The 130756-nt window shown below is 48.5% G+C and overlaps 1 protein-coding gene, 1 long non-coding RNA gene and 1 other non-coding gene across 10 annotated transcripts; 2 read left to right on the top strand and 1 right to left on the bottom strand.

Moving 5' to 3' along the window:
- Positions 1-9688: 9688 nt before the first annotated feature.
- On the bottom strand, positions 9689-78351 carry LRRN2 (leucine rich repeat neuronal 2). 3 transcript variants are annotated; one of them, XM_016936946.4, is made up of 3 exons: positions 77812-78351; positions 57552-57649; positions 9689-12737 (listed from the first exon to the last, which is right to left on the bottom strand). In XM_016936946.4, the coding sequence occupies exon 3, from the start codon at positions 12509-12511 to the stop codon at positions 10370-10372; it is 2142 nt and encodes a 713-aa protein (XP_016792435.1). In that variant the 5' UTR covers positions 12512-12737; positions 57552-57649; positions 77812-78351; the 3' UTR covers positions 9689-10369. The 3 variants fall into 3 exon arrangements, with proteins under 3 accessions (XP_016792435.1, XP_054529872.1, XP_016792449.1); XM_054673897.2 differs by lacking the exons at positions 57552-57649; positions 77812-78351 and adding exons at positions 25735-25837; positions 51936-52021; XM_016936960.4 differs by lacking the exon at positions 57552-57649.
- Positions 51826-67455, top strand: LOC107969829 (uncharacterized). 6 transcript variants are annotated; one of them, XR_010150934.1, is made up of 5 exons: positions 51944-52029; positions 54596-54653; positions 54922-56507; positions 65927-66948; positions 67200-67455. It is a non-coding gene; the product is annotated as an uncharacterized LOC107969829 (long non-coding RNA). The 6 variants fall into 6 exon arrangements; XR_010150932.1 differs by having other exon boundaries at positions 65927-67455; XR_008541099.1 differs by lacking the exons at positions 65927-66948; positions 67200-67455 and having other exon boundaries at positions 51826-52145; positions 54617-54653; positions 54922-56671.
- Positions 78352-120051: 41700 nt separating the features above from the next.
- Positions 120052-120168, top strand: LOC112207387 (small Cajal body-specific RNA 20). Its single transcript, XR_002941816.1, has one exon. It is a non-coding gene; the product is annotated as a small Cajal body-specific RNA 20 (non-coding RNA).
- The last annotated feature ends 10588 nt before the right edge of the window (positions 120169-130756 follow it).

Below are 130756 nucleotides of genomic sequence, written 5' to 3'. Positions count from 1 at the left end.
TTAGTAGAGATAGGGTTTCACCATGTTGACCAGGCTAGTCTTGAACTTCTGACCTCAGGTGATCCACCCACCTTGGTGTCCCAAAGTGCTGGGATTACAGGCGTGAGCCACCATGCATGGCAGTCAATTTTCATAGAGAGGACCTCTGTACTTTGATGGGATTAATGCACCCTTGATTTTTCAGCTGTATTTTCTCCTTACCATGGAAGGAATTTGGATAGCTGCAGTCTAGTCGTGTGGGAGGCCAAGCCTGGGATGAGGAGCTTCCAGAGTTTAGAGCTAACAAGTGGGGGTTACAGGGCAGTGGGTTTCAGTTGTCTAAGGAAGAACTTTCTAACAAGTAGCATTGTTAAGCTGGACGGGCTGCCTTGTGAAGTGATGTGCTTTCTGTCACTTAAAGTATTGATGCTGGGAAGAGATGATGGGGAGGTTGTAAAGACAACTTCTGTGGTGGGTGGGAGGTGGGGCTGGAGGACCCTTTGGAATCTGAGAGTCTATTATTCTACATCTTTTGTTCTTTGTTACCAACTCCTGAGGACAGCACTGGATTTGACTCATCCCTGCATCCCCCGAGCACCTCGTGGGTGCCGTAATGGCAGCTGGGTTGATGATGACTGAGTGAAGGAGCACCTGAGTGGATGAGCCACTGAGTGAATGGAGTTCATCTTCCACGTGGTCCTCAGCATCCACTCTAGAAGCCAAAGCCAAGGTTAGGCTTCACTCAGGTCTTCCCATGGGAGCCAGAGTGAGAGATGGGACCCTGGGGAAGGAGGAGGAGAGGGAGGCTGTTAGGATGGGGGTGGCTGGGTAGCTTATAAAGGGCGTTGTAAATTTATTGAGCACTTAATTCAGTGACTCTCAACCTTGGCTGCATATGTAAGTCACCTGGGAGCTTTTTAAAAGGTGGTAATGTATGTATCTCACCCCTAGAGACCTGGATTTAATTGGTCTGCAGTGCTGAGCATCTGGATTTTTTAAAGCTCCCCAGGTGATTCTAATGCACATCCAAGGTTGAGACCCACTACCTTACTATGTGCCAGGTGCTTTGCATGTTTTCTCATTTAATCTTCACAACAAGCTCATGAGTTAGGTCACTAGCTCTTGGTGTAGTCCCTGAACCAGCAATCACTTGGGAACTTGTGTTAGAAATGCAAATTTCCAAGCCCCACTCCAGACTTAGGGAATTGGAAACTCTGAGATGAGGCCCAGCAACCTGTGATTTTGCCACCCTCCAGGTGATTCTGATGTGTGCTCAGGTTTGAGAACCATTGAGTAAGGTAGTAGCCACCTATGGGTGAGGTGGGGAGGTTTGGTTACTAGCCCAAGGATGTTATAGTAAGGGACAGTAAGTACAAAGCTGAGACACACCATACTGCTTGTGGAGAGGTCACTAGGGTCTCTTGATAGCCCTTGGTTGACTCTTTCTCCTCCTCTTCACTTGGTAGCAAAATTTAGCTCCATCTGGAGCTCAGTTGCTCTTGCCCTGGGGAAGCAAAGGGCAGAACACCCCAGGATTCACTCTAAAACAGTTTTATTAGGTGCTGAAAATAGCTTCTGGCAGATGGTGTGTGTAGAATGGAGGACTGGAGCAGAGCTGCACCTGACATTTACAAAGTTGTGTGTGTTTGTGCGAGCACATGTACATGCATGTGTGAACACAGCCCATGTATTTGCATGTGTGCATGGTAGGGTCAGAGAGGTTGAGGAATTGTGGCAGAGGCATAAAAGAGCAATGGAACAGGATGGGTGATTCTAATCTACCCAAGATTAAAGAAGAGAAGAGCTTTAGATTAGGTTTCTCATGGCACTTGGCTGAATCCACTGCCTTCGCTGGGCACGTGGTGGTGGGACAGGTGTTGTTGACTGGTTGAGTGAGCTCTAATGTGGCTCTCAGGAGCCAGAGACCCATAGATGATACGGGGGATTGCAGTGAAATTCCAGAAAGCTTGGAGGTTTTGATGGGCTGAAAGCTTGAAGGTTAAGAGCTGACATAGGAGCCTTTGCTTTGCAAATGAAAACACTGGGAATTCACTTCATTTTCCCTATTTTAAAGGAAATGTCTATGTACATAAATCTGGGTTCCATTTAGGTGTAGAGATGGTGAATGTTCTTTGATCTAAACCTCGCTGGCAGACCCTCAAATTGTTGTGGGTGGCTCTGTTTCCCTTGGCAACTCCCAGCTGTAGTCTCGAATCCTGCAGCTGTATGATTCCCGCACCCTTTAATGCAGTAGTTCTTGACCTTTCTGGGTTTTGGACCTATTTCAGTATCTTATTAAATCTAAAGTGCCCTCTCTCCAGAAATGTTACATCTACATGTACACAGAAAAATTTGTCAGCAATTCATGGAAGTCCATCTTTGACCCACTGACTCTAGTGGAGAGCCCTGAGAAAAATGGCCACCTGTCTTCCAGTGATCCTTAATTCAGCCCTTCCCTGAGTCAGGAGACCTGGATTCTAGTTCCTCCTCCATCACTCACTGTAAAATGAATAGAGATAATGGTATTTGAGCCATTAGAAGGTAGGGGCCTAAATCAGATGTCTCCTTGAGGCTGGCTTCAGCTGAGAGAGCTTGGATTTTACCGATCAATGGTCTTAGAGCTTTGGAATGGTGAAGCACCCACTCAGCTGTGGCTCCTCTGCCTAGCTCAGTGCCACCCCCATGCATCCTGGGACCACCCTGTGGGCTCTTGCTCCTGCCTGCCACACACACAGCTCCTATAATCCCCACTGGCATAAGCGATGCCATCTCTTCTTTATCCTCTGTAGTTAGCCCCTGATTGTTTCTGTTGAGTGTTACACACCCCTGAGAGGAGTACACACCATCCACATGCTTGTTCTTTATGTAGAAGGTAGTGCGGTAACTGAACAGGGCATGGGAATTCGGAGTGAGAGGACCTGAGTTCTAACTCCAGCTCTAACCTTATTAGTCGTGTGACCTTGGTAAGTTATTTAAATATTTCAAGCCTCAGTCTCTTTACCTGTAAAAATGGGGATGATAATATCTGTTGGGCCTAACTTACTGAGCTATTACTAAGAGCAAGTGAGAAGGTTGATATCAATGAGCTTAGCCATCCTCCAAAATAGACCACACATGATCCTTTTCACATGGGTTGAGTCTGGGTCTTTCTTCCTTCCTTGCAGGCTGGCAGCCTGGCACTTTTGATTCATAAGGGTGGCAACTAAAAGTTGAGGAATAGCTCCTTAGCATTCTTCCAACCTACTAGTGTTCTGTCATGAAGGAAGTTGCCATTTTCAAACAATGGCTCTTTCAGAGCTCTGAGACATCCAGAAGCAACACAAACCAGGTCTCTTTAAGTGTGCAGTGGCACTGAAGGTGGGAGTAGGAAACTATGGTGACTGGAAATTTCTACAACCAGGCGGAGGGTTCTTTGGCTGGGGGCTGTAGATAAAGGAACCGAGGGAAACACAAAGGTATTGGAGTATGTGGTGGAGGTGGAGGGTGGGGGTACTGATTCATGTCTGTATCAGGGCCATGGAAGGTCAATAAGAGGCAGAAGCAGCATTTGGATGAGGATAAAGGAGAATGGTTTGGGAGGACATTGTGTATGAGAATGACACGGCCCACTTGGCTAGAAGGAGACCATGGAGACCATGTTTTCTCATCGATGCTGTAAAATAGGCATGCAGATTAGGAAGCAGTGAGGGGTGACTCCTGCCATCTAGGCACTTGCTTGGTGCAGGGCTGAGCTCAGCGTTAAGCCTCTGATGAGTTCCTGACTTGCCCAGCTGACATCTAAGCTCAAAAGCAAAGAAAGCCCATGGACAAAAGCTGTTCTGGACTTAATTCTGACCAACAAAAGAGAACTGATTGTTGAGGGGAGTGATCAGAGCCTCCAGAGGAAGCCACTACAGAATTTTAGAGTTGATAGGATCCAGGGAATGAAAAGGTGAGAATACAAAGTCAGACTTCTACAAAGCATGCTTCAAAACTTCAGAGAAAGGAATCATCAGCTGTGGTTCTCAAGAGAATATAGTTCAAGAGGTTTTAAAACTGAAGTCCTGACAATAAAGTCACAAATTATCCTGAGTTTAAAAAAAAAAAAAAAAAAAGAGGGCAGCCTCTAAAAATAAAAGTGGCTGCACAGGGAGCTCTCCAGTGCACACAGATCTTAGAAGTCCTTCTGCTCTCCAAAAACTTTTGACATACTTTGAAAGTATATATATATATATATATATATTTTTTTTTTTTTTATTTTAAATTTTGAGACAGAGTCTTGCTCTATCACCCAGGCTGGAGTGCAGTGGCTCAATCTCAGCTCACTGCAACCTCCACCTCCACAAGTTCAAGTGATTCTCCTACCTCAGTCTCCCATGTAGCTGGGATTACAGGCACCTGCCACCAAGCCCAGCTAATTTTTGTATTTTAGTAGAGATGAGGTTTTGTCTTGTTGGCCAGGCTGGTCTCGAACTCCTGACCTCAGGTGATCTGCCTGCCTCAGCCTCCAAAAGTGCTGGGATTATAGGCGTGAGCCACTGCGCCGTGCCAAAAGCATATAAATTTGAATACAGTAGGGTAGAGGGGTGAAAACAGGGCCTTTGGAATAAGACAGCATTTGAATTCTGGGTCTGCCTCCTACTAGCTGTGCAACCTTGGATGGATGAATCATTTAACTTTTCTGAGCTCTAATATCTAAATCTGTAAAATGGGGATGATTGTACCCACTTGATAAGGTAACTGTGAATGAAATGAAATGGCACCTGTGAAATTCCTACTACAGTGCCTTGCATGTAGTAAGTGCTTCATCAATATTAGCATTATTGCCATTCTACAAAATATAGGAGATGTTCTTAAACAAAGGGTAACTGCAAAAGAATAGTGCAAATGGGTAAGAATATACTGGATGGGTTAAAGGACAGGTTTCTCTGACACTTGTGAAACCTGTGAAGAACACACAAGAGTTCTTTGGGTAAAATCATCAAGAAGGAAGGCAGACGTCATGCCTGGACCTGTCAAAGTGTTGTTGATGCTGATGGAAGAGCAGGATAGTGACTTGCCTGTGTCACTGTTGTCTCCCTTGGAATGATGTGCTTCAACAACAAACACAATTAAGATGGAGTTGAAGGCCAGTCAAGATCATTCCTCACCACCTTAAGTGAGTGTCATTCTCACTGCAGGGCACTGATAGAGCTTACAAATGTGATGGCAGAGGCTTGATCTACATGAACTACTTTGCATAAGTACTTTGAAGAATCATGGGGAAATGGAGAGGAGTCAGAAGACTGCAAAAGAGCAAATGTGGCTTCAATTTTTAAAAACAGGGTAAAGGATAGATTTAGACAGTACAAAGGTGCATTTAGTGTCCATCCTGGCAAAATTCTAGAGGAAATTATTTAACCGAGGTGACAATCCTGGTAGCCTCTTATCTGGCCTCTTCACTTCTGCACTTGCGCACCCCAGACTCCCATGCTCTGTTCTCAGTCTAGCGACCAGAGGGTTCCCTTTAAGTCAAATCATGCCATATCTGCTCAGAACTCTCCAGGGGCTCCCCCTCTTACTGAAAGGAAAAGCCAGTCCTTCCAGTGGTCTACAGGGCCCAACACCGCCACCTGCTGCTTCTCTGACAGCAGGTCTCACGGGTATTTTTCCTCCACCCCCTCTTGCTCGGGGCACGCTAGCCTCCTTGCTCTTGGCCTTCACCCTTGCCATTCTCTCTGCCTGGATCACTCTTCCTCCAGACAACTGCTTAGTTCACTCCCCCATGTCTTTGCTGAAATGTTATCTTCTCAGTGAGGCCTTTTATGGCCACCCTATCAAGGCCCCACTTATCTTTCTTGACATTTTTTTCTCCTTAGTACTCATCCCCATTCAACATGTTACATATTTTGACTTACTTCTCCTGTTCATTAGCTTTCTCCCCTTACTAAAATGCAAGGTCTCCAGCCTCTGGGACTTTTGTTTGTATCCTTAGTTCATAGAACAGCACCTATCGCATGGTCCTCTTTACTAAATATTTGTTGATTGCAAGGGAGGGAGGAAGATGGCTTGGGTAGACTTAGAGTTCACTAGACAAGGTGACCAACCATCCCAGTTTCCCCAGGACAGAGAGAGTTCCTGAAACATGGGACTTTCAATGCTAAGATCAGGAGAGTCCCAACTGGTCCCCTACACTAGACCAGCCATTCTTCTCTACTTCTGTGATATGGTGATTAGACTGATGGTTCCCAGGAATGCCACACACTCATTACATCCTCATCTCAGCTCAGCCTCTCACAAAGTCTGTCTTGATAACCCTACAGATGAGATGCAGAAATACAGGCTGCAAGATAGTGTATTTGGGTGGTTCGTAGCTAGCTGAGTGGCCACACCAGACATGTTGATTAATGGACCCCTGTCAGGCTGGCGGGAAGGCTGCAGTGGTGAGCCACAGAACTGTCTCTGGGCCCAGTTCTGCTCTGTGACCTATCTGAGCCATGCATGAGGACACAGAAGCCAGGATTGAATTTGCTAGTGCACTAGGGAGGGAAAACTAATACACTCAACAAATTGGGTTAGGTTTTGAAATCATTTCAATAGAAAAAAATGATAAGCCATCAGCTTAAAATTTAAACAGAAGTAAGTATCATTTTCTTTCTTTCTTCTTTCTTTTTTGAGATGCAGTCTTGCTGTGTTGCCCAGGCTGGAGTGCAGTGGCACAATCTCGGCTCACTGTAACCTCCGCCTCCCAGGTTCCAGCGATTCTCCTGGCTCAGCCTCCCGAGTAGCTGGGATTACAGGTGCCTGCCACCACGCCCGGCTAATTTTTTTGTATTTTTAGTAGAGATGGGGTTTCGCCATATTGCCAGGCTGGTCTCGAACTCCTGACCTCAGGTGATCCACCCCCCTCGGCCTCCCAAAGTGCTGGGATTACAGGCATGAGCCACCACTCCTGGCTGTAAGTATTATTTCCTATTTAGGATTAAAAGAAAAAAAAGCAATCTGAAAGGTACAGAAGACACCAGGCTTAATAGCTGTTTTGTTTTAAACCCAGTACATTTAGTTGCCCACATGCCTGGTCTAGTGTTGAAGCTAAGACTTCAGATGTTACCTGTTAGGCTGTGTTAATGGACACATAGAGCCAGAGGAGGGCAGGGGATAGTCCCACTGTCCTTCCTCCTGCTCGAAACACACCAGAGCCACATGTCCAGCTCTGTACCAGGGGAGGGGCTGCTCACGTTCAGCTGCTCCATTTCTGGCTATTCCAGGACACAGCAACCCACAGAGTGCCTTGTCCTCACTCTCTCCAACTGGGGAGTGCCCCTGCGGTGTCATCTCTCTTTACAGAAGAGATGCCATGAGCTACTTTCCTTTCCCCACCTCACCTAACTTTTCTGCTGTAGCCTAACAGTCCAGGACCTGGGGATTCAGGTGAGACACAGATTAAGTCCCCATAACTGACATTTTCTTCTGAGAAGAAAGCATTCACATTCAAGGACTTGAGCAGCTCTGAGCCCCACGGCAGCTGAGACGCCACAGTGCGTCAAGTACAGGCACATGGCATCTGGGAGGCAGAGCTACATCCTCTGGGTTGGATGATTTCTGCCTTTCCCCAGGGGCTCACAGCTTGCAATCATTCTGTAACTGAGGAATCTGGTGGAAATGGGGGTAGCAAAGAGATCAGAGCAGGCAAATGGTCCTCTGGGGCTGGGAACACTCCCTCTTTCTACCTTCCAACTGCAGGCACATGTACGTGTCTTTTCAGCCTGAGGGATCTAAAGCCTTGGGACTTCTGGATCTGCAAGTGGTCCCTGTTTTGGTAGCTATTGACTGACCAGGGGCTCTTCGGTAAGTTCTGGGGTGGCAGTGGAGGTGATGATGGGAGGGTGTTACAGGGCTCCACAGGCTCTTACAGGACTCGGGAGCTTATTTAAGGGAACACCTTGATTCTCCATGTGTCGTGGGCCAGAGAAGAAAGGTAGCACTGTGGATCTTCTGGGAGGAAAGGAGAGGCGTCGATTTCTGACTCCAGTTTTCTATGATCAGCACAGACTCTGTCCCACCTCCTCCCTACAGAGCTTCTGGATCCTGGAGGATGGAGAATAGGCTAAATTGCACAGGCCAGCTCCAGTCCATTGGCAGGGCTGCCTAGAACATGGCTGTGATGATCCCAAAGCTCAATAGCAGAGAACCCTGTGGGGTGCTAGGAGTGTCTGCCAGGGTGCCGCAGGGGAAGGGGAGCATGTGTGTAGATGTAGAAAGCATCTCTGCCATCCCCTCCCCTAAAGAATGTATAACATGGCCGTGCAGAAAAACACTTGTGAAAGGAGCCGCTGCCCTCAGGACAGCGTGTCATTGAAATGGGGGCTGAGCAACCCGTCAGAAGAGTGGGGAGGAGGGACCATCCTCCAGCCCCTTCCCAACTCTCTTCTGGAGCCATAAGCCACAACACTGTCTATGAAAAAGCTGAGGCCTAGAGCAGAAGGAGTGCAAAATCCCAGCTACTGCAGGCCTACGCCCAGTGGTTCTCAAAGTGTTGTCCTCAGTCTAGCAGCATCAGTGTCACCTGAAAACTGGTTAGACATCCAGGTTCTCAGTTGTTATCCAGCTCTAGTAGATGGGAAACTCTGGGGGCGGGACCAGCCATCTGTGTTTAACAAGCCCCACAGGTGACTGATGTAGCCTTGAGTGAGGACCTCGGCCAAAAAGAAGAAGGCTCCTACCGTGGCTCTTTGCTGATGGTCTTCGCAGAGCCTGCTCTCTTTGAGCTTCCTGAGAGAGGGACACTACCCTCGCTTAGGTGAGTGCTCCAGGTCCATGGGGCCTGATGCTCTGTCCCTGGTCTGGCTTCCGCCCGTGTATACATTTGCAGTCTTGATGGTGGCTTAGGATCTGCTTCCAACAAGTCTGCCAAATGTGCTCTGTAACACAGGGGGACCCTCCAAATGTGCATTGCTTTCTGTCAGTCTCAGGAAACCCATTCCCTTCCCAGCCTATCTCAGAAATGGGGAGTGGTGGCTCAGTGGCCTCTGGCTCTGGCACAGCCCCTTGATGGGTCCACAGTGGCCCCTCTGCCCTTGGCTCTGTTGGCTTCCCAACAGATGTTCCTCTTCACATGTAGTCCTAAGAACTCAATCAGTTTAAAAACAAAAAAACTAAAAAAGCAAACCATGCTCATTGCAAATTATACCGAAATGAAATGGACAGATAGAATGCAGTAATTTCCTTATCCCATAGCCCTCCCCTCCCTAAATCCTCTATCACCCCATGCCCTGCTCCTGCCCTAGTGAGCCAAAGTTCTTGCTGTTTTGATGATTTGCAATTCTCTGCATGACTCTGCCTCTTGGGTTTGTTTAATTAGAAATAGGCTGGGAAGTGCTTCCTATGCTCTGGCATGTTAATTGCTTATCAGAGAAGGAGAAGGGGTGACGGCATTTGGTGATGGAAATTTCCGCTCTCCCCATCTCAGGTTCGTCTCCATGGTTCTCTCCCACCCCTCTCCTTGCCTCCTGCGCTCTGCCTCCCTCCCTTCCTCACTCTGGTCGTTGTCACAGCCACAGAGACTCTTGGGGGTCAGAAGCAGGCCCAGGGGCCAGAATTCAAACCGAAAAGGAAAAACTGTCCCCTCTTTCACTCTATCCCTTTTCTTGTCCCTCTTCTCATATCCCAGCTGGCCCCCATGCCCATCACCCTCCAGGCTCTGAGGAGAGTCCAGAGCAGAGCTCCTTAACCACACTCAATACTCAGAGGATTATTTTCCTTTCGTTCCTTTCCCCCGTATTATTGTTATTATTTATTTTTATTTTTTACAAAACAGGAGAAAAGAGTGAATCGGGTTGGGAGAGGTGACACATTTCTCCACAAAGGTACAAAATTGCCTATAGAAAGTCAGCTTCGGAATGCCGAGCCCAGGCTGCTGAGATGAGGCGTTCCTGGGCATCCCTCTCCCAAATGTCCTTCAGATCTGGCTGGGGTCACTCCCACATTGAGGGCAGCCCCCCGAGGTGAGATGGAGTGGCCTCCTTCAGCCCTTGCCCAGGAGGCACAAGAGCAAGCGACTGAGACTGTACAGAGAAAGAGAAGAGGAAGGGGTGCAGCCCGGGGACACAGGTAGGGGACAGCCAAGCCAGGCCCAGGAGCCTCTGGGCAGAGAGAAGATGGGGAGGCGGGAGGCTCTAGCCAGAGTCCCTCCTGTTCCTTGGAGATGTTCCTCAGAATGGCAGCAGAGGTGACCCTAGGAGGTAAGGGCAACTTTTTCGAGGCTGCAGAAGCACCCCCAGGGCCACAAAGCCCCATCTGTCTTGGCCCAGCTGCCAGGCCTCAAGCACGTGGGTCCATGTCCCTTTCCTGGCAGGGCATCTGGCCCAGACTGCTTCTCTTTTGGTAAAAAGTAGTCCTAGTGATTTCTCTACTGCTGAGAACAGGCTGAGCTTCAAGAATTTTGAGACAATGGTGGCAACAGTGTCTCCCCTTCTGAGGATCTGGGCAGCTTCCTCCCTGGATTCCAGGGCAGGACGAGGGGAGCAGACACAACCCGGACAGAAGGGGCACTCCAGCCCCAGAAAGCCCAGGCTGGAGGGAGAGGCCGCCTCCCACCCACACCCTTCCTGGGTTGGCCTGTGCCAAGGTGGGCCGCTAGCCCAGCTGCCAGGAGAAGGACAGCGAGAGCCAGGATGGCAATGAGCCCAGGACGGTCCCCTAAGGCTCTGTGGCAAGAAGTGGCCTCTTTGGTCCTGGCCCATACACAAGCCAACTGGGTGTGGGCATCAGCAAAGGCCACTTGCAGGCAGGCCCAGTACTCCGTGGCCTGAAGGAGGCGGGTAATGTTGTAGCTGTGGGTTCCCCGAGGCAGACGGGCCAGAGCTGTGGCCCCCTGGCCCCGGAGGGAGGAGGCACTGGACCAGGTGAGGTTGGTGGACACTGTGTTGGGTGGGGTGACCCAAGATAGCAGGATGTGATAGGGGTGGGTCTCCTGCACCCGGAGCTCCAGCCCCTGTCCTTCGTCCCTGCCTGGCTGGAGGAGAGCACGGCCCACAACCACACTAACCGTCTTAGTGTCAGCCCCCACCAGGTTCTGGGCCACACAGGTGTATAGCCCTGCCTCTTCTGCTGTCACCCTCCGCAGCTCCAGGGTCCCCTCGGGGTACACCCGGTACCTCCTGCCTGCATGGGCAGGTGTCAGTCGAAGCCCGGCTGGAGTGACCCAGTAGATCTCGGGTTCGGGTTCGGCCAGTGCCCGGCAATGCAGCACCATGCTCTCTCCACTGGCTACCTGGAGGCTTGGGGGGAAGCTTCGTGGGGAGATGAGGGGCAAACAGTGGTCCGTCATCTCCCGGAAGGGCACCTCACGGACCGGGAGGCGCTGGAGGTCCGGAGGCTCCGCACACAGGGTGGATTGTGGCTCGATGAAGCGGACACGGGTGCCCGTGGCATTGGCCCAGCGGATGACACAGTCACAGCGGATGGGGTTGCCGTGGAGACCTACCTCCTGCAGGTTGGGCAGGGACTCCACCGTCTGCTGGTGCAAGGCACTGAGAGCGTTGTTGTTGAGCATGAGGGTCTCCATCTGGGGCAGGTGGTGGAAGGCGCGGGGGTGGATGAAGGACAGCCGTGGGTTATTGGTGATGTCCAGCTTGGTCAGCTCGGGGAGGTTCACCAGGGCAAACTTGTCGATGGAGACCAGCTCCTCCATGTTGTTCAGCCCCAGCTCCTTAAGGTGCAGCATGTTGGCAAAGTCCCCCGGCCCTACCCGCTGGAGCGGGTTCTTGTTGAGGTCTAGGAACTTGAGCCCGGGCACCTGTTCCAGTGCCCGCCTGGGCACCCGGGCCAGCTGGTTGTCATAGAAGGAGAGGCTCTCCAGGCTTTGCAGCCCCTCCAGGGCATAGTCAGAGATCTCCCGCAGGTTCATGCCTGCTAGCACCAGGCTACGCAGGTTGGCCAGGGGCCGGAAGTTCATGTCCAGGATGGCATCTACCTTGTTGCCGCCAATCATGAGTATCTCCAAGTTGGGCAGCATTTCGAACCAGCGGCTGTCAATGGCCCTCAGGAGGTTGGAGTTGAGGTGCAGCCGCAGCAAGTTGCTGAGGCCAGAAAAGGCCCTGGGGGTGATGCGGTAGAGCTGGTTGTGGTTGAGATAGAGTTCCTGTAGGCTGGCCAGCCCTGCAAAGCTGTGGTCCTCCAGCCGGGTCAGCTGGTTCTCCTCTAGGTGCAGGCTCAGCAGCTGGGGCAGGGCATGGAAATCACAGTCTCGGGCATCCGAAAAGCTGTTCTGGGACAGGTCCAGCTCTGTGAGATTGGCCAGGTAGCCCAGTTCACTCTGGTCCACACGGACAATGCTGTTGCTCTGCAGGAGCAGGGTCTGTGTGCCTGCGGGGAGTGCCGGGGGGACTGCCGTCAGGAATAGGTCATTGCAGTCCACAGTGGTAGCCTCGCGGTAGGACGAGCGGGGCGTATACCAGGGCCGGATCTGGCAGGCACACTGAGGGGGGCAGGGAACATGCCAGGGTACCACGGGCACAGCGGCAGTGGCACCAGCCACCCAAGCTAGCAAGAGTGGGGTCACAAGAAGCCTCATGGTGGAGCTGCAGGGCAGGGGACCATTCACAAGAAGAGTCTGGAGTCCTGCTCTTTGTGTTTTGCAGGGTAAGGGTCAGCAACCCTGCCAGGGCCCAAGGAACCACCCTCCCAGGGCAGTCATTCTACACCGGGCGTCACTTCTTGCCCTCCTCAATATGGCTTCTCTTCCTTGTCCTCTGGGGCTGGGCCTGCTCAGTCATTGCCAGGCCCCATCAGGGGCAGCCCTGGAAGAAGAGGATGCAGAGTTAAGGAGGTTGCAGAGAAGCAGTATCTACCCCTCCTCCCGTGTTTGTTTGTTTGAGACAGAGTCTCATTCTGTCACCCAGGCTGGAGTGCAGCGGTGCACTCAGCTGACTGCATCCTCCGCCTCCTGGATTCAAGCGATTCTCCTGGCTCAGCCACCTGAGTAGCTGGGACTACAGGCACCTGCCACCACTCCTGGCTAATTTTTATATTTTTAGTAGAGATGGGGGTTTCTCCATGTTGGCCAAGCTGGTCTCGAACTCCTGACCTCAAGTGATCTGCTCACCTCGGTCTCCCAAAATGCTGGGATTACAGGTGTGAGTCACCGTGCCTGGCCCCTCCCATGTTTTTTGACTCAACAAGCCAAAGGAGCTGCAGAGGTAATGGCCAGGCCTGTCCTTAAGGCTTTAGTGTCCTTTTCTATGACCTGCTCACAGAGTGAGTGACTGTGAGTCTTCAGTGAAGGAGAGGAAGGTGTATGTGTGTGTATGTGTGTGTGTACATGCACATGTGTGTTTGGGAGGGAAGGAGAGTGGATGGGCTGAAATTATTGTTATCTTCAGAGTCCTTCTGAGCCCAGAGAGATGTGAGGTAGGTTCTCTAACCTTTCTTACCTCTTTCCTCCCAGCCTCCTTGGCTCACTGGGTAAATGGAAGATAAAATGGTAAGTTTCCAGAAATTCCTCTGGCAGTGTAGGTGGGAGGTGGGTGAGGGTTGGTGGAAATAAGTACAGCTTCTAAAATCTGGGATGGGCTCCCCAGGACCCTAGAGGTGAAAGGCAGCAGAACTGACACATCCAGGCAGGCTGGGGTGTTCTGCTGCCCAGGATCTTCTGGGTGGGGATATTGCTTTGGTGTTTGCCAACTTCCCCACCCTGGAGGCAGGAGTTTTTCTCCTTTCCCAACAGCCTGGCAGAGTTGCCCAGGAGGAGGCAGTGGAGTTAAGAAGCCTGGGTCTGAGCTCCTCAGCTGTGCAGGTAAGACCTTCTGTGACCTGGCCCGGCCCCTTCACCTGGCTTCTCTTGTCACCACCCCACTTACCCGCTGCACACAAACCTTTTGGGTTGAGGTTACCGTGACATGCCACCCCTTCTGATGTCTCCTCCTCATTGTCTTCCAGACAACTCCTACTTGTTCTTCAACGCTCAACTTTAAGTTCAGTCACCACCTGCAGAAATCTTCTCCAAAACCTCCCCACCTGGCTGACTAAGGGGCTGGCTTTATGCTCTTGCAGTACTCATGCTTCCTACTGTCACAGTTCTGACCACACCATGGGAAAACATCTCTAACTAGAGACCTGTCTTGCCTCTTGTGCCTGTAGTACGGGATGGGTGCCCAGTGTGTGTTGATTGTATGAATCAATCTCTGTGACTCCAGAGTTCCTTTCTTCAGGAGATTAGACATCACCCCTGCAATCAACAATGCAAGCCACTGCTGTTTCCTCCATCCTGAGCATGAGGAACCTATCCAGTTTCTCTCTCAGATGCCAGGGCCATGAGGCAAGTCCAGCCTTGGCCTAGAACCAAAGATGGAAACAAAAAGGGGCCAGACTGTGTTGCCTTCTTGAGCCTGGTCTGACTCCTGAGTGGAAGTCTGATTCCAGGTAAGTTTTTAGCTACAAGTGTCAAGGAAATGCACAAACACTTACTGAGCACCTACCATTGCTCAGGACTCTTTGAAGACTCTGAATGTCTTTTTTCATATGACTCTCATAACAGGTACATGAGATAAGCACTAATACCTCCAGTTTGCAGATTAAGAGACTGAGGTCCTGAAGAGGTTAAAGAACTTGGCTCAAGTCACATAGCTGGTGAGTAGCAAGATACAAGAATCAACCCAAGTCCAGGGGGCTGTGTGCCGTTTACACTTCACATCTGTGCTGCCAGGTCTGTCTGATCTGACCCTGCCCTGGGCCTCTGGAGGGTCTGGGATGCACTGAATGCTGCAGCTGCAGGCCGTGTGCCTGTTCTCGTCCCCTGGGGTGATGACTCCTTACCAGGCAGCTGCAGAAAGCTTGGAGCTATGTCTCCTGCCACCATCCAGGCAGGTGCCTCTCAGCGGGCCAGAGGGGCTCTTCACCTACCTCATCCTGCTTCCAGGATGCTAGGGCTTGGGAGGGGAGCAGCTGGAGGCAGGGTCCCCTTCCCTGAGCAGGAACACAGCAAGCCTATTTACATTTGACTACTTCCCACTTTCCTCTGCAGCTGTTTCTGAAGGTGGGAAAAACAACCGTGACTTAAAAGGCACAGAGGTTTTGCATAGGGGTGTGTGTGCACTGACACGTAAAACTCAGTGTAAACAAACACATGTGTACACATGCATGCATGCCTGCATACCTGTGCAAGGGGAACCCAGCTACCCAAGCCAGTGTATGGGGGTCAGGAAGCAGGGAGGGAATTTTGTGGTGGTCTATGTGGGTGGAAAGGATGGAGGGAACAAGCTGAGTCTCCGAGAGGTCCCTGTTGTGGAACTGGATCTATGGCCAGTAATCCTGCCACACTTACATACCAGAGACCCCTGACTGCCACCTAGACCTGCTGTGAGAGAGCAGACCTACCGGCAAATAGATCAGGACCCAAATCGCGGCCCTACCACTCACTACCCAAGTACCTGAAGCAAAGCTACTTGACTGCTCTGAGCAACCATTTCCTTCTGTATTACATGAGATTGTCATTGGAATTAAATGAGTGTGTTGCACACAGAAAGAACTGGACAAATGTTAGCTCTCTTCCAGCTCCAGTCATCCCTCAGGGTCAGGAGGTTCTCCAGCTATAGGACTTCTTAGGGGACAATAGAAGTTGGCTCCTAGGGCTCCTAGGGCTCGATAAGTTAGCAAGTGCCATGCTAGTTGGGGAGGCAGGTTCAAAAACACGAAACAACTAGGAGAGCCCAAGGCATTTCCCAAGTGGAGAGAAGGGTGAGGGTTGGAGGAGGTGGAGAGGGGTCTTCAGCTGGGCCCCAGCATCTCCCTGACCTTTAGACCCTACCCGAGTCCAGTTTCCCTTCTTCATCAACACTTGGTTCTAAGCGCTGAGTCCGTGCTCAACTGCACTGAGGGGATCAAGGAACCATTTAAAACTTCATTGAAACCCTCCAGGCACTTGCCTTTCCCCTTCACTCCAGACTGCTGCCCCTTCCTTCCCTCCCCTGGTTGGGCTGGGTGGATGAAGCAGAGGTCGTGGCTCCTGGGCCGGGAGCCTGGGGCTGGGCCTCGGGATCCAGAGGCAGTGACTTGATGACTCACGTTCACACTGCACCTCTGACCCCAAGGCTTGGCAAAGGCCCAGACAAGTCCACCCCCTCACTGCTGAGCATGCAGCCCTTTCCAGGATGCAGCTCAGAGCTGCCCACTCACCTGCCATCACCACCTAAGGCTGCCTTGCACATGGCCCGCTCATGCAGGCTGATTAGCAGTTTCTACCGGGGAGCTGCAGAGAAAGCTAATTGTCTTTCATCTGTAATCTCCAGGGGTGATCAGGAGTTCAGACTGTCACGTGTATACTTTCCCCAATTGGATTCCGAGCTGCTTGAGGCAGGGGCCATATCTTACATGCTTTTTGTGTCCCCAGAGCACCAAGTGTAGGATTGAGCATGTAGCAGGTGCTTGAGAGTGGCTATAGTGAAATGTGTAGAGAACACGCATTGCATTTAATCCCCCCAACAACCCTGTGTGTAGGCAAGAAGGGATTATTTAGCCCCATTTTGCCAGGGAGGCAACTGAGAGTCAGAAACGTTAGGTGATTCATCAGAGGTTGCACAGCTTCTATGTAGTGGGGTCAGGATTCAAACCCAGGGTCTTTGACTCTACATCCTGCCTCACCAGCCCAGCCAATGTGGATCAGCACCTGTTTTACAGGAGCAGAGGGCAAGGCTGCCTCAGTTGCAAATCCCTTCAGAGAAAACCTGAGTCCTCAGCTCCTCCACGCACCTGCCCCCTGCTGGGCCCCTCAGCTCCTGTTCCTTGACTCCTGCCTAGAACAACCCCCTTGGGGGACAGTGTGGGGAAGGACACTGTTCCTGTGTGTGTGTGTGGCTGGGCCTGGAACCACAGGGACAAACAGAGCCAGCTGCTGCACACAGACCTCAGCCTGCCTTCTGAATGGGGGCTGGGGGCTGCTTTTTGCGCAGCCAGTGACTGCTGGCCAGCTGTGGGCTTCAGGGACAGGAGACAAAAGCCCTAGAGCCGTATTCCAAGAAGCAGGGTTGGTTGCCCACTCCAAGGGCAAGTTTCTCTCTTGGAAGGGCTGGTGCTGCAAACCCTGTCAGGTCTATGTTCTCGGGGCTGTTTCTGTGGATTTAGCGGAAACTGTGGAATTAATCCACAATGCCCCTGATTAAACTAAGACCTTTGGCAAAGGTCTGAAGGAAGAGTTTTGGAGACGCTGTCGCTACTTTCTCCCTTCCCTGCTTCTCAGGCCCCCGGCCCCAGCACAGCCCTAGTGCTCCTGCCTGGTATTGGTGGATGCAGAGTCTCCTCTCTCCTCTCCTCCTCCCTCCTCTCCCTGGCGGTTCCACCCCCAGCCCCCCCGGGAGCTGAGGGTCCAGAGGGAGGGTGGCAGGCAGTGATCGATTGCCTGGCCTTGGCTGCTTCAGTGCCAGGACACCCTTCTCCCCACAAAGCTGCGGAGACAGATGGGCGGCATAATTGAGTGTAGCGTTGATAAACTCCGGCCTCCTCACCAGCAGATAAGCGCTGGGTGGGAGGGATGCTGAGGGAGAGGAAGGCCAGTCCTCCATCTGCATACCTGGCCTCCAGCTCCTCCTGGGAGGTGAGCCTGGCCCCTCACTTCCACCTCCCATTTAATCACACACAACCAGAACCTCAGAGCTGGAGGAGACCTCAGCCTCAGCGTTTATCTGCTCTTCCAGAGTCTGAATTCCATAAATAACTTATGTGAAGGAGGAGTGGTGGGGCGTGAGCCTGGCTCTGCTGTTCGCTGTGTGACCTTGGGCAAAGTACTTAACCTTTCGAGCCCCAAATCCCCGAGCTGGGAATGGGGATAATGCCTGCACCCCTTCTGGAATTGCTGTGAGGAGTACGGGATGGAAGGTACATGAAGTGCCTGTTAGTTCCCTCTGTTGCTTCCCAGCATTGCAGCCTCTCCTTTCATCTTACCATACATTGGATTGGAGCAAAAGTAATTGCGGTTTTGGCCATGAATTTTAATACTAATACTAATACCTAATACTTCTCATCTCTCAACTTTTGTAATAAACTTAAAAAATATTGTTGAGGTATAACATATGTACGGGAGAATACATAAATGTGCCTGATCCCAACATGCATAGGTACAAGTACAACCACCACCCAAATCAAGACATAAACATTTCCAGCACTCCAGAAGGTTCCTACGTATGTGCCCCTTCCCAGTAAATATCCAGCCCCCACCTGGAGCTAACCACTGTCCCGACTTCTATCGCCGCCAAGCAGTTTCATCTTGAAAACCCAGCATTCCCCTTCCTTTTCCATGACAAGTTGGGACCAGGGTCTTTGGAATTAGGTTACTCTGGCATTAGGGAACTTTAAATCCACTTCATTCCTCCCCCTACTTCAAAGTGGGCTATAGCGTCTCAGAGTCTCATGTTTAACCAGTGATCTCCAGGAAGAGAGGCTGATTCTTCTCTCTCTTTCTAGAGTTCCCGTATCTAAAAATTGCTCTCAGCCTTGGGGCCCAGCTCTGGCCAGCATCCTCATGGCCTGGGCCTGGGAGTGCCATGCTGCCTTGAGGGAGGATGATGTGGGTGACCTCCTGGCCCCCGTGCCCTCTAGGCCTTCTCATCACAGAGTTCTGGGGCACTAGGCAAGAGGATGGATTGGGGGTGGCCAGGAAGGAGGGGCCCAGACCTGCACTCCTAACCATCCATCCCCTGGGTCACTCTACTCGGCAGTCTCAGAGGCTCCTCCCATTCTGCTTGTCCTAAATGCAACATCTCCTCCCACCGCCTGGCTGTGCTGCATTGGTCCCATTGCCATCAGCACCACCGTCCACCAAAGGCTGGAAATGCCCGCCCTCTTCATCTGCCCTCTCCCACCTCACACCCCCCACCAAAATGCTCACACCTACCTTCTCTTTTCACTTCTGGCCTTGTCCTGTACGGTGGCCTCTTTTGGGCTTTGCTGCTCACCTGAGAGAGCCACACTTCCCCTCACTGCCTCTCATTCCCAGACACACCACACCCTGGCTATTTTTCCTTCCACACCTTGGGCCTCTCACTGTGCCTGCCATGCCCTTCCCCAGCTTCAACTATTCAACTCCTCTTCAGCCATGAAAACCCATCCCAAATGCCACCTCCCCTGTGACGCTTTCCCTTAGAGAAGAGTGGTTCCTCCCACAGCTGCCCCGGAGACTCTCTGAACAAACCACAGTGGCAACTTCCTCACTGTTAGGCCATGAGTCTGTCTTCCCAACCAGACTGAGAGCTCCTCGAGGAAAGGATGGTTTGTTACGGATTTTTGTGTCCCTAGAGCCTAGTACCGTGCACTTTCCCTTGCAGGACTGAGGGGTGCTCTGCCGTGAACTGTGAATCACAACCCATTAGTAGGTCATGAAAACAATTTAACGTGGGTTACGATCTACATTAAAAAAATGAATAGAAAATATCAGACTGCATTGTATGCAGCCAGACTAAGCATTGTTTTGAGATGCTGCCCTCTATTTTATACACACGCATTTGTGCACTGGGACATGATACAAGGCTTTTTCTTTTTTCTTTCTTTTTTTTTTTTTTTTTTTGGCCTAGGGCTGTAGCTGTAAAAGCTTGAAAACCATTACTCTGAGAATCTCTCTGTTGGGAAAATGAGTCCCTTCAACTCTAGTTGTTGCCACTGGGATGCTAACAGAAAGCAAAGTCTCAGAGGAAAGATGTGGCATTCCTGAGTGTCTTCCATGTACCAGGACTTCTATTTGCTAGCCACTTTATGTTCCTCATCCCATCCTTCTGTGAGGGACATACTTTTCAGATGAGAAACGTAAGCTCCGCGAAGCTAAGGGGCCGGACTGAGGTCCCACAGCAAGAGTGTGGAGGAGCCAGGACCCGAACCCCATCGCCAGCCCTTGCCAGTTCCATGATTCCGGTGCCAGCGCTCGCCTGACCTCCAGGGCTGTCATGGTGGGAAGGGACTGGAGGGCATCTGCTGGGCAAAGGTGAGGCTTCTTTGTTCATACTTGCCCTCCCCTCGTCTCTGGAATGAGAGGGGTCAGGGTTCCAGGAAACCCCCCTTGTTGGGCCTGGGAGGGGAGGGACTGTCCCCAGGCAGGAATCTCTGTCTTCCCAGGTCTCCTGGCTGGCCCAAGCAGAGAGTGTTAGAGCTCTGCTGCCTGGAAGGCAGCCTACCTCATTATTTCTTAATTAGGAGTGGAAGGTGCCAGTAGGTAGCACAGAGTCATTGCTGTCTGCGTGCACTGCACCAAAAAAGGCTGCAGGGGCACGGAGGCAGCTCCAGGCTGCATCTCACTGCCGCTTGCTGCCAGTCGTTTGCTGATCCTCAGGGAAAATTTTCTGACCCCCTGCACCCATCTCCTGGGCTCCCATGATGCCCTAGTGTGCCTCCATCCTAAACTGGCTGGCTTGCTGTCTCCCCGACCAGACTGTGAGCTCCTCTGAGGCAGGAACTGTACTTCAAGTTGCCAGTTCTTCCAACAGTCTGGACACAGTGGTAGCTCAGAGAATATCAGAAGGAAAGAAAGAGGGAGGGAGGGAAGAAAAGAAAGGCAAGGCAGGCAAGGCAAGTGGGGAGGGAGGGGGCTGGCTGTCTCAGAGCTCAGGTGGCTCCATTGCCTATGGGGTGGGCAGTGTCTGGGCTCAGACCCCCTGCCTCCTTCCTTCCTGACAGGAAAGAGACAAACATCATCCCAGAGCCTGTCTTCCCTGGGCAATACCCGGGCCACTCCAGACATGGCGTCTTTAGCCCTTCCTTGGTCACTGGCCCCCAGGTGAAGAGAGCATTTTTCTCTGACTCAAGTTCTTTCCTCTGGATTTGCCAAGCTCCTATGACAGTCTTCGCCCTTCTGAAGCTCTCTCAGGCTCCCCTTCCAGAAATCCCACAGGTTCCACTGACCTCTCTGAGAGCACAGGCGAGTGGTTGAATGGTGGGCTTTAGAGACAGCGCGGCACCAGAGTCCTGTACTGGCTGTGTGATCCTGAACCTCCTCACTGAGATTCTCATCTGCAAGATGGAGACAGACCTGCCTCATAGCGAGGGGGAATCTGAAAAAGATGTCTAGAGAGTGCCCGGTGCTCATTAGAGTTTCTGCCCTTTTTATCCACTTCGATTTGTTGGAGGCACATTTCCCTGGGGGGGCTTCGAGACCATCTTTGTACTAGGCCAGCATCAGGCTGGCCTATCAGGGTACTTGGTCTCTAAGGCAGGCAGCCTCTTCCTTGGAACCTTCCCAGTGCAGGTGACACTCCTTCCTAACGGAGCTGCCCTGTCCGATGTCAACTATAAGCACTCCCTGCAGTCTCCAGCCGGGGTCCTAGTTCTAGTCTTCCAGACAGCTCTAGGACTCAGTTCATTTAAAGATCATTGGTGTTGGACACAACTCTCACCCAATAAACAACTCAGCACCAGCTCCTCCTGGCTTAGGGGAGCAGCTCCTCTGCTTCCCCACATGCTCTCCAGAAGGGTCGAGAGCGCCCCTCCCAGAAGAGTTCTAAATGTCCCAGCTGATGGCCTCCCATAGACATTCCATGCTGGCCACAGTTGCAGGCCTCAGATGGGCAGCCAAGCCCAGTGCTGACCCATGAGCTTCTCCACCTCTCTGCGTCAGGAGTCAGGTGGGGGTGATGAACAGACCCTGTAGCATGGCTCCTCTAGCAGTCTGGGCCCCAGGACATCCCTTTAGCCCCAGTGGATCCCTGTGACAGAGGCAAGGGCAGGGGGGAAGGGGAGGGAAGACCCAAGAGCAATACAAGCGATAGTCTCTCCTGTCCCACGCCTTCGCACATGCAGGGACCTTGCCACAAGTCCCCTTCCTCACCTGCATATCTGGGGAATTCCTTTCCATCTCTGAAGTCATAGTTTATGCTGTACCCCTATGTGGTCTTCCCTGACGACCAGGCTCTACCACCAACTCAAAATAATCAGTCCCTTGCTCCTTCCTCCACCCTCAAGGATCCACATCCGCAAAGAAAATGTGCTACATATACACTGATATGGTTTGGCTGTGTCCCCACCCAAATCGCCTCTTGAATTGTACTCCCATAATTCCCGCGTGTTGTGGGAGGGAGATAATTTGAATCATGGGGGCAGTTTCCCCCATACTATTGTTGTGGTAGTGAATAAGTCTCACAAGATCTGATGGTTTTATCAGGGATTTCTGCTTTTGCATCTTCCTCATTTTCTCTTGCCGCCACCATGTAAGAAGTGCCTTTCACCTCCTGCCATGATTCTGAGGCCTCCCCAGCCATGTGGAACTATAAGTCCAATTAAACCTCTTTTTCTTCCCAGTCTCAGATATGTCTTTATCAGCAGTGTGAAAACAGACTAATACATGCACCATGGAATACTACACAGGCATCAAAAGAACATGGCCTTTGCAGCAGTGTAGGTGGAGCTGGAGGCCATCGTCCTAAGCAAATTCACGCAGGAACAGAAAACCAAATACCACATCTTCTCATTTATAAGTGGGAGTTAAGTATTGAGCACACATGGACATAAATATAGGACCAGCAGACACTGTGGACTACTAGAGGGTGTGTGGGGGGGTTAAAAACCTATATATCAGGTATATGCTCACTACCAGGGTGACAGGAGCCGTACTCCAAACCCCAGCATCATGCAATTTTCCTCAGTAACAAATCTGCACATGGACCCCCTATACATAAAATAAAATTGAAATAAAAATCCACATCAAATACAATGCTCATCTTCTGTCTCTCAGACTGCAAGCTGCTCGAGCACAGGGACAGTGGCTTTATGGCCCTGGATGAATAGAGGGAAGCACCACTGCTTTCGAGGTGAATGAGGCCTTAGTTAAGGAGGTTTGGGTTTCCTGCCTCCAAGTGTCAGTGGTACTGAGGAAAGGACCCTCAGGGAAGGGCCGGGTGGGGGTGGGTGAGGCCTGGTCAGAGGGGCTGGGCTCTGGCGGCTGAGGAGACAGGGAGGCAGAGAATGGGGAGCAGCCCAGTTAAACATGGAGAAAGGCCAAGCCCCTTCTAACGGAAAAGGAAAATAAAATCAGAATGAAAATTGATGAGGCGGAGAGAAAAAGAGACTCATTTCATCAGCAGGTTTGCCAGATGAAGCTCTAGATAAGTCACGCCGCGGAAGGAGTCCTGGTCTCGGGGGCGCTGCCTGCTCCCTGTCAGCTGTCCAGGCAGCCCGGAGATAAATGGCTGCAGCTGAGGCCGGGGTTTGTCTTTCCTCCCCACTAACCGCAAGACAATGGCCTGTCCGTCCTGGCCACCTCCTCCAATGCCCTGGCCATTCCCTTCCCCAGGACCTCTCCTGTGCCCCTCCCCAGTCCCACAGGCCTCTCCCTGGGCAGTCCCTCTGCACTCCCCCTTGCCAGGGCAGGCCGGTGGACAGTGTTTCTCAGAGGCTGCTTCCTGCCTTCCACTCCTTACCCATCTCCAAAGCCAGATGGGGGAAGCAGGGCTGGTAGATGCAGCATGGGACAGGACTGGCTCTACTCCTGGCCTGGGGACAGACTTTGGATGGTGTCTTCTTCCTTCTCTAGGTCTTGGGTTTCTCATCTGCAAAATGAGGGAGTTGGGCTAGAGCAGCGGTTCTCATACTGTAGTCCCCGGACCAGTAGTATACGCATCACCTGGAAACTTGCTAGAAGTGCGAGTTCCTTGGCCCACCCAAGACCTCCAGAATCAGAAACTCTGAGGGTGGGCCCTAGTCTAGTCACCTGTGTTTGAACAAGCCCTGCAGGTGGTTCTGATGCATGCTGAAGTTTGAGGATTGCTGGCTAGCTCATCTCTAACCTCCTCTCCAGCTCAGATTAGAAGTCTACAAACCAAGAAGAGTGATACCTAGAGTGTTCAATCTAATATATATATATATGTGTGTGTGTGTGTATATATGTGTGTGTATATATATATGTGTGTATATATGTGTGTGTGTGTGTGTGTGTATATATATATATATATATATATATATATATATAGAGAGAGAGAGAGAGAGAGAGAGAGAGAGAGCTGCTTATACCCTGACAGATTAGGTTGGGTATTCAAGACTCCCTTCACCTCCTCTGTCCTGGCCACAAGGGAACTCTTATCCATTGAGCATGAAATAGATCCCTGACCTTATCCCAGGCACTGTAAGTATGTGAGGGCTGCAAATACAAAGTTATGAGGAGGGCAGGTGGGGATTCACAGGTTAAAAAGAAAACTAAACCAGTGTACTAGAGGATGATAAAAGTTGTCACAGAGCAAGGGCAGCAGGGCACAAGCTAGGGGAGACAGCATGATTCTACCTCGTGTAGGAAGTTAGACAAACATTCAGAGGAATTTACTAAAAAATCACTGTACGCTAAAAATGGCTGAATTTGATGGTATGCAAATTATACTTCAATAAAGCCATTGAAAAATTCACAGGGGTAGTGTTGCTGGGAATCCATAGGCCAGTAATGCACAGATAGGAGACACTAGGAGCAAAGGTCCCAAGATTCAAACATATGAAGTGAGTTCCAAGCAGTGAGTGGCTCCCCGTGGGTCTTGAGAGTGTGGGTGATGTGATGAAGATGTTGGAGCAGCAAGTCAGAGGCAGAATGGTCTGGACACAATACCCAGGCAGAGGCCAGCCAAAGGAGGCATATAAGGCAGTAACCAGCTGGGAGCAGTGGCTCATGCCTGTAATCTCAGTGCTTTGGGAGGCCAAGGGAGGCTCATTTGAGTCCAGGAGTTTGAGACCAGCCTGGCCAACACAGTGAAACCCTGTCTCTACCAAAAAACAAACAAACAAACAAAACACCTATGTGGGTGTGGTGGCTCATACCTGTAGTTCTAGCTACTTGGGAGGCTGGGGTGAGAGAATTGCTTGAGCCCAGGAGTTCAAGCCTGCAGTGAGCTATGACTGCACAACTGAACTACAGCCTTGGCAACAGAGCAAGACCCTGTCTCTAACAATAAAAGCAAACTTAAACCCAAACAAAAGGCAATAGCTACAACAGCCATCAATAATAATAGGCTGTTCAGATCAAATGCACCTTGCAATTAAAATTCTTCCATATTGGCCGGGTGTGGTGGCTCACACCTGTAATCCCAGCACTTTGGGAGGCCAAGGTGGGCAGATCACTTGAGATTAGGAGTTTGAGACCAGCCTGGCAACAAGGTGAAACCCCGACTCAATTAAAAATACAAAAATTAGTGGGCCTGGTGGCATGCACCTGTAATCCCAGCTTCTCAGGAGGCTGAGGCAAGAGAATCACTTGAACCCAGGGGGTGGAGGTTGCAGTGAGCCGAGATCGTGCCGCTGCACCCCAGCCTGGGTGACAGAGTGAGACTCTGTCTCAAAAAAAAAAAAAAAAAAAATTCGCCACGCGCGGTGGCCCACGCCTGTAATCCCAGCACTTTGGGAGGCCGAGGCGGGCAGATCACAAGGTCAGGAGATGGAGGCCATCCTGACTAACACGATAAAACCCCGTCTCTACTAAAAATACAAAAAAAGTTAGCCAGGCATGGTGGCGGGTGCCTGAAGTCCCAGCTACATGGGAGGCTGAGGCAGGAGAATGGTGTGAACCCGGGAGGTGGAGCTTGCAGTGAGTCAAGACCACATCACTGCACTCCAGCCTGGGCGACAGAGCGAGACTCTGTCTCAAAAAAAAAAAAAAAAAAAATTCTTCTGTATTCACAATCCTATGTTGCTATGGTCTGAATATATCCCACAAAATCCATGTATTGGAAACTTATTCCCCAGTGCAACAGTGTTGGGAGGTGGGGCCTTTTGGGACGTGTTTAGGTCATGAAGAAATAAATTACTGTTTTAAAAGGGCTTGACGGAGAGAATTTTTTTTTTTGGTCTGTCTACCTTCTGCCATGTGAGGAAACAGCATTCGAGGCACCATCTTGAAAGCAGACAGCAGCCTTCACCAGATGCTGGCACCTTGTCTTGGACTTCCCAGCCTCCAGAACTGTAAGAAATAAATTTCTATTCTTTATGAATTACCCATTCTGTGGTATTCTGTTATAGCAGCACAAATGGACTACGATGTATGTGATTCTCACGGTAGCCCTCTGAAGTCAAAGGGGCCATTATCCTCATTTTAGTGGAAAGAAGATAAGTGACTTGTCCAAGTTCACACCTAAACAAGTAATGAGGCTGAGGCCAGAAGATACAGTATGCTTCCAAGTCCAGTCTTTATTTTTCCAGTGAGAGGGCAATGATAATAATGGTAGTCATTGACTGAGCACTGATTAGTAGCCAGGCCTTGGGCTAGGTGCCTCACCAGAGTGATTGTGTTGAATGCTCACAGTAAGAGCGTGATGTGGAAATTACTAGCCCCACTTCTCAGATGTGAGAGGTAAGGTACCAAGCCCAGAATATTCAGTTGGTAAAGCCAGGACCCAAACTTGCTTCTGGCTGGCCCTAACACCTGTGCTCTAAACCCCGATCCCACATCACCCTCTCCAGCCCCCGCTGCCCAGCTCTCCTTCCACTTCCTCAAGCCTGGAATAGAATGAGGAGATTTCCAGTTGACTTATTCAAGCTCCGTTGGGCCTGGGCCAACCCAAGAGAAAGAAACTGGCCCCTGGCCTAAGCTCAGCAGCCCTTCTTCAAGAGAAGGCCCTTTCCAATCTGGCAGAGGCTTCCTCTCCTCCACACCCATCCACGCCTTCCGAGCCCAGTGCAGCCGCTGCAGGACCAGCGGCTCCCAGAGCCCCCAAGCCTGTGGAAGGAAATGCTTCCATCTGTGATCAATAACAGGCATAATTCAATGACTGCGGCAAGTACAAAAGAGTGTAGGTTAAATCAATATTTAGAAGCTTTGAAATTAAACTAATTAAGAGCAAGCCTTAATGATTTTTACTGTCTGGGAATAAAAAAGACAAAAAGCCCACCTATATTTCATGATTTTACTTTAGTAGCTTGTAATAATTTGGGAAGAGCAGAAAATGAAAAGTGCTCTCAGCCAGCCCTACATCCTGAATTGCAGGGGAGGGGAGCACCTAGTCCTTGGGAATAGAAGACGTGGAGGAGAGAATGAATGGGATGGAGCCCGCTGTGCAAACAGCATGTTGTAAAAGGCCCTTGGCTTGGAAGTCAGGGACTGTTATGGGTTGAAGTGTGTTCCTCAAAAAGATATAGTGAAGTCCTAACCCCCAGTACCTGTAAACATGACCTTATTTGGAAATAGGGTCTGAAGATGTAATCATCTGATGATGAGGCTGTTACGGAAGGCCCTAATTCAATATGACTGGTATCCTTATAGGAAAAAAAAAGCCATGTGAAGACAGAGGCACACAGGAAGGTGCCATGTGCCATGGAGACAGATGGAAGTGCTGCAGCTGTGAGCCAAGGAACACCACCAATTGATGGCCACCACCAGAAAGCAGGAAGAGGCAAGAAAGAATCCTCCTCCACAGGTTTCAGAGCAAGGATGGCCCTGCCGACACCTTGATTTTGAACCTCCAGCCTCCAAATCTACAAGACAATACGTTTATGTTGTTTTAAGCCATCCAGTAACATAGGCATCCTGAGTTCTAGTTCCCACTCTGCTACTTACTAACTGTGCAAGCTTGGGCAAGATGCTTTATTTCTATGAGCCTCAGTTTTCTCTACTGAAAAATGGGACTAAGACTAGTACTATCCCTTTTTTACAGAGACGTACAGCTCAAATGAAAATATGAGTGTGAAATATGCATGGTGAGCTGAGAAGTGCTATACAGATATGACCTAGGCTCACTGCATAGTGGAAAAAATCTGGGAAGGGGTTCAGGAGCTATTGGTCAGGTGGGCAGGAAGTTTCCTGCCTACTCACAGGACCATTCTAAAGATCCGATCAGATCACAGGTGTGAGTTCACTCTGCTTTGTTAGAGATATATGCATAAAAGATGTTTTTGTTGTTCTCAACAAGGATCTTATTTGCTGACTACTGAACCCTAGTTTTCTCATCTGTAAAATAAAAGCGTTGGACAATATTATTTTAAGGGTATTTTCCAGCATTATTCTCTGGGCTTATATATATTTACATATAAGTAAATATTAATATATAAATATTTTAAATGTAATGTGTCTTGGCAGCCCCAACCTTGTTCTCATCCTTAAACCTCTCTCCGCAGCCCAGTACAATTGAGAGGGTGTCATCCTAGCTCATGGAGAGAGGTCAGGACTACTCTGGGGCTTTGCTCACCTCTGCTCCCTGCTGCAGGGTTTAAGGGAGAGAGAACCACAGCAGTTGTCCAGTCCTCTCTTGAGTGTACCAGGCACGAAGGGAACAGGAAACCATGCAGGCAGCAAATAAAATCTCTATCGATCACGAGATGGCTGGTATCCCAAGCCTGGCTGGCTCCCAGAACCGTTCATCTTAAATAAATATTCCTAATGACCCACTCATACTTAACACCAGAGCTCTGTCTTAAAGTGCAGTGGAAAAGGGCAGCTGAGCAAGGAGCTGCTGCTGCTCTGCTGAGCCTCTTTCTTGGCTGCAAAGGTAGAAGGTTCTCAGGTGGTCTCAGAATTTTGGAAGGAGCTGCACCTTGCAGCAGTGACAATCCCAAATGGAAGGACCAACCTTCCTGCCGTGTAACAACCAACATTCTTCCAGGACGAGCATCGCTGCAGGGAATGAGCATCTGTTGGCACATCGCCCTCACAGGGACAGGCAACAGCAGCAGCATCACCAGGAATATCAACTCATTATCACAATGCCATCGTGAGATTTACCTTCACCATCACTACGGTCAGCACACCTGCAGCCGGCCATCTCTGTTAATGTCACCAGCCCCATCTTTGCCATATGAATCCCCTGCTCGCTGCCATGACCACACTCACTTAACACCTTCCACGAGCATCGTCATCTCCTCCAGCCACTGTCACAATCCTGGTCATCATAGCTACCCTGATCACCATCAGAACATGCGTATGGCCTCATTGCTGTGATGCGTACAGAACCTGAAACAGACGCGGCTTCTGTAATTGGGAAATACACATTGGATAATGAGATCCCCCAATAATGCTAACATGAAAATAAGTGGATTCACATGCACACAGAGGGGCACACTAAAAGAAGGATGACCATGGACATAAAAATGACAATCATTTGCATCCTGTTATCTCTGTTTTTCAACTCTGGCTGCACCATAGAATTACATGGGGATCTTTTAAAATATACTAATGCTGGCCAGGCACAGTGGCTCGTGCCTGTAATCCCAATACTTTGGAAGGCCAAGGCGGAAGGATTGCTTGAGCCCAGGAGTTTGAGACCAGCCTGGGCAACATAGTGATCTGAAAGACTTAGGGGCATCCGCACAGAGCAGAGCTGGCCAACTGGTCTTGCTGTGGGCAGTGAGCTACAAGGTGCATGCCTATAGTCCTAGCTACTCAGGAGGCTGAGACAGGAGGATCCCTTGAGCCCAGGAGGTCAAGGCTGCAGTAAGCCATGATCGCATGACTGCACTCCAGCCTGGGAGACAGAGGGTGACTCTGTCTTTTAGAATAAATAAAATAAAATATATTGATGCCTACCTCCCACTCTAGACCAATTAAATCAATCTCTGAGGCACAGGATCCACACATGGTGTTAAAAAAACTTCCCAGGATTTCTTTGTAAATTTTATGTCAAAAGAAAAACATTGTAAGCAAAAATTGAACCCCATAGCTGTTGATACTGAAATATTTAGGGAAAAGTGTACTGATGTCTGCAATTTACTTTGAAATGCACCAAAATTAAGATGGATTGATAGATAGAGGAATGGATAGTTGGAGAGAGAGGTGATAAGGCAAGTCTAATAATAAGGTTAATGGTAGAGTCTAGTTGGTGGGTGGATGATTGCTCACTGTAAAATTCCCTTTACTTTGCGGTATGTTGGAATTTTTCACAATAAATTATTGGGGGGAAAATCCCCAAATGGTTTGAATGTGAAGCCAGGACTGAGAACTATTACTTCTGAAGGAAAAATCCATAAAGCAAATGAGCTTCTCTTTCCTCTGCCGTCCACATGTGAGAGAACATCCCTACTTTCTCATCAAACCAATCAGATCTAGCCCAATGCTTTCTAGCCCAATGCTTCCCAGCCCTTCTCAAGCCAGGGCACATATAGATGAGTGTATTTGTACAGTGCACCAGGGGAGAGGGTGGTGGCTGCTGGCAGCCAGAGGGAGCGGCTCAGGGAGACACTTGGTTGCCCCAGGCCCCACAGGGCTGCCCTGAGTGCCAAGGGCTGTGCCTGGAGTCCACTGTCCACAGCCAGACCAGCTGACCAGCTCTGCTCTGTGCAGATGCCCCTGAGTCTCCCAGTTCTAAACCACAGCTCAGCATTCTTAGCAAGGATTAAATCCTTTCCCAGACCAGAGTCTGCCTATTGCAGCACGTGACGTGTGTGTGTGTGTGTGTGTGTGTGCGCGCGCGCGCCTGGGGGCAGTCACTGAGAGGGTGGTAGAGAGGACTCCTCTGCGGGAAGGCCCCGACCCCCGGGCCTCATCTGTATGCTCCTCCACACCCTGCTCACCCTGTGGGGGAGTGCCATGGCAACACCGTGCTCTTTAAACACAGGAGTTTGTGCTGCCATCGCAAAGCAGCATTAGGCAATTTAATTAAGGAGCTGGCAGCAGACAAACTTTGTGAGTTAAAGGCATTTTATTAAATCCCATTGTATTATGCAGCTCAATTCCCCCAGGAGCTGCGGAGCTGGGGGAGGACAGAGGAGAATGTACTAGGGTTTTCTTTTCCTTTCCTTGCTTTTCTTCTGGTCTCCCTCCCGCTTCGTGAAAGCATTCACTGAGCGTAGGGGGACCCCAACAGTGATTGCCTGCTCTCCCCCACCCCCCCACCCCCCGAACATCAGGCCTTGGCATGAGGCCTGCAGGCAGAGGCCTGGGGAATATAATCACCAGCACTGATCTCACGCATTACTGTTCGCAGAGCCAGAGCGCTGTCATGGTGATCTGGGGCCAGGCCTCCGACCTGCTTTAGTGTTCACAACAGGACTCGGCTCTGCGATTTTGTGCACCATTTCATTGAATCCCCCCACACCGTTGGAGTCAGAACTACTGGCACCCCTATTTTACAGGCAAGGAAACTGAGGCCTACAGATGTGAAGTAACTTGCCCAAGGTCTTCTTTTTTTTTTTTTTTTTTTTTTTTTGAGACAGAGTCTCGCTCTGTCGCCCAGGCTGGAGTGCAGTGGTGCGATCTCGGTTCACTGCAACCTCCGCCCTCTAGGTTTAAGCAATTCTCTGCCTCAGCCTCCGGAGTAGCTGAGATTACAGGCATGTGCCACCACACCTGGCTAATTTTTTGTATTTTTAGTAGAGATGGGGTTTCGCCATCTTGGCCAGGCTGGTCTTGAACTCCTGACCTCGTGATCCACCCACCTCAGCCTCCCAAAGTGCTGGGATTACAGGCGTGAGCCACCACACCTGGCCAGGTATTCTAAGTAGTACATAGCGAGGAAGCAATCCCAGACTTGCCAAGAGGCCATGTGGAGATCTTTAGGGTCCCATGATGCCTAATCTGTGCTAAGTGAAGCAGGGCTCAGGGCTTCAGGGCTTTCAGTGAAATCCCAGACCAAAGAAGCTGTTCATCTGCCTGGCTAGTGGGACGCCACCCCCAGGCTCCTGCTCCCAGGCTGGGGAAGGGTTTTGGGGGCTCCGTGAGCCTGCTGAATGACCCTGCCCTGAGATGGCCATCGCCTGGCAGGGCAGCCTCAGCGCCCACCTTTGAAAGTCCTTCCCCTGTGAGCAAGTGGTGGCACGGCCCCCTGGGTAGCTCTGGAGAGGGCGATAGGCCTCTAGGAGGCTCCTGGGCCATAAGGGCCCTCTCAACCTCCCTAGCTGGTCAGCCTGGCTTGATGGAGAGAACCCAGGCTTAGGAGCCCAGAGCTGTGCATTCCAGTGCCAGGTCCCCACTGAGCAAGGGGTGACACATCTTTTACTCTACAAAGATTCATTGAGCCCAGTCCTGTGTACAGGATCACAGAGATGAATAAGACAAGGTGCTGCCCTCCAGACATGTACAGAGAAACATCCTCCTGGGCTCAGTTTCCTCAATTCTAAAATGGGAGTAATAGCCAGGCATGGTGGCTCATGCCTGTAATCCCAGCACTTTGGGAGGCCCAGTTGGGAGGATCACTTGAGGCCAGGAGTTCAAGACCAGCCTGGGCAACAAGTGAGACCCCGTCTCTATAACAACTCTTTTTTAAAACATTAGCCTGTTGTGGTGGTGCACACCTGTAGTCCTAGCTACTTGAGAGGCTAAGGCAGGAGGATTGCTTGAGCCCAGGAGGTGAGGCTGTAGTGAGCTAAGAATGCACCATCGCACTCCAAGCTTGGGTGACAGAAGGCACTGTCTCTAAAGTAAGTAAATAAATAAATATAATTTAGGTAATGACATATGCCTTGTATAGCTAAAATAGATGCAATACAATTAGCTAATTTCATTAAGGGCTTACTCTCTGCCAGGCACTTGCCATTCACTATCTCTTTTAATCCTCATAAAACTCTATTATATTATTATCCCCATTGTGCAGATGAGAAAACTGAGGTTAAAAGAAGTTAAGCCTCCTGCCCAAGATCATACAGCTGGTAAGAAGCAAGAATCCATGCTCTTAACAAATCATATTATGATGTTACACACATACATACACATGTGTATATATTATATAATTATATATATTAACAGCTTTGAAATATAATTCATATACCATAAATTCACAATCACTTCATATTTGAAAAGTAAATTAAATAGCTGGATTTGCCATGGTCTTAGTCCATTTGGGCGGCTATAACAAAATATTATAAACCAGGTAGCTTATAAACAACAGAAATTTATTGTTCATGGTTCTGGAGGCTGGGAAGTCCAAGATCAAGGAGCTGGCAGATTTGGTGTCTGGTGAAGGCCCGCTTCCTGGTTGATGGATGGAGGGCCATCTTCTCACTGTGTCCTCACATGGCAGGAAGGGAGAGGGAGCTCTCTGGGGTCTCTTTTATAAGGACATTAATCCCACTCAGGTGGGCTCCACCCTCATGAGCTCACCTCCCAAAAGCCCTGCCCTGTAACATCATCACACTGAGGGGTTAAGATTCAACATAGAAACTTTGGGGAGACACAAACATTCAGACCATAGAGGCCACCAAACATAAGGATGCGTTATTGTTATCAGATAGAAGAAACAGTTTTCTGAAAGTGGGACTTCTCCCACTCCTGGAAGGGCATTCAGGGGCTGCAGCAAATGGAGCCTGTAGAACAGGCTGTGCAGCTCCTTCCGAGGAGACGGTGAGGCCTGGCTCCTCTCTCCCTTCCCCACCTCTTTTCTTGACTCTCCTGTCTCTTCTCTACCCCTTCCCCATGCTTGCTTTCCATCCATCACCATCTTTTCTCACCTCATGAGGCCCTGAGGTTTCCATGAGGTTCTGGGATCTCCTCTACTCATCTCTACTCCCTTGTCCCACTGGCAGAGACTGAGCAACAGCTGCGGCCACCAGGTGACACCTTCAGAAGCCCCCAGATGGATGGTCATGTGTGTGGGGCAGGCTAGGGAGGACAGAGCTGGTTGCAGGGGAAGCAAAAAGGCTAACTCAAGACCACACAGTTCCACATCATTACCGCCCAAGTCTCCCAGGAAAACAGCAGCATTTGAGGGTTTGGCATTAAGAGAGTTAATGTGGATCTAAATCCAGGAGTTCTAATAACAGCTCTAGCACTTACCAGGGTTAAAAAACAAAACAAAACAAAACAAAACAAAACATCCTGACAAATAGAGCCAGGGAAGGCCATGAAGAAAGGGTTCTCATGCCTGGATGCCTGATAACAAAAACTATCAAAAAGATTGCAAAAACCACAATCTTGCACAAAGACCATTGAAACCTTACACAAAAAATACTTCTGCAAGGACATCTGTCCACAGCTGGCTATCCAACCTCAGACTGGTATCACCCTTGTTATTGATCTTTGTAGCCAAGGATAGTTATTTCAAAACAATTATGTAATCCTCCTCATCTTTTCTTTTAAAAATCTTTGTCTTCTTTTACCTTCCTGAATACACACATGTAGTTTACTATGGCATGCGGATTCCCAGTGCAATGCTCTATTCCAAAATAAATATCTTTTTTCTTTTAGAGAGCCTCTCTGTTCATTGTTTAGGTTGACACCAGCTATAGGACAACCTCACTGACCCCAGTTTCTTTTCATCTATGAAATGGGCATAAAAATATCTGCCTTGAATTTTAATAGGCACCACTTATTGAATGTTAACTATGTGTTGGGCCTTTCACAAAGCTTTAAAAAAATTTTAATCCACACAACAACCCTACGAGAGTAGTATTATATTTACTGATGGTGAAATGGAGGCTCAGAGAAGTTAAGCAACTGATCCGAGGTCACACAGCTAGTACATGTATTAACAAAAGCCACAATGTAAGTCTAGCTCTGTGTGATGCTGAAGCTGTCACTTTTCACCACCACACCAACTACCTGGCTGTGAGAGAGCCTACGGGATGTTGCATTTGAAAGTGTTTGTAAGTGCGAAACTCCAGAACAACTAAAGCAGGGGTCTTCCCCCACCCCTTCACATGGCTCTACTATAGCTCAGTTGGTTTTCTCCCAGTGAGGTAAGAACAAGGGCCAAACCCACTCTCCAATGCTGCAGGAGCTATGCACCCTCCTCTCTGCAGCCAGGGCTGCAGGTGTGGAAGAGTGTGTGTGTTGTGTATCTGTGCACGTGAGTGCATGTGTGTGTTAGGGGAGGTGGCAGGCAGAGGGTGCAGTGGCAGACCAGGTAAAGCAGCTTGGAGGGGAGCAGATTTGGAGGCTGTATTAGCCAGTGCTCTTGCTCTCCTGGGCACAAGGCCCAGATGGTGCCAGCTCATTTTCACAGCCATTCTCCCAGGGAATTAACAGGGGGAACATTCTCTCCTGTAATAATGATAAAAATAATAATAATTAACATGGCTGTAACTTACATTTCTCTAGCACCTCTCTCCCCAGACCTCAAAACTCTGGGCAAACAGCGAATCTACTGGCTTTATAGTTACACCCCTGGGACTGGGAAGCCTTAGGTATTGCCAGATTTTCTGTCTTCTCCAGCTTGGAGACAGATGCAGGTGTACATGGGACTGACCTGTGCCAGGAGCTACCCTTTGAATGCCACTGGCAGAGGGGTGAAATGACCCCAGGCACCCTGCCTCCTGGCTCTGCGCTCCCATCAGCCCTCACATTTGGGTTCATCCTGTGCCCAGGAGTAGCAGGGTAGGCAAGGGAGGGAAAAAGCTGCCAGCTCTCTTTGCCAAGTTTTCAAACAGTCCCCAATCCACCCTCTATGCTCCACCACACAGCTGGCTCTGCCTCAGGAAGGACTGCCCCGGCCTCTGCAGCCAGCAGGGACCATGTCCGGCAGGACTCGTCCCTACACGGGATAGCTGATGGCTTTCTCTGGTCCCAGCCAGAAGTCATTACCCACACAATGTCTAGTTTAAACAAGTGATTAGGCAGCTCTATTAAGAGCACACGTGCTTCCTGCCAGGGAGGAACAGGAACCTGCAGAGGTAGCTGAGGGTGAGAGGGAGGAGGACATCAGGGTCTTGCAGCAACGGGCTCTTCTACAAAGCATTTTCCAGCCCATCCCCTGGAAGGTGCAGCACCTAAGTGTTTCACAAGCCAGCATCCCGAGGGGCTCAGAGCCTGATAGACTGTTTTTCGGACATGGAGCCAAATCCTGATTGTCGGGCAGCCCACCCACACCATGACGGACATGAAGAACCCTGAGAGATTTAAACAGACAGATAACCCAAAGCTCTCACTTTGGCTAGTGCTTCAACCTCCCCACACATGGGGTTGCCAACACACTCTTCTAAAACAATTACTTCATCTGAGTTACATTTATTTCCTTTGTCTTCTCCAGGAGCTTACGAACAGGGAAGGGGTCAGAAAAGGAGACATTGTCAGAAACTATGTATTTTATAAATGTGTTCCCCCAGCATCTCCAGAGAGAAAGCCTTCTTAATCTGAAGTCCTCAGTTGGACTGCAGAGAGTCTGGGAATTATCTGAAATTGCATGCAAACATGTTTGTGTGTGAATGTGTGAGCACAGGTGCATTTTTCCGGCAAGAAGGTCCATAGCTTTTATCAACTTTTGAGAGGGGTCTGTGGCCTCCCAAAATGTTAAGTGCTGTTCTAGTCCTTGCTTGGTTCTGAAGATGGTGGGTTGGCCCCTTTCCACGAAGATGACTGCATATTTTGGAATTCAAGGTGGATTTTGAGGCCTGGATTCCACCCATTTGAAGAGGGGGCGAGGATGAGGTTGGGGTGCAGCCGAAACAGAATCATGACAGGGAGTGTGTGCCAGGCAGAGCCGTGGCCGCCTCTGATCCAGAGGCGGTGATGGAGTGCCTTCCTCATCGCCTCATTTTTCCCATTGTGACAGCTCCATATCTACTGTTCCCTGTCACCCTGGTGACAGCCTTCTAATGATGAAGGCAGCAACAATGTCATATAAATTCCTCCAGAAACCCAGGGGCTAGAGGAAGATCAGCCTCAGGAAGCTGGGAACCAAATGCTCTGCACCACAAAGTGGAAAGAACAAAGCCTTTAGAATGTGAAAGACCTGAGTTCAAATCCTGCCCTGGCCTCTTCCCACCAGTGTGACCTTGAACAAATTACTGAACCTCTCTGAGTGTCAACTTCCATATTGTAAAACGAGAATAATATATGACAGAGTTATCATGAGGATTAAATGTGATATGCTGGCAGAGAATCTGACATAGTATCTAGCATGCAACAGGCACTCGATAAATGGGTTCCCTTTCCCAGCAGGCACTGGCAGGGACATGCATGCCTCTATCCATCTGCTGCACCACTGCAATATCAGAGAAAAGGAGGTCCTGGGGGGAACAGCTGCTTAGTAAAATGGGAGTGGTGGTCAGAAGCCACATTTCCCCTACACTGTTGACCACATTCTACCAAATCCTCACACCCAGCCCCTTCTCCTCCATGAAGCTCTCCTTACAGTGCTCTTCGCTGACATTCCACAGTTGCCATCTGGGATTTCCATCTGTACCATGCAGCCTCCCTCCCTTTCTGTCCTGGTGATGGGGGAGGTCACTTTCTCTCCTTTCTCAAAAGGTAGACCCCTTGGCTGGCCTAGCAGCTCCCCCGACAGCCCCATGCCTGCCCACCTCTTCAGATCCTCTCCTCCTCTTCTTTTTCCCCTGCCCTGGACAGGAGCTGGCTGTTCTCTTTTGTGATTTCAGGTCTTTGAACCTGTTGTTCTGGAATGTCCTTCCTTTCTCTGCTTAGGGTGCTCATAATTATCGTCCAAGTGCCAGCTCAATTGTCATCTCCTTTGTGACACCTTCCTTCTCTCCTCTTGCTCCCACAACACCTACCCTAGTTTAGCATGAGCCATGGCAAGTCCATCTGCCTCCCCAGACTGAGCTTCTCAAGAGCAGGGGCTGGCTGGGCCTCCCTCATCCCTAGCATCCCCTCACTTGGCATAGGGTCTGCACATGGTCAGTGCTCAATAAATGCAGCTTGGGGTAAAAGAATAAACAACATGGTTCCCAGGGCTAGCAGTGGGACGCTCTTAATAGAAGCTTCCTGTAAAGGTAGCAGTCCCTCCCCAAGGGTAGCTAGCTTGGGTCCTGCTGGAGCAGGCCTGTGTGTAGACTAGGTATGTGGGAGGTTGATGGTTAGAGGACTGATAGGCTCATCCCATCTGGATTCCACACCTATCTACTCCAAGCCACAGGGCAGGGCAGAGGGCTTTCGCCAGCTATCCAGGTACTTTCTCCACCTTACACCTGCACAGAGAGGGAGAGGGTGAGGATGGGGTGGGGATGAAGAAGGGAATTCACAGTCATGAGCATTGACAGTGTCATAGGTCCAACTCTTGTGTGACTGGTATACTTAAATCATTATACAGATGGGGAAACTGAGGCGGCTTATTTGCCCAGAGGCATACAATAAGTTGCACTGAGCTAAAATTGGAGCCAGGTTGGTCTGGCCCTAGAGTAACAGTTCTTTTCTTTATAAGATGCTGCCTTCTGCAGAAATCACAAACAGCACCCCAAGGAAACAGGAACAGGGAAATGCTCATGCTAAAACTTGTGTGTGTGTTGGCATCTCTCCTTAAAGAATGGGTGGAGAATGGGCTGGGTCAGTTGCTAAGGTGGCACTGGGCAGCCTTTCCTCCATCGTGTCTGGACATGGGTAAAAGAATGATTTCACAGTAGGGTTTAGGTCGACAAGGCACTTTCTCATATGTGTGATTGCATGCGGAATCATCATGGCAACTCTCCGAGGCAGGTATTACCATCTCCATGTACTGATAAGGAAACTTCAGAATGGCTGTGTATTAGTCCATTCTCACACTACTATGAAGAAATACCCAAGACTGGGTAATTTATAAAGGAAAGAGGTTTAATTGACTCACAATTCTGCATGGCTGGGGAGGCCTCAGGAAACTTACAATCATGGCAGAAGGAAAAGCAGGAACCTTCTTCACAGGGCGGCAGGACAGAGTGAGTGCAAGCAGGGGAAATGCCAGGTGCTTATAAAAACCATCAGATCTCATGAGATTTATTATCATGAGAAGGGCATGGTGGAAACCACACCCATGATTCAATTACCACCACTTGGTCCCACCCTTGACATGTGGGGATTATAGGGATTACAATTCAAGGTGATATTTGGGTGGGGAGAGAGAGCCAAACCATATCACTATGTTAGCACAGTGATTTCTCTCAGTAACAACCCAGGGCCTTTAGAGACCTGTCATCCCACCATGCTTGGCTACTTGCAATACCTGGCCAAAGTCTCAACCCCCAAAAAATGGGAGGGGGACCAGAGGAAAAAGTGGTGGCAGGGGAGGAAGACCTCCATGGTGAGAAAACATGGGGAGGGGGGACTCCAGACACAGGTGAAATGGGAGAAGGGCCGTGGACCAGGCTGCCTGGACTGAACCAGCCCATCTCATTAGGGACCTGACTGCCTGTATTTTAGATCAGAAATATATGACCTGACAAAACTTGGGATTTATTTCCATGCTTTCTTGGGGTAGGCTGTGTGTGTGTGTGTGTTATTTTTCATTTAGTTTTTAGTGAACGTTCTTTTCAAAAAAACTACTCTTGTTTGAGTTGAAATTATGGGGAAACAGGGATAGTAGGCACCTGGGTGACTACAACCCAGGAGCAGTGCAGCCCCTCAGGGATGGCAGCTACAGTGGCAGACTCTGGGAGAGCTGGGGGAGCTGGCAGGGAGGAGGGAGAAGTTACATCCGGGGAACAATGGCTGCCAAGGCTAGATTTTCTCCCTTCATGAGAACCTGGGAGCCAGGACTCAGGCAAGATTCATGGGCCAGTCCAAACTGAGATGTGCTGGACATGTCAATGTCCACCAGCTTTCAAAGATTCAATATGAAAAAAGAATGTGAAATATCTCATTCATGAATTTGTTATTGATTGCATTTTGAAATAATGTTTTTGATATATTGGGTTAATATGTTATTAATTTCACCTGTTTCTTTTTACCTCTTTAATAGGGCTTGCATTATATTTCTATTGGACATAGATCTCTATATTCTAACATAGACTGTGGATTAGAAAGACTTAGGTTCAAATCCCACCTCCACCACTTGCTCAAGGACACTTGGCAGGCAAGCCCAGCTACAGCCACCAAAGACAAGATGAGCCCAGCCATGGGGAAAGAGCAACTGGATTCCAAGCCAGGGTTCCGTCTCAACCCAGAAGCTTTTACCCACTTCTTGTAGGGATGGCAGAGCCTCCACGAGTGTGGCTGGCTTGACTTTTGCTGCAATAGGCGAGGGGGTGCCCAAGAACTTGGCCTGCAGTGACTGGGATTGCAAGATTCTGATTCCAGGAAAGGAAGCAAGGAGGTTAAAAAAAAAAAAAAAAAGGGCTAGAAAGTTAAGGAGAAAAGAAGGCCTTAAAGAGACTGGTCTGGCAGGGTTAATAGTTTCTTTCCTTCAATAGAGATTTCATGCCACATTGAATAAATAAAATACCACACAATTGCAAAAGATGCATTCCACAGTATATTAGATACCACCACACTGTTACCCACATCTGTCAGCTACTACCATCAGAGTGACTGATGACTTATCAAAAGCCACTCTGACATTTCCAAATGAGACGTTTTGATAGAGGTGCCATTCAACAGGGCCAAAAAAGCAGATAGAACTTGAATGTAAATGAGGAACATTTGTCACCTTTGTCTCACCTATTTAAAGGTTTCTTGTCTGACAACAAGGAAAGGGAGAGAGGGAGTGAGGGGAGAGGAGGTGGAGGATGAGCAGGTAAGAAGGTAAGAGGGAAGGGGAGAGAGCACCAACTCCAAAAGAGCCCAAAGGAGAAGGGCTGGTCCCTGAGAGCAGTAGGAAGTGAAAGAGAAGCAAAGCCCAGATGGACGGCTCTGATTTTTATGCGGAGTCACTCTATGACTCAGCAGGAAGGAGCAGTATCAAGAACAAAGACCAGAGCTGTCCAAGGTGGCAGCCCCACATGAGGCCACTGGGTATTTGCAATGTGGCCAGTCCAAATGGAGATGTGCTGGACATGTAAATGTACACCAGCTTTCAAAGATTTAATATGAAAAAAGAATGTGAAACATCTCATTCATGAATTTGTTATTGATTGCATTTTGAAATATTTTTGCTATATTGGGTTAATATGTTATTAACTTCACCTGTTTCTTTTTGCCTTTTTAATGCAGCTTGCATTATATTTCTATTGAACATACATTTCTATATTCTGACAGACTGTGGATTAGAAAGACTTAGGTTCAAATCCCACCTCCACCACTTACTCAGGGACACTTGGCAGGTGAGCCCAGCTACAGTCACTGAAGACAAGATGGGCCAAACCATAGGGAAAGAGCACAGGGTTGGAACAGGATGGGCTGGGGTCGGCAGCATGTGTGGAAACAGACAGTGGGGAAAATGTGAAGAGGAAAATGTCAGAGAGGTGCAGCCAACTGCACCTTCCCACAGTGAGAGAGGGCCTGGGCAGGGTGCAGAAGAAGCTGTAACCTCTCCCAAGGCTGCCCTCACTACTGGGTACATCTCAATGCCAAATCCCAGCATGTCAAGAGTTGAAAGAAGCCTGAAAGAGGATCCAATCCAGGGACCCCAAGAAAATAGGCCCAGAGCCAGGAAATTCCTTCCATGTGCTTTCCACTGCTTCCCCCGCAGCACCTCCAGTTTGTATGTCCGCTGAATTGAGGGATGGTATCCAAGATGCGACCACTGCATACCAAAAATGAGGTCCTTTTGTATGGCCCTGAGAGTTTTATTCAAGGGAGGCTTCACCTGCATGGACTTGTTACCACACAGTTGGTCTTCTAGCCTTGCGCCCCCAGCCTACTTTTTGGTTAGGTTCGTTTGATTCATTCATCCATTTATACTCTGCAGCTGTGTGCTGAGAACCAGGCCATGAGCTAGGGATACAGAGATAAATAAGACCCATCCCTGCCCTCCAGGACCACACAGTCTAGTGGTTTTGAAATGTGGAGCTGTTCAGACCACAGCCCCCAACCCTCAAGGTGGTGACCTTCCCCACTTTACAGCTAACTGAGATTACCCAGTGGTGGTGGCAGGCCCAGACAGAGATGGCTCCTGACCAGAACAGAGGCCTTTCCACTAGCCGAGCTGCCTCCACTGGCACTTGGAGGGAGAGGCAGCTGCGTGGAGCTGGGATGAGGTCAGGCCACAGTCATCAGAAGTCAGGTAGATGCACCAAAGCCCAGACCCTGGCTTCAGAAAGTACACCAGGTGAAGGGATTTGTGGAAGGCCACAGAGCAAATCAGCATCAAAGCCAGGACAAGAACTCAGGGTTTCTGATTCCTAACTAAACTCTTGAACCAGTGGCGGCGACTCAAAGAGGTGGATGAGCACAGGGCCAGTCTGCAGCCAGGAGCTGCAGCTGACTCCCTTACCTGCTGCTGCTCAGGACGTAGGGTTGGTTCTCGCCTAACAGCAACCTGCTGAGGGTCAGGCGCTCTGGGCTGAACAGCCCCACATTCAGAAACCACTAGACTGTGAGGTCCTAGAGGGCAGGGATGGGTCTTATTTATCTCTGTATCCCCAGCTCACGGCCTGGTTCTCAGCACACACATGCAGTGTGTGAACGAATGGATGTGCACATGAATGAATCAAACCAACCCAACTAGAAACGAGGCTAAGTGGGGGTGGGAGGTGGTAGAAGAACATGGACAGGGTTGCTCGGGATGCTTTATTTTCTTCTTTCCTGCATCCCTGAACATGCCAGGCATTGTGCAGGCAAGAGAGGAAAGCAGTATCCAGGAAAGAAGACAGACAATTAAGCAAGCAATAAGAAGAAACATGAAGGGCCGTGAGTTCCTCCTGGGCCTTGACCCCTGTGTGACCTTGACCAGATCCTTCTCCTCTCTAGGCCTTAATTTGTTTAGAGGAACTGGAGTTAGACTAAATGGTCCAAGGTTCACTTCCCACACTGATCCCCATGACTGGCAGACATGGACGTGAGCCCTCTCCCGGCTGCAGAGAATCATGGACTCTCCCCACCATGGCAGTAGGGGGTATGAGGAGAGCAAGGCCAGGCAGAGGCACCCTGGCGTGAAGAAGGCAAACAGACACTCCTGGAAGCAGGGTCCCCAGAGACTGTGCAGCCAGAGGTAACTGGCTGTGACAAGGAGTGAGCCAGTAGTCAATTCCATTCAATAAAACTTTGATTACCTATGAGCCTTGTAAACAGGCAGCTCCCCTGTGGGCCGAGCCGGAGGTGCTCTCTTCTTCCCTCCCTCTGTCCTGCCAGCACCTGCCCAGCCTGGCCCTGGGCCCTGTGCCAGCCCAAAAACTTCCTCAGCCTCTGATGCAAGGTGGGCAGCTGAGGGTTAAGTGCCCACTGGCAGGTGAGGGCTCAGGGCCTAGGGGCAGTGGGAGGGGAGGGAGCAGGAATCACTTAGCCCTCATTAGTCCAAATTAAAATCAGGAGTGAGATGACAATTCCAATTTGCAGTGGGCTAATTGTTTTCCCTCAGAAGCTGATCATTTTGCAGATTGGGGAAATTAATTGTTTGAAGTCCCAGGTGCATTGGCTTTGAACCCAGCGCAGGCCAGACAGGCTCTGCCTTTACCTCGTCACCATCCCTCAGGGACACACTCAGCAGTGGCTTCTGCCCTTTGGGATTCTCAGGCAGGGAGAGACTGAGGGTCAGGGGTGAGGGTAGGAGTCCTACTAGTCTTACCCTCAGGTGGGAAGAGGGAAGAACACTGGCAGAGAGGTAGGCTGGGAGATGCCAGCAGCTGGGGCCTGGTATCCAGGAGGGGTGCTTTGCCTACCTGATGGCACCTGCTCTGCGGAGGGGTGTATGTAGGAAGCCTCCTTGGACCTGCCAGAAGTTCCCACTTCCACTCTGCATCCAAAAGTCCCTGTAAAGTTCACTCACTCATTCAACAAACATCAACAACCCACTGTGTGCCAAGTGTTGCTTCAGGAGGGCTGGGGACACGGCACTGAACAATTCAAACACAATCCCTCCGCTCATGGATTTTACTTTGGGGGATAGATGGACAATAAATATGTAAGTAGACATCAGAGAGTGGTAGGGGCTCAGAAGGAATGACGGACAGCAGGAGGGATGGGGCTCCAAAGACTCCCACACTCTAATCCCAGAGCCTATGGAATCTGTTACCTTCCAGGGCAGAAGGAATCCTGCAGATGTAATTACGGTTATGAACTTTAAGATTAGAGAATGTCTTGGATTATCTGGGTGGGACAAATCTAGTCACATGAGTCATTAAAGCAGCTTTCTCCAGCAGCAGGCAGAAGAGGGATTCCAAGCGTGCGATGATCTGATATCCTGTTGCTGGTTCTGAGGAAGCTGTGCACAAGGACTGGAAGGCACCGTCTAGGAGCCGAGGACCACCCTCAGCTGCCAGCCAGCATGGAAACAGGGACCTCAGTCCTACAGCCACCTGAATGAGCTCAGGAGCGGATCCTCCTAGAGTCTTCAGATAGAGTCCAGCTGGCTGGCACCTTGATTTTGGCCTTTTGGAAACCTGGAGCAGAGACATCGGCTGAGCCAACCCAGACAGACTTCTGGCTGACAGAGCTGTGAGATGGCAAATGTGTGTTTCTTTAAGCTGCTATGTTTGTGGTGATTTGTTATGGCAGCAATAAAAAGCTATTTCAGGAACTAAACAGGGTCACAGGAGAGTGACTTGGTGCTATGTTAACTTGGGTGGCCTCTTTGAGGAAGGGACTGACACCTGGATGATGAGGAAGCAGAGTGGGGTGACCAGCTTGTCCCCATTTCCCAGTTTCAGCATTTAAGTCCTGCATCCCCCCAAAACCCCCCAGCCCCAGGCAAACCAGATGGCTTGTCACCATATGGCAGAAGGAATGGCCTGGGCAAAGGCTTGGGGAATGAGAGCTTTCAGGTGAGTTGTCACAACAAGCATCCCAAGGGAAGTTCTGTCAGACACAGGAGCAGGTGATGGGGGCTGCTGGGGAATCGCTCAGAAAACTCTTTCAAATGGGGACTGAGCAACTCTAGCTGAGGATAGGTGAGAACTCCCAGCCCTCCTTCCAGAACCCCATCCTCCTGCTGTAGGGCCTAAGAATTATCAGCCCCTGCCTGCCCTGCCCCGAGGCTGCTTCCTTTCTCCCCTGGCCCAACTCCCTTCCCCAGCCGGCCCCTGCCAGGGCCCAGGTGTCTCCCAGTGCCCGGGTACCAGGTGCCTGCTGTGGCTTTCCCCAGTGGGATGCTGGCATTCTGCCAAGCAGCACACAGCAGCGGAAATTTTTGAAGCCGTCTTTAATTAGTGAGACAATAGGAGGCTGGGAAGCAGCGAAGACAAAGGTTGCGGATGGCTTCACACCCTGTCAAAACAGCGGCTGTGAGCCTGAAGAATGCCTGAGAGGGAAAGGGAGACGGAAAAACAGAGATGGGCCATGGGACCCTTCCCCCTCCTCTCTCCCCTTCTCCCTCTCCTCTTCACCCCCCCTCCCCCACCACCGCCTTCCTCCTTGCCTCCCTGAACCATAGCTGCAGGCGCCTTGACATTAACCCACCCCTCTCCCAGTTCAGCTGGTCACCTCCCAGCGCTGTTTCGAGTCAGGTAAGAGGCAGCTGTTTAGGAGCTCAGCAAGGAGGCAGAAGAGCAAAGAAGGACCTGAGCTAAAGTTTTGGCTCCTTGTCTCATTATCTGGATGATGCCTGGCAAGTTAATTGCTCTGGGTCTCAGTTTTCTCTTCTGTACAATTAGAGTAATAGTGCCTACTTTGCAGGGTGGTGGTTGTAAAGATTAGAGATGTCAAAAAGTGCCCCACATGGAGTAGGTACTGGATAAATGGCAGCTATTTCTAATATGAGAGCTTGCACCTCCCATCCTGGATCCCAGCCCTCCAATCCAATATTTCTCAAACTCAGAGCGTGCCCAAGAATCACCCAGAGAGCTTGTTAACATGCAAATACCCATCCCACTCCTCAGGGTGGAGCCCAGACACCTGCAGATTGAACAGCTTCCAAGCAGGTGATTCCAATGCAGGCAGCTGGGTCTGCCTCCTGGGAAAAGAGCTAGCCGAGGGCAGTCCTGCACCTGGGTCCATTTCAGAAGCCATTCCCCTACAGATGGAGGGCGCTGGCAGGGAGGTGAGGTCTTGCCTCTCCCACCAACTTGCTACCTTCACGTGGGGGGTCTGTCCCGGGTGCAGCCTCCACATCTAAGCAAGGTGAGTTGGTCCTCAGGTCAGAGCTTCTGCGGAAGGGACCTCGGTATCCACCTCATTCTGCTTCCTTTTCAATGGAAGAAGCAGAGTCCCAGAGCGGGGAAGTGACTAGTATTAGATGGTGCAAAAGTAATTGCGATTTTTGCCATTGAAAGTAACAGCAAAAACCACAATTACTTTTGCACCAGTCTAATATTAATATAAGGGCACACACTGAACTCTGGGCTTCTGATTCTCATCTGCAAGATACAAGTACCCAGCTACAAGATGGCTAGTCCCTCTCAATTCAGAAGTTCTAAGTTTCTCTAGGAGTTGCTCCACTGACCCCAGGTTGGGAAACCGTGAAGGAAGCCTGAGGCTGATTGCCTTCTTGATCTCTAATCAATTTCTTCACACCTCTCTGATTTCTGGGCCAGGACGGCTGCTTCTCCCTTGCCAAATAATGATAGGCTGACCCTTACTGAACACTTGGTATGAACTAGGAACTGTTCTAAGCACTTGTATTAACCCATATCAGCCTACAACAACCCTGTGATGCCTTTATCCTCATTTATAAATGGGAATCTAAAATACAGAGATTGGCCCGGGTGCAGTGGCTCATGCCTGTAATCCTAGTGCTCTGGGAGGCAGAGGCAGGAGGATCACTTGAGACCAAGAGTTCAAGACCAGCCTGGGCAACATAGTGAGACTCTGTCTCCACAAAATATTTTAAAAATTAGCCAGGTGTGGTGGTGTGCAACCTTAGTCCCAGCTACTTGGGAGGCTGAGGCAGGAGGATCACTTGAGCCCTGTAGGTCAAGGCTACAGTGAGTTAGGGTAGTACCACTGCACTCCAGCCTGGGCAACAGAGTGAGACCCCATCTCAAAAAAAAAAAAAAAAAAGAAAAACTATTTAGCTGGGCATGGTAGCATGCACCTGTAGTCTCAGCTACTCAGGAGGCTGATGTGGAAGGATCACTTCAGTCTAGGAGTTCGAGGCTGCAATGAGCCATAATTCTGCCAGTGCACTCCCTCTTTGGTGACAGTGTGAGACCCTGACAAAAAAAAAAGGATCTAGAGATTAAGTAACGTGCCTGGGGTCAAACAGCTGAAGCTGGGATTTGAATCTCGGCAGTCTGGCCCCAAAGTCTGTGTGCTTAACCACTGAGGAACATTGTCCTTGAAGCCATACTTGTAAGTACATGATATACTGCCAACCCAAAGTCAGTAAAGACTGGTGTAAAGCGGACTGGATTAAGAATTAGAAGACCCAATTACCCGAGAAGGGGTACGAGGAGCCTTCTGGGTACTGAAATGTTCAAAGCTGTTCACTGAAGATTTATGGGTTTGAATACTGTAGACAAGTTTAATCTTAATGAAAAATCAGAAGGCTTGGGTTTGTCCCAACAGTGGCCTATTTATTAGCTGTGTGACCATTAGCTTGCTAGGCCTTAGTTTTTTCATCTGCAAATCAGAACAATTAGAATGAAAGCCTGCTTTCTTAGTTGATAAGGAAGTTGTACAAAGTTCTTTCTTTGTATAGCAGGTCCCATCCAGCTGTCTTGATCCTTTTTGCATCCCCTGATCAAAAACTCTCTACCAAACTCTCCCTGGCGGTACTCATAGCACATGTGGCTACTTCCATCCTTCCCTGGACCAGAAGCTCTTTGATTCCATCCAAACATCCAAGTCGTCCAACTTTGTGCTCATGCAGAAGTGGCACTTGGTAGTTACATCCATCATTGGCATTAACCAGTGCGTGCTGGAACCAGCTTGCCCCAGTCCATGAGAGCTGATGGGGCTCACCTCTTCCCAACTCCACCCTCAATAACATTACATAGGAGGTTGAAATTGGCTGTGATGGAAATACTGAAAACTATGAAAATTGGCAAACACTACAAATCAGGACTTCCCTTCTTGCCACCCCCCCCAGCACAACACCCCTGCCATGAACCCAAAATGTTCCTCTCAAGTAGGCCCCAAGAGGTTTATAAGAGCTCTGGGACTACCAGTAGCTGGGGAGCTGTGGTCTGAGTGTAGTTGTTCTGAAACTTTAATGTGTGCAAAAGACATTCTCCATTCTCTAGCCCCTGTGGACATTCCCAGCTCCCCCAGGCCTTGCCTGAAGAAACAGCCGAGTGGCAGTGGGACACAGGTGGCTGGACCCAGCTGAGGTAAGTTCTCTGAGAGTGGAAATGAGGTAAGTTCTCCGACAGCGGAACTGACCACCCCAGCAAGTGGTGCTAAAACCTTGATGGCATCCCTACTTCAGGTCTCACCAAATTTATGCTTTACATTTGGTGGGTTTTGTTTTTGTTTTCTTGAGACAGGGTCTTGCTCTGTCACCCAGGCTGGAGTGCAGTGGCGCGATCTGGGGTCACTGCAGCCCCTGTCTCCCAGGCTCAAGTGATCCTCCCACCTCAGCCTCCCAAGTAGCTGGGACTACTGGCATGTGCCACCATGCCCAGCTAATTTTTTAAAAAATGTTTTTGTTTCTTAGAGAAGGGGTCTTACTTATTTCCCAGGCTGATCTTGAACTCCTGGGCTCAAGTGATCTGCCATCCTAGGCCTCCCAAAGTGCTGGGATTACAGGCATGAGCCACCATGCCCAGCCAGGTGAGGTTTTTTTTTTTTTTTTTTCTCCTCCTTCCTTTCTCTTCCTCTCTACATTCATTCAAGCACCAATTCCATGTATTTTCTCTGCCAGGCACTGGGAATAGATACAAGATGAACAAGATCCAGCCTCTGTCCTGAGGGAGATCTGTACCTAGCAGGGCAGACTGACAGACTCACAAATATGACTGTGGCCCTGGGGGCTGCCGACAGGACAAGGGCACCGAAACGCAGGATAATTGTGTTCAGAGCAGCACAGTGGCCCCCAGAGCTCCACGCTCCACATCTTTCCTTCCCTCCCTTTCCTTCTCTTCTTTTTTCTTTTCTTTTTTGAGACGGAGTCTCGCTCTGTCGCCCAGGCTGGAGTGCAGTGGCGCGATCTCGGCTCACTGCAAGCTCCACCTCCCGGGTTCACGCCATTCTCCTGCCTCAGCCTCCCGAGTAGCTGGGACTACAGGCACCCGCCACCACGCCCGGCTAATTTTTCGTATTTTTAGTAGAGACGGGGTTTCACCGTGTTAGCCAGGATGGTCTCGATCTCCTGACCTCATGATCTACCCGCCTCAGCCTCCCAAAGTGCTGGGATTACAGGTGTGAGCCACCACACCTGGCCCCCCTCTATTCTTTCTTTGTCTCTTCTCTATCTCTGGCCTGCCCTTGGCTGTCTGCATCCACGTGTGTCAAAGATATAGTAACTGGTAGGTACAGTATGACATTCTTATCGAAAAATTAGAAGGTATAGAAAAACATGGAGAACATTTAAACAATCCCCTTTTCTACCTCCTGGTGCCATAACCACTGTTAACATTTTGATGCATATCTTTTCAGGCTTTTTCTTATGATAGTAAATATTCTTAACAATTTGTCTCTCCCTGAGGTTCATGTCATCTTTCTTGTTTTCCACCTTGTTTTGGTAGAGTACATCTTTTTTGAGTTGCTTTTGAAAAAGAGCTAAGTTTCTTGAAAGTCTGAGTGTTTGAAAATTTTTGCATGAACATTTTTGCAATTGTTTGCATGTCTTTATTGAGCCTCCATATCTGACAGTTTGACTGGACATATAATTTCAGATTGTAAATAACATTCCCTCACATGTTGGAAGACACAGTTTCATGACCTATTTGCGTCTAGGGCTGCTGTTGAGAAGTCTGCTCTATCCTAAAGCCTGTCTTTTTCTTCCTGGCTTGTGGAATCTTCACTTTATACCTGACATTCTGAAATCTGAAAATGTTGTGTCTTTGTGAGGGTCTCTTCTTCATTAATTGTGCTAGGCACCTAATGGACCCTCGCCATCTGCAAAGTAATCATCTTCATTGAAGGAAACAACATATTTTAAGTCTCCAAGAACTTGTTCTCTGCATCTTCCTTAAAAAATAAAAATCACCCAAATGTCTACCAACTGATAGATGGATAAAAAAATATGATATCTGACGGGCGTGGTGGCTCACGTCTGTAATCCCAGCACTTTGAGAGGCCGAGGCGGGTGGACCATCTGAGGTCAGGAGTTTGAGACCAGCCTGGCCAACACGGCGAAACCCCCGTCTCTACTAAAAACACAAAAATTAGCCGGGTGTGGTGGTGTAGGCCTGTAATTCCAGCTACTTGGGAGGCTGAGGCAGGAGAATCACTTAAACCTGGGAGGCGGAGGTTGCAGTGAGCCGAGATCACCCCATTGCACTCCAGCCTAGGTGACACAGTGAGACCCCATCTCAAAATATATATGTATGTGTCTATATATGTATATATATATATACACACACACACACACACACGCATATATATAGTATATCCATACAATGCAATAATATTCAACTACAAAAAGGAACAAAGTAATGGCACACGCTACAACCTTTGAAAACATGCTAAGTGGAAGATGCCAGACACAAAGGCTACGAATTGTATGATTCCATTTATATGACACGTCCACAATAAGCAAATCTATAGAGACAGAAAGCAGACTAGTGGTTGCCAGGATCTGGGGGAAGGGGAGAATGAGGAGTGTCTGCTGATGGGTATGGGGTTTTTTGGGGGCGATAATGAGAATGTTTTAGAATTAGATAATGGCAATGGATGTACAACCTTGTGAATATATAAAAAACTACCAAATTGTACACTTTAAAGTGGTGAATTTTATCTCAATTTTTTAAAAAGGCCCCATGATCTTCTTTTGTGGGTATAATGTCGTCTCTCAACTCTCTGAGGATATAAATTGAGGTGGTGATGATGGTTTTTATTTTTTCTTTTGCTCCCTGCATAGTATTTCCTTTCTTCAAGTTTTTATTTATTGTTTATTTTGGCTTATGCTTTTTAAATATTAGACACCTCCCTCAAAATTCTAGTAAGCCTTAGCCAATGGTTCTTTTTTTTTTTTTTTTTTTTTTTTTTGAGACTGAGTCTCACTCTGTCACCCAGGCTGGAGTGCAATGGCGTAATCTCGGCTCACTGTAACCTCCACCTCCCAGTTTCAAGCCATTCTCCTGCCTCAGCCTCCGGAGTATCTGGGACTACAGGCACGTGCCACCATGCCTGGCTAATTTTTATATTTTTAGTGAAGACGGGGTTTCACCATATTGGCCAGGCTGTTCTCAAACTCCTGACCTCAAGTGATTTGCCCACCTTGGCCTCCCAAAGTGTTGGGATTACAGGCATGAGCTACCGTGCCCAGCCAATGGTTCGTATTTACAGCCGATTGGAACGGGCAGGGCTTAACTGAGAGGAAGGGGGTCTCCCAAATATCATCACTTGTCCAACTACCAGTATTTTTAGACCCAACTGGAAGAAATGACCAAAAGGCTTCCCCATTTGGCTTGGAAACTTTGAGCAAATGCTCACTTTTCCAACATACTGCCTCATCTCTACCCATACTTGTACCCATATCCCCAAGTCAGCACTTTTTGGGTTCAGTCTCTTTGGAGAGCAAAGTTTTCTTCAGGATGCTCTAGGGTAAAGCAGGGACAGACATGGGGTGACATGGGGTGAGGAAGGGATCTGAGGTATCACTCTCCTGTTTCTGGCCCTACTCCATACCCTGTCTTCAGATGCCAACCATTTCTCAGCCTCTCTGTGGTTTTATAGCAGGAATCTGCCCATTTCTCATTGACTCCCCTCTTTGGGAGTCTCTGGGTTTTTCTTTCTCTATCAAGCCAAGTCAGTTACCTTCTCAAGTTCCAAAATTGTACTGACATTTCTTATTCGCTTTGATCTCCTCCCCTGCCCTTGTGGGCCTGCATCTTTTTTACTCCTTTACTTGTAGTGTGGTTTGGGGAAGCAGCACAGAGCACCAGAGATGTTAGTCCATCATGTTTAAACAGAAGTCCCTCCTTGCTACTGTCATTCAAAAGTGGCAGTCACTGGTATTCTCCGTTTATCATAAGGTGGCTTCTGCCATTATGACCAACCTCAGTCTGACATGAAATAGTATGTAATGCTGACTTGCCAGTGCTGTGAGACCAGCAGGGGAACCTCCTGGCAAGCTGAGAGTTGGGTGACTTTGCCCTCAATAGCCATCCTCATTACATTTCTCAGTCATACTTTACTGCATTTTATGGGGGAAATTATGTGGTAGTCTCTAATCCACGGATTCATGAAGGGCTATGATGTATCCCTTGAGAATGTCAAGGGCCTACTGTACCTCTGTCACTATGGAAACTAGTTCCCTGGTAGCAATTAGGCTTAGCAACATCCACAATGGTGCAATGCACATGGATTCTGGCTCTGGTAATGGACAGGGAGCAGTCCCGGGAGACAGGGCCACACTTACCCTAATGACAGTCTCCGGGGTCTTCATCCAGCCTGAGCACCGTGCATGGAGCCTGGCCTGAAGTGCTCCAGCTCAGAGGAGGAGGAGGGAGAGGGTAAGCCTGTTTGGCCCACTGAAATCTGGAATTATTCAAGTGCTCCTGGAACGGCTTTCCAAACCAAGCCTCCCAGGACATCTGTCTTACGGCCACCTAAGAGAATGAGGTTTAAGGTAGTCAACAGTTCATAATCCACTTTCGGGTGTGTGTGTGTGTGTGTGTGTGTGTGTGTGTGTGTGTGTGACGGATAGTTCAAAAGTCACTTGTGTTTGGCTTTGAAATGCATTGTAGGATTTTTTTCCCCAGCGTATTTACTATGCAAATGAGTTCATATGTGTGAAGTGTTTAAAACAGCCTGGCTCATGGTAAGTGCCTTATAAGTGTTTGCTATTATTATTATTACTAAAACTGTATTTAGCTTGGATCCATACGAAAACAAATTTGCATTCCTGGACTCTTTGAAACTCACTAAATTCAAGAAAAAATAGTAGATAAGACAGAGACCCAGGGACTAAGAACTCCTGGCTCATTGACCCCTCTTTACATAATAGAGAATAAGCCATCATCCAGATATTTTGTTTATTGGTTTGCCCCATTCACTGGATTGGTGAACTCCCTGCCAGGCCCACTCCTTGACACTTTACCAAGAACCAATGAGTTGATGCCTGTAAAGGCATCTGTGAGCTGTCTCTTTCCAGAGGACTCTCAAGGCTGCTTCTTCCTGGTCCAGGGGGTGACAGCAGGCCAAGCTCCATACCCTTGGCTTGTTCACAGGACTCCTGCTCCTCTCCAGGTCTCCCGTCCACCCTCGTTTCTCCTTCCAGCTGTCCTTCCTCCTGTTTATAGATGTGCCTCCATCTCCCCTTGCCTTTTCTGTTGTCATCCCCATCATCTCTCTTTCTTTTCCTCCTCTGGACTGGGAGTTCCTTAAGGGCAGGTCTTGTTCATCTTGTCAGTCTGAACACCTAGAATGGGGCCTAGTAAATAGCAGATGTCCAAAATATTTTTTTCCTTTTTGGAATGATAAATCCTCTTTCTTTATTGCCTTGCTTCTGAGGTATCTGCCTTGTGTCCTCTACTTTCCCTCTTCTCCCCGCCTTACACAGACACACACACACACACACTCTTTCTCTCTCTCTCTCACTTCGTCTTAGAGCCTCTTGGGCTGCTCTTCTGCCTGGCTGTGCGTGTGAAGGAGGTGGTGTTTCCCATCCTTGGGAAAGCCCTTCTGACCTCAGTGGTGGCAGAGAGAGGCCTAAATAAGTTGCACAACTCAGAATGTCAGGACTGATACCTCCTGATGAGAAGCAGGCTTGTTCTGTGCAATTTCCATCTCATTTGTCTTTTCATTTGTAGCTTAAATTGGCCAATTTCATCTGGAATGTGCCTGGACTCTCTGGCAAGCCATATACTACAAATGAGTGTCCCAGTAGCTGTCTACAGAGGGACTGGCAGGGGAGTGGGCCCAGGTCCTCCACAGCAGCATCGGTGACGGCTCCTGGGCTTCTGGAAGCACTAATGCTTGGAGGATGGGGGCCGAATGTGATCTCCCCAAGGCCTGAGGAGGGGAGGATGGAGGAAACTGCAATGAGAGGGAGTTAGGGCTAGGTCCTGAAAAATTTGGTTGATTGATTGATTGATTAATTTTTTTCTCTCTCTCTATCAGAAGAGGGTAAGGTACATGGGATGGAAGAGCAGTTGTTTGTACTTTTAAGAGTGGGCAGAAGTGATACAATGTGGAGCAAAAGAATACAAATACTCCATTCACGTGAATTTCAAAAACAGGCTAAACTAGGTCGACGCTGCTAGAATGCTGAGTGTAAGAGAGCCTTTTAGGGGGCTAGAAATGTTCTACATGTTGTTTTATATCTTGATTTGGGAGTGGTAATATGGGGATGTTGTATACCCCATATTCAAACTCAAGTTGCCCACATGATTTGTTTGCTTCACTATATGAGTTCTACCTCAATAAAAATGGGGGGAAAAGTCACACCAATGGTTTTCGAACTTTCCTGTACATAAGAATCCTGTGGGAGCTTATCTACAATGCAGATTTCTGGCCAGCCTGGAATCTAGTTGGTCTGAAGTGCTGTCGGGAATCTGCATCTGAGTGCCCCACACCCCCAAGGTTGATCTTGAGACAGGTGTTCCACAGACCAGAAAAGACCACACAGGGGCTTGAACATCTGCCCAGTTAGATGGCCTAAGCGCCATCCTCCTGGGAGCCATGAGGGGCAGCTGGGTGGCTGAGGGCTCCCGGATGCCCTTGGCAGGGAGGGTTAGAGGTTGACTATGCTGCAGCATAGAGAAAGTACGGTGAGGACAGCAAAAGCGGTAGCAGGAAACGAGGGGCTGCTCTCTGGGCTAAGAAGGACCAGGACAGGGAGTGGATCTTCTCATCAGGGATGAGAATCTCTCTGAGCAAAGAACGCTTTCCTGCACCCCTGCACCCTGGGCACCCTGCCCCAGGATGGCTGGGCAAACCTCATGGAGTGGCTTTGGCTCAGGAAAGGTAGCCGCTGCAGAAAGCTGGACCCCAGCAGATGTGGAGTTTCATGGAATAGCCTGATCCCTCTGCAGGGTCTGGAGACTGACGTGATCAGTTCCGTATCTGTATCTTCAGCAGGCACCTTCTGTCCAACAGGAAGAAGGAACCCAAGACTGAAGACCCACAGCTAAAGGTGAGACCTTGGGGAGGGTGTAGACAACGTGGCACTTCCATAGACAAATACCAGGATAGTCTGAGCATTTGAAAATGTGGGCAAATGATGACTTGAGCTGTCCTTGACTTGAGGGCCTGGGAGAGCTAGGATATAGTGAGGGGGAGCTACATACAGGGAGTGGGAAAAGGGGCAGGGGCATCTACCATATGCCAGACCCTTTACAAACACCATCTCATTTAATCCTCCAGTAATTCTCTGGCATAATTTACTTATGTCAACTTTACAGATGATGAAACTAAGACTAAGAGAAGTTCACCAACTTGTCCAAGGCCACAACTCACAGTGGAATCTGAACTCGGCTCCATATGACTCGAGTCCCACGATCTTTTCATGTTCCCTGCTACCTCTCCCTCTCAGCCTGCTACAGTGATGGGACATTTATGAACTTGCAAAATGCTTTCTTACAAATTATCTTATTTGATTTTCACAAACATGTGTGAGGCAGGTATAAGTTCTGTTCTATGGATGAACAATTAGTCTTCAGGTAAAGAACAACTTGTCCAAGGTCAAATAGCTGATAAGTATCTGGGAACTGGGACCTAAATACACATTTTATGAGTAACTTTGCCACAATATCTTATCTGGACACTTGAAAACATACTCCAGCCCTGTCATAAACCCAGGAGAATTTGAAGATGTCCCTCCCTACTTACAGCCTGGTTTCATGATCACTAGAAACTTGTTTAACTAAACTCCTTTCTGTTCTCAGGATGGCTCAGGGGACTGAGCTGGAAAAAAAAAAGGCCTCAGAAGGGAAATGGAGGCCCAGAAAGCTTTGGTGAGCAGCTCGAGATTACATAGGACATGGAGACCAGAACTCATGTTTCCTCAAATAGTTCATTTCCAGGGGGCTTTTAGGCTATTACTTCTATAATCTGCCCTCTGTCTGCCTCAGGGACTCTCCCCTCCAACCCCCATTTGGACCATGAACTGATGCCAATGGCACCAAGGAAGCATCAACTGATACTGGGCAGAAGGGCAGGGCAGTGGCCCCTGGGAGTCTTCATGGCTCCTCTGGCAGAAAGTACCTGGAGGCATCAGCTCATGGACCTGGAGCATATCAGCAAGGAACAGAGATAAACTGTACCGCATCACCACCCTGGCACTACTCATGAGAAACTTTCCCAACCATTATGCTTGGTTGACTTGGCCGGGAAGGAGTTAACACACAACATGTGAGGAGTACACTGAGTAGGGAGCTGTGTTCTTGGGTGACCTGTGGGTATCTGGGCCCATTTAATGCACCAAGTCTTCAAATAGTGGCAGCCATCACAGGCTCTCCTGTCTGCTTGTGCATGCACACGGGGATCCTTCACTTGGTGGCTTCTCCCCAAGCAAACATTTTTAGCCCATCCTGGTTTCTCCTCACTGCCCTCTCTACCCTGGGAAATGCAATCCACATTGTCCAAGTCAGACCTAATTAGACCAGCAAATCGGTGGCACTCAAGTCATCACAGCACACTCCAAGCACAAGAGGAAATGCTGTGTAGGTTATCCTGTGCGCTGCTTGTTGTGTCTGTTTGTGTTTCCTTGGATTATCCATTCTCTGCTCCCTGCCTTCCATTACCTCACTAATGGAGAGGCAGGATGCAGTCCTCCACAGGCCAGCATTCATCTTCCCAGTCTGACCCTCTCGGAGGCTATTACGCTGCTGTCGCAAGATCGACGAGGGGAGAAAAATGAAAACAGTGCACAGGGAACAATGGAGGGCAAATGGGACTCTTTTAGAACCGGATCCACTGATACGTCAGGCCAAGGAGAAATGACCACAAGCTGTGAAAAGTGGAGAGCTCCCCCAGACAGCAAAGCCAGGTGAGTGGGCTTCCCCACTGGGCTGCCCACAGGAAGAGGCCAGGCTGGTGGGGATAGAAGGGTGTCTGTCTGCAGAAGGCTGGGCAGCCTAGGCCCCACAAAATGAGAGGAAGGTTACTGAGGTCATTGCTGCCCCTGCCTCAATTAAAAAATTAGAAATCCTCCCCACCCAGCTCTGTTTGTCTCCCCACAAAGCATTGCAGAAGAAAACACGGAAGCCGCCAGCACTATTATGCATTCATGATTCCAGCTTCAACCAATCCTCTCTGCTGCAATCCCTTTATTCCTCCTCTGCAGCTGCCCCGGCACCTCTGCACAGTCCTTTTCTGAATCTGCCCCTCACCGTGCTCCCCACCTGCACCCCGTCCTCAGAACAGATTGCCTTGCCTGACCTCCTGAGGCCGATGGAGATGGTGATGTGACCTCCTTTGTCCTCCATCAGTGTGCCTCCCACACCTCTGCGCAGCTCGTTCATTCTCTCTCCCTCCACTCTGACTTAAGGGAAGAGGAATTTTAAAACCAACCTCATCCCTTCCCACCTCCTCAGGAAACTCACTCCTTTGCTTACCCTCTCTCCACTTTTAAAAATAACGATAAAAACACTCCTTTCACCTGTGATTCCTTCTAAGCACAGACCCTTCTTGCTTAAGCCCCTGTGAGTTAATTTTCAATCTCACAGCTCTTCTCAATCCAACAGTATTTTTGCAGCTTTCAGCCTCGGGAAGCTCTTGATGGGCTCGTCTGCCACGCTACCAACTTCCTTCTTGGAAGTCCCTCCCCGTCTTCTGCGTCTGCCTGGTGCCCATTCTCCCTCTGGGGTCAGTCCTCTGCCGTCTGGCAGGCCCATCCTCCACTCCCCATTATGGTCCCTCTTTACAGCCTTATCTGGTCTCTCATTACACTCTGCAGTAGCCTGATGGTCAGCTCTTTAATCAAATCCCATTCAGTTCCCTAAAATACCAAAGTTCCCCATGAGTCCCTAGAACAGTGTCCTAAATCAGACACGTCACCCTCTCTACCCCAATACTGGCCCCACTTCCTCACCAGTCTATCCTCCCCAGCAGTCCATTTCGTCTTCCCAGGTGAGGTTCCATTCTCTTTAGGAAGATAATGCTTCAACTCCTCCTTTGAATTGCCCCTAACTTGGATCACAGATGGACATGAAAGAAAAAAAAAGAAAACAAATTTTAAAAAGAATTGCCCCTAACAACAGAGTGATCATGCATTCCCGGGGGTCTCAGGGCACAATCCCACATGGCCCACCAAAAGGCCAAAACTTCTTTAAAGTCTCATTTTTCCTTTTTATTTTTTTGGAGACAGGTTCTCCTTCTGTCACCCAGGCTGGTCTTGAACTCCTGGGCTCTAAGTGATCCTCCCACCTCCGCCTTCCAAAGTACTGGGGTTACAGGTATGAGCACCCCCACAGCCAGCCCTTAATTGCTTTAGGGGTGAGTCGACATCATTAGTAGTTGCTTGAGGTCAAGACCCACAGTTTTACCCTTTTTATCTGTCCCTCCTTCTTGTGGCCCATGGTAAGGCCTTGATTGGCCAAAACCATGGGTTCCCCTTGACGCCACAGGGCACTCTCTGTGAAAGGCCCACCCTGGAGACCCCACTTATCTCCAATGTGTCCCTGGAGGCTGGGGTTGGCTCTCTTGTCACCTCACTCTTCAAAGGGACAGTGGGAGCTGCTCGAGCAAGCCCATCTCCTGGGCGCTGTGCCCAGGACAGAGACTAGTCCAATGTGTGGTTCCTTTCCAATCACTTAATCACATTTGGCTCTTCACACCTGAGGTTAAGGACTTCCAACAGCTCCACAAATCCTCTGCAATTAAACCTCCTGAGGCCCCCGCAGAGTGAAAATAACTCACTGCTTCCACAAGCAAAAACACCCTAGTAGACTTTTCAGCTTAGCATGGACACTTTCGGAACCCAACCAATTGTTTCTGCAGACCGCGTTGGCACAGCCTGACCCAGCACCTGCTGGGAGGGTGGTGGTACAGGAAGAAGCAGGAGTTGGAAGGGTTGCTTTGCATTTTGATAAAATGAGCAACCTGCAAATTCGATGCAAAATACTATGAAAAGATGGCATATATTAATTTGGAACCAAAAGCTCTGGGCATTTTAGGCAATAAAATGCCAGCCCTGTATGTGGTCATATTTACTGCCCCAATTTTCCTTTCCTGATATTCTAAGTAAAACGTAAAGTGTAAGATATTGAGAGGGACATATTCCTCTCCTGTGAATGTCTAGGCATAGGAATAAGTTGGTCATGATGCTAGTTATATAAATATAAATTGCCATCTCATCCATATCCTCACTGGCAAACATTTATTGAGCACCTACTATGTGTAAAACACCATGCTAGATGCTAAGTGAAGAGCGTAAAGTACCCTCATTCAGTTGAGCTCGTACAATAAACGTTTGTTAGGCGCTTATTGCTAAACATTTATTAAGTGCCACTTGCTAGTCATGTGATCCTGGGCCAGCTAGCTTTCTCACTTGCAAAACGAGGTAATGCCAATGCCCTTCAGTGGGTGGATGGTTAAATAATTGTGGCATATCCCTATCATGTTATACTACATGGTGACAAAAAAGAACAAACTAACTACTGATATAGGCAACTACTTGGATGAACCTCAAGGAAATTATGCTGAATACAAAAAAAGCCACTGGGCGCAGTGGCTCATGTCTGCAATCCCAGCTCTTTGGGATGCCAAGGCAGATGGATCACTTTAGGTCAGGAATTTGAGACCAGCCTGGCCATCATGGTGAAACCCAGTCTCTACTAAAAATACAAAAAATTAGCCAGGCATGGTGGCCCGCACCTGTAATCCCAGCTACTCGGGAGGCTGAGGCCGGAGAATTGCTTGAACCTGGGAGGCAGAGGTTGCAGTGAGCCAAGATCATGCCACTGCACTCCAGCCTGGATGCCAGAGTGAAACTCTGTCTCCAAAAAAAAAAAAAAAAAAAAAAGCCAACAGCAAAAAATTACAGACTCAATGTTCCCATTTATATAACAACTGTGAAACAACATAATTATAGAGATGAAGAATAGCTGAGTGGCTGACAGAGTGCGAGATGGGGTAGCGTGGCTATACAGGGGCAGCACAAGGGAGTCCTGTGATGGTGTGGTTAACTAGCTTGATTGTGGTGGATTTACACAAAACCAGGCACACACAAAGGAGTGCATGTATAACTGGTGAAATTCCAATAAACTCTAGGGTTATACCAATGTCAATTTCCTTGTTTTGACATTACACTATAATTAGGCAAGATGTTGGCGCTGGGGGATGCTGGATGAAGGGTACTGTGGACTTCCCTGTACATTTCTTTGCTTGTCCAGTTAATCCATACTTTTTTTTAAAAGGTTAAAAAACAACAATTTAAAAAATAGGGTGCAAAACATACATCATATGGTTATTCTGAGGATTCAACGAGTTAATATAAAGCACTTAAATAGCATCTAGTACATAGTAAACCTTCAATATATGTTGTGATTTTATTACTACTACATGCGGGACACTGGGAGTGCCCATATAAATAGCTCACAGTCTCTGTTTTTGAGGAGTTGCTAATCCAGCAGAAGAGAAAGACCCAGCAAAGAGAGACTTTTAATAGAATGTGCTGACTGTGCTCAGTTCATGGGAGGAGTTCTCAGGGCTTTAGGGAGGGTTTCCTGGAAAAGATGCCACTAGAGCTGAGTATTGAAGTCTGGTAAGAGTCAGCCAGGAGAGGAGACTATGAAGGGCACTCAGGCAGAAGGAACGGTCTGAGAAAAGCTCAGAGGTGTGAAGCCACATGAGATGGCTGAGCAACTGGGGACAACTGCTTTAACTTGGGCATCTGGGAGGCAGTGAGGGCTGGAGGAAGAGGCTGGCAAAGTAGGCAGAAGCCAGGCCAGGGAGGGTGTGCATGTCTCAAGAGCTTGCACGTTATCCTCCTGGAGTCTGCGGTGAGGAGCCACTGTCTTCCCTCAGCTTTGACCATCCTCATTCCTCACTCTGTGGACTCTCTGGGCACTCCTGTTCCAGAGTACTCCATTCCTGGCGTGGAATGAATCCTCATAGACCTATGAAGATCTGAGAAAAGCAAGAGGCCAGTGCTGGCCCCACCAAGCTAACTTGGTCTGCTCCAAACCAAACTGCACATGACATTCCAGATCCACCTTCTTCCCAGTCCCTGTGGGTGGTGGTGTTTGTTTGTGGTGCCACTCCCCCTTCCACTACTGTGTATAATTTGAACTTGCAGCAGTCTCTTTTCTATAAAGCGTGGATATGCAGCAGTAGAGACAGCATGGAAAGGCCAGGCACGTGACTCACACCTGTAATCCCAGTACTTTGGGAGGCCGAGGCGGGCAGATCATTTGAGAACAGGAGTTCGAGACCAGTCTGGCCAACATGGTGAAACCCCATCTCTACTAAAAATACAAAGATTAGCCGGGTGTGGTGGTGCGTTCCTGTGGACCCAGCTACTTGGGAGGCTGAGCTAGGAGAATCACTTGAACCCGGGAGGCAGAGGTTGCAGTGAGCCAAGATCACGCCATTGCACTCCAGCCTGGGTGACAGAGCGAGACTCTGTCTCAAAAAAGAGCATGGAAGTGGGGCCTGAGTACCAGGCTCAAGTCTAGCTCTTCACTGATCAGCCATGTGACTGTGGGCAAGCCATCACTCCTCTCTGGGCTGCAGTTTGCTTCACTGTGAAACAGGTGATCATAATCCACACCCCAGCTTCCTCATGGGTGTGGCTCTAAGGACAAAGAAAAAAATCGAACACGATAATATATGTGAAAGAGTTTTGTAGGTTGTAAATAGTTTTTCTTCTTGTTTTTGAGACAGGGTCTCACTCTGTCGCACAGGCTAGAGTGCAGTGGTGCTACCCTAGCTCACTCTAGCCTTGACCTCCAGGGCTCAAGCGAACCTCCTGCCTCAGTCTCCCAAGTAGCTGGAACTACAGGCTCTGGCCACTACACCTGGCTAATTTTTAAATCTTTTGTAGAGATGGGGTCTCACTATGTTGCCCAGGCTGGTCTTGAACGCCTGGCCTCAAGTGATCCTCCACCTCAGCCTCCCCAGAGTTCTGGGATTATAGGCATGAGCCACTGCGCCTGACTGTAAACAGCTTTTCACATGTGAAAGATTAATGCTATTGTTCCTGAAAAATCTATTGGTGAGGAGGAGCCTACACTGGAAATTCAAAGTGAATGACTTTTGAATCTTTGGTTGGGGAAAGACAGGGAAGGGAAGGGAGCAGGAGTATGGTCTTCTGGTCTACCAATGCCACACACAAGGAATAGCTTTCCTTTCGGACTTTTTCATGGATCCTTTTTGTATTTAAAGACCTCTCATGGATGAATTCACTCTCCCAAGATTTTCTGGAAGCCAAATCTGTGCCAGACACCAATGATACAATAATACAACAGATAGGGTCTCTACCCTCATAGAGTCACAGCCTAGTGGCATAGATGGACATTTCTCTAATAAGCACCTAACTGTATAATTAGATATCATCATGTGTGTTATGAAGAAAGCATACAGGACATTGTGAGAGTGTTTAACTGGGGCCTGGTAAAATTCTGAAGGTACAGGGATGCTTTTCTAAGGAAGGGCTACTTGAGCCGAGATCTGCAGGATAGCTAGTATTTAGGGAGGAGAAGTAAGGGATGGGAAGAGTGATTAAGGGCCAGGAAACAGCACATGTGAAGGCCATGAGGCCAAAAGGAGCTCAGCAGTCAAAGAGCTGAAAAAGGCCAGGGTGCAGAGTGCAGAGCGTGAGGGAGGGGAGTGGGGATGCCTCAGTGCAGGCACAGGTCAGATGCCACAAGGAACCATCCCACTGGCCATCCTAAAGAGCATGGGAATCACTTAAGAGTGTTGAGAGTACAACATAATGTGACTAGGTCAGATTTGTGTCCTTAAAAGGTCAGTCCAGCAGCAATTCAGAGACCCACTCACCAAAGCCAGGGAACATTTTTTAGTTCTGAGAAGCATTTCCACTCTTGTTTTTTTTTTGTTTTTTTCTGACACTTTCTTTTCCCTTGGCTTCTCTGACAATTGGAGATGCAAGAGTGGATACAGCCATACCAATGAGAAGGTGATTCCAGCAGCCTGAGGAAAAGGCAAAGTCAGCCTGAACTAGTGTGGAGGCTGTGGAGATGGGGAGGAGTGGAGTGGATGGACCCAGGTGCTGTTTAGGAGGTAGACAGGGCCTGGTGATGGGCTGGATGTAAGGTGGTAGAGAAAAGGGAAGAGCTGACAGTGACTCCCAGTTGATGGCGTGCAGAACTGAGGTTTGAGGTTATGCCATTCACAAAACAGGCAGCACTGGAGGAGGATCAGGCAGCGGGTGAGAAGGCAGTGGGAGATGTAGCAGGAGAATCACGACTCTGGCTTTCAGTATGTCAAGTCTGAGGTTTCTTGAGACATCCAGCTTAGTCAACTAGGCAGGTGAATATAAGGATATGGGGCTCAGAAGAAAAGACACCAACTAGGAAGCTGGGTGTCATCTGCATGTGGATGACAATGGAAGCCGTTCGTGTGGCTGAGATGGCCCAGGGACAGAGTATCCAATCAGAAGAGAATACCTTGAGCCAGACCATAAGGAACACCAACATTTAAAGATCAAGACGGGAAGGATGAGTCAGCAAAGACGACTCAGGAGTACCAGAGAAGCCAAGAATGTGGGGTCAGAGAAGCCAAGGGAAAAGAAAGTGTCAAAAAAAAAATGAGTGGAAAACGCTTCTGAGAACTAAAAAATGTTCCCTGGCTTTAGCAATCTGGAGAGCTGCTTCAGCAGAGTGATGGGGGAGGAAGCCAGACTGAAGCAGGGCTGGGGAAGGAGTGGGTGGCACAGAGATGGAGAATGCTGTTGCAGCCAACCCTTTCAGACATTTGGCTTGTACGGAGAGAGAGACAGTGTGGTGGCAGCAAGTGGAGTCGGGCTTCAGGAAGGTTTTTGTTGTTGTTTTGCTTGTTGAAGACATGAGAAACTTGAGCATGGTGAGAAGGCTGTTTCTGAGAAGGCAGAGGAGAGGATCTAGAACATGGGTGGTGGAAGAACTGGCCTGTGATGGCCATGCTGTGGCCTCTGCAGACACAGGAGGGAAGGAGGAGAGGACTGGCCCAGAGGCAGGTAGTTTGGGGGTTTGGTGGGGATAAGTTGGGGAGTTCTGCCTGGTGACTTCTCTCTCTCTGTGAAGTGGGAGGTGAGGTCCTCAGCTGAGCATGAGGGTGGAGGCGGAGGTTTGGGGAGGAAGGTGTGAAATAGTCATTGTGGAGACTGAGGGGAGACAGAACCAGAGGAACGTGGTAGGAACACCAGGCACTTTTGAAGAGCAAGTTGGGTTGGTGATGGTGAATTTGTAGAAGTAGCAATCTGTTTGTGTGTGTGTGTGTGTGTGTGTGTGTGTGTGTGTGTGTGTCCCAGCGGGTCCAGATTCCTGAATGCAGGTAGAAAGAAGCGGATAGAGCAATTAATCCAGAACAGGGACTTGGTCAAACTAGGACAATAAAAAGACAGAGGCTCAAGAGAGTTTAGGATATTGGCAGGAGGATTCTTTAAAATGATGGACCATGGCCTCTATCTGGACTCAGAGAAGGGAAGGCAGAGGAAGGTAATTGATGGTTAAAAAAAAAAAAAAAAAAAAAAAAACAAAGGTGCCAATGGAGCAAAGGTCCCAAAGAGATTAAAGAGTGGGGGTGTCATACAACCCTCCCACTGCTAAATTTGACTGGCTAAAAAATAAGTGGTGGTGTGGGAGTCCTTGGACAAGCAAGCTGGGAGACTAAAAGGTGTAGAAGGTGATGACCAGAAAGCTGGGTACTCTGCTAGGTAATTTTCAGGGGATGGCAGGATACAGAGTGTGAAATTGCAAGTGAGTGGCTGAGATAGGTGAGCCCGTGAAGGGACTGTTGGGTCTGGGGTAGAAGAAGCTGTCCACATCGTCACTAATCTCACCCAGGATGATGGACAGACACACACTTGGAAAGGGAAAAGGTCTATGGGCACACGCCAAAGGCTTCCCTGAATGAAGAGGGTGGCTAGTGAGAATAAAGGTGAGTGGGGAGGATGTCGCCTTATTTTGCGAGATTTGGGGAATAATCGTGTCTTAGAGACATTACATTCTCTTGCACATGAAGTAGCCCCTCCAGGGTGAAAGATCAGGAAAATCAGTGGAAGAAGGAGTCTTGAGAAGAGGTAGTAGGTATAGCACAAAGCCAGAAGTTAGGAGCTTTCTGTCTAGTCCCAAGGGCACTAATACGCTATGTGATCTCAAGTCATTCCCCCTCCCCATTGCTTAAGTTTCTCATAGATTAAAAATAGATCGGGAGGACCGGCTAAGATAGGGCTTCCCAAGTGGGGCTAGGGAGCAACAAATGGGTACAGGTGTGCTGAGATCATGACCCTTTAGCCCTTGGGTCAGTTGGGGCCCCTGAGCCATTATCACTGTGTTTCTGTGCTATAATGTGAATGAGGACGGTGATAAAGCAGTGGGACAGATGCTCTCCAGGGCCCCAGCTATCTCTGACGTTCTGTTTGCACATCTCTGTCGCGCCGTCTTGGAGGAGGCTGCATGGAGGCTGATAGAAGAACAGACAGACTCCTGCTGCAGGCAGAAGTCCATCTGCTGGCAGAGATAGAAGCCAAGTTTCCTAGCTCCCTCTTGCTCTCCTTCCCTCCCTCCCAGCACTAGTTGAGGGAGCTGTGATCTGCTCAGATGCCCAGGTGAGAGCAGGTGCACCTTGCTCCTCTTCCAGCTGATAGTTGGGTGGTCACCGGCCCCCTCAAGCCTCAGTAGCAGCTTGTGAAAGTGAAGGAGTGACCACCCACTAGTTCTATCAATCATCCGCTTCATCCAGCTCTAAAAACAGACTCACCATTTCTCAGAAGCTAGGCAGCAGCACACTTCTCACTGCACACCATCCAGACAGAGCCTTCACAATGCAGATCTTTCTCTTAGGGCCAGCCACTTCTCAGAGATCCACGTAAGATCCACATACATGGTTGACCGAGGGCCACCCCCTCTCTGCTACTAGCCTTCCGAAGGGCCCTCCCTCTCCCTCTGTCAGATGATATATGCTTAGAGAATGCACCAGCAACTTAAATTCACCCTAATCATAAAACACCGGGAAAGACCCACTTGGCCCTGTACTTTGCGCACAGTAGATGTTCAATAAACATTTACTGAACTAAATGAAGACTATTCTCAAATATTTAAAAAACAATACCCTACCAAGTCTATCAGAATTCTTTAAATTATCCATCACATTATTCCTGTTTATTTGGGTAGATAATTAAAAGATGACTTTTTAAGTTCTTTAATATTTATTGGTACCTACTGTGTGCCAAGCATTTTACAAGCATGAGCTGGTTTCATTTTCACAACCCTGTGAACTGGGTGTGTTAAATCCATTTTATAGATAAGTGAAATGAGGCTCAACGAGAGACTGAGACACGTCCAGGGTCATAGAGCTGGGAAGCAGAAGCCACAGGATTCTAACCCAGATGGATCCAACTTTCAAGAAAATGCTCTCTTCAGCACATCAGGCTGCTTCCCACAAATGCACAACAGATTGCAGCATCAAGAGTGACCGAAAGAGACAGAAGCAGCAAAGTTGTATGCAGGAAGACTGCAGCCACACAGTAAATCTGAGGCTTCCCACTGCCTTGCCCTGGGGAAATTGTTCTGAGGTTGGCTAAGCTTTGCCGAAGAAAAGTGGAGAGGGGTCTGGCCCCTGCTCCTCTCAGCCCCTGTGATTGCTAGGCGGGTTCTCCCCCTCCCTGCTTTCCCCCACTACCCAAGTGATCTGGCATTTCATTTAGGGCTGCCCTGCTTGGTTCTTTGAGTGTGTGAGAGGCCTAGAAGCAGCAAGGATCTGTCCTTGGATACTCTACTCCCACCCCTCTCCCCACAGGACCAAGTGACTCCTGGGCCCAGGTACCCTTTTGTTCTCAGGGCCCAGGAAACAGATAGGAGAGTGGTGGAAAACATGAGTGGTCTGACCTGCCACGTTTGAATGCGGCTGTCAGCCCCCCATGCCTGCCCAAATCTGCCTGACAGGTGAGCAGCTGTGCACATCTGTCTGTCCATCTGTCTCCCTCTCAGGGGCCTGCAGAGAGCCAATACTCCTCAGGGAGGGGAGGCCCTGGACCTGAAGCAGCTTCCTTACTTTGGATGTTACTCAGCAGGGACTAGGAAGGGTGGGGCAGGATAAGTGTGCCTCTGTCCCCATCCAAAATCTGACCCCCTCCTGCCACCAACTGCCAAGTCCGCCTCACTGCCTCCCCTCCCCTCCTCACTACTCTCCCAGCTCTTCCTGCCAAGCTCTGCAAATTACCACACATGCCAATAAGTCATTAGAAACCAGAACGGCAAATGTGAGGTTGCCATGGAGACCAACACCGGGGAGCTGACAGCCCTGGGGGCCGGCCGGTGGCTCAGGTGTGTTTCAGGGAGAGCTGGGAAGGTCAAAATGCCTGGCAGAGGGTATACGCACTACTGGGGCACTGATTTTAGGCAAGGCTCTGCCTCTCCTGCTTTTCCTCTCCCTTCCCTCCCACAGCCCTGGGTCCTGCCCACCTGCAGCTTGTTATGGGTGATAAATGCTGCATAAGCTTCACGAGGGCAGGTGCAGCCTGGGCCAGTGGACTGGGTCCTCTCCTTTCCCAGAGCTGTGTCTCCACTCAGAGCAGGTGACTGTGAGAAAGCCCACCTGGTGACCAGTTCCAGGACAAAGAACACAGACAGATCTGAGCAACCTGGGCTGGCTGTGGATGTTTGGAGAAAGCTGAGGCCCAGGAAGGGGCTGAGGTCAGGACTGGAACTCAGAGCTGCTCATCTTCCTGCGCCAGTGCTCACGTCGCCTCTGCCCAGTTCTTAGCACAGTGCTTGGGCCTTTATATGCACACGTTTGTTGAAAATGTAAAAATATACACATACAATTGTTGTAATGGATGAGTTCATGAGAGAATTCATGTAAGCATCTGGGATTTCTGACAAAACAGGAGTGGACCATGGGTTGCAGTCCCGGCTCATCCACTAACTCAGCGTGACCTCACACAAAACCACTCCTTCCTGGGCCTCGATTTCATTGTCTGGAGAATTCGCAGGTTGCATTTCAGACACACTGTATTTCAAACCAGGCTTCTCGGAGCCACCGAGTTCTGAAGCAATCCCTCCGGGGTGGCTGGGAGGTCAGAAGGAGGCCAACTGGGTTCTGGTCCACCGCTTGGCTTTTGCCTTGTATTTAGTTTCCTGATGCTGCTGTGAGCAAAGGACCACAAACTTAGTGGCTATAAACAACACAGATGTATTCTCTTACAGTTCTGGAGGCCAGAAGTCCAAAATGGGTCTCCCCGGCTTCAAGCTAGGTGTCGGTAGGGTTGTGTTTCTTTCTGGAGGCTGGAGGAGAGACTCTGTTTCCTGGACTTTTCCAGCTTCTTAGACAGGAATCTAGAGGCTGCCCACAGGCCCTGGCTCATGGCCCCTTCCATCTTCAACACCAGCACTGGCAGGTCCAGCCTTTCACACATGGCATTACCCAGATGCTGACTTCTGCCTCCTTCCTCCATCTTTAAAGGACCCATGTGATTACACTGGGCCCACCCAGATAATCCAGGATAATTTATTCTTAAGCCAGATATCAGCAATCTTCTTTCTCCCTTGTCATGGAACATAACATATTCACAGGTTCTAGGGATTAGTACATGGACATCTTAGGGGGCCCATTATTCTGCCTACTATACATTGAAAAATGGATTAACTTCTATAAATGTTTGAAAGCCACAGAACCAGAGCGCTTCCTGTTGCCATCAGTTCTGATGCACTATGACCTAAGCTCTTCTCCTTTTCTCCATGGGGGATATGCAGAGGAACTCTGGGTCTGCCCATCAGAGGTGAATGTTGGCAGGCTTAGGCTGTTTTGTGGGCTGTGCAGAGAGATGGGTCTCTATGCCCACCAGAAAAGAGGTCTCCGGGGAGGAAAGAATGAGGACTGTTTTAGGGGAATGGCCCTGTCTCAGCTCCTTCACCTCCATTCCCTATATACCCTGAAATTCAGATGACCCTGCAGTTGTCTGCTCATTTTTATTTCCATGCAAGGTTACATGGAGCCGTGTGTGTGTGTGTGTGTGTGTGTGTGTGTGTACCCACCCATGCACACTTTACCTGTTGCAAAAGGCATGCCAATCTAACTGTCATAAAGGTGAGATAGCGTCTTGTCTTTCCACACTTTGACCTTCAACACTGTCCTCTTCCAAGATTCATGAACAGTCCCAGATTGTTTAGAACAAACTCTAGATACAGTAGCTAAGCTCAGAAAACACAGGATCTTAGACCTTTCTGAGCTTAGGTACTGCTTCTGCTAGCAACTTTCCAGGCCCATAATGATCAACTCTCGCCTCTGCAGGTGAGACAGGCTCTTTCTTGACCCTGGGGGAGATGATGGCCTCTCATTCTTCCATACAGCATAACCTCTGTTCTCATCTCTGCAAGACACCCTCTGCCAACTGCGTGGGACCCAGTGGGGCTCAATAACTTCTATGAGCAAGGTGCCCTGGGCATTAATCACAGCCCCGGTGTTTTATGATTTTATGCAAATTACTCACCTCTCTCAGCCTTATTTTCTTCCCTCGCTATAAACTGGCAGCTCATTCCCATTCCCACTTCTATCATATGTCCCAGGGGATCCCGGAAAAGAAATGTGATGAGGTAGGAGAACCCTATTCTCTAGAGGAGTGGCCCTGGGGAAATTGAGAAAAGGAACTAACATTTATTGAGCTTCTACTTTGTAGCAGGTACTTTACACAGATTAGCTCATTTAATGTGGTAGTTGAGAATCAGGGCTCCGGAGTCAGAAAGATTTGGGGGCTGAATTCTGGCTCTGCCACTTGCTGGCTGTGCATGGCCTCCAGGCTTTAGTTTCCTCAACTGCAAAATGGGGGAAAATAATATCTACTTCACAGCGTTATGTGGACGAAATGAGATAAATGCAGTGAAGCTTCTGGCACCTCATAAGCACTCAATAACGTTAGCTCTTATTATTATTAACAACCCTAGGAAGTGGATGTTATTAACTCAGATTTACAGATGAGGAAACTGAGGCTCGGAAAGGTTAAGATGCCCAAGGGCAGGTGGCTAGGGACTGTGAATTCTGACCCAATGCCAACTGATTCCACTTCCTCTGGATTGTGAGCCATAAGGACAAAAGCCCCAGGGTCAGCCTCTGCGTCTTCCAGGGGGTTGTGCTGGGGTACAGCGGGTGTGCCCCCCTTTCTCATGGGGGCTGGGGGCAGGGAGGAGAGCATCGCCCCCCATGTCTTGGGTGGGTGAGGGCACTACCAATGGATCCTAGTCTACTCCACTCTGGTGATCTCTCTCTATACTTCAGAGGTGAGTTCATATCCCCAAGATCCAGGGAGAGGACACACTCACCCCTCATGGGGGTGGAAGTTTGCTCATTTTGGTGCAATTTTATTTCCAGTTCACAATATCTGAAACGACCAGGAATGTTATAGGAGTAACCTACCAAACAGGAGCCCACCCAGGCAGTGAAAGGAAGGGAGAAGAGAAGCTGCTGCAGCCTGGGTAGATACATGGAGCCTAAGGGAATTCCAGAGAACATGGCTCCAGACACCAGTGAACTAAGAGGCCGATATTCCCAGCATGCAGACCTGGGACAACGGCCGGAGCTGGAAATGGGACTCCATGAAGCCAGAGGACTTCCAAGATCAGAGATCATCTGGTCTCGGGCAGGAGAGGGCAAGGACACTGGATAATGGATTTCCTTCTGGAAAGGGTGGCTTTCTGTGTCTCTGGAAAGAGTACAGGGGGCATTGGAAACCCAGGTGGGAGGCAGGGACTGCTCAGAGACAGAAGACCCTGCCCTTGCACGTTGCCACGTGGGCTGCCTTACTCCCACTCAGTGACCTCCCCTCCAGCAGTACCACCCTTCTCTCCTCTCACCCTGCCAGCTCCAAGTTCTCCGTGCGAGAATCCTTCCCACTGCAGAGTCGAATCTACTCCATTTTCCAAGCCTAAATCAGCCGCGCCCCCCTGAGGAAGCGTTCCCTATATAACTCCCACACAGAGCTCACAGTTCTGATAACATTTATAGTCTAAATCACACAGTTTAGCACTCGGTTTTAAATACTGTCTGGTATTATTCTCTCATTATTTCTTGTGAGTGTAAGTTCTGCCTCCCCAGCTGATCAGTAGGTTTCCTTACCAGTAAAGACTGTGTCCTGTGCTTTTTTATTTCCTTCCCAACCTCACACCCCACACTGCCTAGGACAGTGCTCAGAGCATCCTTGGTGGGGATGTACTGATTGGCTGAAACAGCTCCAATGGCTGCAGAGGGCAACCAGGCAGCACTTCCTGACTAGCCGCTGAGGGAAAAGCTGGAATGGATGGCCAACGACCAGTGGTGTTAAAAAGTCAAATCATGCCGCCCCAGGCTCCAACCCTGCAAGAGCCCATCTTACTCTGAGGAAAAATCCCCCTCCTCACCAGCTCCAGACCTCTCCTAGAGCTAGCCTCCTCCTGACCCTCTGACTTTATCTCCTGCAACTCTCTGCCCTCACCACACTCTAGCCACGCCAGCCTCCACGCCAGCCTCCACGCCGCCTCTGACTCTCCAGGCACAGCCCTGCATCCCTGCCCTTGCACCTGCTGTCCCCTCTGCCCAGCTTGCCCCGACTGTGGTGCCACCCCCTCATCTCTCCTCAGATATCACCTTCTCAGTGAGGTCTCTGTAGCCACCCTGCACAAGATAACAAACTCCCCCTCTCCCAACTGACTCTTCCATTTCCCTTCCCTGTTTTTTCTCTTTAGCACTTACCAGCCTCCAATGTGCCATTTCCTTTATGAGTCTATTTTACTGCATCCCCAGACAATAAACTAAAAGCTCCTGAAGGGTAGAGGTCTGTCTGGTCATTCACTGCTGTCTGCCCTCAGTGCCTGGCTACATGCTTCACAAATACTTGCTGAACGAAGAGACTCCAGCCCCACCCCATGTCTGAGATGGCTGAGGCATGGTGGCGCTCGAGATGGGCAGTGGACAGGATGATTCTGCAGGTCCCCTCGCAATGTAGATTCCACCATTCAACCCCTGGGCCCAATTCTGGGCAGACACTTTCTCAGGCTCGAGGCCTGAAGCTGTCTGAGCCCCAGCAAAGGCAGGGGAAGAGGAGTGGTGACAGGCAGGCAGGGTGAAGTGTCAAATTCTCTCTTTCCTCCTACACAGCTTTTAAATGTCTCGCTTCCCACCAGCTGCCCCTCTGTGGTCATTCCCCCTTCTGGGCATCACCACCTCTGCCCTCCCAAGCCAAAGACAGATACTTTCATCGACCAAGTTTGAATGCTTATTTTGAGAAAATTTTAGAGAGCAAAGTAACCTTTGCTGCCTTTCTTTTCTCTTCCTCCTTTTTCCTTCCCCCTGAAAAGATCAGATAGGACAAACTCATTCTTCCTGGGGAACCCAGGCTGGTTGCTAATAATCACTGCCCTGCCCCCTTCTTCCATATGTTTTTCCCTGAAGAAGCTGCCTTGTGAGATGTTTGTAAATAGGAACAATTGTACCTGTTCTTCCTGAAACACACGAGTCTGCCTTGTTAGAGCTATCCCACTGACAGCACAAATCCCAAGCCTTCCCCATCTCTCTCCACCTTATCTGGAGTCTAGGCCCCATTCTCACGTCTCCCAGCAAGCCACCCTTGCATTGGTTCCCACCATGTGTCCATGGGCACTGACTCTTAAGGTCCAGCTTCTCTGAGGATAGTGGCTCCATGTGGCCCCGAGGCACTTAGCTGAGACAGAAGGAAACAATGTTGGATCTTAAATATCACACCCTGCAGGAGCAGGAGGAAAAAAAAGGTCACGGAGACCCTCTCTGAAGATCCCGAAAAGGAGACAGGCAGCCACTGGCTTGGGCAGGGCTGGCTTAGGGGACTTCTTCCTGGAGGGAGGGAAGGAGGAGAATGGGCTGGATGTCCCAGAGCACCCTCCAGGCCCAAGGAACACCAGATTCTGGGGTGGTGAAGAAGCAGGAGGAGTCCTAAAGTCAGAGAGAAGGGCTAACTCCCTCCCTTGGATCTTTCCTAGCTATATGTCCGTGGGCAAGTCTGAGTCTGTTTCTTGGCTTTTTAGGTTAGGGATAATGAGAGTTAACTACCTATCTAATAGGGGTACTTTTGAAAGCTTAATGGGATAATGCAGGTAAAGCAGTTGGCACAGTGCCTGGCACACAGTAAATGCTCAATAAATGCTAGGTATCATAATTAGTGTCGTTACCATGTGAGAGGTAGAAGCTGAGAAACAGTTATTGCCCCAGGAACCCTCTGTCTGCACTTTATCTTGGAACTCGCTTCAGGTCCATCAAATGCTGAGTAGCAGGGAAGGTGTGGGTGCAAGAAACACACAGAAAAAAACTGAATTCCAAACCAAACCTGGTTAAACTCACCTCCTAAAAGGCAGCCCCCTCAGGCCAAGGCGTCTCCCAGGTCCCTAGGAAGTGCCAGAAGGCAGAGTGCAAGGCCTAGCAGCTCTGGGTTTGGAGCAGAGTCTGCTTGATGCGGGCTTAGAACGTGCAGGAGCCCAAGGTCATGAGGCTAACCCCCAGCAGGGATGCACCAGGTCCCCTGCACCAAGACATGTGGGAATGTTCTGGGCGACCAGCCAGCCCCACTGGAAGCCCAGCTCCCAGCTCTGGAGACAAAGAGGCTGAGGGGGACGTGTCAGCGGTGATGGTGACATTCACAAAGAGCAATGAACACATACACACCCTGGTATCTTTTCATGCACGATGCCTGTGCCCCAAATACCCTCATCACCTGTGTCCCCAGACCCACCATCTCTGCCTGGTTGACTCCTTTTCAAGCCTTGGCCCAAATATCACATCATTTGGCAACCCTTTCCTAATCTGCAAACAGCAAACAGAGAGTCACTTTTTTTTTTTTTTTTTTTAAAGACAGAGTCTTGCTCTGTTGCTCAGGCTGGAGTGCAGTGGTGTAATCTCAGCTCACTACAACCTCCGCCACCTGGGTTCAAGTGATTCTCCCGCCTCAGCCTCCCAAGTAGCTGGGATTACAGGTGTGTGCCACCATGCCCGGCTAATCTTTGTATTTTTAGCAGAGATGGGGTTTCACCATTTTGGCCAGGCTGGTCTTGAACTCCTGACCTCATGTGATCCACCCGCCTTGGCCTCCCTAGGATTACAGGTGTGAACCACCAAGCCTGGCCGAGAGTCGCCTTTTTATCTGCTTATCCCTATAGTCCAACACTTGTTTCATTATTGTCTATGGGACTGACTCCCCCATCTAATAATAATAACAATAATAATATTACTTACATAGCACTTACTATATATACCAGATACTGTTCTAAGCTCATTACATGTATCACCTCATGTAGTCCTCATGACAGCTTTATGAAGTAGGTACTTTTATTATCCCATTTATAGATGAGGAAACTGAGACGAAGAGAGGTTACGTGACCTGCTCAATGTCACCCAGCTAGAAGTGGTGAAGCCTGGATTTGAACTCCAGCTGTGTGGCTCTAGAATCTCTACTCTGATGGTGAACTCCTTGAAGGCAGGGACATTGATCTGTCTCTTTGTCCCCTGCACCTAGCACAGAGCCAGGCACACAGTAGGTACTTAGAAAAGATGGGTTGACTGAATAAGCAAATGCCTGATTGAGGCTAACTTGGTGAAATTTCAGCCTCTGAGCTGTAGGCCACGGAGACCCAGGCCCCGCACTGGAAAGTAACAGATAAAGGCATCTTTCTGACTCGTCCTTTCAGCAATCTAATCACATGCTGCTGTCTTTTTTGCATATCTCTTGTCTTCGGTTTTGTTTTGTTGTCTTTTTTAGCTACTTCATTTTTGTCCAAAGTGTTTTTTGTTTCTCAGTTTATCTTCTGCCTTTGTCTTCCTTCTCTTCTGTTCCTTGGTCACTCTCCCCATTCCTGCCCCATTCAAGCCTCCAACCATGGTCCTTGTCCTTCCCTGGAGTCCTTGTAGGCTTGAAAGCTTCTAGTCCCCATCCTTTATCTTGGAGCTTTTATAAAGAGTCCAAGCCATATAGATTAAGAACACAAGTGACATTTATTCATTAGATGGGCCATAGATCAAGCTTCTATATCCCGACCCTGAGTCAATTCTACCTGAATGCAGGTGGGGTGTGGGGTGAGGGACTTCCTGCCTACAAGTTGTCACATACCTGTGTAGGATGACACAGGAAAAGTCATTGCCCTCCCTGCCTCCTCATTCAGGGTCCCAGTTCCTTCAGGAAGCCTTCCTTGATCACTTAAGAAAGCTTATTCACACAACCGTTCAGCAAATCCTTATACATATTAATAGTCTAACTGGGAGATAAGGCCCCATGAAAAGTTAGGTTAGAATGTAAGCCTTAGTATAAGTGTACAAGTTACCAGATGTCACAGATATCATAGGACCAAATCAACTGCAGATATAAGTGATTTCAAAATGGAGATCTATATGACCCGGAGCAAGTGGTTTCTCCTCTCCAGGCCTCAATTTCCTTGGCTAGGAAACAGGCAATGGTAATGCAGACATTAGAAGGTTGTCAGCACAACTGAACAGAATAACTTTTGTAATGTTCCTCACATAGACTGGTGCATAATAGGTATTCAATAATAAATTTGATTCCTTCCCCCTTCTCTGTCTGAAGCACCAGACTTCTACTCAGCCCTGGGCTGCCAGATAAATGGTGAGATATGACCTGGTCCATCCTTTCAGGTCAGAAAAGTATCCTAAGGACAGGATGACTTAAGCGGTACCTGGCATGTTAGAGGTCACTCAGTGTGATAATTCACTAGCATTGTTCATGTTCCTCACCTCTGCCCCCTCAAGCTGTGGGTCTTTGAACGAGCCTGGTGGGAACAGAGCTAATCAGCTGGCAAGTCCAGATACAAGTGTGGTCATCTTGAGACATGGAGGTTTGTTTACCGCTGTATCTTCAGCTTCTAAAATCATGAGAGGCACACAGTAGGCACTCAAGAAACAGTTGTTGAATGAATAAATTTTTTAAAAAGCCATGGAGTTTCCTTTTCCTTTCAAATAAATGACATAAGGGTGTGGGGAGTAGAAGGGGGAGGTGAGTAAATGACAGGGTGCAAGGGACACCAGGGCCAGGCAAATGCAGCTGCCAGGCCCACCAGCCCAGGCTCCTCTGCAAAAGGGACGCAGCAAAGTCAACAGTGCATGTGCTCCCACTGGCAGGATAAGCAGGAGTGCGTGCACGCCTGGCTTACGGTTTAAGCTGCAGTTTACAGGAGAAGCGGGGCAAAGTGGAGACAGAGCCTGGGAAGAAAGGGAGATATGTGGGGAAGAATGAGGAGGGTGAGAGAAGAGGAAGAGCAGTGTGAGGGGGAAAAGGGAAGTGAAGAGTGTTAGAGGAGGAAAGTGAAGAGTGAAGGAAGGAGAGGAGGATGAGGGGGAGGAGGAAGAGGGGAGGCACAGGAAAAATAGGATGGGAAGTGAGGAAGAACTGTGTTGAATTAGAGAGGGAACCTGCTGTACTAGCCTGGATGGAATTAGCAGATCTCTGAGATCTTACTGCCACTCGGTGTTTCCCCGGGAGGAGACTGCGTTAGGGAGAGGGTGTGGATTTGGGGGTGTTCCTAGGTGCCAGACCCTGGGCAGACCTCAATCTCCCAGGCACTGAGGCCTTTAGTTCCATGCTTTGCAAATAATGAGGACCCATCCCAGGTCCAGAGAGAGCCCTCCGCAAGAAGGAGAAGCCTGAGTCAGCACAGGGGAAGGAAGAAGGCCTAGGAGGCTCAGACCCCTAGCTCTGCCCTTCTGTTTCCATCGTTTCGCCACAACAGCACCTGGCCAGGAAAGTGGGTCAGGCCACCCACATGTGGCTTTTTCTGGTAGCCACAGGGCCCAAAGGCAAGGGGGCTCCAGTGCCCAGTGCAGAGCCCACCTCTACCCTCCATGCCCAGTGCTCTTTTTTGAAGGGATCTTTAAGAAGCAGTGGGCAATGGGAGGAGCTCCTGGCGTTCTTATTCAGGGACAAAACGCTGGGCCAAAGCCCATCCTAGACTGGCGGGAAAGGGGGGCACGGAGCCTGCCATTGGCCTGGGTGCATGGGGAGACCTAGATCTTTCCCTATGACAGTGACCAAACTGGCAGGGAGTCCCCTCTACTGCCCTGACCTAGGGAGACTGTTCTCCTCACCACCCTAGGTCCTGGAGTTCTCAAGCAGAGGGCCTGTCAGTCCATCTCTGGCAACTGAGCGCTGTGCCCAGCCCACCCCCTCCAACCCTGCCAGTCGCCCAATTAGAAGCTGCGTTGGTTCCAACAGATGGGAGCTGCGGCAGCCTGAGGAACAGAGCACAAAGCCCAGCTGACATTTTCCTTCCTGTTCGTTTGGGTGGGTGAGGAAGGGTAGGGAGCACAGTGCTACCCCCAGGGCCCCTCCCCAGGTTCCGGGTCTCCTGCACCTCTTTAGCTTCTCCGCTCGGCCCCAGATGGAGCTCAGTTCCCTCACCCCGCGGCTGCTCGCCGGCTGGGCAGCCAGAGCCTGCGCCACCCTTTGCCAGCAGGACAGACGGCCCACCTGTGGCTGGCCAGCCCATCCTGTCTCCTGGGTCCTGCGGTGGGCTCAGAGCCACCCTTCCGTTTCCGCTTCCCCCTGACCGAGTCCCCAGGCTGAGCCCCAGGCCGGCCCATCCCCCACCCCAAAGGTCCCATCCCAGGCTGCGGTCGGACCCCAGCCAGCCAGCCCGGGAGGAGCCTAGCTCCTGGTTCCAGATACTTCAGACAGACCCAAGGCCACCTTGTCCCTCCGCACAGACTCGCGAGCTCCAAGGAGGAGAAAGTCCCCAGGCTCTGGAGCGCTTCCAGCCTGCCAGTCCGCCCGTGTCACGCCCTCCCTAACCTCACTGCCACCTCTCGGCTCCTCCACATCTCCAGGGCCCCACTCTACCCAGCAACAGTTTGGGGGAGGTTCTGGCCTCTCCAGGCGAAGGCCCAGGCGCCCTCTCCCTGGCCGCTTCTGGGCATTCTCCAGCCCTCCGTCCCTCTGCCCCTCGGCCGCCTCCCCTTCCCAAGTCTCCGGCTCCCCCGCAGGCGTCTCGGCGGAAGGCAGCGGCCGGCCCTCCTCTAGCCCCCACCCGGGTCAGGCGGAACTGCGGTGCCGGGGCAGGAGCCAGGAGCTCTGAGGCGGCTGCTCCAGCCGCTCCCGCCGCGTACCCCTCGGCCACGCCAGCGACCTCGGTGTCCACGATTCCCCGGCGGCGGCGGCGCTGCCCAGGTCAGCCCCGAAGCCGCACACTCACCCGGTGGGCGCCGGGCACCGTCTGCCGTCCGCTGCCCGCGCGGCCGCGCTCCGCTCGCCTTCCGCCCAGGGCCGGGCTGGGGACGCTGGTCCGCGCCCTCCCGCCGCGCGCGCCGTCTGCACAGGCCGGGGAGGCTCGGCGGGCGCCCTCCCCAACGTGGAGTTATCCTGGGAGCGGCTCCAGGGCCCAGCCGGTGAGGGCGATGGCAGAATCCCAATCCGTCCCCACCCCCTCTCCGCGCCCTGGGCGCGTCGTGGCCGGGGGCTGGCGGGCGAGAGCCAGGCGCTGCTTCAGAGCGCCGCGCGTTCGCAGGTGCCCGGAGCAGGCCCTCGCGGCGCCCGGCACCCCCTCCACGCGCGCCCCTCCTCCCGGCTTCGCGCTCGCCCTCCTCACTCGCTTCTCCGCCGCTCTCCCAACCTCCCCAGCCCACTCCGGTCGCCTCCTCCCAGTCTGCATGCCACGCCAACCCCCTCCAGTCCCGCTGCCATTTTAACTCCTGAGTGGCCAGAGGCCCCCTCTACCTAACGCACACACACCCGGGAGGAAGGAGTTGGGTGGGGCCAGACGCTAACGCTTGAGCTGTCCTTGTGCCTAGAGACACAAGGCTTGGCTGAGAGAAGGGGCACAGCCCTTGGGTCCGGGAAGAGAAGGGTTGGCTTCTCTCATACTGCCTCGGACCCTCTTGCAAAGGCCAGGAGGACAGATGGGGAATTCAGCAGCTTTGTAAAGACGGGTGCAGCTCACAGTCACAGCATGCACCTAAGATCACATTTTTGCTTTGCATGGTGCTATCCTCCCGAAGTTAACAGTGGACTAAGGAATGTAGTGGGGTGGGTGAGTATTTGTCACTGGGCCCAGGCACCTCTCACCCTAAAGAATGGAGTGGGAGACCCCTTTAGTTGTCATACTTTTCCAGCATTGCATCCTGAGCCGTGCAGCTCTAGCATTCTGGAAGATTCCATCCTGGCTCTCAATGAAGGAGGTCAATTTCAGTCAGGAACTGGCGGGCCCAGTCAGGGGTTTGGCTTCAGGGTTCCCCACTCTGCCAGCTGGACATCATGAAGACTGGGGGAGGAAAGTAAGAAGGTGCCGAAGGTGGGTGCTAGGCTGCTGCCTGGTGGCTTAGAAAAGCTGGGTGACGGCCACTAGAGGAGGGCAAAGGCCCAATGCCCAACACCCATGCCTTGGTGGGGACTTCAGCCTGGACCACTCAGAACAGACATCACAAACTCGGCTCCATGGCAGGCCACACCCTACTGATGGGTCTGGACCAGAGCCTGCAGAACCAACAACAGGGGAATGGATGAGGTGGAGGCCAAGGTGTGGAGTCCTGTGAGGAGTGGCTTCCCTGGGCTGCCTGCCATCATCCAGTGCTTGAGCTTCTGGCCCTGTCTTTTCCAAGGGTACAGCCAGTGGTGACTGCCATGCCTGGTGGCTTTTGTGAAGTTGGCTTGAAGGTCTGTGAGTTCTGTATGCACAGAGGGGATTCTCACCTTCATATATTGAATGAGCACATATTAAGTTCCCACTAAACCACCCCCATGTTCCCACTCTCCACCCCTGCTACAGAGCATAATGGCCTCAAGGAGCTCAGAGTGACAGGTTGGAACTATATGAAACCAATTTTAACATTTCAAGGCAATGGAAGTGCCATAGAAATACAAAAAGAAACCACCTTAATGGACTAGCGTTATTCACGAAAGGTTTAACGGAAGAGCTGAGTCTCCAACTGAGCGTAGTTGGAGGGATAGGATTTGAACTGGAAGAGAATATGGGGACCAGCAAAGGCAGGAAAGTGGAGACAAGCAGAGTAGAATGGGTTGTCTGGAGGGTAGGGGGCAAGGGAGGAAAATTATAGAGCTACTATTAGATGCCAGCCTTTTCTCATCTCTCTCATCTTAGACTCTGAGTTGACTAATATCCCCTTTTAACAGACCGGGGGATGGAGGCCCAGGTCGTTTAAGGCAGTAGCCCAAAATCTGTAGGCAGAATGTGAGACCTCATTTTCACAGTGCGACAATGCCGCATTGAGTATACAGGGTGGGAGCAGCTGATGAAGGGCCTGAATTGCCAGGCTCAGCAGTTTATCTGTGGACCCATCCTCAGGTGATTTGGGATGAAAGAGGCAGGAGGATGGGAGACTATTGAGGTAGCTGTTGCAGGAATCTAGGAGGAGGGGAGCAGTGAGAATAGAGTAAATGCATGGGCCTTTGTAAAGAAGACTTGGCAGAACTGTAAGACTGACTGATTGAAAGGGGTCAAAACTTGACTCCAAGCTTTTAGCCTGAGCATTTGAGTCCCTTGTCAAGTCACTGGAGCCACCTTTCCAGTCTAAGGGCCAATGTCAATGTAGACAGGCTGATGGTGAAAAGGAGGACATTTTAGCAGTCCTTTACCAACTGCACGACCAGAGAGAGCACTCATGTCAGCACCCCAGCTTCCCAATAACTATGCATACTCATGTGTCTTATCTCCTAACCAGAGGGTAAGCTTCTGGAGCCTACGACTGTCTTACACCTTAATAAGATAAGACCAGTCCTTTATAGTAGATGTCCAATAACTGATTATTGAAATAATAAATGGGATAAATGCAAGTAACGTTCACTAAGTGGTTGATCCTGAGTGGCAAAGCCTGTGAGATGTACTAGATGAGGCATAAGGGAATTTCATCAGCTGTGAGAAGAAAATAGGGGAAGGCTTATCTTGAGCTGACTCCAAACGTCTTAGAACCCAATGAGATTGGAGAAAGAGTGTAGCTTTTAGAGCTGGAAAGATTTGGATTTGGAACTCTACTTGTCCATTTACTCTGTCTTGCTTCAGGAAAAGTATTGAACTTCCCTAGCTCTGATTCTTTCCTGAGTAACGATATTAATTCAAGTAATAGCAGTTAACATTTATTGAGCACCTACTACATGCAAGACAAGGTGCTAGCACATTTATGCATCATCTCATCAAAAATTTGACCAATACTAGGACTCTAGTGATAGGAGAAAAACAAGGTTCAGTGTTTACCTAACCAGTATATAACAGAGCTAAGACGGGAATCCAGGGTCCTCAAATGACAGAGTCCAAACACCAAGCCAAGTCTCCCTAGCACTTCTTTAGGATGAAGATAGCAATAATGGAATGGATTCATACTTATAGGTTGCTGTGAGATGTTACAGGGACTATATGGCTGGCATGAGCACAGTGGCTGGTGCATGGTATGTGGTTGACATTTTTCTCCCAACCCTGCTCCCATTGCTGCCATTCTGAGTCTCATACTTTCCTGGGAAAAGCTGCCCCAATTCACGGTCCTTTGGAAGCTCTTAGGTAATTACCCAGAGGATTTAATGGCCCTGTTATTGACCTTTCACCCTCCAAATTTAATTTCTGGGCTTGGCCATGCATTATTTCCCACCAGGAAGCCTGGAACTCTGTGACATCAGAGTGTCTTGGGAGAGGGATGCAGGGATTACATGCTGCTAGAAATGATCCTTAGCTCAATTCCAGGTGGCTCTCTCATATAGGGGTCAGGATATGGAACTCGTGGGGATGCTGTTTGTGTGGTGGGGGCTGTGAGGAGGGGATGGCTCCTACTGGTGCCTGGCACATGAGCTGAATCAGAGAAGGGAGGCCTGGGATGTGGCATGGGTCACTGAGGGTCCCTCAGTGGACCCTCCACACACACGACACTGTGTTGTGTGCAGCCTCTGCTCAGCCTCCTTGGGAGATATGGGGTGGGGTCTGGGGATTCAATGAGGACTGTTGTCCCCCACCAGTGATCCAACTAGGCAGAGAGTAAGGCACTAGAGCAGTGGTCCTTGGAATCACCTGGTGAGTGTGGGCCAATGCAGGTGCTGAGGTCCTACCCCAGAGTCAGATTCTGTAGTTCTCAGAGTCTGCATTTCAGATAAACCATCCAGGGGATTCTGATTCAGGTGGTTGGATGACCTCACTGTGAGACAGACTGGCCTGGGGGTGCCCATTGCTCTCTGACCGTCCCCTGCCCGGGCTCCCCATGTGCAGAGCCTTGTTTGTTCTCTGGGCTATTAGAGAACAAGTGAAGGCAGAGGCAGAGGTGAAGGAAATGAAGCTCAAGTTTTAGGGCTTCTTGACTTGCAGGATGGTGGGGAGAGGGTGGGCTATGAGAGCTGGGAACTGTAGAGTGTCCTAGGTGAAGAGGGGAAGCCAGTTTACGAACAGGAAGCATTTTTATGTAAGGATTTCTGGTAAATGGAATGAAGAAATGTCAGGAGAAAGGGACCCTGAATGTCCAAGGCTCATGTAAATTGTTATCTTCTTGCTGGCCGTAAGTAAATATCACTGTTGTACCTAATTTTGTATTTGGAATTTTGCTGGTTTTTTCTTAAGACGGCCCCACAGAACTGGGATCTTCCCTGACCCCTGCCCTCTGGGAGCTCCCAGGATCCACAGACACCCTTGGAACACAGAAAACCGCAAAGGCAGAGAGACACACATTGCAGATGGCAGAGCTGTGTGGAACTGCAGGGAGTCTTCAAATTTATCTTGGATTATATTCCTGGAAAAGGCACTGCAGGTAAAAATGATGTAGGTTGAACCTGTTTTTGCCCAGAAACAATGTGATCATAAAAATTACATTCCTCACCAATGTCCCGGTGCCCAACTTTTTATAGGCATAAGCACAAACACCACAGACACCATATTTAATCAACCATAAATGATACACCTCTACTCTGTTTTTTTTTAAGATGGAGTCTCGCTCTGCCACCCAGGCTGGAGTACAGTGGCAAGATCTTGGTTCACTACAACCTCCACCTCCCAGTTTCAAGCGATTTTCCTGCCTCAGCTTCTTGAATAGCTGGGACTACAGGCACGCGCCACCATGCCCAGCTAATTTTTGCATTTTTAGTAGAAACGGGGTTTCACTATGTTGGCCAGGCAGCTCTCGAACTCCTGACCTCAAGTGATCCACCTGCCTCAGCCTCCCAAAGTGCTGGAATTACAGGTATGAGCCACCACACCCGGCCCTGTATTTCTTTTTCTTTTCTTTTTTTTTCCCTGAGATGGAGTCTTGCTCTGTCACCCAGGCTGGAGTGCGGTGGCACGATCTCGGCTCACTGCAACCTCCGCCTCCCGGGCTCAAGCAGAGTTCTTTTGCCTCAGCCTCCCAAGTAACTGGGATTATAGGCACCTGCCACCACGTCCAACTAATTTTTGTATTTTTAGTAGAGACGGGGTTTCACCATGTTGACCAGCCTGGTCTCGACCTCGTGATCTGCCCACCTCGGCCTCCCAAAGTGTACTCTGTATTTCTTAAATTGGATTTGAGTATCTAAAACAGTTAAACTGGGCAATAACCAAATCCTCTTCTGTTTAACATATTCAGAAGATTCCTGAAGGAAATGCTTTAGGTAGAAGGGACCATGGGAAGGACTGGAGTGACCACCCTTCCCCCATTCAGAACCTGTATGGGCAAAAAGGAGGCCTCAGAGGTCTGAAGCTGGGGGACAAGGGTTTTGTGCCCCATGGCACATCTGAAAACAGACCAGCCAGCCAGCACCACTTGCAAGTATATCTGGCCTACTCTGAAGTGCATGACTTTTCAGTTAAGGGCTGCCACGCATACACCAAGACTGGGGGACACTTGAGAGGGCTCTAAGAGCTGAAGTTGGAATGCCATTTGGAGTGCTGATCTAGAAAGTCTTTCTGGAGGAGGAAAATCTTGAGAAGATGCTTGAAGGCAGGACAAAATAGTTAGGCTTCCTGAGAGGTCAGTCCCAGGGACTCTCAAGCATCTTTTGAGTTGACTTTTGACCCACCTCACTGAGACCCATCATAGGCTGTCAAGAAGACTTTGTCCCCAAGTGCCCATCACCCACACCTCCCTTCTGCTTTATTGGTTTTCAAATTGCAGGTAGAGACCCATCAGTGGGTTGCAGCAAGCACTTTTTTTAAAAAATGAAAAAAGGCCGGGTGTGGTGACTCACACCTGTTATCCCAGAGCTTTGGGAGGCCAAGGCGGGTGGATAATGAGGTCAGGAGTTGGAGACCAGCCTGGCCAACATGGTGAAACCCCGTCTCTACTAAAAATACAAAAATCAGCTGGGTGTGGTGGCGCCCGTCTGTAATCCCAGCTACTCAGGAGGCTGAGGCAGGAGAATCACTTGAACCCAGGAGGCAGAGGTGGCAATAAGTCGAGATCTCGCTGCTGCACTCCAGCCTGGGCAACAGAGTGAGACTCCACCTCAAAAAAAAAAATGAAAAAAATTTTTTGTTGAAATGAAAATGAAACAGGACATATTTCATGAATACTTTTTTTTTCATGTAAACACGTGTGTGTGCTGAGTCATGGTGTTCAACGTATATCTTTCCAGATGTCACTATCAAGCCTTGGTTATTTATTTCCAGAGCCTGCAAATAAAATACACATGGGGTATCCCATATGGTAAGAATAACATATTTGCCCAAATCCAGCCTTTTTATTTCTGTTGATTGTCTTCTTTTGTAATCAGATTCTATTCATTTCTGAACATTTCACTTCAGAAATGGTTCACAGGACAGAGAAACTGTGACTTCATGTATCCTAATCCTGTTCTTTTCTCTTTGTACTGTCTCCGACCTCTATATTTTCCTTCTTATTTTCTGTCAGAGAAGGAAGTCTTTGTGGTCTTATTTCCAATATTTGGATTAATTCCAACATAGATCTCAGAGCTCATGGGGATGTCTAAAGATCTTTCCTAAGGTCTTTCCCAGCAGCTACTCCATGGGTCTATTTTTTTCTGTCTAAACTAGTGTTTCTGAAACTGTGTGTGCAGAAGAACCACTTGGGGAATTGATTAAAATACAGATTCCTGGGTTTTACCCAGTAGGTCTCAAGTGGGGCTCACGAACTGCATTTTTGACCTTCTCCCCAAGGGATTCTGATGCAGGTGGTCCGAAGACCGTACTTGGAGGAACACTGTAAACCGTGGAGAAAATTCAGCTCCTTCCAGAAAGCTTTCCCCCATTCACTCTTGATTCTGGTCACGCCACTCCACTTCCCTTCTGCAGGAATAGTCTTGGTTTATGCCACTTTATGTTTATTTGCAATCATTTGCATTTTGCCTGAAAAGTTACTTTCTCTGGGTATCCTCCCTCTCTATTAAATGATAAATTCTCCCAAAGAACTGTATCATTCATTGCTATTTCCCTAGAGTGCCCGCTGGAGGGCCTTGCTCATGGCAGACTTCCCATAGACTGTACCTGCATGGGAAGGAAGTCTCTCATCTACCCACTGCCCCTACCAGCCCCTACCTGCTGAGTGGGGATCCCCATCCAGGAGTGCTCAGGGCAGGGGGAATCAGTGTTATGTCCTGGATCAAACAGCATTGTTGATTGGGTGCTTTGGGTCTGACTTTGTCCGAGAGAGAGAGAGAGAGGGAGAGAGAGACAGAGAGAGAGAGAGAGCTGAGGGAGGTGTGGCCTGGAGACAGTCTTGTTGCTAGATGAAGTGGCTCTTCAGGCAGAGGTCAGCTTGGCCCATTCTCCTGTCCATAGGAGCTGGCCTGTATGATAAGCAACTTGGGTAAACCTGACCCTGAGTCCCTGAGTCTGTGCTGGGAGCGGTCCGTGTTGCCTCATCCGGTCCTGATGAGGCTCACAGTGCCTATTCCCCCAGCCAGGAAGAGGCCAGAACAAGCCTCAGGCCCATGTCCTCTGATGCTGAGTCCACTGGTTTTGTTTCTGTTTTTGTTTTTTCCCTTCATTTTCCTTCCACAACTCTCCTGCCTTTCATGGAAAAGAGATCCCATATCCCCAAGAGTCACTTGTCAAAGGGATTAAAATCTTGACTGTCAGAAAGCTCATCCTTATATTTTATTCTTATTGCTTCTCCTGCCACCAACCACATTCCTTCCTATTTTACCCTCAGGGAACATGAAGAAGAGCCCGTCACTGGTCACTGGCCTCAGTATGTCAGCACCTGGGGACCTTTTGATTCGTGGTCTTTTCTATCTTCTTTTCTTCAGTCACATTAATCCGTCTCCTTTGCAGAAGATTGTTCTTTCCCCCCCCCACCCCCCGCGAAAAGAAGAAAAATTAAAAGAGAAGAGGAAGAAAAACAGTAGGAGAAAGAAGAGAAAAACTCCCATCTCCCTGAGCTGAGGGAGACTGACTGTCTGAAGGCAGGAGATGAGGGGGTGACCCGCAAAATGCTGGGTAGCCTCCGTGCAGGCCATGACCCTGGGCAGAGTGGGCAGGAGCTCCGCCATTGCTGTGACTGTCCGCATAAGTGGCTCTCGGACCAAATCCCTTCCCGGACCCCAGACCCAAACCTCTCCCTTGGCATGTCCCAACATGAAGGGAAGATGGTGAAGTGGCCACTGGAGAGAGGTCTCTTCCCACCTGGCTTATCTGGCTCACTCGGATACCTCTGCTATGGAGGAGTGGGATTTTCAGACCCCAGAAGAGGGAACAGAAAGCTGAAGACCGGGGTCAGGAACCCTTCCCCTCTCCTTCCCGCGGCCCTGCCATCAGAGATGGTGTGGCATCCCCATACATTGAGTCGGGTGGCTGGAGTGAATGACTAATGCATGTCATTTTCAAGCTGCTCTCTCTGAACAGGAAAGTACATTCAGATCCAGGTTTTAATTGTGTGTGATTTTAGCTGAGATGGCGTTAATTTATTTCCTTTGCTACTTCAGCGCTTCTTCCTCTTTCATCACGGTGAAATTATCTGGAATGTATCTTTTTTTTCTTAAGGACAAAGAGAAGAAGCTGATCTTGCTCCTTTTCCACTGATTGAGGTTTAGAACATTTTAGGGGCTGCCAGATGCTGTTTAGTGGGTGCTTCAGGATGGAGACCCTGTGGTCTCCTGCTGCCTACTTCCTGCTCTCCTACTACCGCATTTGGCGAAGGGAATGCTTCATGCTGAGGGACCCCTACTGCCCAGGCCGACCCCCTGACAAATCCACCAACACGGGGAAGTTTTCAGCCAGGTCTGGCTCCAGGCAGTTTCCAAAGCAAGGGGAGCTTTCTTCCTAGCATGACCTTCAGAGAATAGCAGAACAACCTGACACTCACAAAAGACTTCTTGGAGGAAGGAGACAGCATTTCAAAGACAGATGAGGAGAGAGGCATCTAAGGCCCCCTGACTGGTGTTCCGAAGGTTGCACTTTCTGACTTTGCATGGGAGAGGGTCTGTCATTTGAGAAAGTGCATAGGGCCAGGTGATTATGATAACCCCCCTAATACAATATTTAAAATCTTTTTTTCTTTTCACTCAAACTTTCTTTGTAATAAACAAAAACACTATACATACTTTTGGGGATTCTACTGCATTTTGCTCCAGAATTTGTCCTCAATTGAGAGTTGGTTCTTTTCTATATCCCTGCACTAGCTAAGACCATTTTATCAAGCCTGACTTACTCTAGTTTTTATTATAAAAATTAAATTAAAATACTTTTTATTTTATTTTAATACTAATTTCAAATATAGAATTATAGCATCATGTTGAATATGCTTTTTCAAACTCTACTTAAATCCCAAATTGGAGATTCAGCTCCCTCACCCCTCCCTACTGGAGAATTGCTGAATGGCTGCCTTAATCTCTAGCACAGGAAATCAAGAAAGCATTGGCCATCTAGGGCTGGGACTATTAAAGCACCCTTTTGTCTCTTGTCCAAGTAGCTCTCCCTATTCTGTGAAATCAGAGTCTTCTTTGGTTATTCTGGCACATAGTAGGAAATTCAACAAACAAATGTTGCATAAATTTTACCCTTTTAAACTATTGTGCTGTGCCTGGCACAGGGCAGGCACCTGGCACCTGACAAGGTGCTCAGTATTAGCCATTGTTCCTAAGGCCTTGACACCCTGCCTCATCCACATGCCCTATAACCTGCTCTGTGTTAAGAAGCTCTAGCTGGTGGGATGGTAATTTTCCTAAGGTATCCTAGGACTTCACAAGACCAAAGTCCTCAACATCCTGATTGGCACAACTTATGATTCACCTCTAAATGTGACCACCTGTTTAGATACTGGCTTCTTTTGTTTTGGTCCGAGGCCTGTGCACATAGTAGGGCCTCAGCAAATGTTTATTGAGGGAATGAGGGAATGAGCTGGTGTCCTCCACTTGGCAGCCCCTCCAGTCACATGACACAGAGCCTGAGGGAGGCTGGGGCCGGACCACAAAACTCCTTAGTGAACAACTAAGCCTCTTTGATTGCGCTGTTTGTGTACAAGGCTCTGATTTACCAGTACACTATTATGGCTTGAGAATCATTCTGGGCAGCCTATCTTTCTAGCATGGTTAGAGGTTTATTGGAGGCCAGTGTCACTCTGCTGATTAAAATTTGTTTCTGAGTTCTCCGTAGGTTGCTTTGAATAGCTTTGGAGTTCAGATAGCTCTTCCTTCCAATTGCCTTTGGTCATGTCCCAGCTGTGTCAGCTGCAGTCTCAGTCTCTCTAGGGTGATCATTATCTGTTCCCTTCCCAGCCAGGCCCCAGCCGAGACTTAATGGACACCTCTGACCCTGCAATGGAGACCCCCTGCCATGGTTCCCAGATGTTCCTAACTGTCCATTTACCCCCAACTGCCGTTTCTTAAAAACTTAACATATACTTACCCATATGATCCAGCAATCACCTTACTAAACATTTGCCCAAAGAAATGAACACATGTCCACACAAAAACCTGTACATGATGGTTCATAGCAGTTTTATTTGTAATGGCCCCAAGTTGGAAACAACCCAAATGTCATTCAATGGTTGAATGATTAGACAAATTGTGGTACATCTTGCCACTGGATACTATTCAACAACAAAAAGGAATGAACTATTGATACATGCAACAACTTGGATAGATCTCAAGGGCATTGTGTTGAGTGAAGAAAAGGTAATTTCAAAGGTACTGCATGACTCCATTCATAAGACATTCTCAAAATGACAAAATTACACAGATGGAGAACAGATGAGTGGTTTCCAGGGCTTGGGGATGAAGGATATGATGTGACTATAAAAGGAGAGCGTGAGGGATCTTTGTGAATGGAACAGTTCCGTGTCTTGATTATGGCGTGATTACATGAATCTTCACACGTGGTAAAATTGCATGGAACTAAACACACACACGCGCGCACGCGCGCGCGCACACACACACACATACACAATTGAGTTCTTTAAAACCAGCAAAATCTGAATGAGATCTGTAGATTGTATTGTAACTGTAACAGGTCCGTGGCCCGATGTGTGTGGCAAGTCAATATGCTGAGACACCAGGCTGCAGCTGAGAAAGAAATTTAATCTTGGGGACACCGAATGAGGAGATAGGAGAAAACCTCAAATCCATCTCCCCAAGGAGTCCAGGGCTAGGGTTTTTAAGGGTTTTGGAGTGAGCCAAAGTGGGGATTGTTGACTGGTCACAGAATACAGAGTGAAGTCATGGGACAGGGAGATAAAGAAATTGTATTCTTGGGATGAGTCTGTTCCTCGGTGGGGGTCTTCAAACTGACTGACACCAGCTGTTTCACTGGAATTTGGTATCTGAAAAACATCTTGAGCAATTCTTAAACAAAAGCTGAGTGAATCTAACATCAGAAATTCCATCTATGGGAACGACGGGGATGCAAGTGGTCAGTATCCCGTGTTGCACGACTTTTGGTTACAATGAAGTGGATCAAAGTGCAGCCTGATTAATGTTTAATTATAACTCTATTTCTGTCCAGAATTCTTGTTAACCCTGTGAGGACAGATTCAGTTCAAATGTCCCTTTGCTGCTTTTGATATTTTAACCAATGAAATGAATAAATTATATTTCTCAATATAATATGGTATATTTTACTGTAGTTATGTAAGATATTACTGGTGGGGAAAATTGGGTGAAGGGTACGTGGGACTGCTCTCTACTATTTTGCAACTTCCTATGAATCTATAATCGTTTCAAAATAAATGTTTTTTAAAAAAGAAACTTCAGCTTTTATATTCCCACTGTTTGTCAGCCCCCAGTCTGCCTTGGTCTTGGCATGACGTTCGGGGTGGTTTCAGAAGAGCCAGATTCTTCTGGCATTCTCAAATATTAAGAATATAGCTAAAATGCTTTACTTCTCCTAACCTACAATGAATCCATTTTCCCCAAGTCATCATAATCTCATTTGGGAGCCCTGTATATTTCCGACTCCTGCCTCCTCTTGGGGTATTGTATTCTAAGTGGATTATCTACCCTGTGAAGTAGAACTATAAACTTATTTTGCTTATTTGTTTATCCTAAGCCTAATCAGCTTCACCTTCAAGTTTAAGGAAGATCCTGAATTCAATTACTATAGGACTTGCCTTCTGCTGCTGCTTTGTTTTTGGGCCAAGTCTGCGTTCCTTGATCCCATGACGCGCTCCTGGTGATGCCAGGCTTGGCCCTGCAGTTGGCAGGGAGTATATAATCCTCCCTGCCCTAGGCGCTGAAAGAGCCATTCCAAGGCTTGCTTCATTCAATCACCCTCATCCCCTCCCTACAACCCAGGAACAACCTAGGAGCTCAGAACTCTCACTTTTCTGCCCAAATGTCTGGAAGAGAAAGACATAGGCTTTTTCCTATTCCATCACACTTTGGCCCTGTGCATCACCATCTAGGCCCACCCCCAACTTTTTTTTTTTTTTTTTTTTTTGAGATGGAGTCTCACTCTGTCACCCAGGCTGGAGTGCAGTGGCCCGATCTTGGCTCACTGCAAGCTCCACCTCCCGGGTTCACGCTATTGTCTTGCCTCAGCCTCCAGAGTAGCTGGGACTACAGGCGCCTGACAACACGCCCGGCTAATTTTTTGTATTTTTAGTAGAGACGGGGTTTCACCGTGTTAGCCAGGACGGTCTCAATCTCCTGACCTCATGATCCACCCTCCTCAGCCTCTCAAAGTGCTGGGATTACAGGCTTGAGCCACCACACCCGGCCCTCACCCCTATCTTTTGAATCCTGATCTTGTGGGGCTCCAGGAAGGTAGACAATCAGCCAGGAGAGCGTCTCACTCTTTTTCCTATCTCCTTTCAAACAGACTAGACTTACCTGGACAGACCCCACAGTGATTTAGGACAGAAAAGGTCTGCAACCAAGCATGCAACTTCATGCTGTCTCTCTTGGAGTACAAGTTCCAGAAGTTTATTTCCAGTGGGCAGTTCTGGTTTGTTAACTGGGAGAGTTTGGTGACAACAGGATGTGGGATTCTACCTCAGCTTCCCTGGCAAAAACTTGGAATCCATGCCCCACTCTCTACTTCCCATGGGCCAATTCTTCAGGAGGGGTTGAGGGGTAGGAGAAGCTCAAGAAAAAGATGTCCTTGGCCTTCTGGGAGCTGCTTTGTCTTTCGATGCTCTGGCATTTTGAAGCACTGAGTTTATACTCTGAAGGATTACCCCTGCCCAGGGGCAGGAAGGCTGAGCTGCTGAGGGTGTGGACAGTTGGTATGACACTGAGGAGTATTGTGGGCACACTGGAAACATCCCCTGATGGGTTAAACACCCAGCACACACACACACACACACACACACACTCACACTCACACTCACCTGATGGGCCTGAGCATGCTTCTCTCTGCCATCTAGCCTGGCAAGCGGCTAAGGACACAAAGGATAAGGCCCATCTGACCTTGTTTGAGCCCTGACCCTGCCACTTCCTGGCCATGTGACTTTGGGCAAGTCTTGTAAACACTCTTTACTTCCATTTCTTTATCTTTAAATAGGCGTAATGAATAGCATGCATCTACCTGATAGGGTTGTCATGAGTATTAGAAGAGAATATATATAAAGTACCTAATCTGGTCCCTGGCATTTAGTGAGGCCTCAATAAATGCAAGTGATTTTGACAATGCTGATCATAATGATAGTTGAGTATGAATGTTTTGAAATCATTCCGTATATGTGTCCCTCATGTTTCAGCTTAGACACCACTTCCTCTAGGAAACCCTGCCAGACTCCACAGGGATAGATCAAGAGCCCTTCCTCTGGGTCCCCTACCACCCTATATTGTCTACCCTAACATTTTCGCATTGCACTGTTTTGCTAACTAGACTGAGTTGAGAGCTGCATCCTTGTTTATCTATTCCCAAGGTTTAGAACAATGCCTGACAAATAGTAGGTGCTCAAGAGATATGTGTTGAATGGGTAAAGAGATGAATGAGTGAATGAAAAGATGATATGTAAATGTACTCAAGAACCCCTCTCCTGGCAGGGCATGGTGGCTCACACCTGTAATCCCAGCACTTTGGGAGGTTAAGGCAGGCGGAGACTAGCCTGGGCAATGTGGTGAAACCCCATCTCTACACAAAATACAAAAATCAGCCAGGCATGGTGGTGCACACTTGTGGTCCCAGCTACTTGGGAGGCTGAGGTTGAGGATCGATTGAGCCCAGGAGGCGAAGGTTGTATTGAGCCAACATCACACCACTGCACTCCAGCCTGGGCAACAAAGTGAAACGTCTGAAAATCAAAAACCAAAAAACCCTCTCATAGTTGCTCATGGCTGCAATCCCAGCACTTTGGGAGGCTGAGGCAGGAGGATCAATTAAGGCCAGGAGTTGAGACCAGCCTGGGCAACATAGCGAGACTCCATTTCTACAAAACAACAACAATAAAAAAGAGAAAACAAACCTCTTTATACTGGCACTAATCCTGCCTCTGGTCCTTGGCTCATGCCGTTTCTATCTGTGAGAATGTCTATCTGTATCTCCCCATTTTTCTATAATATTTACATTCTTCAAGGCCCATGTGGAGTCCCTGCTTCCTCTCTGAAGCCTTCCCTGACTACTTCAACTCCCTGTGAACCTTGAGGGCCAGGATTTTACAGTGTTCTGCTACATATCCCCAGAGTGCTTGTAAACCTCAGGGACTCCATACATGTTTATAGGTTGAGAGTCAGAGCAGGCCAGCAGAGCCACAGACAGGACCGCATGTGGGACCCACGGTGGTGCCTCTCCCCACCTCTTAGCTGGGTAACCTTAGGCAAGTTCCTTGCATTCTCTGATTCATTTTCTTCAACTGTCCTAAAAATGAAAAGTGCCTGCTTCAGAGGCGTGATGTGAGAAAGTACATGTGGAGCCTCTGACACAGAGTCTTGTTTGCTATTATCATTACCCTTCCTTCTGCCACAACCACTCCTGTAAGCTACCTACTGAATTCATTATGTTGTGCGGCACTTTCCAGCATCTTACCCTGATCCTTCTTCTTTTTTTTTTTTCCCAAGATGGAGTTTCACTCTGTCACCCAGGCTAGAGTGTAGTGGCACGATCTCAGCTCACTGCAATCTCTGCCTTCTGGGTTCAAGAAATTCTCCTGCCTCAGCCTCCCAAGTAGCTGGGACTACAGGTGTGCACCACCACACCCGGCTAATTTTTGTATTTTTAGTAGAGACTGGGTTTCACCATATTGGCCAGGATGGTTTTGAACTCCTGAACTCAGGTAATCCCCCGCCTCGGTCTCCCAAAGTGCTGGGATTACAGGCGTGAGCCACCACGCCCGGCCACCCTGATCCTTATTCTAATCCTGTAAGCAAGGCATTGCTCGCCTTGTTTTATATAGGAAGAAACTAAGACTCAGACATGTTGGGTAACATTCTAAACGTCACACAGCTAGAAAATGGCAGTGCCAGGAGTCAAGGCCAGGTCCATGGATGTTACAATATGCATGGATAACAAATCCATGCATGTTACAATATGATTCTGGGAAGAGTACAATGGTCCAGCTCCTTCGCTGCAGTGTTGTTCTCTGATGTTGCAAGTCATTTAATCTTTCCCAATGTTCTTGTAATGAGATGGTTCAGATAGGTGGTTTTTGATACCACTCTTGACCATTGTGTCATGATTTTCTACTCAACTGTGAACTCCTCAAGGGCAGAGACTAAATATCAGTCAAGGTTACTTCCCTAGCATCTATCATTCTCCTTACACGGAGTGGACCCATATGTGGTTGTTGAATGGATATTTGACTAACAGAGGCTGTGGTGGATGGATAGAAGAGAGGTGGGGGACTTATTGCTTGCAAACAAATTGACATTGAGGTGTAGGACACAAGTCTAGCAAGGACTAGTTTTTTCCAGGCACTTTAGATTTTTAGTTATTCCCTTATCCCGCAGGGCAGTTGCACTCACATCTCACCCTGGTCCAAGCTTAGGAGGTCTTAGAGAGGCAAGTTCCTGGCTGTATTAGACCAATGTTAGACCTGGTGTATATTAGATAAGTGAGCTGCACTCTTGACCATTTCTCTGGTTAAGCATGAAGGGTTGTAACGAAGGGAGATGGGTGACACCAAGTGCAGTTGCCATTGGCAGAGGGATGCCCAGGCTGGGACAAGAGGAAAAAGAAGAGGGGATTCTGTCATCCATCTGTGTCTGGGATAAAGAAGGCAGAGAGGAGAGTTGCTTAGGCTGGCAGTGCTAAGGAGAGGGATTTCTGAATGGCTCTAGGTGAGCTTGTGGTTTGGGTGGCTATGTAGAGAGAGTGGTCTTGACCTTGAGCTGTGGAAGGAGCTGGTTATCTGTGGTGGGCAAATAGGATTCAGCAACTGAGTGGCCATGACCCACCTTGCTTTTCATGATTTGAAATAGCTGTCTCCTGTTCTGTAGCCAGGAAACTCAGTCTTCTATACTCTACTCAAAGTGTTGCCTCCTCCATGATGCATTCCTGGAGGCCCTGGGAGAGGCCACCACTCTGCTCCGTGTTCCTCCAGCATGATTAATGGGAGGCTGTGCTTGACATTTGTCGCTGCAGAGAACTTTTGGAGCTCTCAGCACCTGACCAAACACATCTATGTTCAAGGCCCACCATGGAAGTGGAATATAGAAGAGTGACTGTTGGAAATGGCCAACTTCTCCTCAAGAGTCCATGGCCGTGTCGGTGGGAGTCCCTGGGGTCATTCCTAGCTCTTCCCTGGGTGGTTCCCTCACACTCCACACTCAGCACCCTCATGCCTGCCTGCTACCTTCTTCAGGGGCAATGCTCTTGCCCACCTTTTCTTTCCAGAATCGCTCAGTTCACTCCCTGTGTATTTATTGATCACCGGCTTACTGTGGACTGGCCCACGAGTGATGAGAAAGGGGAGACCAAAGCGCCCTGAGGTATCATGGTGTAGAAGACATGACTCATACACCATTCCCCACAAGGGAACAGCACCATACCATCAAGTGCTGATCTGGCCATCAGGTGCTGACAGTGTGGTAGGGACCATGGGGGCTGTGGGTGAGCAGGGGGATGGCTGGGCTGTCCCCTGAATGGGATAGAGCCCCAGAGTGACCATCGCTACCTTCCTTCTGCCAGACATCATCATTGGCCCTTCTCCCCTTGGCACCAGGGAGAAGCTGGTGAGGTAGCCGCATGGGCTCAAGAGCAGTTTCCAGGTATGCCTGGCTAGGAGACAGCAAAGTTTGGACCTGTGCCCCTTTCTCTGGAGGGATCCTGGGAGTTTCCCAACTGGCTGTCCCATGCAGTTGGCTTTGGTTTCCCCACTAGCTTCCTTAAATATGTCTCCCACCCTCTCAGGGCCCCAAGGGAATCACTTTGGAAGATCTGTCACCAGAGGACCTCAGCTCTCCAGCCTTGGAGACAGAGGACCTGACACAGCAGACAGGCTGGGAGGGCCAAGGTGGAGGGGAGACATTGTTCCTCTGGCTACTTTATTTCTTTGGTTTGTGGCTGTTTGACAACAGCAGTAAAAATAGCTTATAAATTAGGTTCCTGGCTGTAAACTGCAGCACCAGCCATGGTGCAGGGAGCAGAAGTGCTCCCCGCCCTCCAGCTCCCTGCACGCTCTTCAGACCCATCAGGGCCTCATCCTCTCCAGCACCCCCAGGCCTTAGTCCTGAGGCTCAGACACAGACAGGGGCAGGGGTAGGAGGGCCCGTGTCTCCCCACTCCCAAGTGCTTTCTCTGATCACAGAAGGACCGGAGAGCTGCTGTTGGCTCCTCAGAGGCTCTTCAAACAGAGAGATGTTTATATCTTTTCAGGGCGATCCAAATTACAAGCAGGGAACTGGAGCCTAGGGAAAGTAAACCAAGGGATACCAGATAGAGATTTTTTGTAAAAGCTTGGTTTAAATCAACTTCCAGAAGACCTCAAATGAGGCCAGTGGGGCAGAGGAAGTGCCAGAAGAAGAAGGCCGGCAGGTCTGGCTCTCCAGAGTCCAGCGTGACCCAATGCCCAGTTCCTTTCTGCCCCGGGCTCAGTTTCCCTCTGTGTACCGTGGCCTCTTCTCTCCCAGCTTGTTCAGGAGGCCAGTTAATCTAATGGAGAAGGAGCCCTGCAGAACTGAGGTGGAGTCCTGGTGCAGCTTTGAGGAGCTGCCAGGGCAGTCCAGATCTTCTGGCAGCCATCGACTGCATTGGTGGCCACAGGAGGAGGCTGGCCTGAGGCCTATATGGAGGCACTTGTTCTACCCCTTGGCAGAGACTGTCTGTCTGGTCTCCTGTCACTTCACCTTTCTGCTCCAGGCCCTGCAGGTGCCTCGGACCCTGGGTCAGAGCCCATGGGGTCTAAGGCATCCATTCGATAGTGCTCCATGCCAGACTATGAAAGAGGCCTTGAGGCATAGGTACCAGCTACAGCTTGCCCTTAGAGTTCAGTTCCTGAACACAGAACACAGCTGCTTTGACTCAGCACCCCCGGTTCTGTTTCTCCACTCATCCGTCCGCCCCCTGGCACGGCTGTATAAAGCTTCTACAGCTGGGTTATTACTCTGCGTTTGTTTGTGTGTTTTCTTTGACGGTGTTAAGTCATTTTGCATGTGCATCCTGCCCACATGAGGACAGCTTGGAGAGCAGGAACTGAAACTGCTCCCTCTTATAGATCTGGGATTCTGCTCTGGGAGCAGGCCTGGTCACAAGGATGCCAATAGGCAGGGAGAGGACACCCGGAGTGCACAGGGAGAGGGCACCCAGGCCGTGTGTGTGTGTGCATTCATGCAAATAAATTGACATTGAGGGCTAGGACACAAGTCTAGTGGGGGCTGGTTTTTTCCAGGCATTTTAATGTTTTACTTATTCCCTTATCCTGCAGGGCAGCTGCACTCACATCTGACCCTAGTCGAGACTTAGGAGGTCTTAGAGGGGCAAGTTCCAGGCTGTATTAGACCAATGTTAGACCTGTTGCATATTAGATGAATGAGCTGCAAAGCAATATACCATTTCTCTTTGATATAGATGACATTTCTCACCTACTGGAACTATCTAGGTAGTATTTTGTCCAATCTAAGGAGCTATGTGACTTTAGGCAAGTCACTTAACCTCTCTGAGTTCAGAACTTTTATCTTGGAAGTTAGGAAAGGGATCCCTGTGAAATTGTTATGAGGATCAAATAGATAAGAAACAGCTCTGAAAAGTCAAAGTGTTCTAGAGTGACTAAGATTCTATAACAACCATTAAGATTAGCAGAGATGGACTATGGCAAACACTAGAAGGAAGCTAAGAACGCTATAAGGCCTTACATAGGCTGTACTTTCTTTCACCACTTGTGCTGGCCTGCCCATTCTTCTCTAGTGCTTTTTCTCTGTGTAGTGTGTGTATGTTTCATTTTACACACACACACACACACACACACAGAGTTGTCCAGATCCATCTGTACCTACATAGATTCCCCCAAACACAGATATGTAAAATATACGCATAACTACACCTTTTCACACTGATAAAAACACCCACAAACATGCACACATAGATAAACAAAGACTCCCCCAATCACATGCAAGCCAGTGAGGTAAGTACGTACATACAGTACACACACACAGCCCCAACAGCGGATGATTGATGGCTGATCACCACCCACCCCCTGCTGCCTACGGCACCCAGGGACCCGTATTTTTCTACAGTGTGGTGTCCTGGAGCATGAGTGAAGGCTCCTGGGGCTACAGCCCCATTACTTACCACCCTCAGCCTGCACCTGGACCCAGGAGGCGTTCAGGTGACTGAATGTCAATCTGCATGCATTTGAAGGAGTTTCTTGGGTCAAGAGTTCCCTTTGGGGCACTAGGCTGACATCCTGGGGCTCCCTTTGGCTATAGCTTATTCCTACTATAGCTGTCCGCAGTAGAGTGGCTCCTTGGTGGGTAACTGCTCCCCCAAGGGAGGGTCCTGAGCTTCAGGAAATGTGTTTATGGACCTCTAGGAATAGGCTCCATCTCACTGGGTGGGTTTACAACATAAGAAGTAGCTCCATATTAGCAGAATAGGAGTTAAAAGATTGTCCTCATTTCTGAGCTTTGGTTTCAGTTCTGAAAATTCTTCTAAACAAACCTGTTCAGCTCCAGATGTTCAGACCCACCTCTGTCCTCCCAGCCCCAGCTCTGGGGCCATCAAGCACACAGGCCTGGGGCAGGTGTTCCAGCCACTCTGCGACTCCCCAGGAGCAGGGACCCAGCCCTCCTCCCACCATGGTGGTCAGTACACAATTCAGTTGTGGAGCAGGGGGGTAATGACTCAACTTTGGCTTTGGACAAATTACAAATGGCAGAATACCTAGAGTTTCCATGAGGCTTCACCCCAAGATGAAGCAAACTTAGGAAAGTTCCACTTTCCTCTTGGGTTTGGAATCAAAATTGGCTGCAGGGTACACAAGAGGGGGCTGGGGTGTGACTGTTGTCTCCTTCCCTGACTTCTTGCCTCCTGCTACCTGACAGAGGCGGTGTTGGCTGGGGTGTTGGCTGTGAGTGCAGGGGGTGCGTGGGTGAGTGGTAATGGCTCTCAGGATCTCTGCTCTGGTTCTACTGTGGCAGGAAGGAAAAGGCCTAACGCCAAAACATTCCTCCCTGCTGTCCCCAGTGCAGTATTTTTCCACCTACTCCTCTAGCTTCAGTATCGATTTAAATAGAGAGAAGGCAGGTGGGGATAGAAGAGAGAGACCAAGGGAATTAGAGACAGACGACAGCGGAGAGGGGAAGAGGAAGAGGAAGGAGGACAGGGTGGGCGGGGAAAGAGGCGAGGCGAGTAGAAAAGAAAACGAGAGCGGAAAGAAGATAAGCAGAGGAAGTGGGGGCAAGAAAATGAAAAGGGAGAGAGATAAGAAGAGGAGGGTGGGGGAAGCTCAGCTTTGCGGGTGCTTGGCAGAGACTCTTCCAGCTAACTGAGGAATCTGCCTTCCTAAAATCCATCTGGAGCCCAGCACACCCCAACCTGGGGAGAAGGAAGCAAGGCTGTGCCTCCCCTGGTGGCATGGTCCTGGTGGCGAGCTCCTGGGCTTCATGGGGATGTGTGAGCAGGGCTGTGCCACCCTCTGTGCCCACCTGATGGGAGATCTCTCCCCCAACCCCAGGGCCCCAACCATGCCTCATGCACAAACCACGTGTCTACCATTATATTCCTTTCTGTAGCAAAAGACTTGGCATGGGAAGCGTTCCTCTGTCTGCTCCAACGGAGAGGCAACCTCTGAAAGGAATCCCCTACTCCTGCCCCTGGCAGTGCCCAGCCAGGAAAGGTGCAGGGTCTCTGGGGGTGAGCCCCCCACCTGGGGATCTGTTTGTTCCTTTCTGTCCTGGGGCTTTGGCTTAGGAAAAGACTCACACACAGTGGAGTTTATGGGCACAGTTGGATGTGTCTGTGTTGCCATGACAACAGTGAGGGCTGCCCCTGTTTTCTTCTCCATTCCATACTCTGCTCCTTTCACAGGCTAAAACCTCTGTCTCTCTCCCCCATTCAAGCACTAACCAGGCCCAGGCCTGCTTAGCTTCCCAGATCAAAGGAGGTCAGGTGTGTTCGGGGTGGTATGGCTCTAATGTCTCTCTCTCTCCCTCTCCCCCGTTCAATTCTCAAATCCTTCCTGTCCCCGCTGCACTATTGCTAATTTCCATAGGACTTAACCCCCCCTCCCCCATCCCTGTTTCTCCCTCTGGAAGGAGTAAAGCTATGCAGGTTTTTCTTCTAAGACTGCAGGTTCCCAAGAGCTGGTCCCCACCATTGTGGGTGGGCAAGCATCTTATGCTGTAACTGGGAGCAGAGGGGTAAGGGCCTTGGGCTAGGTGTGTGAGACGGGTGGGGCCTGGGGTTTCCAGCATCCTCCGAGAAATTGCACTCTTCTTCCTCAGGGTATTCCTTCAGCAAACCCCATCCTTGTCCCCAGGCATCTGCAAGGGCAAGCCTCTTCTACCCCAAAACTTGTTGCACTCTTTCTTGCAATTCCTGGTCAAGATTCATCTCGCACTGTGAGCTTTGCCTGTTTAACTCCACCTGACCTCAAACACCAGGACTCCTCTCAGCTTTTAAGTGCACTCTGGAATATTGATCTGCGCTTGCTTCTGTGGTACGTGCCCCCATCTACATTCTGCGCTGTGTTTATGTGTCCAGCCTCCTCGGCAGCCCAGGGCAGTAGTTTTGTCAGTCAAGCACAACTTGCTGTGCTCCCCTCCAAATCCCCTCCCCAGTACCAGACCTCTGTCCCATGGCAAACCCATTCTGTGCAGATTGGCAGGGCCAGCCAGCCTGGCCTCCTTTCTTCCACTCAGCCCCACCTGCTCACAGGGATGGGTACCCGGCCCATGCAAAGCCAAACAGTGCCTTCTCTGAGATTTGATGTTAGGATATAAGCTCTTTCTCTGGCCGGGCACGGTGGCTCACGCCTGTAATCCCAGTACTTTGGGAGGCCGATACAGGTGGATCACGGGGTCAGGAGATCGAGACCATCCTGGCTAACATGGTGAAACCCCGTCTCTACTAAAAAATACAAAAAATTAGCCAGGCGTGGTGGCGGGCACCTGTAGTCCCAGCTACTCGGGAGGCTGAGGCAGGAGAATGATGTGAACCCGGGAGGCGGAGCTTGCAGTGAGCCGAGATTGTGCCACTGCACTCCAGCCTGGGCGACAGAGCAAGACTTCATCACAAAAAAAAAAAAAAAAAGCTCTGTCTCTGGCCTGTGAACTAAAGGACAATTTAGGCTTGGAATTTCAGGGGCCACATTTCTCACTGCATGAAAAGAAACTAATACCTGTCAGGAAACAGTGTCATGACTAATACTTCATGTTTACCCATCACTCTGGGAATTTGCTGAGGGCAAGGGCTGTGTCATCTCTCTCAGACTGGAACTCTCTAGGGGCGGGAACGGGGTTTACCCCATTAAATTGGGAGCTCCCCTAGGCAGGAGTGACTCTAAAGCAGATTAGGTGCTAAAGTCCTGGTAGTGTAATTGGTAAAATATCATGCATTTAAAGCTCCTTACTGAAGGCTTAATTCCTTATTCAGCTATCTTTATAAAAATTCCACCTGATCATAAGCTCTACCTGGGTAGTATCTATCTCATTTGCCATTCCAGGTACTGAGTCTAAAAAGAAAGACAAGGCCATCTTTGCCTTGGGGAATTTGTAATCCTGGAGCAGAAGGTGTATGTGCTATGATGGAAATACATAGAGGGTCCAGTGGGAGCATGGGGAGAAATGGAAACACTATCTCAGGACAGGTATGGAAAATATTCCGAGAAAAGATCCCAAGCCAAGTCCTGAAAGAGGCACAGGTGTTCGTCATCTGGGCAGAGTGGAGAGTGGCATTCCAGACCAAGGGAACCGCCTCAGCAGAGGTGTGAGGTGCTTGGGAAGGGGAGGTAGGTGCCAGATGTTGGGGGAGGGTGAGGCTGAATCACCTCCAGGTGTTTAGGGGCATCTTCCCATTCACTCCTCTCCCAGACCCTCCCTTGAAGCAGTCTTTAGTGGAACCATCTTCTGCTGTTTGGAATCCACAGTCCTTCAGGGCAGACTAAAGATCCTGGGCCATGCAATATGCTTCAAATGACCTCCTTCCTTAGCCTTCATCTTCGGGCTACCATGAGTCAGAATTCTCCGCTGCAAGTCCCACTGACCAACTCTCTCTGTTAGAAGCACAAATAAAATATGAAATTTACAGAAATATAAATGGAGTGATGTATTTCATCAGCTGAGGGTACAAAGAAGGTCACAGATCTTTGAATACTTAAATCAGTCCTTTAAGCAAGCACATTTCCAACTAAGCAGAAAGTCTAGTATCTCTTAGTACCCTCTCTTCCTCCCCAGCACTTGCCCTTGACAATGGATGGAAAAGCCCTAGGGCTTGTGTAGTGTGATGGGCCAGTAAAAAGATCACTGGAGAGCCGGCCCAGTCCCTGCTTCTATCACTGCCTCCTGAATGATGGCTCTGCATTGGTCTCACACAATCCAGAGGGGCTTCCCCATGGCGGCCTTTATGCCTTTGCCGATCAGACGCCTGCGCAGACCTGCTCATGGCTATGCCACTTCTGGGGTTTCTGATACAGTGCAAATGAGCTTTTACTCACCTGTTTTGCTACTGTCCCCACAGGTCACCAGCTAAGTAGCTGGGTCTGGGAGAGTTTCTAGCCACTGCCACACTAGCCACACTCTGTGCCATACTCTGTGCCAGAACCGGCCACTTTGCCATCAAGGTAATACAGGCTCTAGTATGAAGGCAGCTGATTGGGCTATACTAGCGCTTCCTAAATTTCACTGTGTGTGAGAATCACCCAGAGAGCCTCTTCAAGCACAGATCTGGGGCCCACACTCTCAGACATTCTGATTTGGTAGGTCTTGGATGGGGCCTAATAATCTGCATTTCTAACAACTCCCACAGATGTTGATGCTGCTGGTCCAGGGGCCACACTTTGCTTAGCCCTGTCTGCAGTTGCCCTCAGGATGAATTCTCCCCTGGGGCCCCTTTTGTCTATTCTCACCGGTGATGTCTGAGGTCATTACCATCTCAGTCCATCAGGACCTGCTGAATTAGAGTAAATAAGAGATCAGCGTCCTGATCCTTTTCCTTTCAAGGGGCTCCCTGGGCATCCTATGCAAATATGTCTACACCTTCCCGGCTACCTTTGACTCCTCTATTCCAATAGTTCTCACAGTAGGGTCCCCAGACCAGCAGTATTAGCATCACAAGGGAATTTGTTATTTAATAGAAATCCCAATTCTCAGGCTCCAGCACCGACCTCCTGTCCTGTGCACTTTTGTGTGGAAAAGTGTCAGAGTGGCCTAGAGGCAGGATGGGCAGGAGTGAGGACAGAGCTACTCTTCACTGGGTTTTCCACAAGAAAGGCAAAGCAGGGCGGAGTGAACATTTTAGAATTGGCTAGTTTGGATAATGTCAACAGGCTTTAAACTACAGGGGTGGTCTCCAGTTGCCTGGTACCTGGCCCTGGGATGAGTAGGGCAGAGGAAGATTGCTTCCCGGGGTAGAAGGGCCAGACTGAGATCTGGCTCTGGGTGGGTTCGTTTGCATATAAAAGGCCTGCTCCCACTGAGCCCATCACTGTCTCTAAGAATATGGCTAGGCCAGAGAGGGGTAGTCTGTCTCCAGCCAGAAAGATGTTTAAACATCAACACATCGTAATACATATAGAAAGTTAAAAAGATAAACAATACACCCACTGATTCAGAAACTCTGGGGTGCGACTCAACGCTCCGTTTTCATAGCCTTCCAGGTGTTACTGATGCAAACCACAGTGTGAGATCCGTCACTCTATTCGAAGAGCTACTAGAAGGGCAGCCTTTGCTGAGCCATAACATAGATCCTGTTAGCCCCTCTCCTAACTTTACCTGCGCTCTGGGGCATTCAGTGACTTCCCTATGGTGACTGGCCGGATCAATCCAGCAGCTGTCAGCCACACACCAAGAGGCGGAGCAGGCCAAGGTGGCTGCAGAGTGCAGTGGAGCCGTGTCCAGCCCTGCACTGCAGGCTGTGTGTCTTTGGCCATGTCACTAACTTCTTTGTGTCTTCTCAGCAGAATGTGGGGACAGAACCTAATGATCTCGAAAGTTTCTTCCAGCGCTGCTGTTTCTTGATTCTCCTTATCACTCCTCAGCGTCCTTATCTGTAAAACAGCGATACTGCCCACCCTGGGATTATAGAGATGATGAAATGAGGTGATGTGTGCGGAAGCACTCAACATCTGCTACAGGCTTGATAAGTGTTAGCTGAATTTTAAATTATTCTCTTGTCCTTCCAATTCTGCCCAAACTCTCCTTTTCCTTCTATCCACCCCCACTCTGTGCTTACATCAGGCCTTGGGGACCCTCTCCTCTCCAGGATCGCCTGCTCCCTACAGAATTATCATCCCTATACCCCACAAACATTATAGGGAGGATAGTCCCCCATATACTCCCTCAAGAATCTGGGGATGGAGGGGAGGACTGGAGTCCTGGCTCTGCCACTAGCTTGCTGTGTGACCTTGGACAATTTGCTTAACCTCTCTGTGCTTCCGTTTCCATCTCTGTAAAACGATGGCTCTTCATAGCACCCACATCAGAGGGTTTTTATAGGGATGAAATGAGTTAATGTGATGGGATTACATGTGATGGGATTTGAGCAGTGCCTGGCATGTAGCTGTCTAGGTTAAACAGTGCCTAAGTCTGTGGCACCCGATAGGTGGAAGGCCTCGGACACAGTGCTAGGGCTGGCCCACCGGCCTCCATCCCTCTACTCAGCTGCTTCCTGCTAAATCTCACTCCCTCTCCCGCTCCAGGTCTCAACGTGCTCCTCTGAGGATCAGCTTGGAACGTCTGCTCCGGAAGGAGGACCCTCGAGTTTCTTCACTGCCTGTCAGCAGCCCCTCTGCCTCCTCCGTGCCCCCGCCCCTCTCTGCCAGGGCGCTTCTGCCAACGGCTGGTTATTTATATCCCTGAGCAGCTGCTGACAGACAGCTGGGAGCTGGGAGGCGGCTGACAGGGACAAGCGAGGCAGAGATGACAGGGTTGTGGGCGGTGCTGTCACTCTTAGCAGGACTGCTGGGCAGAGCCCCCTCCCCTTCACCCAGGGAGGTGAGACTTGGACAGGCTGACGGGCCATCTGGGAAGGGGCACCTCAAAGGGCAGGAAGCCAGGGCTGTGAACCCCGGGGACGGGGATGCAGATGGGGTTGGAGGCAAGGACTTTGCCCTTGTTGACTTTTTCCAGAAGGGGTGGAAGCAGCTGCAGCTTAATTATCTGGGCACTTGCCCAGGGCATCTGCTGCTCACAAGCTGTATGACCTTGGGTAAGTCACGAACTCTGGGATTTTGGTTCCTCTGAGGAAGTGAGATGGTTGGATGAGATGCTCGCTGAGTTCTCTTTCAGCCACATTGATGTAGAGGTTACAAACACAAACCCTGGAGTCTTTACGTCCTGGATCTGCCACCAGCTTGCTGTGTGACTTTGAACAATTTACTTAACTTCTTTGCGCTTCCATTTCCATCTCTGTAAAATGGTGGTTTTTCATAGCACCCACATCAAAAGGTTTTTGTAGGGATGAAATCAGTTAACGAATACATGTGATGGGCTTCAAGCAGTGTCTGGCATGTAGTTGTCTAGGTTAAACACAGCCTGAGTCTATGATTCTTTGCATGTGTCCTCTTGCTCTAAGAAGGTAACTGAGTGTAATAGAAATATTGAGAGTGAAGGGTGGGGACCTTTATATGTATATTGCCACAGAAAGGTGGTTTTATGGGCTTATATACCTTGTGTCATCAAATGAGTGAGTTGCAAATTGGGAAATGTTTAGGCTATGCCTACATTTATTCTGAGCCTGAGTCCTAGTTTTCTGACTTCTGCTTCTACCTGTAATCTCTGGGGACTGTTGTTTGCTCAAAACAGCAAAAAATTAAAAGGTTGTTGTTCTGCTTTTCTGACTCTCTGTCTCTGTTGTTCTCCCTCTCTTCGCCTCTCCTGTCTCCTTGCTAACTCTTTGCTGTCCGTCTATTTTAAAAATTAATACCTGGTCTTGGAAAGAACAAAATCCCAAGCATATAATTAAGTCCCTGGGCACAACTGTGCCTACAGCACCAGCCTTGGCCATCAGGGTGGGGTAGGGGCTGAACAGGAATCTGGGTGGGAGCGACCTTGGAGCAGGGAGCATGTCACCCACCAGCTCTTGAGCCCCACCACACACTGACAGACACACTGGGTTTACAGCCACACCTCAGCTGTGCTGTCTGGGAGCAGTTGAGCTTGGTGTGGATGATGTCCGTTTCTCTCTTTTACTAATCTTGGCCTTTAGGAAAGGAGTATCCCCGTAACAGAGGAGGAGAGAGAGGAAGGCAATGGAAGCTAACAGGTTACCATGGAAACCGGCTGAACACAAACTCAGCTTCAGCTAATACTTGACTTGCAAGAATACGTCCATAGCCACAACTTAAATGAAACACACACACACACACACACACCCCTTTAAAAGAAGGATAAATGTTGACTCATTCCTCTCTAATCACAGCAATTAGGTTCTAACGTTGGAGTCCAGATGACAGGTGAGGATGACATGAATCTGTTCTGCTTTAAAGAAGCCCCTTGCAATTCACTCTTTTCTTGGAAACCCAGAGCATTGGTTCCAACATCCTGACCTTGCCCAGAAGTCATGTAGGGAGGATTATGAGTCCCCACAAGTCCCTTAATTCTTTGCTGTCATGAAGGCCATATAGACCTAAGTTAAGATGTCTGGTTTGAAAGAGTCTCCTGCCATTGGCCAATCCCACTACACTGGAGAAAAAAGGAAGTGTCAAAAACGGTTGGACATTTATTAAACATTTCCTGATCACCCACTATGTGCCAAGTGCCAGAAATTTAAAATGATAATAAAAATAAAAAATCTTGTCCCTGTCATCCAGAAGCTCATAGCCCAGGCAGTAGGAGGTATGATACAAATTATCTGTTACTAATAATAAGGGATCCACATTTGCAAATGGTTTTTATATATGCATGAATATTGCATTCAAGGTGACCCCTATGATGTCATGCTTTCTTGAGCAGAGAAAGTGAGAACTGGGGCTCGAGAGAAAGAGAGACAGAGAGAGAAAGAGCTGATCTAAGACCACGTTTCCTAACACCCCTAGGCCTCCATATTCACACATGCCCCAGCCACAAGGCTGGCAGCTTCTTTCCCACCCTGGGGTTACTGCCTTCCTAACTCACAGGCTACCTCCTTATAAAGGGGGTCCACCCCGCACTATGGAGCACTACCAGAAGCAACACAGTTGTTGTAAGATGCCCATTGGGAAGGGAGTTGGGGAGGGTGTCTTTCAGATGAGCCCACTGGCCGTGTGCTTGTCCTCCACACCCTCTTCCAGCAGTATCTCATTTAAGTAACAAGCAGCCCTCTAAACCCTATTTGGCATGTGAGTTACCTGGCTTCAGGGAGATTACAGGTGTACAAGGTCACACAGCTGGCCTGGGAAAGAGCCTGAATGCCCCCCACGTAGATCTGTGGGTCTTCAGTGCTTTCCCCCACTAGTCCAGACTGGCAGATCTGAGCTGGAAACGTTGGCTTGCCAGGAGGTGTCGGCCTTGAGCCAATTAGCTCTCAGTCTGTGAGCCCTCTTTCCCACCTCCCAACAGTGAGCCTCAATTCCGTACATTCTTTTTCCACTTCAAGGTTGGATTTCCATCTCCTCTCCCCACGTTTGGAAAGTGTCCCTAATCACCAGAGAATCTAATTACCACTCCTTCTAAGTGATTCTCGGTCTCTGTTATGCAAATGTGGCTATAATTGTGTCAGGCAGGTTTTGTTGTCAGTTCCTCTTTCCTTTTTCCGCCTCTCTCCCCATCTCCTTTCAAATGGGAGTTGCAGTCTCCCCTCTTTTTATTGTAAAGGCCTCTAAGGTCCCCGGCTCCCTGAACCACAAATCGCCTAGATTACCCACTCTGGATCCCAGGAGCCACAACAGGCCCGCCTCAGGGCAAACAGAAGGAAAAACAAACCGCATTTAGTGGAATTTATTTTATTTCTTTGGAGATGCAAATCAGAAGGTTCCCAATGAGCTCTGGGAAGGGAGCATCTGTGTGGGGTGGGAGGAAGTTGGTTCTGTGAACAGCAGCAGAGTCAGGGAAAACAGGCCCCTGTGCAGCCGGAGGGGCTGAGGGCATTCAATGTGGGCCTAGGTGTGTGGGACAGGGGTGGGAGGGGTGGGAAGCTCCACCAAGCCCTAAACCACTGCGTTTGTTATTTTGTCTGGTTAAAAGTTTCCAGGCCCCTTCTGAGTGGAGACTGTTAGGATACTCTGGCCTGTTTTCCTCGCAGCCTTGGCAGCAGAGTGGGTGCTTCCAGCATTTCTCAGGGATCCCCCCACTTACTCCCTATCCCTAGGGAAAATTCAGGACTGCCTTCCTTAGCTGCTGTCTCCTCCTGATCCTTAGCAGGCAGAGCAGGAGGCAGGGAGGCTCTGGTTTGAAAAGCAAATCCTTCTGTTTGTTTATTCATTCTCTCACTCAACAAAACCTTAAGTGCCTACTACACTACAGGCAATATTCTAGGTACAGGGAATTAGACCTGAGCTTCCGATCTGGTGGATACAAAGTAAACAGATATAGCAGAGGAGGTGGCAAAGAATGTTAAGAAACCAGGTGCAGTGGCTCATGCCTGTAATCCCAGCATTTTGGGAGGTCAAGGTGGGCGGATCACCTGAGGTCAGGAATTCAAGACCAGCATGGCCAACATAGTGAAACCCCTTTTCTACTAAAAATACAAAAATTAGGGCTGAGCGCTGTGGCTCATGCCTGTAATCCCAGCACTTTGGGAGGCCGAGGCAGGCGGATCACGAGGTCAGGAGACCGAGACCATCCTGGCTGACACGGCGAAACCCCATCTCTACTAAAAATACAAAAAATTAGCCGGGCATGGTGGTAGACACCTGTAGTCCCAGCTACTTGGGAGGCTGAGGCAGGAAAATGGTGGGAACCCAGAAGGCGGAGCTTGTAGTGAGCCGAGATCGTGCCACTGCACTCCAGCCTGGGCGACAGAGCGAGACTCCATCTAAAAAAAAAGAGAGAAACCAGGATGAAGGAGATACCAAGTGATGGGGATGGTGCAGTTTGGCAGAGCTCTCTGATAAAGGGACATTGGAGCAGATCTCAGTAAAATGTAAGGCTGGAGGTCTAGGCCTGACTCCACCTGGCAAGCTAAGGTTTCTAACCCGGATGTCCTCCTGCTTGTCTGGGACCATGGGGAAAGTTGAAGAGCCACAAACCTGCTCTCCGGGAAAAGAGCTTCCCAGACAGAGGGACCGCAAGAGCACAGGCCCAGCTGAAACTGCCCAGGTGTTCAGGAACAGCCAAGAGTTGTATGGCTGGAGTGAGGTGAATCAGGGTAGGGTGGGAGGAGAGATCAGAGCTCATGAGGGCCTTGGGAGTCATCTGTGGGCCTTGGATTTTGCTCTGAGGTCATTGGAGGGTTTTGAACAGAGGAGTGATATGACCTGACATTTTATAAGGACAATTCTAATTGCTATTTGGCAGACTGTGTGGGGCAAACCTGGAAACAGGGAACAAAGTTCAGGAGATTTGCAAACATAGTAGTCAGAGGGCCTAGGTGGTAGCAATGAAGGTGGTAAGAAGTCCTCCAAGCCAACAGGATTGGCTGCTGAATTGTATGTATGATATGAGAGAAAGAAAGGATTCAAGAATGATGCTCCAGGTTTAGCCTTAGCAATTCCAGCTGCCATTTACTAAGATGGGAAAGAATGGGGATGGGAGCAGCAGGTTGAGGGAGGGTATCAAAGTTCTGCTTTGGAGATGTTAGGTTTGAGGTGCCTATTGGGTATCCACATGGCAACGCCAAGAAGGCAGTTGGAAATTGGAGTCTGGGACCCAGAAGAAGATGTCTGGGCTGGAGATGTAAATTTGCATACAGATGGTACTTAAAGTCGGGAGGCTGAGGCAGGAGAATGTCTTGAAACCAGAAGGTGGAGGTTGCAGTGAGCCAAGATCACGCCACTGCACTCCAGCCTGGGCAACAGGAGCAAAACTCTGTCTCAAAAAACAAACAAACAAACAAACAAAAGATGGTACTTAAAGTAATGAGAATGGATAAGATTACCTAGGGAGTGAGTACTGGTAGAAACAGAGGTGGTCTAAGACTGAGCCTTGGCACTCCACTCGCTATCTAGAAGTTCTTTCTGGCAGATCTGTGGTATAGGAGAGAGATTCATTTGGGTAAACTGAGGCCTGGGTTTCAAATATGTTAACTCCTCCCTACAAAATTCCCAGCCTTCAGGACCTCAGATCCTTAAGAGGTGAACCAAGGCACCCCAGGGCCACTACAGGAAAGGAAGACAGAGGCCTATTTCATGTGTGACCTGGGCAAGTCACGTATCCCTCCCTAGGCCTCAGTGGTCTTTGTGAAAGGAGTGGTGAACGCTAGGTGGCTAAGGGACCTTCCAGCTTGCTTGCATGCAATGAGTTTTAACTCCAGAAAGTCGGTGCACTCAGCAATTGTGACTGGCCTTGAGAGACGGTTGAGTTCCTGTCTCATTCCCCTCATCTGGCTCTCGTTGTCTACCATATAAAGTTGATCCTTGCTATTCACGGATTCTGTATTTGCAAATTCTCCTACTACCTGTAATTTATAACTCCAAAACCAGTACCTGTGGTCTTTTGCCAGTCATTCGTTGACATGCCCAGAGCTTCAAAAACTTTAGCCCGATGTGCTTGTTCTTAGCTAAGGTCAAAACCAGGCTCCATTCTGCCTTCTTGCTCCAGCTCTCACATTGTAAACAAGTATCCTTTTCATAGTCTATTTAGTGTCACGTTTTTCCTGTTTTTATGCTTTTTATTGGTGATTTTGCTGTTTAAAATGGCCCCCAAGCGTCGTGCTGAAGTGCTGTCTAATGTTCCTGAGCATAAAAAGGCTGTTAGGAGCCTCACAAAGAAAATACCTGTGTTAGATAAGCTTCATTCAGGCATGAGTTAAAGCACGTTTGGTTGGCCATGAGTTCGATGTTAATGAATGAACAATATATAGTGAATAAAGTGTCTTTAAACAGAAACACACACGAAACAAGGCAATGTATTGATTGATGAAAGTGGTATGACCAGAGGCTCACAGGACCCTAACTCTATATTTCCCCTTGGAATAATGCTTCAGTATTTTCTAATTCAGTATTTACAGTGATTTATAGAATGTAGCCACTGCAGTGTGTGAGAATTGACTGTATTAACTTGTTTTTTCAATCCCAGTATGCACACACATAAAGTAGTTTCAGAACTGCTAACCCATACCTCTGTGAGGAGCAAATTTACTTACTACAGTACAGTACTTGTGTATAGTTCTTTTTGTTTTTGTTGTGTAACAAAAGCCACATTCAATACAGTTCTTATCTTTAGTCTTACAGCATCCATTCAAAACTGTTTTCCAAAGTTACTTCTGTTAGTTATTTTCTTTTCCATCTCTTTCAATATTAACTATATGGTTTATTTGTATTACAGTTTTATTTCTTAGTTTGTATTCCATTTTGGGTTCCCCCAATATTCGGGTCAATTTTTAAACATTTCCAGACAGTAAAATTCACTTTTTATGGTATGTGGTACAATAGGTCTTGAGAAGCATAGTTATGAATTTACTACCACAATCATGATAGAGAACAATTCAATTACTCAAAAAATTCCCTTGTCCTGACTCTTTATAGTCAGCTTCTCTCCCCACCACTAACCCCTGGCAACCACTGATCTATTTTTTGTCCCTATAGCTATGCCTTTTCCAGAATGTCATATAGAAGAAATCATGCAATATTCAACCTTTTGGGCCTGACTTCTGTCACTTAGGAAAACGCATTTAAGATTCCTGCATGTTGTTGTGTCAAGCAGTAGTTGTTCGTTTTTATGGCTGAGTAGTATTCCACTCTAGCACTGTTGGACGCACCACAGTTTGTTTATCTATTTGCCAGTTGAAGAATATTTGGATTATACCAGTTTTGGGTAATTATGAGTAAAGCCGCTATACACATTTATGTAGTGGGTTTTATGTGAACATGAGTTTCCCTTTTTCTTGAGGAGGTGGGATTGTAGTCATATGGTAGGTGTTTATAAGAAATTGCCAATTTGTTTTCCAAAGGGGCTGTACCATTTCATTCCCACCAGTAATGAATGAGAATTCCAGTTGCTCCACAACCTCACCGGCACTTGGTATTGTCAGCTGTTTTTATTTATTTGCTATTCTAATAGGTTTGTAGTGGTATCTCAATGTAGTTTTAATTTAACATTTCTGTAATGACTATGATGTTAAACACATTTCCACATGCTTATTTTTCATTCCTATATCTCTTTGGAGAGGTGCTTATTCTAATCTTTTGTCCATTTTTTTTTTCTAGTGGTGTTTGTTTTCTTGCTTTTTTTTTGGTTTTGTTTTGTTTTGTTTTGTTTTTGAGACAGAGCCTTGCCCTGTCGCCCAGGCTGGAATGCAGTGGTGTGATCTTGGCTCACTGCAACCTCTGCCTCCGGGGTTCAAATGATTGTCCTGCCCCAGCCTCCCAAGCAGCTGGGATTACAGGCATGCACCACTACGCCCAGCTAATTTTTGTATTTTTAGTAGAGACGGGGTTTCACTATTTTGGTCAGGCTGGTCTCAAACTCTTGACCCAGTGATCCACCCACCTTGGCCTCCCAAAGTACTGAGATTACAGGCGTGAGCCACCGCGCCCAGCCTGTTTTCTTATTGTTCTGAGGATTCCTTCCTTCCTTCCTTCTTTCCTTCCTTCCTTCCTTCTTTCCTTCCTTCCTTCCTTCTTTCCTTCCTTCCTCTCTCCCTCTTTCTCTCTTTCTTCAGAAAGAGTCTCACTCTGTTGCCTAGGCTGGAATGCATTGGTGATCATGTCTCGTTGCAGCCTTGAATTCTTGGGCGCAAGGGATCCTTCCACCTTAGCCTCCCAAGTAGCTGAAGCTACAGGTGTGTGCCACCATGCCTGGCTAATTTTTATTTTTATTTTTGTAGAGATGGGGGGTGTCTCACTATGTTGCCCAGGCTGGTCTTGAACTCCTAGAGTCAAGGGATTCTCCTGCCTCAGCCTCCCAAAGTGCTGGGATTACAGGTGTGAGCCACCGCACCTGGCTGAGGTTTCTTTAGATATTCTGGATAAAAGATGTGATTTGTAAATATTTTCTCCCCATCTGTGGCATATTATTTTTTATTCTCTTAACAGTGTCATTTGCAGAACAAATTTTAAATTTTGATAATATCTATCTTTTTTTTCTTTTATGAATCATGATTTTGGTATTTTATCTAAAAACTCGACTAACCAAGGTCTCAAAGATTTTCTCTTATGCTTTCTTCTAGAAGTTTTTTAGTTTTACATTTTACATATGATCTGTATGTAAACTGATGCATTTATTTATTTATTTATTTATAGACAGAGTCTCACTCTGTTGCACAGGCTGGAGTGCAGTGGTGTGATCTCAGCTCACTGGAACCTCCGCCTCCTGGGTTCAAACGATTCTCCTGCCTCAGCCTCCCGAGTAGCTGGGATTACAGGTGTGCACCACCACCCCCCGGCTAGTTTTCTTGCATTTTTAGTAAAGATGGGGTTTTGCCATGTTGACCAGGCTAGTCTCAAACTCCTGGACTCAAATGATATGCCCACCTCGGCTTCTCAAAGTGCTGGGATTACAGGTGTGAGCCACCACACCTGTATAAACTAATGCATTTAAAATTAATTTTGAATTAATTTTATAATAACTTTGAGAGGCTTAGATTGAGAGTCATTTTTTTGCCTATATTTGTCCAATTATTCCAGCACCATTGTTGAAAAGACTTACCTTTAAGTGGTCTTTTTTGCATCAGTTAAGAAAACAGATTGAGTTCCACAAGGAATTGAAATGGTAGAAACCTAAAAAAAGCATGTGGAAGGTAAGGGGATCAGAGAGATGGTCCATGTACCAAATAATTCAGCAGCTGCTCGAAATGAGAGGTGGTCAAGAGGACCTAAGTCACCTAGGACATTACAGAAATCGAGGGGAGGCTTTGGACTGCTCACAAGTCATTAAATGAAGAGAGGGTTGTTGAGCCAATCTTAGGCAGATCTTCATGGGAAGAATGAGCCTCCCTGATGTCCCCGTACCCGCAGCAGTGAGGTGCGTGACTTCCCGGGGCTCTGGCTCCTTGGAGTGGTGGGGTGAGGTGGATGCTGCAGCCTGGACTGGAAGCCAGAGTGACTCATCAGCCCAGGGTGAGCATCTCGGGGGGATGTTGTTTTGTTTGCTCTCGCAATGAACCCCATTACAATAACAGCACCAAGGTGTCCCGGTGCTTTGGCTGTTCTCTCCCTGGGCTCCTAATGGAGATTGACAGAATCTAGAGTCCAGGGTAATTCTATTGTCAGTTTCAGCAGCCTCCTGCACCTCATTAGACAAAAGCAAGAGAAATGAACAAAGAAGGAATGTCAGCCTCAGAACAGAGGGGGCCTGCTAGAGTAAGCAGCTTTTAGGAGATGACAAGGTAGTGAGGAAATTATCTGGGCTTTCCAACTGGCCCCTCTAGGCTCTACGTGGGAAATTGGGATGTCTGTGTCACTGCTCTGCAGAGCAGAGCCAGCATGAATGGTTCAGTTTCAACTGCAGTCCCTTTTCTTTGAGGGACAGCATGAGGGGAGGCTAAGACAAACATCTTTTGTGTTGTCAGCCTTTGTGTTAGAGGCTCCTTCCGGTGGTGGGGCCTAGCAAGGGAGGTGTTTCTGGGTGGCTTGGGTTTGAGTTGCAAGTGGATGGTGTCAGGGGTCAAAGCCTTATTTGATTTATCTAGACCTTTAGGATTTCACTCAGGATGGATGAACTGTATCCAATGTATAGGGAGAGAGAATCCTAGGCCTATAGGAAAGCTGGAATCCATCATTGTCCCACACTATATCTTGTTTCCCAGCCTTGGCCAGAAACACACACAGATTTACGTAGATAAACATGTAACATACTTATCTTAGTGTGTTCAGGCTGCTATAACAAAAATACCTTAAACTGGGCAATTTATAAACAACAGAAATGTCTGTCTTATGGTTCCAGAGACTGGAAAGTCCAAGACAAAAGCACAGGCAGGTTTGATATCACGTGAGGACCCGCTCTCTGCTTCCAAGATGACAGCTTCTTGCTCACATGTTGGAAGGGACAAGGTTGCTCCTTTCAATCCCTTTTATAAGGGCATCAATCTCATTCAGGAGGGCACAGCCCTCATGACTTAATTACTTCCCCAAAGGCCCTACCCCTTAATACATGACCTTGGGTGGTAGGTTCCAATATGAATTTTGGAGGGAAACCAACATTCAGACCGTAGCAACACGCAACACTTATATATACAAGCTCATGTACAAATACACACAACACTAATGCTTCTACTCATACTTTTTTTTTTTTTTTTTTTTTTGAGACAAGGTCTCACTCTTTCACTCAGGCTGGAGTGCAGTGGCTTGATCATGGCTCACTGCAGTCTCAAACCTTGGGATCAAGCAATCCTCCCACCTCAGCCTCCCAAGTAGCTGGGGCTATAGGCATATGCCACCACACAGCTAATTTTTAAAAATTTATTTAGAGACAGGGTCTTGCTATGTTGTCCATGGTGGACCCGAACTCTTGGCCTCAAGTGATCCTCCCATCTTGGCCTCCCAAAGTGCTGGGATTATGGGCATGAGCCACTGAGCCTGGTCCTCATAGGCCAGTTACACATACAGGCAACTAGACCAGACGTGTGCCAGTTACACATACAGGCAACACACACAGGTCCATGCTGAAGGCATTTCGCTACAGAGTTTTTGTCTGTGGCTTATGACATCAGCCTCTTTGCTTTCTATTTACATCTTGGATATACACCGCTCACACACACATTCACACCCACCCACCATTCTCACAATGCACAGCATGCACTCAAACACCCAAGCCACAAACATGTTCACATATACACACTCTGCAGTCACATTTGCCCAAACATACATGCCTCTTCTATTTTCACCACGTGTGACCAGTTGTGGTCATTCAGATGCCTGCCCGTCCTGTGTGTCACACCTACGTATGCCTCTCTGGCACACTTGCAACAGGCCAAGCCAGTGTCTGCACAGACTAGCAGAGCAGAGAGTGTTTTCCACCTTCTTCCTGTCATTGACATGCAACACCTGTCCTGTCTTTAGTTTTTTGCACTCTGGCTTCGACTGAATTGAATGCCAGTCTGCCTGGCACAGAGCCCAGTGCAGCAGCCCAGAAGCAATTATCCTGTGGGCATAAGCCTCCAAGAGCCCAGAATGGGTGCACGCCAACTCTGGAGGCACCATCAAGGAAAGAGGCTTCTGTAGGCGACCCCCACCCCTCATTAGTGCTCTAGAGGGCCATGGATGAGTCAGCACATGGCAACCTCTTTTCCTCTCTGCCTTTCTTCTCCTCAAAATTCTGGTCATTTGGGTGTTCAAGGCCTTTGCCAAACAGAATGAGTGAGGCTTGAAAGAGATACTAGCTTAGAAAATCCACCATCCACCATCAGAGTCTGGGCCATTGAATTTTCCATTAGCCTTTGCTTGTGCATTGCTGTAGCCTCATATCTAGAACAAGTCTGGAACAGTAAAACTTAACTGAATAAATACAAGTGTATGTTAGCCTATGAAATAGGACTAATTCTGCTTTGTCTCTCAGGACTATCTATAAATCATAAGGAGCAATGCAAATACCTTATGAGGAATTTTTGCTGTTATTGTGATCAACACCAGGTAGGTAAATCATTTCCTTCCCCTCTTCCCACGTTTCTGTCCCTACCTACTCCTAACACCTTGAACTAGCTGTCACTGAGATAATGATACTAGTTACCATTATCGAGCACCTGTTCTGCTCCAGGTACTAGACTAAGCACTTTACAAATATCTTGTTCTATCCTCTCAACATCCTTGTTAAATAAATATTACTGTCTGTATTTCATAGTCTGGAAATTTGAGGTTTTGAGGGGCTGAGCAGCTTGCCCAAAGTCACACAGCTAATAGACAGCAGAGACAGGATTTGAACTCAGGTCTTTGCTTCTCAAACTCATGTCATCCTTACTCCACCAACCTTACATTTATCATCATCAGCCATAGAATGCAAATTCTATCCATATTTCTATTGTTTAAGCCTAAACCCCCTTTTCCGTCTATGTCCATCTCAATTTTAAACTGTAAGCCAGGCTATAAATAGCAGGAACTATGTTTATTGAATTCATTTCATAGTGTTCAGCATACTTCCATAGTGTTCAGCATACTTCCAGGAAAATATATATATATATATATATACACACACACACACACACACATATATACATAGAGGTTACTTTTTTTTAAAGTAATGGTTCCATGAATTTCACATTGTGTCTGAAGCTAAGAGACTAAATTCTAGCTCTTTTCTTAGCAAAGAACAAACTATAAAGAGATGCAGTCTGAAGGGAAAACAAACTGTCTTTCACTATAGCATACTTCTGTGACCAGATGCATGGGGGCTTTTCCCTACACACCAAGAAATTCTCCAGCAGACACCAACTGGGTGTCCTATAATTCAGTTCCATTCTGGCACCATCTACTTGCAGTGAGAGTCAGATCCCACAGCTGATGGCTCAGTCCCACAAGACTGCCCCCAGTTCAGGTGCCAATCACACAACTAAGGTTGTGACCTGTGCTTTTGACCAAACAACTATAAGTTGGGGTTCCCATGACCCCCTCCTTGGTTTCAATTAATTTGCTAGAGCAGCTCACAGAACACTTACTTTACATTTACCGGTTTCTTTTAAAGGATATGATAAAGGATACAGATGAGCAGCCAGATGGAAGAGATGCATAGGGCAAGTCATGTGGGAAGGGGCGTGGAGCTGCCACGTGCTTTCCGGAAGATCCACCCTCCAGGCGCCTCCACAGGTTCAGCTGTCTGGAGCCTCCTGAACCAAGTTTTCTTTGGTTTTTATGGAAGCTTTATGACATAGGCCTGATTGATTACATCATCGGCCATAAGGGATCAACGCAACCTTCAGCCCCTCTCTCCTCTCAAGAGGTTCTAATCATACCATGGTCTTTCTGGTGACCAGCCCCCATTCTGAAGCCATCTAGGGGCTCCCAGCCACCAGTTTCCTCTTAGCATCCAAAAGACATTCTTTTGTCAGAGATTACAAGGGTTTTAGGAGCTGTATGCCAGGAACCAGGGACAGAGACCAAATCTGTACTTCTTATTGCATCAGGATAAAACACCTGGGTTTGAATCCAACACCATCACCTATTAGCATCACCTATTTGCTCCTGTCATTTTCTCTTTCTGGCCTCAGTTTACATGTTTGTAAAATGAAGTTCTGGATATGATGACCTTTTGGGTTCCCTCCAAACATGACTTTCCAAGAGTCTGCTGTTTTACATGCTACCAAACGGAAGTGGAGATCTAAAATCATTTCATGTGCTCACGGAGTGGGCCACTCCCACAATGCCATCTCCCCTCCCCTTGTGTGACTGTCTCTGGTGGTCTGCTCCTGAAAGAGTACACAAAGTCAGGATGCAAAGTCCTCTCACTGGAGAATGAAGACACCGTTCATTCTGGTGTTTGTTCTGCGGAGCTTCCCAGAGCTGTAGTCAGTCACCTCACCCCGGTGCCAAACACTTGATGTGCTGACTACTCCCGTGCTCTTAATAAGCTTATAGTCCGGAGAGATGATTGAAGGGCTGGGAGGAGAGGGCTTTGGAGGGACGGGACCAGCTGAGGACGTGGGTGGTCAGACTCCTAGATTAACAAAGCCTCCAGATGCCTGTTGACAGAAGGGAGGGAGACAGGTTCTCACTGATAGGAAGACAGCAGCAATGCAGGTACGACTCATGTGTCCATTTCCTGTCATCAGCAGGTACTTGGTGAGACAGTGTCACCGTTCTGGGAAGAGCTAGTCTGGGAGAAGGAGTCAGGATACTAGACCTGGCTGTGAGGCACTGGATGACTCCAGGTGAGTCATTCACCTTCCCCCCGACTCCAACCCTCCCAAACCTTGGTGTTCCCATCTTTATGGAACTAGGTTCTTTGACACCTCATTAATCTGAAGGTGGAACCAAAGAATGCACACCATAGAAATGGCTACATCAAAGCCTTCATCCCCAAATACATCTCTTCTGGTTCAAAAGCTTCTTGGAACACAAGCAGACCTGACCCTCCTGCTCTTCTGCACCCCATGATGTCCACCCCCTGCCCTCTGTCATTCTTCACTCTCTACTCTACTTGCCTTCTCTCTCCCTTGTGAATCTCTTGTAAATGGAAGTCCTGGTCCCAGCAGCGTCCTGGTAAATGTTTAACAAACAGCTTTGAGACCGGGGGGAATGCCTGATTTGTAGGGCTTGCCAACTGCCAATTGTAAATACTCCTGCCATGACTAATTTCAAGATACCAAATATGACATCATTGAATGCAGAGCCAGGAAAAGAGTCACAGTAGCACACTGATGTATAGTATTTTCACCATACACATAGAACAGGAGTAAATGACCTCAAGAGCACAGATAATAAAATATAGTCAAAGAATTAGGAATTGATAACATTAGAGTATTTATTGCCTTTGCTTTTAATGTCACTTATTAAATTATAAGTTTATGTAATTTACTTTTCAATAATGGTGTGTTTAACAACTGGCTCATTAAATTCCTGAAAAATGCCTGGTCCTCCCCTTTGGATCTTTCCAGATGAGACTGTACAACCCCAAATTTGCGGGAGTACATGGTTGAGGCCCTTGCTGTGGGAAGCCTCTCAGGGAAAATAGGAGCATTTATTTCTGCATGCCATTTGTCTCCCTTTATTAACTTTAGTTTCTCTTCCTGTTATATAAGACATTCCTTCTAGATTCTCCTGCCTTTGTAAGGATGGTATTGAGAGAAATGAAATCAGGGCAGTAGTAACACCTTGCATCTTATGGAATCTTCCAGTTTACTAAACCCAAATCTCATTACTTCTCACAGCAATTCTGTGACGTGAAGTATGTGGAGCAGTGAAATTGCAGATGAACTATTTCACACCAGGTTGGCAAACTGTTTCTGTAAAGGGGTAGAGGCTGGCTGCAGTAGCTCACACCTGTAATCCCAGCACTTTGGGAGGCTGAAGCAGGAGGATCACTTGAGCACAGGAGTTCGAGACCAGCCTGGACAATGTGGCGAAACCCCAATGCTACAAAAAATACAAAAATTAGCCAGGCATGGTGGTGCACTCCTGTAGTCCTAGCAACTTGGGAGGCTGAGGTGGGAGGATGGCTTGAGCCCAGGAGTTGGAGGCTGCAGTGAGCCAAGATTGCATCACTGCACTTCAGCCTGGGCGACAGAGTGAGATCTTGTCTCAAAAAACAGTTAAAATAAAATAAATAAACAAATAAAGGCATAGAGACTAAATATTTGAGGCTTTGCAGGCCATAAGGTCTCTGTTGCAACTACCTGGTTATTATTGATTGAGAGCTGCCACAGACAATATGTAAACAAATGAGTTTGGCCATTTTCCAATAAACTTTATTTATGGGCTCTGAAATTTGGATTATATATAATTTTACATCTCACAAAATGTTATTCTTCTCTTGATTTTTTCCAACCATTGAAAAATATTTTTAAAAAAACCATTAACTCACAGGCCATATAAAAACAAGCCCTAGGTGCCTTTCTCCTATGGGCTGTGTGGGGGTCCCTGTTCTTCACAGCTAAGGCTGGAGGCCAAGATCAGCCTTTGAGGACTGTCATCAGAACTGCCTTGCTTTCCTGCCTCAGATGTGAAAAATAAAAACAAGCCCTAGGCAGAATTTGGCCTATAGGCAACAAAAGAGGAAATTAAGCTTCAAAGAGAACAGTGACTTGTTCAAGTTCATCTAGATCGGCAGAGTTGGTCCTGGCATGGTTCCAAGTCCCCTGAACTTTCCACTAAACCCACCTGCCACAAAAGGTGCCCCTCCTGCTCCTCAACACACCTTCTGGGACCTGCAGGTGGATTCTCCACTGGGGACCTTCTGTAACCCGCTAAGTGCTTTTGGGCCACTTTCTCTTACTGCCCGTTTCTGTCTCTTTAAGTGTGGTGAGCCTTCCCATGCATCAAAGTAAAAAAGAAAAGGCGTTTGGACATGTATAGTCAGGCAATTTGCTCCCCCTCCATTAAAGCAGAAAATAAAGAGCTCACTGTCTTTACGACTGTTGATTTTATGATTCCGTCCTATTTTCTCACAGGTATCCTAAATTTCCACCAAGCAGGGACTGCCTGTTTGTTATTCTGTGTCTTCAAATGTCTAGTCCAGCACTCTTCCTGCAGGACACTTGGGAAAGAACTCGGTGACTAATGATTAAGCTCCCCTCCAGCCTGGCATTGTATAACAAGAGATGGGTGTGACTCACCTGTGTGATTTATTTCCCCTCAATATGTTATTACGAAAAATGTAAAAATTCAGAAGAGTTTAAAGAATTGCACAGTGAACAACCATATGCCCACAATCTAGATTCTATAACTAACATTTTGCTATATTTGCTTTACCCCAAATCTGTTCATCTATCCATCCACCAGTCTTTTCTTATATTGTTGACACATTTCAAAGTTACAGACTTTGGTACACTTTAACCTCTAAATACTTCAATATCATATTGTTAATTAGAGTTCAATATTTGTTTATGCTTCTTCTTATTTATTTTTTGACCTGGTGGAAATGTGAAAGACTCTGGAGGCTGCCTCCAGAATATAGATCCCCACCCACTCCACTGACCCCTGAAGAATTTACTTGGGCATTTCTTTCCTTATAGCCTTTCCAAAGCTTTGACAATCCATGCAAATACCTTTGGTAGAGATCACTCATTAAGTCCACTCAGTGGTGGCTGGAATAGTGGCAACAGCCTTCAGTCAGGCCTGGGTTTGAATCCCTCTCCACTCTGTCACTCATAGTTGTGTGCCCTTAGGCAAGTTTTTTTTTTTTTTTAAATTTCTCCAAGCCTCTTCACATGTAAAGTGTGGCTAATAATAACTGTCTTGTGGTAGGAATAGTGAGGACTGCAAATTCAGAGCTACCTGTAAATGGCAGTGCAGTAGGATAATGAGAAGAGATATTAACTGTGTCCATTTTCCTGACTATGGGTTTGTCACAAAAGAATGAGAGCTACTTCCAACTTCACCCCAACTCCATTCAGGGAAGACTGTCCTAGCTGCATACTCTTCTCACGCGGGTGGAGTTAACAGCTTCTCCATGCTTCCACTGTAATTTAAAAAGACAAAACAAAACAAAGCCCACCTTACCATGCTGAGGAGGATTTGGCTCCACAAGAGAGGGGAGGGAGGCTGCTGCTGACCTGGAACTGGGGAGTGGGTTGAATCCTGTGGCAGAATGTGGGGGAGTGAGTGACGAGGCGGCGTGTGTGGGGGTGAAGACCTGCGCTCCATGCCCACACAGCCACCCAGGACACAACAGAACCCCTTCTGGGGTCTGGGGGATGATGGCCAAGTTAGCATGGAGGAGAATAGATTGTGAACAGCCCTGACCTCCTCGAAGGGACCCTATAGGTTCAGACAATGAGCAGAAGCCTTTCTCCAAGCTCTGCAAATTGAGCGACCACCCCTGTTAAAGAAAAAAATTGGCCGGGTGCAGTGGCTCACGCCAGCACTTTGGAAGGCCGAGGTGGGCGGATCACGAGGTCAGGAGATTGAGACCATCCTGGCTAAGATGGTGAAATCCCATCTCTACTAAAAATACAAAAAAGTAGCCGGGAGTGGTGGCACCCGCCTGTATTCCCAGCTACTCAGGAGGCTGAGGCAGGAGAATCGGTTGAACCCGGGAGATGGAGGTTACAGTGAACTGAGATTGAGCCACTGCACTCCAGCCTGGGCAACAGAGCAAGACTCCAACTAAAAAAGAAGAAAGAAAAGAATTATCCAAACGTGTTAAAGATGGCAAGGCAGACTTTATTCAAGGGAGGCCATGGCAGTAGGTATAGGGGCCACTGCAAAGATGTCTTGTGGTGGGGGAGAGAGATCAGGCTCAGTTTCAACTCCAACAAGGGCAAGTGGAGATTTGTAATCAACCAATGGTCAGGGTTGGGGACAGAGGATGGAAAATTACTAGGAAGAAACATCAAGGGTAAGGGGTTTCTGGCTAAACTGACTTGACAGGATCATTGCTGAATGCAGGCAGGGGTGATAAAATATTGAGGATAGTCAACAAGAGTGGGGAAATTTCACTAACCTGACTTAGCAGGATTCTCGCTCAAACTGGATTCTGAAAGGACATGGGGAAGCCCAAGGTCAGGCCTCGTCAAGCAGAAGACTCAGAGGCGCCGGACTAAGATTTCAATGTGAGGAGAGAGTCTTTATCATTCCAAACACTCAAACCACCTTAGGGAGCATGGTGGAATGTCCTACCAGCTGGGTAGGTGGGATCTCAGAGTCATATCTTATTTGGAAAATTAACAATCCATCTCTGCAGCATTCACTCTTTCTTTTTTCTTCCAAAAAGTCTGTGTCTTGACAGATGTGCCAATGGGCAATGGTCACACGGTGGGAAGGAGGCAAGGACTCTAGAGGTTCTTCTACCAGCAGGTTTCAGGGACAGACCTGAGATCCCAGAGAGGAGAGGTGTGGCACAGAGTGCCCACCACCCCTCTGTGGGGAGGAAGAGAGCCCCAGGATGAAGCCAAATGGAGAGGGGGGAGCAAGCCAGGAACCGGCATCTGGAATCCCTTCACCTTCCAGCCGAGCCAAAGACAGCTTCTCCTGTTCCCACTCCTCTCCCAATCTGCTATTTCTTGTAGCCTGTCTGCTGGAGAGTAAAAAGACAAATGGAGCGTGAAAAAAAATTCAGCAAAAATAATTACAGGTTACAACAAATCAATTGGAGGTGTGTAAATAGCCTCAGGCAGGTAGCCGAGTCAGGATTCTGCAACTTAACACTGGCCCTCCCATGGCAGCTCCAGAGTGAGTCTCGGTGACCTGAGACTGCAAAGGAGCCCTGGATGTGATGTCGGAGGATCTGGATGTGAGTCCCAACCCTGTTCTAACCAGCTGTGTGAATTTGGGCAAATGCCTCCACTCTTCCTAGCTTCGTTTCATCACCACTAAAGCCAAGATTTTGATTGTACCTACTCAGTATATCTTAAGGGCAGTTGAAAGTCAAAGGAGGTAATAGATGCAAAAGCGCTTTGGAAACTGTATAGTGCCAGACAAATGGAGCATCTTTTTACCTTCTGAGTATCTCTTGAATCCATCCTCCTCTCTCCATCTCTCTCACCAGCTCCAGCCCTGTCTCACCTGGGCGGGCGCAATGGCCCCCCTGCCGGCTGGCCTGTATTCACTCTAATCTCTTCAGTCGGCTTGCAGCCAGCACGATCTTCTAAAATCAAAACAAAGTCTGATCACGTACCTTGGGTTGTCTAATCCCTGAGAACCGGAGGCAAAAGTGGAATTGAGGGCTGAGGGTTAAAGGTAATTTGGATTAAGAGAAAGGGATAGAGCTGCAAAGAGGGGTGGGAACAAGGTTATACCAATTCACCAAGTATTCATGGGGGGTGCTGTGCTTGGTGTTGTGAGGTGATGTGAGTCTATTATAGCATCCTGTCCTTGTGTTGCTCAACAATTCTGTGGGAAGACAGTTTGCAAAGAGAAAACTGTCGTCTCAAAGACCACTAGGATGGCTAGATGTAGAAGGGAGAGCTTTATTGGCATTATTGGTTTGCAAGCCGGAAAGAGAAAGTCTCTAATGTGGACTGAAGGTGCTCTCTCTTCAAAGAGGAGAAAGACAAGTTGGGTTTTATGCCTAACAGGGCCAGTATCATACATATTCAGCAGGTTTGGGGGGGAAGCTATACATATTCATGAAGGGAGATGACACATGCGCAATGGGTAAATAGATATGTTACAGACATCCCGTGTTCACTTTGGGGCAGGGTTTTAGCATTAAAATTTGGCTCTTTACATCAAAAGGTGAACTATAGGACACAAAGACAGTTTGTGCACAGCCTGCATAAGCTGCTGAAGCCAGCTTAAGGTCTGTAACTGCTTATCAGAAAAGAAGGCTTGTAAGGCCAGCCTTCTGTCCAACAAGAGTTATAGTGGTCTGGGTTTTAAATCAGCCTGCTAGCTCCTGTTGTTAGGGAATTTAGCAGTGGTGTGGTTTTTCTTATAGTTGTAGGAATTTAGAAATTTGCCATGCCAGCCAGGCCTTGAACCCTCCACCTGTAGGTAACTTTGTTTCCTTACACTTAGGGTCTGTCTTAGCTGATATAGTGGTGTATATTTTGGCCTTTTGGATCACAAAACAAATGGAGTGAAAGTAAATGCAAAACTGTGTGCTTCTAATTGTAAAATACTTTTGTCTGTTGCAGAAGCTCAAGGAAGCTCATGGTGAAGCCCTGATTTGAAATGGGACTTTGAAGAGCAAGGTGACTACAACACAGAGGGAAGGATGGGCTTCTGAACAGGGGACTGGCTTGGGCTAAGACGTAGGGGCAGGGGGCAAGAGTGTGGGGAATATGCAGTGGAGAGAAGGTGCCAGCATGAAAGGGAGCTGGTTGGACTCTGCTGGAGAGCTGGCTGGGTGGTAGAGTCAGGTGAAGCAGGACTTCAAAGTTTAGCCTGAGGCAATGAGATCTAATTTAGACTAAATGTAGATCATCTGATGAATTATTGATTTGCTTCAATGGATAATTTCATAGCTCAGAAGTGGAAGAAGCAAGGAAGAAATGCACCACCCTGGACTTAACTCTGACTGGCCCCAGGGAATGCTTTTTGGCAATAGAGTGACCAGAGAGGGCCCGTAGAGGAAGTCACTGTGTCAGCCTGGAGTGGGTCACAGCAAGTGAGGGCACCTTGAATATGGCAGGCATTAGTGCTAAGCTTGAGGAAAAGGCATTGGGAAAGGCCTGCTTGGGAAAACTGAGAGGTCAGGCCCCTGGCTGGAGACTTAGGAATGGTAGTGGTGGTTGCACAGGGAGATTCCCAGAAAGAAGATGGAGGCTCTGAAAATGGAAATCTGCCATGCAGTCACAAATAATTTCAAAGAGAGAAAGGCACTGCCTCTTCCCTACTTCTCTCTCTCTCTCTCTCTCTCTCACACTCACACACACACACACACGACACATACACACACTGTCTGCTCCTCATGTCTGTCATTAGGCATTCAGGCAGTTAATTCTCCCAGACACACCACTGAGAGTGCTAGGAGCCTTGTAGAGTTGAAAATGGGTGTTGCAAGGCTCATTACAGAATCCCAGAGAAAGAGGATAAGGACAGGGATTCCCCCCCCCCCACCCCCAGCCTCTGAAAGAGGCCCTGCACCTCCATTTCTACCCACTCTGAAGGCCCTGTCCATTATCCAGCCCCCAGCCCCCGGCCCCTGGCTCCCTGCCCTCCTCTGACTCTGCTCCAGGTCCATGGTCATGCCCACTCCTTCTGGGTCCCATTTCATATTCCTAATATGAGAAAGATCCTGAACCCCCTAACTTTTGGAGTAAAGAGGGCAGAGGGGCAAGGTGACAGGGAAACAGCCTAGAGAGAACCCCAAACTGACCACACCACCTCTCTTTCCCATCAGCTCTAGGCCAGCATGGCTCACAAGGAAGCTGGGTGGCATTTCTCCTCCTCTCCCACCATTGTGAAGGATCTTCTTGCTGCTAGAGTGCAGCGCCTGGTACAGAGCATACATTTCAGTGTTAAGTGAATGAGTGAATGTTTGAAGTGCTTATTAAGCACCCAGCCTGTGCCAGGCATTATCCTGCACTTGAAACGTATTAGTAAATCAAAGCCATAAGAATTCCTGCACGAGTCACGTCCACATTCTACTGAGGGGTGAAGGCCAATGAGCCAAGCACACGATAAACCAGTGCATTAGATACTATGTTGGGAAGTGTTAAGTGCTTGGGGAAAAAATACAGCAGACTAAGGGGGATGGGGGAAAGAGGGTGTTGCAACTTTAAATAGGGTGGTCAGAGCAGGTGTCATTGAGGAGGTGACATTTAAGCAAAACCTTGAAGAGGTGAAGAAGCGCTGCAGGGAGTGTGAAGAACAGGAGCGAGGACCCTGAGGCGGGAGGAAGTGTGGCAGGTTGGAGACACAGCATGGAAGTGGTGTGACTGGAGCAGGGACAGAGAGGGAGCTGGGATCAGAGAGGAGCAGGAGTGAGTGGGCAGGTCAAGCTGACTTCCCCGGAGGTCTTCCTTGACCACGCTTGATAAGGCAGCCCCTTCGCCCAGCACTCTCCATCCCATTACCCGCTTTGTTTTCCTCATTACACCCGCACCACCATCTGGTGTATTCTGTTCTGTTCACACTGCCTGCCTCCCTAAGGAAGGATGTAAGGTTCATGAAGGCAGGGACTTTACCCATTTGTTACCTGCTCTATCTAATGTCAGAACGGCTGGTGAGGGTGAAGAGGGCAGGATGCCTTCCACACCAGAGGCTGATGAGGAGCTGCAGCTCCTCATTCCTTGACTGGAGGAAACCCTTCCTGACCCAGGCTGATTATTGTCATCATGAAGGGAAATCTGTAGTGGTTGGCCACAGGGCTCTTTCATTGGCCTTGGCTGGTTGAGAGCAGGGATGAGCCGTACAGGCAGTCTTCTGTGAGGGTTGTCCCTGGACCTTCCTCACAGGCAGGCAGATGTTTTGCTTTTATTTGTTCAACAAACATTTGTTGGGCACCTACTATATGCCATGCACTGAGCTTACTGACTTAGGTTAGGTGGAGGAGGGAGGGACAGTTGGGATGATGCCACCCTAGCCCTTTCCAGGCCCTCCCAGGTCCCAAGCTTCATTGGGCACATGAGTAGCATATGCCAGGTGCATGCCAGGCCTTGGGAATGCAAAGATGAACAGCACAGTGCCTGCACTCAATCAAGTTGCTGTCACTGTAGTAGATGTGAGAGACATGTAAACAACTGTCTGCAAATCCACTGTGATAAGTACAATGGCAGTGTATCCAGGTGACAAGGGGAAGGGGCAGAAAAGGTCTCAGAGGAGTGATGCTTTAGTTGAACTCAAAGTGGAGTGATATGTCAACTTGTGATCTGGTTTGAAGTACCCCAAACCCTGTTCTTGTTGAGCCTGGAATGAGAAGTTCAATTGTATGGATTAGGTATCATCCTCTTCCTTGGTGCTGAAAATAATTGGTGTTCCCAAGAAAGTAACTAACGTAGCACACAATTCTGAGATCGCCTTCTTACATGTGAAGAAACCAGGCGCCATGTGAAAGGGGTTGATGGAGAGAAAGGAGTAAATGGGGTTCCCTCATCTCCTAGTTCTCTGTCCCCTCTCCACTTTTAGTGGTCTCTATTTTTAGGTGCCAAGGCTGTCTAGGTTTCTCTCTAATCCTAGAGGGAAGAATTGATAAACACATTAGTAAACACATTTATCCTAATAGGCTAATGATCTGGGCTCTCCTCACCGCTCTGCTTTCTTCTCTCCCTTGATGCATCTCCTGGGGGCAATTAAAAGTTCCATCTCTACAAGCCTGATGAGGCTTCTGAACCCTCTCCTCACTTCCTGCCTCTGAGTCCAGCCCCTACCTACCATGTCCTGGCCTTGTAGATAGGACCTGATGAATACGAGGTTTCTTGATTTTAGCAGGAATTGGACAAAGGCTCCCATGGCTATGTTGTGGACAAAGTAGAAGAATAAGGCAGATGATAGTATATCAGATGGAGAACTGATTGGTTTAATAGACAGAAAGAGCATTGGTAATTGTCATACTGAAATATCATCAGTATTTAATCAGTGGCTTGAATAAAGACTAAATGACGCAAAGCTTAGAGGAAAAGATAATACAAAGATCAACAAAATCAGATATCTAAAGACTGGATGAGGAGAGACAAATCAGATTATCGGCTGGATGACTCTGTAGACTCTCCCTAGGTAACCCAGCAATATATTGGCCCTATAGGATGGCTTCAATAACTCAGATTGGAGCCAATGCCGATATGCGAACTCGTCACTTGATTTTTCTGGGGAGACAAGCTATTTCTCATGCTGGCAAGGTTGTAACCAATTGCAAAGCTAAAGATCTATCCCTTCCCACATCCATCATTAATATGCAAGACAACGGAGCACAGTGACCCCTCTCCTGGATCACACAGCGCACACTTGGCACTCTAAGACACGTTCATCCCAAGCATGCCTCTTCATGGGATGGCAAGGGTCTGAAAGGACCACATCCATGCTGCCAGCCTGTGCCTGAGTACTCACACTTTGAGTCTGCATTTATCCTTGTCCCCTGCTTTACAAATTGGTATAAACAACATTTTAAAAAACCAAAAGATAAAATGTTATACAGACAAATATACTGCATTTGTGCTCAAAATATCAGTTATGTAACTATAGGAATGGGAAGACTTGGCTCTATACCTTGAAAAGGAACCATGAGTTTAGTGGATTTAGAATGAGTCAGGAAGTGACCTGGTGGCTTATAAGTGGTGTGTGGCTTCATTAACAGATGCAGCATCCAGATCTCAGGAGAGGACATTGTACTCATCTTGCCAGCCCACCCAAATGGAAGCCATGCTTAGGGTAGCCTACTCTAGGCACAGGAAGAGGCAGGGCTCACAGCTGCCACTGATGTATATGCAGAGTACGTACAAGGCAAGTGGAGCAGCCAAGAGAACCAGACTGTAGCAGGTTAATTGGCTGGGGCTGACAGATTCCAAGTCAAACTGGCCCAAGCTCATGTCTGGGATTCTAAAGCAGAAGGAAGAGTCAAGAGAGAGGGAATGGACCTGGATGACTGCAAGAGGACCATGTGCAGAAGCCAAAACATACCATACTGAGGCAGACAGGAGCAGGTGGTTAGGGGACTAAGGCAATTACTGAGGAGAGAGGCTGATGAAGACTGAAGTAAAAGAAAAACAGGTTGGAGTGCTGCAGCTGAGGAGCCCTGCTGGCTGCAGTACCACTATCTACCTTATTTTAAAAACTATTTCTTCTTTTTTATAAAAAAATCAAACTAATGCATGAGTATTATTTTTAGTTTTGTTTTTAAAATTAAATCGTATTGCCACATCCATAATTTAAAAATTGCAATCCTCTGACCCAATTTTTTGAATTCCTGCTTTCTAGAACCAAATGCTTTCAACTCTTTTCTGTTTCTTCTGTTTTTCCCTCTTTATTTGTAAACAGCAGATTATGCTACTATTTCTTTTGTTTTGTTTTGTTTTTTAGGTTTAGTTTTTTGGCTCCTGTATGAAAGATGAGGATTGTGTTCCCTCACACCATCCTTTCCCACTCTCTGGCCGCCTAATATATTCACACTATTCCTCCTCCCCATCCTCTCAATATACTATTGTTACCTTATGGGTAAAATCAATGCTTATTAATTTTGAGCATTGATTTTATGATGTTTATGATGTTATGATCATGGAAATGCAATTCACTGCTGATCTAGGGAATACAATAAAACTACTTTATGTTTTACCTGGATTTAATAGTTGCCTCATTGTTTGTTTGTTTCTTAGTTTTCCAGGTACCTATCACAGCAATTCACTGCTGATCTAGAAGATACAATAAAACTACTTTATGTTTTACCTGGATTTAATAGTTGCCTCATTGTTTGTTTGTTTGTTTCTTAGTTTTCCAGGTACCTATCACAAATTCATTCTCAGAATTTCTGAAAGAACAATAGAAGTCATTGCAATATGTGCAAACATTAGGTAGTCTGTTTCTTTTTTCTTTTTCTACTCGGGGATTTCCTCCTAGTGCATTTTGTCCTTCTGTTACTTGTAAGTCTCTAAGCTTGCTACACAACTATCATTGGGAACTTTTCTTCACCATTAATCTGGAAATTCCCTTTGCCTCTTTTCTGTGTTAAAACTCCTGTTTTCTGGATTCTGTGTTTCCCCCCTGCTTGGTTTATTCACTTCTTTTGGCAGAATACATCTGCAAGTAGCTTGTTGTGAAAAGATAAGTGGGAGGTTAATTTTTTGAAATCTTGCATATCTGAAAATGTTTTTATGTATTTTAATAGCTTTTTTGAAATATATTTTGCATACCATAAAATTTGCCCATTTAAAGTGTATAATTCAGTGGTTTTTAGTATATTCACACAGTTATGCAACCATCACAATTTAATTTTAGAACATTTTTGACATCCCCAAAAGAAATTCTGTACACATTAGCAGTCCTCCACCATTTCTGCTCACTTATTTTCCCTCAACCTACTGCTCCAACCTCAGGTAGTCACTAATCAACCTTCTGACTCTGTTGGTTTGCTGATTCTGAACTTTTCACATAAGTGGAATCATACAATACATGGTCTTTTGTGATTGACTTATTTCAGTTAGCATATTTTTTTCAAGGTTTATCTAAGTTGGAGCATGTGCCAGTATTCATTCTTTTTTATTGCTGCATAATATTCTA

This window comes from Pan troglodytes, chromosome 1 (genome assembly GCF_028858775.2).
Source record: "Pan troglodytes isolate AG18354 chromosome 1, NHGRI_mPanTro3-v2.0_pri, whole genome shotgun sequence".
Taxonomy (NCBI): domain Eukaryota; kingdom Metazoa; phylum Chordata; class Mammalia; order Primates; family Hominidae; genus Pan; species Pan troglodytes.
This window is presented reverse-complemented; position numbering and strand designations above follow the sequence as displayed.

Excerpts from the sequence above, each read along its gene's own strand:
- LRRN2 (XM_016936946.4), bottom strand. The coding sequence starts at position 12,511 with ATGAGGCTTCTTGTGACCCCACTCTTGCTAGCTTGGGTGGCTGGTGCC.